The sequence below is a fragment of the Symphalangus syndactylus genome, chromosome 13, assembly GCF_028878055.3.
Source record: "Symphalangus syndactylus isolate Jambi chromosome 13, NHGRI_mSymSyn1-v2.1_pri, whole genome shotgun sequence".
Lineage (NCBI taxonomy): Eukaryota > Metazoa > Chordata > Mammalia > Primates > Hylobatidae > Symphalangus > Symphalangus syndactylus.
In genome coordinates, this window is record NC_072435.2 from 38,350,220 (window position 1) to 38,457,903 (window position 107,684).

At 44.0% G+C, this 107,684-nt stretch overlaps 2 protein-coding genes, 2 long non-coding RNA genes and 1 pseudogene across 9 annotated transcripts; 3 read left to right on the top strand and 2 right to left on the bottom strand.

Moving 5' to 3' along the window:
• Positions 1–2,185: 2,185 nt before the first annotated feature.
• On the top strand, positions 2,186–29,712 carry ZNF136 (zinc finger protein 136). 2 transcript variants are annotated; one of them, XM_055239389.2, is made up of 4 exons: positions 2,186–2,384; positions 25,642–25,768; positions 25,969–26,029; positions 26,421–29,712. In XM_055239389.2, exons 1-4 carry the CDS (start codon positions 2,382–2,384, stop codon positions 27,850–27,852), a joined length of 1,623 nt encoding a protein of 540 aa, XP_055095364.1. In that variant the 5' UTR covers positions 2,186–2,381; the 3' UTR covers positions 27,853–29,712. The 2 variants fall into 2 exon arrangements, with proteins under 2 accessions (XP_055095364.1, XP_063472180.1); XM_063616110.1 differs by having other exon boundaries at positions 2,206–2,384; positions 26,424–29,712.
• LOC134732296 (uncharacterized) lies at positions 3,714–13,904 on the top strand. Its single transcript, XR_010115293.1, has 2 exons — positions 3,714–4,369; positions 13,428–13,904. It is a non-coding gene; the product is annotated as an uncharacterized lncRNA (long non-coding RNA).
• Positions 29,713–34,806: 5,094 nt separating the features above from the next.
• On the top strand, positions 34,807–99,380 carry LOC129460904 (large ribosomal subunit protein eL28-like; annotated as a pseudogene).
• Positions 55,729–66,937, bottom strand: LOC134732297 (uncharacterized). Of its 2 annotated transcripts, none has more exons than XR_010115295.1 (4): positions 66,853–66,937; positions 66,591–66,651; positions 63,733–63,788; positions 55,729–56,308 (listed from the first exon to the last, which is right to left on the bottom strand). It is a non-coding gene; the product is annotated as an uncharacterized lncRNA (long non-coding RNA). The 2 variants fall into 2 exon arrangements; XR_010115294.1 differs by lacking the exon at positions 55,729–56,308 and adding an exon at positions 57,416–57,565.
• On the bottom strand, positions 75,674–105,955 carry LOC129460890 (zinc finger protein 709-like). Of its 4 annotated transcripts, XR_008650323.1 has the most exons (5): positions 105,025–105,955; positions 82,745–82,871; positions 82,483–82,543; positions 77,359–81,209; positions 75,674–77,300 (listed from the first exon to the last, which is right to left on the bottom strand). XR_008650323.1 is itself a non-coding variant. In XM_055239390.1 (4 exons), the coding sequence occupies exons 1-4, from the start codon at positions 105,052–105,054 to the stop codon at positions 79,808–79,810; spliced, it is 1,620 nt and encodes a 539-aa protein (XP_055095365.1). In that variant the 5' UTR covers positions 105,055–105,955; the 3' UTR covers positions 75,674–79,807. The 4 variants fall into 4 exon arrangements, 3 of the variants coding, with proteins under 3 accessions (XP_055095365.1, XP_055095367.1, XP_055095366.1); XM_055239390.1 differs by having other exon boundaries at positions 75,674–81,209; XM_055239392.1 differs by lacking the exon at positions 105,025–105,955 and adding an exon at positions 83,346–83,441 and having other exon boundaries at positions 75,674–81,209.
• Positions 105,956–107,684: the final 1,729 nt, after the last annotated feature.

A 107,684-nucleotide genomic window follows, 5' to 3' on the forward strand; every position in this document is an offset into this window, starting at 1 on the left:
CGCCCGCCTCCTCCTCCCAAAGTGCTGAGATTACAGGCGTGAGCCACCGCACCCGACCTTCATTAGTGGTTTTACATAACAGTTTGTTAATGCCGAAATAATAGTTTGCTGGCTTCTTCATTTTCTCAAAGGAATAATTATTTGCCAGTTTTAAAATCCACTTAAACTGTCTTGAAATTTTTCTCTTCTACTTTATGGTAAACACAGGAGGAAAGTAGGGGCTCTGCCGGATTCTCATTCGAACACTGGTATTGAGGGTGTTTGCCTCATGGAACTGAACAATGTGGGTGAAAAGCAGGTGAAAAACTTGCAGGGGGCAGCATACCCTGAGGCCGGTGATCCACACTAAGTCCAATCTGGAGCCTGCAAAGGGAGGGAAAGGGAGCTCCCCTGATTGCTTCCTGGGCAGCCTGCCTTCCCCTGTAGGTAGTCTCCAGCTGCTCAGAACAGCTCCAGGAGTGTGGATTCTGAGAAGCTGCAGAGCCCTGGAAAGCAGGAACTTCACAGGCAAATGCACGTGCGGGTTTCTCTCCTTTCTGAGGTTGTACCTCTAGTTTCTCAAGGTAGTTTTCTGGAAAACTTTTTTTTTTTTTTTTTTTTTTTGAGACGGAGTCTTGCTCTGTCACCCAGGCTGGAGTGCAGTGGCGCGATCTCGGCTCACTGCAACCTCTGCCTCCCGAGTTCAAGCTATTCTTGTGCCTCAGCCTCCCCAGAAGCTGGGATTATAGGCGCCCGGCTAATTTTTGTAATTTTAATAGAGACGGGGTTTCGCCATGTTGGCCAGGCTGGTTTTGAACTCCTGACCTCGAGTGATCCGCCCGCCTTGGCCTCTCAAAGTGTTGGGGATTACAGGCATGAGCCACTGTGCCCAGCCTTGATTTTTCTATGTATAGAGTTGCTGCAGTCAGGTTGTAATTTGTATATATGAAGAAAATATGTAAAAGTCATATTTAGAGACTCATTTAGGTAGCGTTCCAGATAAATGGTTTATGAGCTGGAGAGGTCGGAATTTCAAGGGGCTTAAATTGACCACAGGTGAGAGTTTTCTGCTGGTGTAAATTATTAAGATATTGAACGAGGGAGCGTTCCCACATTGTGATGCTGTGACAGGAGGGCATGTTGAGCTCCCAGAGTTAAATCCTTAGGTTTCCTGCCTCATCACCAGGGCCTAGTGTACTCTGTGGCTCCACTTCAGCAGTCACTGACTCTCAAGCTTGGGAATACGTTTTACCTTCTGAATTCATTTTTTCCTTTTTAAATGTTCTGAAGTGCCCTGCTTATCTGAGCTAGTTCAAATTTTTTGCTTTACTTCCCTTTTGATTTCTTTACAGAATATTACGGAAATAGAACTTGTTTTTCCATGCATTTAATAATTTTATTCACTTGTTGGCAGTTTTTTATTTTCTTGGGTGAAAATGAGTAGATTGATTTGGGAGGCGAAAGTGGAAGATTCACTTGAGGCTAGGAGTTCAAGACCAGCCTGGACAACAAACGAAATCCTGTCTCTACAAAAAATTAAAGAATTTGCCGGGCTTGGTGGCATGTACCTGTAGTCGCTACTACTCAGGGGACCGAAGCGGAAGGTTCGCTTGAACCCAGGAGATGGAGGCTTCAGTGAGCTATGATCATGCCATTGCACTCTAACCTGGGTGGCAGAGCTAGACCCTCTCTCAAATAAATAAATAAAGTAATAAATAGATAAGTAAATAAAGTAAAAAATAGAGAGAGAGAGAGAGAGAGAGAAAGAGGTATGGTACGAGAAAGCCTTGGGCACGCTTCCCATATCCTCATCCCAAATTTCCGATCCCTGGGAATATCACGACCTTTCTTCTGTTCTAGTCCTGCCTGGAACTCCCTGCGCACACCTGTGACTCCTCATGCAAGAGGTAGATGAAGAAATGACCCACTGAGTACAGGAAGTATCTCCTTTGGTAAACCCGGATAAAGTTCTGCTAAAATGCAAGTATCTCCCATCTCCACATTCCCCGCAGACCAAGTACAGTGAAGGGGACGAGGGGAAGAAGTCCACCCTGCGTTTGAGGGCTGGGGCCAAGACCCTTCATTCCCGCTTCACTCATCTGTGCTTCACATCTCCTGTCATTCACATCTGTCAAGATACAGGGGGCAGAGCCCGAAGCTGTACCCAATCAGGGGCGCCGGGGCGGAGCTCTGCGATCGGTCCAATCAGGCGCGCCGTCGGGGACGCAGCTGCAGACGTTCAACCTTCTCGCGGGATTTTCATTTCTCGCGTCTGCCGTACTTGGTTTCGCTTCGTTGGTCCCAGAGGCCCAGAGTGGCTCTCCTGGAGTCTCTGTGGCGCCGTTCCCTGTACCTGCCTTGGGATCCGGAGGGAGGAAGCCGGGACACCCGGGAGTCAGGAAATGGTGAGTGTGTCGGGCCCTGCGTCCCGAGACAGGGAGGAGGGGCTGGGTGGACGACCGGAACTGGCTGTGGCGGGGCCCGGGCCTTCCCGTGGGCGACTCTGGGTCTGCGTACCGAGTCCCTCTGGCGCAGTTCAGCCGTTGGTACCCTCCGCCGCAGGGTGGGGCTGGGCCGGCAGCCGGGACCCCGGGCGTCCTTGTCCCGCTCTGTGCCGCGATTGCGGCCCCGGTCCCGGAGCCCCAAGTCTCTCCAGATTGTGCGGGGGCCACGCGAGGGTCATGGGGTGGGGGAAATCCTGACTTGTGCGTGGAAGGGGCTGTGGTCTATGAGGTTCCCAGTTCCTTTTCTCTCCACAGAGGACACCCATTTTTCCCTGAGTTTTCTAAGTGTATGGGATGCAGGGTCCCAAATCCTCACTCCGTCCCCCAGCCTACTGTTTCCAGGGCTTGCAGTAAAATCCCCAAATTTCCGGTTCTCTTTTCGCTTTTGCAAACGTCAGCCTCTCCCCTTCTATTCACGACAACATTAGCAACCGTTTCTCCTGTATTCTACATTTCAAACATTGTGTTTTCATTGTTTATTTTTCAACAAAGCCATGGATTACTCTTTCATCAAGATTTGTTTTCTGTTCATAGCCTTGACACTCCGCTGTAAAAAACCTTTGTGCTTGTCCTTTTATCTTCTCTATGCACGGATACCTCATCAGAATGTCTTTGAGTTGAGGTTCTCCTTTGGAATCTTTACAGGGTGATATGCCTTCAGCGCCCCCTCCTATCTATTTTTTCCTGGTTCTGGGTTTCAAAACTGTCTGGGGCTGACTCAAGCTGCCCACAGCTGCCAAGTCTCTTGGAAGGTCTAGTGAATATTGGGTCTTGGGTGATTCTTCCCAGTGGACAGTTGAAATAGAAGGCTGGCAGAATGCCCTGGGACTAGGATAAATCTAGCATACCCTGCTTCTAAATAGCCAACCCCTGGGGGCACTCAGCTTTTCCTCCCCCAACCCCAGTTTCCATCCCTTGGAAACACATTAGTGGTCAGCCAATCAGATGCTGGTATTGAGGATTGAGAAAAGAACATTTTTTGTGTGTTTGGAAAGAGTCTCCCTCTGTCGCCTAGGCTGGAGTGCAGTGACGTGATCTTGGCTCACTGCAACCTCCATCTCCTGGGTTCAAGCGATTCTCCTGCCTCAGCCTCCCCTGTAGCTGGCACCACAGTTTTGCGCCACCACTCCCAGATAATTTTCTTTTTTTTTTTTTTTTTTTTGAGACGGAGTCTCTCTGTTGCCCAGGCTGGAGTGCAGTGGCGTGATGTCGGCTCACTGCAACCTCTGCCTCCCGGATTCAAACGATTCTCCTGCCTCAGCCTCCCCAGTACCTGGGACTACAGGCGTATGCCACCACGCCCGGCTAATTTTTTGTATTTTTAGTAGAGATGGAGTTTCACCGTGTTAGCCAGGATGGTCTTGATCTCCTGACCTCGTGATCCCCCGCCTTGGCCTCCCAAAGTGCTGGGATTACAGGCGTTAACTGCACCCGGCCTCAAAAAAATAATTTTCGTCTGATAAATGTGGGTCCTTTTAAATGAACGGGCACATAGAGACATTCAAATGATACAGCAATCACCTTCTAACTCCCTGAAGCTATTAATTCATCTTTTGAAACAGCTATTGCCACAAATAGGTATAACTAACTTACTAATGCAGCACGGGACACTGGAACCCACACCCTATACCTTAACAGTGCATAGCCACGTGCTTATCAATGTTACTTCTGTAAATCAGTGAGCATTCCTGACAAAGAACTTTGTATCAGCCCACATCTTGTCCCCCTTTTTCAGGCACTTTGGGTCATATTTTGTGCTTCAGCCTCTACTTTTTAGGGAAAAGATGGAAATGTTTCCTGTCCTTTGAATTCTCTCAGTCTTGTGAAGGGAGAAAAACTGTCTCAGCAAGGTAGTGGAAGAACCTGAGAAACAAAATGCACTTCAGGTACACAGTGGGGCATAATGCAGTGTCTCTTGGGTGGGTGATCACTGAGCATTTCAGTGAGCACGATGGGGTTAGAGGGATGTCCCAACTGATAGACAGGATGAGCTCTGCTGACACTGGAGTCAGATGAATGTCTGTATTCCAGGTCAGCACTGCTTCTCCCTGGGATTGTTGCCTTAACAACAAGTTCAGCTTGAGTATTTCATTTAGTTGAAAGTGCATTTTATCAGTAGAGCTTCATAGAGAAGATAATGTATTTCCGAGGAGGTAGATTTCAGGGGGAAAGAAATTAGTCTTATATTCCACATTTTAAAAATTGTTATTTGCAAGGGCTTGTATCTGTATTTCTCCATATTTTGGAGTAATTATCTACATGATATGTGTAGGTGCTGTGGCTTCTCACCTAAGAAGCAGAATCTCATTCCAGTACATTTGAGAGTCATGAAGCCAAATCTTTGATGGTCTGTGTCAGAGACACAAAGTCTACAATGTGTGTGTTCACAGTGGTGTGGATTTTATGCCTCAAGTCCCTTAGAAAAGTGTCGTAGAAAACCTGGACAGTGCCCTTGTGTCTTCACAATAATTCTTTGTGTATTTATGGAGATGATTCTGTAATCTTTTGGGACATGGACCAATGTGTATTTCTTCATACTCATATTCTGCACCATCTGTATGTAGCATGTCAGACTTAGCGGTGTGACCTTAAACTTTAAAAAAAAAAAACTGGAAGGTCAATAAAATTTAAACTGCTGGCTGGGTGCGGTAGCTCACGCCTGTAATCCCAGCACTTTGGGAGGCCGAGGCAGGTGAATCACCTGAGGTCAGGAGTTTGAGACCAGCCTGGCCAACCTGGTGAAACCTCGTCTCTACTAAAAATACAAAAATTAGCCAGGTGTGGTGGTGGGCGCCTATAATTCCAGGTACTCAGGAGGCCGAGGCAGGAGAATCACTTGAACCCAGGAGGTGGAAGTTGCAGTGAGTTGAGATCGTGCCATTGCTCTCCAGCCTGGGTGACACAGCAAGACCCCGTCTCAAAAAAAAAAAAAAAAAAAAAAAATTTAAACTGCCTAACAACAATAACAACAAATTCTTATTTTCTTTTATTCTTTCCCAGAGCATGTGTAGTATATGTGTAGTATGTTTGTCAGATCTGTGTTCTGTTGGGTGACTTGAAATGGAATTCCGGGGCTTAACCTTGAGAATATTATCAGGGAAAAGAAATGGGGATGGGGAGAACCAACTCTTCTATTATGGCTTCAGAAAAATGAATATGGTTTCCCAAGAAAGTTAGTAGATAAATTGGAGAATTACAAAGATTCGCCAAAACAACAATTTCTCTTGCAAGGTGGAGAATTTGTGACAGTGAATAACTGTTCTGTTTCCTGTTATTGGAACTTGGCAGATGAATTCTAAATCTTAGGGAACAGGACCTGGCAACAACTAGGAATCCTCTAATAGGATTTCTGTTTACTAAATGATTTGTTATCATGGAAATAGTAGTTAAGTGACATCTTTGTCTGAAAAGAGTGGATTCCTGTGCTTTTTCTGTTCAGCTATGATGTAAATGTGCCTTAATTTTCTTCCCTCCCATAAACATTGAGATTGATTTTGCTGGATTCATCAAACATGAGTCATCAAACATGGGTATTTTCTTTATATATCCACATGAGGTATGTAAAGGGAAGTGGGTAGCCTTGACTGGGGTGCAGAGGCCTGAGGCCAGCGACTCCAAACTGCGGCCAATCCAAAGGAGTACTGCATAAAGGAAGGCACCAACCAAATATAAGATCTGCAAAGATCTGAAAGTTTAGGCAGAAAAGTGTTTTCTTTCATAGGAAGGGGCAAGCAAGATTAGAAAGAAGATGAGGAGGAAGAAGGCAGGATGGAGGGTGCAAAATCAGACCTAGATCAGAGCATGTTTTATTCTGAGGTTATTCTGTTCTTAGGAAGTGTTGCCTATTTGTTCAGGCTGAGAGTGGGTCAAAGTTAAGGGTCTGGAGGAAATTTACAAGTCAAGGGCTTGCATCTGTGTTTCTCTATATTTTGGAGTAATTATCTACATGATATGTGTAGTGCTGTGGCTTTTCACCTAAGAAGCAGAATCTCATTCTAGTACATTGAAGAGTCGTGAAGCCAAATCTTTGATGGTCTGTGTCAGAGACACAAATTTAAGGAATGTTTGGTTAACAAATGTTTTGTTCCCACTGATCAGTGAAGACAAAACTGTTCAGCTAATGTTTTATGAAGCGAAGAATGGGCATTTGTAGGCCTGATGCCGTGGCTCACGCTTGTAATCCCATCATTTTGGGAGGCTGAGGCCAGAGGATAGCTTGAGCTCAGCAGTTTGAGACCAGCCTAGGCAACATTGCCAGACTTTGTCTCAAAAAAAAGAAAAGACCGGATGCGGTGGCTCACGCCTGTAATCCCAGCACTTTGGGAGGCCAAGACAGGCGGATCACCTGAGGTCAGGAGTTCAAGACCAGCCTGACCAACATGGAGAAACCCCGTCCCTGCTGAAAAAAAATGCAGGTGCCTGCCACCACACCCCGTCTCTACCTAAAACCTTTCTACAAAAGACAAAAGCATCTAAGTCTGCCCCTCAGAGATTTTCCCAATTTGTACAGTTTATTCTACAATTAAACTAATTCTGTGAAAGCAAAGCCAAACTGCTAATAATGTTGAGTTTTACTCAAGCCCTATAATCCAGTTAAATAGATAGGGTCATAGAAATCACTGCCCCATTAACCACTCAGTTCTTTCTGTTTTGCAGAAGCAGACTCATGCAAAGATACCTTTTCCGTTACTTTATGGCCTTTTTTTAAAAAAAAATAACAAAGCCAGATACTGACTACAAATGCCCATTTTTTTTTCTTTTTCTGTTTTTTTTTTGTGTGTGTGTGTGAGACGGAGTTTCACTCTCATTGCCCAAGCTGGAGTGCAATGGCGCGATCTCGGCTCACTCTAATCTCCGCCTCCTGGGTTCAAGCGATTCTCCTGCCTCAGCCTCCCAAGTAGCTGGGATTATAGGTGCACACCACCACGCCCGACTAATTTTTTATTAGGGTTTCACCATATTAGCCAGGCTGGTCTCCAATTCCTGACCTCAGGTGATCTGCCTACCTCAGCCTCCCAAAGTGCTGGGATTACAGGCATGAGCCACCGCGCCCCCGACAAGCCCCATTTTTGACCACAGTAAAGGGGGAGAGGCTGGATATTGAGTTCTGTTAATGTAAAAATTCTGGAATGAAGACATTCGGAGAGCTTCCTGGTTGGTGAACACAGTGATGTGCTAGGAGAGTGGTCTCAAGTCCTGTAGGGAAGGGGGTCCTATACTTCCTTCCCTGGAGGGTCTGGTGAATATTGGCCCTTGTGTGACTCCTCCCAGAGGACAGTTGAAATAGAGGGCTGGGGCCTTCCAGGGGACCCCCACTTCCCTGGTCCTATATATCTTTTCCATTTGGCTGTTCTTGGGTCATCTTTTTTTTTTTTTTTTTTTGAGCTGGAGTTTCACTCTTGTTGCCCAGGCTGGAATGCAATGGCAGGATCTCGGCTTGCTGCAACCTCCACCTCCCAGGTTCAAGCGATTCTTCTGCCTCAGCTGCCCAAGTAGCTGGAATTACAAGTGCCTGCCACCAGGCCCGGCTAATTTTTTTTGTATTTATAGTAAAGATGGGGTTTTACCATGTTGGCCACGCTGGTCTCGAACTCCTGACCTCAGGTGATCCACCCGCCTTGGCCTCCCAAAGTGCTAGGATTATAGGGGTCATCCTTTATAACAAACTGGCAAACTTGTGTTTTTCTGAGTTCTGTTAGTAGTACTAGCAAATTATTGAAAGTGAGGAGCGTTTGTTGGATTTATATGCAGTTGGTTAGAATTAAGGGTGCCTCCACTCCCCCCTGCTGTACCACCCTCCCAGCACACCAGGGCTGGGACTGGCATCTGCAGTGGGGGCTGTGTCCTGGGGTGGGCCCTGGACTCGTGGGGTCTGGGCTAATGCCAGGTGATGTCAGAATTGAATTACTGGATCCCCAGCTGGTGTTGGAAAGTTAGTTGATACTGAGCAGTCTCCACATATTTGTTGTCAGAAAAAATGACATCACAGGTCAGAACCTTACATCGACTCTGGGTGAGTGGTTGCTGGTGAGAATTAAGACCCTGGAGGAGGGAGCATTTCCACACTGAGGAGGGGACAGTAGGGTGAGTAGTGCTCTGAGGATTATATTTTCTAATTACTCAAATATTCCTCACTCCTTGCCTAGGAGGAGCCACTCTGAGCTACATCTCCACAGTGAGAGTGTAGTAAACTTTTGAATGTGGGTAAAGGTAAACAAATAAGCCTTGGGCATTTCTGGCGTGTCTCCCTAATTTCACCCTCCTTCTCTGTACCCAGAGGTGACCACAGTACTGATTCTGATTTTTTTTTTTTTTTTTTGAAACGGAGTCTCACTCTGTTGCCCAGGCTAGAGTGCAATGGAACGATCTTGGCTCACTGCAAGCCCAGCCTCCCGGGTTCATGTGATTCTCCTGCCTCAGCCTACCGAGTAGCTGGGACTTACAGGCGCCTGCCACCAAGTCCAGCTAATTTTTTTGTATTTTTATTATTATTATTATTTTTTTTTTGAGACAGAGTCTCTCTGTGTCCCCCAGGCTGGAGTGCAGTGGCGTAATCTCGGCTCACTGCAAGCTCTGCCTCCCGGGTTCACGCCATTCTCCTGCCTCAGCCTCCCGAGTAGCTTGGGACTACCGGCGCCCGCCACCACGCCTGGCTAATTTTTTGTATTTTTAGTAGAGACGGAGTTTCACCATGTTAGCCAGGATGGTCTCGATCTCCTGACCTCGTGATCTGCCCACCTCGGCCTCCCAAAGTGCTGGGATTACAGGCGTGAGCCACCGTGCCCGGCCCTTTTCTTTTTTCTTTTTTTTTTTTTTTGAGATAGCGTTTCACTCTGTCACTGAGGCTAGAGTGCAGTAGTGTGATCTTAGCTCACTGCAACCTCTGCCTCCTGGGTACAAGCAATTCTCCTGTCTCAGCCTTCCAAATATCTGGGACTACAGGTGCACGCTAGCACACCCAGCTAATTTTTGTGTTTTTAGTAAAGACAGGGTTTCACCATATTGGTCAGGCTGGTCTCGAACTCCTGACTTCACATGATCCACCAGCCTCAGCCTCCGAAAGTGCTAGGATTACATGGGTGAGCCACCGTGCCGGGCCCTGATTCTGATTTTTTTGTTATTTATTTATTTATGAATGGATGAATGAGACAAGGTCTGGCTCTATTGCCCAGGCTGGAGTGCAGTGGCACAATCTTGGCTCACTGCAACCTCTACCTTTCTGGTTCAAGCCATCCTCCCACCTCAGCCTCCTGAGTAGCTGGGACTATAGACGTGCACCACCACGCCTGGCTTATTTTTGTATTTTTTGTACGGATGGGGTTTTGCCATGTTGCCCAGGCTGGTCTCTGAGTTCTGAGCCCAAGCAATCTGCCCTCCTCGGCCTCCCAAAGTGCTTACAGGTGTGAGCCACCGTGCACTGCATCTTTTATTTTTTATAGCTTTATTGTTGATTTGTCACAGAGTTTTGCCACTTGTAAGTTTTCAGTAAGTTGATATTAACATGAATATGCTGAAAAGGTATTTTTGTGGTTTCTTTTTTTTTTTTTTTTCGAGACAGAGTCTCGCTCTGTCGCCCAGGCTGGAGTGCAGTGGCGAGATCTCGGCTCACTGCAAGCTCCTCCTCCTGGGTTCATGCCATTCTCCTGCCTCAGCCTCCTGAGTAGCTGGGACTACAGGCGCCTGCCACCACGCCCGGCTAATTTTTTTGTATTTTTAGTAGAGACGGGGTTTCACCATGTTAGCCAGGATGGTCTCGATCTCCTGACCTTGTGATCCGCTCGTCTCAGCCTCCCAAAGTGCTAGGATTACAGGTGTGAGCCACCGTGCCCGGCCTTTTGTGGTTTCTTTGCCTCAGTCCATTGCACACATGCTGCTGTCTGAGGCTGTGGGTCACCCAGGTTACTAACCATTCCACTGCTTGATTTGAGTTGTTAGTATTTTATCTGTTGCCAATGTAATTGTTTTTGTCTCCAAGTGCTAATGCTTCATAAACTTCTTTTTTTTTTTTTCCTTTGAGGCAGGTCTTCTTCTGTCGCCCAGACTGAAGTGCAGTGGCGCGATCATAGCTCACTGCAACCTTGGCCTCCCAGGCTCAAGCAATCCTTCCATCTCACCCTCCCAAGTAGCTGGGACTACAGGTGTGCGCCACACGCCTCACTAATGGTTGTATTTTTTTATAGAGATGGTGTCTTGCCATGTTGCCCAGGCTAATCTCAAACTCTTGGGCTCAGTACTGGGATTATAAGGCATGAGCCACTGTGCCCAGCCATGCTTCATAAATTTTTTTTTTTTTGAGGACCCAGGCCAGGCTGGAGTGCAGTGGTGTGATCTCAGCTCACTGCAACCTCTGCCTCCTGGGTTCAAGTGATTCTCTTGCCTCAGCCTCCCAAGTAGCTGGGATTACAGTCACATGCCACCACACCCAGCTAATTTTTTTTTTTTTTTTTTTGAGACGGAGTTTCACTCTCATTGCCCAGTCTGGAGTGCAATGGCAAAATCTCAGCTCACTGCAACCTCCGCTTCCCAGGTTCAAGCGATTCTCCTGCCTCAGCCTCCACAGTAGCTGGGATTATAGGCATGCACCACCACGCCTGGCTAATTTTGTTTTTTAATAGAGACAGGGTTTCTCCATGTTGGTCAGGCTGGTCTCTAACTCCTGACCTCAGGTGATCTGCTCACCTCGGCCTCCCAAAGTGCTGGGATTACGGGCATGAGCCACTGCGCCAGGCCCCACCCAGCTAATTTTTTTTATTTTTAGTAGAGACGGGGTTTCACCATGTTGGCCAGGATGGTCTTGATCTCTTGACTTCGTGATCTGCCCGCCTCGGCCTCCCAAAGTGCTGGGATTACAGGTGTGTGCCACCGCACACGGCGGCTTTGTAAATTTTTTATACATTGGAAAAAAAAATCCCTGGGATGTAGCTTATAGATAAATTCAAATTGACTTGGGAATGCCAATGGAATATGTGGATTAACCATCTGACCATGTATGCATGTGTATTTACTCTTTATAAGTAGTTCTCTTTATTTTTCTCTCTGTGATTACATGTTGCTTTTTACACTAGGACTGAGCATTTTTTCTGTGTGGCCTTTCATCTTCTGTAAAATAGTTTTCAGTCATCTTGTCACATTAAAGTCATTTGTATATTTATTGTTTCATTTCTTCCCTTTTTTCTTTTTTTAACATACTCTGTAGACTAATTCTTTTTCATTTGTAGGGATTGCTAATATATTGTTCCAGGGAGTGATTTATCTTTTCACTCCATTCTACATTTTGATGGACTCTTTTAAATTTTTTTGTTCGTTTGCTTTTTTGGCCGCCTTCTGCATGCAGCATCATCAAGGGTGGGGAAGGGTACTCTTCTTGATTTTAATTGAGTTGACTTTGGCTCTTCCTTTCAGGCCTACTTAATTTTCTTGTAAGAAAACACTCTAGGGAGTGTATATCTAGGGCAACTTGAATCCGTGCTCCCAGGTTAAATAAAGAACACTCTCCCTACTGTGAAGCTGGAAAAAAAATTGTAACTTATGAAAGTTTGCTACTTTTTAAAATTTTTAAATTTTTTATTTTTTATTTTCTCTCTCTCTCTCTCTTTTTTTTTTTTTTTTTTTTTTTGGAGACAGAGTCTCGCTCTGCCACCCAGGCTGGAGTGCAGTGACATGGTGTTGGCTCATTGCTGCCTTCGCCTCCTGGCATCAGGCGTTTCCAGTGCTTCAGGCTTCCGAGTAGCTGGGATAACAGGCGTGAGCCACCACGCCCGGCTAATTTTTGTATTTTTAGTAGAGACAGGGTTCCTGACCTCAAGTGATCTACTTGCCTTGCCTCCCACCATGCTGGGATTACAGACGTGAGCCACTGTGCCTGGCCTGCTTTTGTTTTTAACAGGTTTGTGTTTTTCTAATTTGATCTTGTTTATAGCTGGAGACTGGCTAAAACTTTATCCCTGTCCTGGTGAGGCTCTGGGGGATTTCTTGGAGGATATTTACAATGTGCCTTTCAAGGGATATTTCTTCATTCTGTTGGAGGGCCTGATGCCTAGATGTTATACCCATGACCAGGTGTCCCTCTCACAGCACACTTGTTTATACTTGCTCTGTACAAGCAGGCACTTTGTAGATCTTGTCTGACCATTGTCAGTTTAATCCTAGACTAGAGTAGCCACTAATCCGGTATCTATTAGTGGCTAATAAACACTACCACTCTGTTCCTACCAAGAGAGCCCGGATTGATAGTAGTTAGGTTCAAATAGTAGTCAGGTGTGTCAGTTAGGCAATTAGGTGAGACTCAGAGGAGACAATTCAACAAACACAGGAAATAACAGAAGGAGTTTATTACTTATAAATCCCAGAGGCCGGGCGTGGTGGCTCACGCCTGTAATCCCAGTACTTTGGGAGGCTGAGGCAGGCGGATCACGAGGTCAGGAGATCGAGACCATCCTGGCCAACATGGCGAAACCCCGTCTCTACTAAAAAATACAAAAATTAGCTGGGTGTGGTGGCACATGCCTGTAATCCCAGCTATTTGGGAGGCTAAGGCAGGAGAATCGCTTGAACGCAGGAGGTGGAAGTTGCAGTGAGCCAAGATGGCACCACTGTACTCCAGCCTGGGCAACAGAGTGAGACTCTATCTCAAAAAAAAAAAAAAAAAGAAAAAAAAAAGTAATGACAAAAACCCCAATTACTTTTGCACCAACCTAATAAATTGGATACTGAAGTAACATAAAATTATATGAATTCAGGATAACAGGCAAGTCTACAATTAACTGATTATAGAGAGATTGTGATTTCTATATATAATGGTATATATATATGCTTTCATCCACAGTCCTTTCATAGCCTTTATTTCTCCCCAAGACAGGCCAAAATATACTCTGATCTTCCCCTGCCTTTCTGTCTTGGAGCTGGCTGTAAAGAAATTTTCTGACATATCTTGTCTCTTTGCAGGTCTTAAGACCCCCATTTCAGAAAGGATCCTACCCTCTACCCAGGAGGAAAGAATGTACACAGAGGCTAAGAAGAGTCAGCAGACAGGCGTTATTGGTTTTCCCACTCAATCTATTAGTATTAGTCCATACCCTTTTTGTCCAATTGCAGTTCTACGGGGTGTTCCATACTTTTATCATTCCAATTGAGTGACGTCTGTATAAAACGCCATGCTTTTATCATTCCTATTGAACGATGTCTGTATAAAAGGCCCAAGAGGATGGGGTATGGGGAGCTTCTGGACAGCTGAACTCAGGGAGGCTTGTGTTACAGGAAGGTGGTCAAGAACTCATCCTCATGCCAGGAGCGAGTCATACCCTAACTACCAGAATGGAAGCTCCTGTGCTTGGGACCCTTGTACACCTTGCCCTATACATCTCCACCTGGCTGTTTATTTGTAGTCTTTAAAATAGCCTTTATAATAAACTTGTAAACGTGTTTTCCAGAATTTTGTGAGCTGTGTTGGCAAGTTAATTGAGCCGAAAAAGGGTGTTATGGGAACCTCAGTTTGAAGCCTGTTGGTCAGAAGTTCCAGAGACCTGGTCTTGCCACTGCTGTCGGATGTGTGGGGTCAGTCTCGTAGGACTGAGCCCTCAACTTGTGGCATCTGCTGCTGTCCCCAGGTAGATAGCTTAATAATCGAATCGGTTTGGCAGGCACCCAGCGGCTATATGCTGCACAATTGATTATTTGCCTTTTTTTTTTCTTTCTGAGACAGAGTTTTGCTGTTGTTGCCCAGGCTGGAGTGCAATGGCATGATCTCGGCTCACTGCAACCTCTGCCTCTCAGGTTCAAGTGATTCTTCTGCCTCAGCCTCCCCAGTAGCTGGGATTACAGGGATGCACTACCACACTTGGCTACTTTTTTATTTTTAGTAGAGGCGGGGTTTCTCCATGTTGGTCAGGCTGGTGTCGATCTCCTGGCCTCAGGTGATCTGCCTGCCTCAGCCTCCCAAAGTGCTGAGATTACAGGCGTGAGCCACCACGTTTGGCCAATTACTTGCTTTTTGATGTGGAGAAATCCCCCCACAGTTGGTCACAGAAGCCTTTTGTGTTGATTGTTGTGGTGTGAGGGGAATAGCAAGGTGTGTTTTCTTCACTTAGATGATATGCAGAGGGTTGAACATTCTCTTGTAAATAACCATTTGTCCCTGCCCCTGTGTTGAAGTGTCTGTCATCTCTATCCCTGCCTGACAATGCCTGCTCTGTCACAGGTTCTTGGGCCTTAAATAGATGCCCTTGTTTCAGATTTTGCTATTTTTTCATTGGTCTATCTGTCTGTGTCTCTGGTAATACCATACTCTCCTGATTACTATAGATTTCAAATCTTTGATGTATGTTAGAGAAAGAACCTCCCTATCTTAGCCATTTTTGGCTGCTGTAGTAAATAACCACAGACTGGATGCCTGAAACAACAAGCATTAATTTCTTTCTTTCTTTCTTTTTTTTTTGAGACAGAGTCTCGCTCTGTTGCCCAGGCTGGAGTGCAGTGGCACCATCTCGGCTCACTGCAAGCTCTGAGTCCCGGGTCCATGCCATTCTCCTGCCTCAGCCTCCCGAGTAGCTGGGACTACAGGCGCCCACCAACACCCCCAGCTAATTTTTTGTATTTTTAGTAGAGACAGGGTTTCACCATGTTAGTCAGGATGGCTTTCTTTTTTTTTCTTTTTTTTTTTTTGAGATGGAATCTTGCTCTGTTGCCCAGGCTGGAGTACAATGGTGTGATCTCAGCTCACTGCACCCTCTGCCTCCTGGTTCAAGCTGTTCTCGTGCCTCAGCCTCCCGAGTAGCTGGGACTACAGGCTTGTGCCACCACGCCCAGCTAATTTTTCGTATTTTTAATAGAGACAGTGTTTCGCCATGTTGACTAGCCCCAAGACAGAAAGGCAGGGTAGGTTAGAGTGTATTTTTGGTTTATATGGTCTGCCTTGCAGAGAAAAAAGAACAAGTGAAAGGAGGTCAGCCTAAGGGCAGAGAGAGAGATTCTGTTTTCTTTCCTTTTTTTTTTTTTTTTTTTTTTTTTGGGGACAGAATCTTACTTTGTCGCCCAGGCTGGAGTGCAGTGATGCTATCTTGGCTCACTGCAACCTCCACCTCCTGGGCTGAAGCGATTCTCCTGCCTCAGCTTCCTGAGTAGCTGGGATTACAGGCCTGCGTCACCACGCCTGGCTAATTTTTATATTTTTAGTAGAGACAGGGTTTCGCCATGTTGGCCAGGCTGGTCTCAAACTCCTGACCTCAGGTGATCTGCCTGCCTCAGCCTCCCAAAGTGCTGGGATTACAGGTGTGAGCCACCGCGCTTGGCCTTATACTTTACTTTTTAGAGTAGTTTTAGGTTCACAGCAAAATTGAACACATAGTACAGAGTTCCCTTATGCCCCCTATTCCCACTCAGTCACAACCCCTCCAGCTATCAACATTCTGCGCCAAAGTTGTACATTTGTTACAGTTGAACCTATTTTGAGACATTATTGTCATCCAAAGTCTAGCCTACATTAGAATTTATTCTTGCAGTTGTACATTCTATGAGTTTCGGCAACTATACAGTGACATTTCTATCATGGTATAATACAGAGTAGTTTCATTGTCCTAAAAACCCTCTCGTCCACCTATTTATCCCTCTCTCCCCCTGACTTCTGGCAACCACTGATTTTTGTACTGTTTTATGATTCTGTCTTTTCTGCAGTGTTACATAGTTTGAATCATACAGTATGTAGTCTTTTCAGAGTTGTTTCTTCCACTTAGTAATAAGCATTTGCGAGCATGTGATCATGAAATTTTTTTTAAAAAGTAATAGGCATTTAAGGTTCTTCCATTACCTTTTAGCTCATTTATTTTTAGTACCTCCATTGTCTGGAGGTAGCTGTTATGTATCCATCTGTCTACTGTAAGGCATCTTAGTTGCTTCCAAATTTTGAAAATTATGAATAATGCTGCTATAAACATCTGTGTACAATTGTTTGCCTTGACCTAAATTTTCAGCTCATTTGGATAAACCTACCTTTGGTCTGGAGGTTAAGAGACACCCCTCTGCCACATGGGATGGGTTTTAAAGAATTCACTCTGAAAATCAAGTGAATGTGAGCCTATGATGAGGTTTGTGTGAAACCCCTGTGTGTGTATGATCTCCTGATTCAACGAGTACTTTTTTTTTTTTTGAGGCAGAGTTTCGCTCTTGTTGCCCAGGTGGGACTGCAGTGGTGGGATCTCGGCTTACTGCAACCTCCACCTCCCTGATTCAAGTGATTCTCCTGCTTCAGCCTCCCAAATAGCTAGGATTACAGGTGCCTGCCACCACACCCAGCTAATTTTTGTAGTTTTAGTAGAGATGGGGTTTCACCATGTTGGCCAGGCTGGTCTCAAACTCCTGACCTCAGGTGATCCACCTGCTTCAGCCTCCCAAAGTGCTGGGATTTAAGATGTGAGCCACTGCGCCCAGCCTTTCCATAAGTATTAATCTCCTTTTTTGTAACAGATCTCCTAGTGGGTGCTGCATTAAACAGAGCTGAACAAATAACCCTGTCTGCTTGAAGCAGGGTAAGAGACAAGAAATAAGATATAAGTAGAATATGCAGTGTGTCAGATGGTGCTTAGTCCTAAGGAGAGAGAGAGAAAGCTGGGGAGGAGTGGAGAGGCCTGTGCTGTGTTTGTCTCTGCAAGCACCTGTTTATGTCTCTGAGGTGTTGTCTCTGAGGGTTTGTGTGTCTGCCTGGGTATGTCCACCTATATGTGCAGTGACAAAATGTGAGTGATTTTGTATGTCTGATGGGGAGACAGAGGCTGTGTTTATTGCCCTTTAAAATCTTGAATGCTTTAATTTCATCTTCTTGCCTGATTGCCCTGGTAGCATCTTTTAGCATGTTAAATAGCTGTGTCGAAAACAGACATCCTTGTCTTGTATTTGATCTTAGGGGGAAACATTCAGTGTCACCATCGGTATGATGTTATAGTGGGGTTTTCATGAATACCTTATTTCAGGTTAAGGAAGTTTCCTTCCATTTCCAGTTTACTGAATGTTTTCATAGTGGAAGAGGTATTGAAAGGATATTGACCTTTGTCAAATATTTTTGATACTGATTCTATTAATATTGTGATTTTCAAATGTGAAAACAGGGTTGCTTTTCTGGGCTACGTCCCACTTGAGTATGGAAGTATTTTTTGTTCGTTTTTTTCTTTTTCTTTTTGGGACGGAGTCTCACTCTGTAGCCCAGGCTAAAGTGCAGTGGTGTGATCTCGGCTCACTACAACCTCTACCTCCTGGGTCCCAGTTCAAGCAATTCTCCTGCCTCAGCCTCCTGAGTAGCTGGGATTACAGGCACATGCCACCATGCCCAGCTAATTTTTGTATTTTTAGTGGAGATGGGGTTTCACCATATTGGCTAGGCTGGTCTTGAACTCCTGACCTCGTGATCCACCTGTCTTGGGCTCCCAAAATGCTGGGATTACAGGCATGAACCACCGCACCCAGCCTTTTGAAAAATCTTGTTGGTAACAGTCATTCTAGTAGGTGTGATGTCTCATTGAGGTTTTAGTTTGCATTTCCCTAATGATTTGGGATGTTAAACATTTTTTCATGAATGTCTTTGTCATTTATATGTGTTCTTTTCAGAAATGTCTGTTTAGATCCTTTGCCCATTTAAAAAATTGGAGGCCAGGCCCAGTGGCTCATGCCTATAATCTCAGCACTTTGGGAGTCTGAGGCAGGTGGATTGCCTGATCTCGGGAGTTTGAGACCAGCCTAGGCAACATGGCAAAACCTCATCTCTACCAAATATACAAAAAATTAGCTGAGCATGGTGGCACATACCTGTGGTCCCAGCTACTCCCAGCTGAGGTGGGAGGATGGCTTGAGCCTGGGAGGCAGAGGTTGCAGTGAGCCAAGATTGCGCCACTGCACTCCTACGTGGGTGTCAGAGTGAGACTCAATCTCAAAAATAAATAAATAAATAAATAATAAAAGGTTAAAATTGGGTTGTTTTCTTACTGTTGAGCTGTTTGAATTCTTTATATATTTTGGATTTTAACACCTTATCAGATATATGGTTTGCAAGTATTTTCTCCCACTCCGTGTGTTGCCTGCCTTTCCACTCCGTTAATTGTTTCCTTTGCTATTGCTAAAAAGCTTTTTAGTTTGACATCCACATCCACAATGGTGCTGTCAAAAACAGCTACATGGGAACTTGTTTATGTACTCTTTCTGCAGTGTCTGGTTTCACCCAAAACTCTTTTGTGAGATTAAGCACCTTCCTCATATCAGGAAGATTGTGGGTCTTTCCTATTATTCAGAGCTAAATCCCTGAGTTAGGTTTAATTGTATGTGATCAAACATAGTATGTATTATTTCCTCAAGCAACATTTTTGGACATGTTTCTTAGAAATAGTTTACTAACTGGTTTCGAACAGCATGTATGCTAACAAATGTTAATGTCTTTTTCATTTGCTGCTAAGTTATATAAAAATATTCCATTGCAATCATGGATCAGATCAACTTTATAATAAACTTTATGATTTTGCGGTGTTATTTGTTAAATATTGTGAATCGGGCCGGGAGCGGTGGCTCACGCCTGTAATCCCAGTACTTTGGGAGGCCGAGGAGGGTGGATCATGAGGTCAGGAGATCGAGACCATCCTGGCTAACACGGTGAAACCCTGTCTCTACTAAAAATACAAAAATTAGCCGGGCGTGTTGGCGGGTACCTGTAGTCCCTGCTACTCGGGAGGCTGAGGCAGGAGAATGGCGTGAACCCGGGAAGCGGAGCTTGCAGTGAGCCAAGATCACGCCACTGCACTCCAGCCTGGGCGACAGAACGAGAATCTGTCTCACACACAAAAAAAAAAAGAAAAAAGAAAAATTGTGAATCAATATTCTGTGCATACAATTTTAGGTGTGTTTTTTTCACATAAATTTTCATTTTCATGCTCATGTAGTCACAGTTTTTATCACAAGAATTATTTCTCATTCACTTATGATACCAAAAGTTAAATCAAGCTTTTAACCTTTTTCCAAAGATCATCAGGACCACAGCTCTTGTCAAAGAAGGTATTAAAAAAAAGTCATCATAAATATGATAGTAAACCATACGTGACTGTGTGGTGTATCAATAGGAGAGCGCTCAAAAGAATTTCTTTTTTTTTTCTTTTTTTTTTTTTTTTGAGACGGAGTCTCACTCTGTTGCCCAGGCTGGAGTGCAAGTGGCACAGTCTGGGCTCCCTGCAACCTCTGCCTTCTAGGTTCAAGTGATTCTCCTGCCTCAGCCTCCTGAGTTGCTGGGATTATAGGCACAGATCACCATGCCTGGGTAATTTTTGTATTTTTTATAGAGACAGGGTTCCTCCATGTTGGCCAGGGTGGTCTCGATCTCCTGACCTCAGGTGATCTGCCAGCCTCGGCCTCCCAAAATCCTGGGATTACAGGCGTGAGCCACCCCGCCCAGCCCCAGCTAATTTTTTTATAATTTTAGTAGAGACGGGGTTTCACCATGTTAGCCAGGATGGTCTTGATCTCCTGACCTCATGATCCGCCTGCCTCGGCCTCCCAAAGTTCTGGGATTACAGGCGTGAGCCACTGCGCCCGGCCAACTACTGATAATTTTTAAAAGTCTCCCTTATTAATCAAATTAGGCTAATGCCTCTAGGACAGTTGTCAGAATATAAACCTAGCGAGGGACAGAGACATGATCACTATTCTAATCAAGCCTCTCTTGCTCAGATAATATGCTCTTGATGCTAATTTTTCCGTATGTGTCATATGCCAGAACTGTAGACTCAGAACATCCAGAATTAAGCACAAATGATGGAGGCACTCAAGGCTCTGATATGGGAACATGAAGTGAATAAATTCTTGAAATCCTGGTGCTTATATTTTTGTGAGAAAGGAGAGGGGTTGAAAAAATGGTAAGACTGGTTTATAAGAAGGAAATAAGCACTTTGAAGGAAAGTAAATGATGGTGTGAGATAATACAGAAGCTGAAGTTGTCTGTATATGTTCTCTGGAGGGTGGCAACATCAGTGAGTGAAGAAATGTCACCATCGGTCATTTATATTTCCACCTCTAATACATCTTCAGCACCATTTCAGGAACTACTTAAGTGTGGATGTAGATAGTGCATAGCAATATAGACAGTCCTGCCTTTTTGAGGTTAACAATAATGATTCCCCATAAAGATACAGGTATGGCTTATTGTCATTTTTGCATTGGTTAAAAGTTTTAATGTGTGTAATATGTGATCTTGACTTTGGACATGGGTATCTGGAACCTGGAGGAAGGCACACCACTGCATACAGTGTGTGCTAGAGCCATGCTGGATCCCTGTTGGAACATCTTACGTGTTCTGCCCCTAAAGCCACAGGGGGCGGAGCCTGAAGTTATATCCAGTTAGGGGTGCCAGGATGGCATCCTACTTATTGTCCAATCAGGCGCGCCTCAGAACCCTGTCTGCCCCCAACCTCACCCCACCCCGTATGATATTGTGGTGAATTTTCTTTTCTTGAGCCGGCTGCATTACCTTTCTTCTGGCTCCTGGCTCCACTGCCCTGCCTCTGTGCTCTGTGCTGGCCGTGGCAGCCGGAGGGAGGACCCAGGAGACCCCGAAGATGGGAAATGGTGAGTGTGGGAAATGGCAAGTGTGCAGGGGCCCGGGGTCCGACATGGCTGGAGGGGCCCAGGCCTCCTCACCATCAGCATCCGATTCTGTTTCATCTGAGTTGCTCAAATGTGTGGGAAGCAGGGTATCAAATCCACCCCCAGCATAACTCTCCTTGATCTGGCAGCAAACTGCTAAATTATAGGTATAATTTCTGCAGTCCCCAACACCAACTTCTGTTCTCGAATGCACAGTGTTATCAACTATTTGGTTTTTTTTGTTGTTTTGTTTTGTGTTTTTGTTTTTGTTTTGATGGAGCCTCACTCTGTCGCCGAGGCTGGAATGCAGTGGCGCAATCTCCGCTCACTGCAATGTCCGCCTCCTGGGTTCAAGCAATTTTCCTGCCTCAGCCTCCCGAGTAGCTGGGATTACAGGCGCCTGCCACCACGCCCAGCAATTTTTTTTTTTTTTTTTTTTTTTGGAGACGGAGCCTCACTGAGTCGCCCAGGCTGGAGGGCATTGGTGCGATCTTGGCTCACTGCAAGCTCCGCCTCACGGGTTCACGCCATTCTCCTGCTTCAGCCTCCTGAGTAGCTGGGACTACAGGCACCTGCCACTACGCCTGGCTAATTTTTTTGTATTTTTAGTAGAGACAGGGTTTCACTGTGTTAGCCAGGATGGTTTTGATCTCTTGAACTCGCAATCTGCCTGTCTCTGCCTCCCAAAGTACTGGGATTACAGGTGTGAGCCACCGTGCCCGGCCATTTTTTTGTATTTTTTAGTAGAGATGGGGTCTCACCGTGTTGGCCAGGCTGGTCTCGAACTCCTGACCTCAAGTGATCTACCCACCTCGGCCTCCCAAAGTGCTGGAATTACAGGCGTGAGCCATCATGCCCAGCTGACTATTTGTCCTTCATTCTCCATTAGAGAAATATGTCATATTTTATCATTTTGCAGAAAGCAGTGGATGACTGTTTTATAAAGATTTCTTTTATGTTTGTGACCTTTTTGCCTGAGAGGTAAGCAGAGAATAACTACCTGAAACTCCATTGTGAAAAAGCTTTGTGTCTGTCCTTTATCTTCCCTAAGTGCAAACCCTTATCAGAATACCTTTGTGTTGAGGTTCCCCTTTGGAAACTTTGCAGGGTTGATTGTCCTCAGCCTGTCCTCTCTTTTCCTGGTCCTGGGGTTCAGAACTGACTGGGGCTGCCCCAAGAAGCCCATAGCTTCCATGTCTCTTGGAGGGTCTAGTGAGTGTCAGCTCATGTGGCCCCTCAGGGGTGCCGCTGGATGCCTTGGACCTAGAAGCAGTGACATGGTTTACTCTTCCTCTGAAAAGCTCACCCCTTGGGACACTCAGCTTGTTTTTCTCCAGCCCCAGTTTTCATTCTTTGGAGACATGTTACTGGTCAGCTAATTGGATGGTGGCATTGAGGGGAAAGACAGAAAATGATTTTTGCCCTCTGGATTCTCTCAGGGTACTTGAAGGCAGAAAAATGATCCCAAAAGACAAGGAAAACCCACCTCTGCCGGGTTATGCAAGAACTTGAAAAGCAAAGTGCACTTAGGCATGGGGGTGGGGGGGGCGGTACAGTCCGCTGTCTCTGGGAAGGATCAGTGAGCAGCACTTTAGTGACAGGATGGGGGTTGGGGGGAATGTCCCATGTGATAGGATGACCTGACTGGGCAGTTAAGTCAGATTTCTCTGTGTTCCGGGTTAGCAGTGGCCTTCCCTGATTTTGTCACCTTAAGAAGATTTGTTTACCTACTTCATCATGTAAAATGTATTTTACCATTAAAGCTTGAAAGATAGGCTAAAATATTTCCAAAGAGATAAGAGGTGATCTCAGAAAAATAAATATCTACCCTTATATTTGTTAAAAATTTGTATTTAATTTTTCTCCCCAGAACATATATGCAGTAAGTTTCTCAGGTCTGTTCTTTTTTGTGATTTTGTTGTTGTTGTTGTTTTGTTTTGGTTTGGTTTGTTTGAGACACAGTCTGTCTCCAGGCTGGAGTTCAGTGGCACAATCATGGCTCACTGCAACCTCCACCTCCCCGGTTCAAGCAATCCTCCCACCTCAGCCTCCTGAGTAGCTAGGACCATAGGTGCAGGCTACACGACTGGCTAATTTTTTGTAGAGATAGGGTTTCACCATGTTGCCCAGGCTGGTCTCAAACTCCTGAGCTCAAGTGATCCTCCTACCTTAGCCTCCCAAAGTGCTGGGATTTTAGGCGTGAGCCACCGCTCCCAGCTCTTTTTTTGTGATTTCAAATAGAATCCTAGAGTTTAGCCTTGAGAAGGCTACAGGGAGAAAAAGCTCAGAGAAATAGGGAGAATCACTCTTCATTATGGCTTCACATAACTGAATCAATCAATCTATCTATCTATCTATCTATCTATCTATCTATCTATCTATTGATCTTGAGACAGGGTCTTCCTCTTTTGCCCAAGTTGGAGTGCAGTGGCACCCATCATAGCTTGCTGCATTCTCATACTCCTGGGCTCAAGCAATCCTCTCACCTCAGCCTCCTGAGTAGCTGGGACTACAGGCGTGCACCACCACTGCTGGCTAATTTAAAAATTTTTTTGTAGAGATGGAGGTTCTCACTGCATTGCCCAAACTGATCTTGAACTCCTAGGCTCAAACAATCCTTCTGCCTCAACCTCCCTATGTGATGGAATTACAGGTGTGAGCCAGTTCACCCGGCCACTGACACATTTTGATGGGAAAGTAGGTAGATAAATTGGTGAATTCACCAATTTATTTTCACCAATTTAGTGAAGATTCACCAAGCTGGGTGTGGTGGCTCACGCCTGTAATCCCAGCACTTTGGGAGGCCAAGGCTGGCAGATACTTGAGGTCAGGAGTTTGGGACCAGCCTGGCCAACATGGTGAAACCCCATCTCTATTAAAAATACAAAAATTAGCTGGGTGTGGTGGCACGTGCCTGTACTCCCACATCCTCAGGGGGTTGAGGCGGGATAATCGCTTGAGCCTGGGAGGCAGAGGTTGCAGTGACCCAAGACCGTGCCACTGCACTCCAGCCTGGGTGACAGAGCAAGACTCCATCCAAAAAAAAAAAAGGGCTGGGCGTGGTGGCTCATGCTTATAATCCCAGTACTTTGGGAGGCCGAGGCGGGCGGATCACGAGGTCAGGAGATTGAGACCATCCTGGCTAACACGGTGAAACCCTGTCTGTACTAAAAAATACAAAAAATTAGCCAGGCGTGGTGGCAGGTGCCTGTAGTCCCAGCTACTCGGGAGGCTGAGGCAGGAGAACGGCAGGAACCCGGGAAGCGGAGCTTGCAGTGAGCTGAGATCACGCCGCTCCAGCCTGGGCGACAGAGAGCCAGACTCCGTCTCAAAAAAAAAAAAAGGTAAAAAATCCTTCATTAGTCTCATTTAGTACTTAATTATATTTGATCTGCAGGATAGGTACGAGCTTGCGAGTATTCTCTCTTAGTATAATAACAGAAGATGGGCTTAATTTTCCCAGTAACCAATTGTGAGAACACATGTGAAATGCTTCCTGGAGTGTTTCTGGGGGCTCATCAGGTGGGCACTATGTGTTGCATGTGTAACAAATTTCCAAACTCTCAGAAGGTGGGAGACCAGAAATTTTCATATTTTTTCCATAAAGAGTTTAGGCACCAAGCTACTCTTACATAGATCATTGGTCTCCTTCCCCAAATCCATTTCCCAGATACCAGGAATGGATGTGATGCAGGACAGGCGTGCCCTAAAATTGGGGCTTATCCCAGGATGGTTTCTGGCTTTGCCCAGGGAAGAATTCAAGGGCAGGCCGGTGGTGTTAGATAGCAGTGTTTTATTTAACAGTACTGGTCTTTGTGGATCAGTGGTAACTCATAGGCAGTACACCCAGAGTCAGCAACATATGGGCTCTTGGGCAACTATATTTATACCCACTTTCAATTATATGCAAATTAAGTGGTGGGTTATTTAAAACTTTCTAAGGAAGGAGTGATAACTTTCAGATCATTGCCATGGCATTTGTAAGCTGTCATAGCATTGGTGGGAGTGTTTTATGCTAATGAGCAGTGACAGCATCTAGAGATCGCCGTTCTTGTCATCTGCTGGTTTTGGCCCCTTTCTTTACTTTGTCCTGTCTGTGCCAGATCTTGTTTTGGCCAGTAGGGTTGTGATCAGAATACAAGTCCTGTTGGTCTCCTACCTCAGATGAATGTTGTGAGGAGTGAGGAGCCTTTTTTTAAGGGTAAGTCGTCTCAGGACTGTTAATATAAACTCTTTTGCACAGTAGGTGGTAGGACTTCATTATGACAGGTTCTACAGGTCCACTGTATTAGCGGACATTAGCTGTGACTCAGGCAGCACGTATTACTCCTTGGAACCACCACCAAGAAAGATGATCAGACACTGCTATTGCTCTACCCAGTAGTTCAATTCTAGTATGAGAGTTGCTGTGTGGAAGGAAGTGAGTATGATGACCAAACAGTGCAGTAAATGTTTGGAGACCCCTGAAACATGTGAACTTCTTGTGAATTGAGTATAGTTCCCCAGCCCTGTCTGTCTCACCCAGTCTCCTCTCCACATATGTGGGATGTTTCAGGACTCGGTGGCTTTTGAGGATGTAGATGTGAACTTCACCCAGGAGGAGTGGGCTTTGCTGGATCCTTCCCAGAAGAATCTCTACAGAGATGTGATGTGGGAAACCATGAGGAATCTGGCCTCTATAGGTAAGGATTGTATACTTCCATCACTTAGTCAATTAAAGAAGTGTTTCTTGTGCAGTGATGCTGTTCCATGGTTTGCATCATGGAGGGAGAATACTTGGGGGGCTAAAACAGGCATAGTCACAGGGTAACATAAACCTAGAATCTAATAATTTTTCTATAATTTTGCACTAATTCAGAATTTTTCTGGGTCTCTGTTTTAGGGAAAAAATGGAAGGACCAGAACATTAAAGATCACTACAAACACCGAGGGAGAAATCTGAGGTAATTTGTACTCAGAGAAAGCAAATTCACTTGAAAGTATCTTAGCATGTCATGAAATTTTAAAAACAGGCAAACATAACGGATAAGCCAAGCTTCAAATTGATTTATTTTTTGAATATTTTCCCCAAATACATATTCTTCAGTGTAAACAGATGTTCGGTTTTTATGAAAACGTTCATTTGGCAAGAGAATTAAGAAACTAAGAATATCACTGTTTGAGTGATAGTTGCGGTCAAGCCCATTGCAGAGCGTTGAATTCATTCATACTCAAACGAATCAGACTTGGCATCGAGTCTACGCTTTACCTGATAATATTGAAAATGCAAGTTTAATAGCTATTAATATAAAACGATTAACAAATCCTTAGTAATGTCCTTCTCATTTTTTACAGAAGTCATATGTTAGAAAGACTCTATCAAACTAAGGATGGTAGTCAGCATGGAGGAATTTTTAGCCAGTTTGCAAATCAGAATCTGGGCAAGAAAATTCCTGGAGTGAAACTCTGTGAAAGCATTGTATATGGAGAAGTCAGCATGGGTCAGTCATCCCTTAATAGACACATCAAAGATCACAGTCGACATGAACCAAAGGAATATCAGGAATATGGAGAGAAGCCAGATACACGTAACCAGTGTTGGAAACCCTTCAGTTCTCACCACTCCTTTCGAACACATGAGATAATTCACACTGGAGAGAAACTCTATGATTGTAAGGAATGTGGAAAAACCTTCTTTTCCCTCAAAAGAATTAGAAGACACATTATCACACACAGTGGATATACACCATATAAATGTAAGGTGTGTGGGAAAGCTTTTGATTATCCCAGTAGATTTCGAACACATGAAAGAAGTCACACTGGAGAGAAACCCTATGAATGTAAGGAATGTGGAAAAGCCTTCACTTGTATCACAAGTGTTCGAAGACACATGATAAAGCACACTGGAGATGGACCTTATAAATGTAAGGTATGTGGGAAACCCTTTCATTCTCTGAGTTCATTTCAAGTACATGAAAGAATTCACACTGGAGAGAAACCCTTTAAATGTAAGCAATGTGGTAAAGCCTTCAGTTGTTCTCCAACCTTACGAATACATGAAAGAACCCATACTGGAGAGAAACCTTATGAATGCAAGCAGTGTGGGAAGGCCTTTAGTTATCTCCCCTCCCTTCGACTACATGAAAGAATTCACACTGGTGAGAAACCCTTCGTATGTAAACAATGTGGTAAAGCCTTTAGATCTGCCAGTACCTTTCAAATACATGAAAGGACTCACACCGGAGAAAAACCCTATGAATGTAAGGAATGTGGGGAAGCATTCAGTTGTATCCCAAGCATGCGAAGACACATGATAAAGCATACTGGAGAAGGACCTTATAAATGTAAGGTATGTGGGAAACCCTTTCATTCTCTGAGTCCATTTCGAATACATGAAAGAACTCACACTGGAGAGAAACCTTATGTATGTAAACATTGTGGTAAAGCTTTCGTTTCTTCAACATCAATTCGAATACATGAAAGAACTCATACTGGAGAGAAACCCTATGAGTGTAAGCAATGTGGGAAAGCCTTCAGTTATCTCAACTCCTTTCGAACACATGAAATGATTCACACTGGTGAGAAACCCTTTGAATGTAAGCGATGTGGTAAAGCCTTTAGATCTTCTAGTTCCTTTCGACTACATGAAAGGACTCACACTGGACAGAAACCCTATCATTGTAAGGAATGTGGGAAAGCCTATTCTTGCCGTGCCAGCTTTCAGAGACACATGTTAACACATGCTGAAGATGGACTACCTTATAAATGCATGTGGGAAAGCCTTTAATGCTCTGGGTTCATGTCAGATACATTAAAATACTCACTGAAGAGAAGCCCTATGAATGTAAGTAACGTGGGAAAGCATGAAATTCTGTTGGTGCCTTTTTTAATACATGAAAGAATTCTAGAGAGAAGCCATATAAATGTAAGTAACATGGGAAAGCTTTCAATCATTTTAGTTCCTTTCAAAAACATGAACTCATCATGGAGAAAACCAAACAAATGCTTTTTGGAAAGGAACCCATATTTGGGAGAAACCCTGGGTAAAGAGTGTAGGAAAGGTTTTGTCATCACACAACCCTGTCACACATGAATATGTAGTGGAGAGAACCCTAGTAAATGTAAAGAGTATGCGAGAGCCTTTAGTCATTTTAGTTCCACTTGAAGCCATGAAAGAACACACAAAAGAGAGAAAGCTCTTGAATATAAGCAATGTCCAAACGTTTTTAGCCAGCCCATATGCTTTCAACAACATGTAAGAACGTTCCCTGGATCAAAACACTATAAATGTGAAAACCACAAGGAAGGTTTTCCATTATACTTTTAAAGTCATTTGAGGGCTCTGTGGCTTTGTGGGTTAAAGTACTTGTCTGGCAAACAGGAGATGCTGGATTTCAATCCCAGCAGGTCCTCACTAGTTGAGGTATTGAATTTGAAACAGATGTTTTGGCTCTGGCTGGGTGTGGTGGCTCACACCTGTAATCCCAGCACTTTGGGAGGCTGAGGCAGGAGGATCACTTGAGGTCAGGAGTTTGAGACCAGTGTGCAAAACATAGCAAGACCTCATCTCAGAAAAAAAAAAAAGTCATTTGAAAACTTCTAATATAGCAAAATCCTATAAATGTAAGTACTTCAAAAAGCCTCATGCATAGCAGGTCATGTAGTCTCTAGAAAATACATAACCTGATGGAAATGTAGAAGCTATATGTATATTTTGTTAATTAGTGGCTCATATTTAAAATAGTTCTCTGACTATGGATTTCAAATGCTTAATCTCACAAAGAAATGTTAAATTGATATAATCCTGTAAGTAATCTGAAAGCAATAGTGCATGAATTTCATAGGTAGTGTTGTTTTAGGTCAGTAAATATTTGTCTTTCCATTTTGAAATGTGTTTAATCCAACAATGAATTTAAATGTGTTTCTCATATTCAGGTATGTTAAATTGTATATGATTGCTTAATTGTTCTGTGATTGAGGACCACTGAAAAATAAGTCTTAATAAATGTTGGTATGAACCTACTTGCTTCATTTAGCAGGTTCTTGATTCCCTTTCCACATTATATATATTCCATCATATTTATTGGAACAACTCCTTTTTTTTCCTTTTTTCTTTTTTCTTTCTTCTTTTTTCTTTTTGAGACAGGGTCTTGCTCTGTGCTCTGTTGCCCAAGCTGGAGTACAGTGGTGCAATCTTGGCTCATTGCAACCTCTGCCTTATGGGTGCAAGTGATTCTCCCACCTTAGCCTCTTAAGAAGCTGGGACTACAGGCATGTGCCACCACACCTGGCTAATTTTTTGTATTTTTAGTAGAGATGGGGTTTCACCATGTCGGCCAGGCTGGTAGAACTCCTGACCTCAAGTGATCTACCCGCCTCAGCCTCCTAAAGTCTGGGATTACATGTGTGAGCCATCACAGCTAGCCCATTTTTTTTTTTCTTGGCTCAAAGAATTTTATTTTCCTTCCTATTAAAGAGTTGTTATTAATTCTAAGTATGTAAAGTTTATCATAGACTGTAGTCTCGTGAATTATTATTTTAACCTGTTGTTCTTTACTCCTTGTTATTTATTCTGGTTGCTCTTTGTATAATTGATTTTGGGATAAGGAGACAGCTATGATAGAATAATAAAATCTCTAAAATGGGAGATGCCTTTCATGGATTGTGTCATGTCAATCTGGGTAATGGGAACTAAACTTTTCAGACTTCATTTCTTTCTTTTTTTCTTTCTTTCTGAAATAGGGTCTCACTCTGTCACTCAGGCTGGAATGCAGTGGCACGACTGTGGCTCACTGTAACCTTAAACTCTCGAGCTCAGGTGGCCTTCTGACCTCAGCCTCCCAGATGACTGGAACTATAAGTATGTGCCACCAAGCCCAGCTAATGTTTTTACTTTTGGTTTTTCATCTTTTTTTTTTGTAGAAATGGTGTCTTGCTATGTTGCCCAGACTGGTCTCAAATTCCTGGCCTCAAGTCACCCTCTAGCCTCAGCCTCTTAAAGCACTAGGATTACAGGCATAAGCCACTGTGCCTGGCCCAGAATTTATTTCTTTCATGGTTACATGTAGACTGCATCAATAGCCTAAATTCCCGGAAGGTTAGAATGCAGAAGTGAAGAAGGCATTAGTCAGATTTTGGAGGCATCATACGGATAGACAGATTCATATTGGCTGTTTGGACATGGTCATCTAGCCCATTTTCCTGATTCTTTGCCCTGCCAATCAAGAGTATCCTCAGCTGGGTGTAGTGGCTCACACCTGTAATTCTAGCACTTTGGGAGGCCAAGGCAGGTGGATCACCTGAGGTCAGGAGTTCAAGACCAGCATGGTCAATATGGTGAAACCCCATCTCTACTAAAAATACAAAAATTAGCTGGGTGTGGTGTCGTGTGCTTATAGTCCCAGCTGAGGCAGGAGAATCGCTTGAGCCGGGGAGGTGAAGGTTGCAGTGAGCCAAGATCATGCCACTGCACTCCAGCCTGGGGGACAGAGTACAGAGTAAGACCCTGTCTCAAAAAAAAAAAAAAAAGAGTATCCTGTAATCCACCACTAGCTACTTCACTTCCATGTTCTCAAAGTTACAGATTTCCATAGATGTTCTTAAAAGCTTCATATCAAAGATTCAGCTGCCATTTGGATATTCCTGAAAGCCCTAATATATCTGCCAAGTAATCAGTTCATATTGTCATTGTTGGGAATAGTCTGATGATCTGACTGGTTCCTATATGGTCCAGTTTGTACATAAACATTTTTGTCCATAGGGATAGTGAGTGTTACTGATGCAGGTTGAGAGCTACAATGGCACTATCCAGAAACAAAATGAAAAACCCTACATGGAGCTTGTTCCTCTGCTGCATTATGCAGAGATGGGTCTCACCCCGTTCTTTCATGTGAGAATAAGCACCTTATTCATTACAGAAACATTGTGGGTGTTTCCTGTTACTCATAGCTGAATGCAGTCCCTCAGTTTATTTTGAATTATGTTTGATTATATATGATTACAATATACATGTCTTCCTCAAACAAAAGTTCTCTACACGTTTCTTAGAAATATGAAAAGTATGCAAGCAACTTGCATACTGTCTAGTGAGTTTTGTATTTATTGAGAATATATATTAAAATATCCCATTCCAATCATGGATCAGATAAACTTTAAGCTATTTGTCCAACATTGTGAGTCAATATTACTGTGAGCTTACAACTTCAGGCCTTTTTTTCTTCATAAATTTTAGTTTTCATGCTTATTTGATTACAACTTTTATGATGATAGTAGTTTTTCATACGCATAATACCAAAAGTCAAATCATGTGAGTGATTTCTTTCCAAGGACTATCGGGAACATTCCTGTTGTCAAACAGGGTGTAATAAATTGTGGTGATAAATACTACCACAGGCTGGGCACAGTGGCTCACCCTGTAATCCTAGCATTTTGGGAGGCCAATGCGGGCAGATCACTTGAGGCCAGGAACTGGAGACCAGCCTGGACAACATAGCGACACCCTGTCTCTACTAAAAATACAAAAATTAGCCTGGTGTGGTGATGCACATCTGTAATCCCAGCTACTTGGGAGTGGAGGTTGCAGTGAGCCAAGCATGCCACTGCACTCCAGCCTGGGCAACAGAGTGAGACTGTCTCAAAAAATAAAAAACTAATAAATACCACCAGAAACCAGTAATGACTGTAAGGTGTATCAGTAAGAGGGTATTTAAAAGAATTTATTGCAGATTTATGCTGCTTTTAGGTTGCTTGATTCCTATTTAAGGAAGCAAAAAATTTCTCTGTATTTGATGTAGTGAAGAGGTGAACTTAAATTCTACCCTTGGTAATTCTTTTTTTTTTTTTTTTTTTTTTTTGAGATGCAGTCTTGCTCTGTCACCCAGGCTGGAGTGCAGTGGCGCAATCTCACTGCAAGCTCCGCCTCCCGGGTTCACACCATTCTCCTGCCTCAGCCTCCCGAGTAGCTGGGACTATAGGCACCCGCCACTACGCCCGGCTAATTTTTTGTATTTTTAGTAGAGACGGGTTTCGCCGCGTTAGCCAGGATGGTCTTGATCTCCTGACCTCGTGATCCACCCACCTCGGCCTCCCAAAGTGCTGGGATTACAGGCATGAGCCACCGCACCCGGCCCTAGTAATTATTTTTTTTCTTTCTTTTTTTTATTTTTTGAGACGGAGTCTCGCTCTGTCTCCCAGGCTGGAGTGCAGTGGCGCAATCTCGGCTCACTGCATGCTCCGCCTCCCGGGTTCACGCCATTCTCCTGCCTCAGCTTCCCAAGTAGCTGGGACTACAGGCGCCCGCCACCATGCCCGGCTAATTTTTTTGTATTTTTAGTAGAGACGGGGTTTCACCGTGTTAGCCAAGATGATCTCGATCTCCTGACCTCGTGATCCACCCGCCTCAGCCTCCCAAAGTGCTGGGATTACAGGCGTGAGCCACCGCGCCCGGCCTTTTTTTTTCTTTTCTGAGACAGTCTCGCTCTGTCGCCCAGGCTGGAGTGCAGTGGTGCGATCTTGGCTCACTGCAACCTCCACTTCCCTGGTTCAAGTGATTCTCCTGCCGCAGCCTCCAGCGACAGTGCGAGACTTCGTCTCAAAAAAATCCCAGAAAACAAAAAGACAAAAACCTTTCAGAATACTTCCTGAAGGATCTGCCAGAGCCTGCTTTACAGCTAACTTTTTTTCTGGAAGCGGAGGGGACATGGTCTTGCTCTGGAGTAGCTTGGATTACAGGTATGTGCCATGACACCTGGCTAATTTTTGTATTTTGTGTCGAGACGGGTTTTGCCATGTTGGCCAGGCTGGTCTCAAATTCCTAGGCTGAAGTGATCGGCCCACCTCGGCCTTCCAAAGTGCTGGGATTACAGGTGTGAGCCACAGCACCCAGCTGAATATACATTTTTCTAAGGAAGATAAACAACTGAGCAAGGGGACCTGAAAAGATGCTGGACATCATTAAGTAAATGCTAAACAAAAAGGCAAAAAGGCAAGGAAATACCACTTCAAACCCACTAGGATGGGTAGAATGAAAAAGTGAGATAATAATGCATGTCAAGGATATGGAGAACTTGGAACCCTCATACACTGCTGGTGAGAATGGAAAATAGAGCAGCCGCTTTGCTTTTTTGTTTGTTTTTTTATTTTTTCTTTTTTAAGAGATGGGGTTTTGCTCTGTAGCCCAGGCTGTCAAGACTCACTGCACTCTCAAACTTCTGGATTCAAGAAATCCTCCCATCTCAGCCTCCTGAGTAGCTGAGAACACAGGTGTGCACCACCATGCCCAATTAATTTTTTTTTTTTTTTTTTTTTTAGAGATGGGGTTTTCCTCTTTTGTCAGGGCTGGTCATGAACTTCTGGGTTCAAGCTATCCTCCTGCCTTGGCCTCCCAAAATGCTGGGATTACAGGCATGAGCCACCGTGCCCTCCCAGGAGTTTCTTTTTTGAGGTAATGAAAATGTTCTAGGCCAGGCGCGGTGGCTCATGCCTGTAATCCTAGCACTTTGGGAGGCTGAGGCGGGCGGATCACGAGGTCAGGAGATAGAGACCATCCTGGCTAACATGGTGAAAGCTGTCTCTACTAAAAATACAAAAAATTAGCTGGGCGTGGTGGCAGGCCCTGTAGTCCCAGCTACTCGGGAAGCTGAGGCAGGAGAGTGGCGTGAACCCGGGAGGCGGAGCTTGCAGTGAGCCGAGATCGCGCCACTGCACTCCAGCCTGGGCGACAGAGTGAGACTCCGTCTCAAAAAAAAAAAAGAAAATGTTCTAGGCCAGGTGCGGTGGCTCATGCCTGTAATCCCAGCACTTTGGGAGACTGAAGCAGGTGGATCACTTGAGGTCAGGAGTTCAAGACCAGCCTGGCCAAAATGATGAAACCCCGTCTCCACTAAAAATACAAAAATCAGCCGGGCATGCTAGCGCGCGCCTGTAATCCCAGCTACTCTGGAGGCTGAGGCAGGAGAATCGCTTGAACCTGGGAATCGGAGGTTGTAGTGACCCGAGATCGCGCCATTGCATTCTGCACTCCAGCCTGGGCGACAGAGTGAGACTCTATCTCAAAAAAAGAAAAAAAAGTTCTATAATTGACTGTGGTGATTATCTGTTTGCATCTTTGAATATACTTTACTGAATTGTACACTTAAAAGGGATGCATTGTGTAGTGTGTTTTATTCTGATATACCTTTTCAAATAAATACATATGACTTCAGATTTTTGATCTAATCTGTTAAGCATACTGAGTTTCCAGATATACCCTAATTTACATCACTTTTTATTGTTCATTTTTGTATCAGTGAAAATAGGAATTCAATTACCTTAGGTATATCATAGTCGTTTACATTTCAAAGTTCTTTGCGAACACAATCTGTAACCTATCTAAAATAAATTTTCCTTTAGTGTGAAATGTACACTTCAGAGTTTAATTGAACATATCTCACAGCTGTGGTTAATCTGATAGGCGTCCTTGCATCCATGCTAGGGATGTGGGGTTCAAAGAGATTGTGTGTAAAAGGCTCTGGAGGCCAAGGGATTCTTTATTTAAAGTAAATGTGTGGGAATTGGGGAAGGGATGGGTGGAGGTCTCAGTGCCGTTAGCCGTCAATATCAGAATGGAGCTAGACTCTTATTACACACGGTGAAGTCACTTTTAAGTGTCTGTGTTTGTGAACGGAGCTCACAGTTCCACGAGTGCCCTCTAGACTCAGGCCAAGACCCTGGCCCCCGGAGGAGTCAGACCCTCTTGTTTCAATCTGGACTTGCCTGGGTGACCCTCTTGCTGTGGACTTGTTCCTTAAAGGGTCACTACATCTGGCAACTGAGGCTGGAATTCGCCGCGCACACTTGTGTCCCCGCCTTCAGAGACAGCTGCGACAGGATGCCAGAGTCCATCGAGAGGCTGGGAACAAGTTCGGCTTCTAGGCAACTGCCACTCGCTGGGACTGGTTTCCGCCGGGACTGAAGCAGGGTTGCCCCAGCGACATGACCTTTCGCAGCTGTCACTCCAAGTGAAGAGGGCGGGGCTTCGTGAACAGTCCAATCAGAGGCGCCACGTGGGAGGTGGGTGGGGCAGCGCGTCACAAAAGAGGTGGGCGTCGTACGCCGTTACGCAGCGAGGTTGCTGGGCACCTCCACTATCACCTGACCGTAATAGCCCCTGCTACGTGCGTTGTGACCAGTGCTGCATAGAGGAGATGAGGGAGGACGGCCAGACACCTGGAAGCCGGAAAATGGTGAGTGTGCGGGGCCAGTGTCCCGAGACTTGAGGAGGGACAGGTTGGAACCGGCCGGAACCGGCTGTGGCGGGACCCGGGGCTCCCCTCGGCGACTTTGGGGTCTGGGACCCGGGTCCCTCTGGCGCAGCTGGGCCCTCGGTGCCCTCGGCCGCAGAGGGGGCTGGGCTGGCATCCGGGACCCCGGGCATCCTGTCCCGTTCCTGCGCGACGCCTGCGGCCCAGCTCAGCCTCGGCGCCCTCTCTGGGCAGCTGCACGCCCGCAGCCCCGTGTCTCCCCAGCTTGCGCGGGAGCCCCGGGAGGGTCATGGGGAGGATTCCGACTCGTGTGTGGGGTTCGTGCGTGGGAGGAGCAGTGGTCTGTGTGGTCCTCAGTCCTTCCTTTCTCCATAAAGGTCACCCGTCTTCCCTTGAGGTTTCCAAATGTATGGAAGTCAGGGTGCCAAATCCATAATCCTGTCTCCAGACTACCTCTTCCTGGGGCTGGCAGCAAATTCCTAAGTTTGCGGATCCCTTCCCGCATTCCCAAAGTCTAACGTCCCCTCTCCAGTTCACGGCGTCGTTGTCAATTGTTTGGCCTCTGGTGCATTTCACACGGACGCCGTGTTTCTCATTTTTCCAAAGAACCAGGGATGACTCGTTTTAATGGATTTATTTTTTGTTTGCGGATATTTTACATGCGAGGAAGGCAAAGAATACCCACCTGGAATTGTTGTATAAATCCTTATGACTCTCCTTCCAGTATCTCTCCTAAGCACAGACACCCTGCAGGAACTCGGGTTGAGGCTCCTCTTTGGAAACTTCCCTGGGTGACCTGTCTTTTTAGCAGTTTCAGGTCGGCACTGCCCGTCCTTGACTTTGTATTCTTGAAAAGATTTGACCACTTATTTGTGTGTCATTTTCTTCATGTATCTAAAATGTATATTATCAATAGCTATTAAAAGTATTATAATTTTTTATTTCTAATTTTTGTGGGTACATAGTAGGTGTATATATTTATGGAGTACACGAGATGTTTCGATGCAGGCATGCAACGTGAAATAAGCACATCGTGAAGAAAGGGATATCCCCTCAAGCATCTGAGTTGCAAACAATCCAGTTACACTCCATAAGTTATTTTAAAATGTACAGTTCTGTTTTTTTTTTCCACCCATTAATTGTCCTCTCCTTTCTCTCAGGCTCCCACTACCTTTCCCAGCTTCTAATAACCACCCTGCTCTCTAAGTCCATGAGTTCAATTGTTTGATTTTCTTTCTTTTTTTTTTTTTTTTTTTTGAGATGGCGTCTCGCTCTGTCGCCCAGGCTGGAGTCCAGTGGCGCGATCTCGGCTCACTGCAAGCTCCGCCTCCCGGGTTCAAGCCATTCTCCTGCCTCAGCCTCCCGAGTAGCTGGGACTACAGGCCCCCGCCACCATGCCTGGCTAACTTTTTTTTGTACTTTTAGTAGAGACGGGGTTTCACCGTGTTAGCCAGGATGGTCTCGATCTCCTGACCTCGTGATCCACCTGCCTTGGCCTCCCAAAGTTTTGAGATTACAGGCGTGAGCCACCGTGGCCGGCTTGTTTGATTTTTGTAATAGATCCCACAAATAAGTGAGAAGATGTGGTGTTTATCTTTCTGTGCCTGGCTGATTTCACTTAACATAATGATCTCCAATTCCATCCATGTTACAAATGACTGGATTTCATTCGTTTTTTATGGCTGAATAGTACTCCATTGTGTATACGTACCACTTTTTTTTTTTTGGCAGAGTCTCACTCTGTGCACTGGTGTGATCTTGGCTCACTGCAACCTCGGCCTACAGGGTTCAGGTGATTCTTGTGCCTCAGCCTCCCGAGTCACTGGGATTACAGACATGTGCCTCCACACGGGGCTAATTTTTGTATTTTTAGTAGAGACCGGGTTTCGCCATATTGGCCAGGCTGGTCTCGAACCCCTGATCTCAGGTGATCACCTGCCTCGGCCTCCCAAAGTTGTATCACATTTTAAAAATCCATTCATCTGTTGAGGGACACTTAACGTTGCTTCCAAATCTTAGCTATTGAAACAGTGCTGCTACAGATATTGGAGTGCAGCTATCCCTTCGATACACTGATTTCCTTTCTTTTGGGTATATTCCCAGCAGTGGGATTGCTGCATGGCATATGATAGCTCAATTTTTAGTTTTTTGAGGAACCTCCAAACCATTCTCCATAGTGGTTGTACTAATTTACATTCCTATCAACAGTATACAGAGGTTCCCTTTTCTCCACATCCTCTCCAGCTTTTGTTATTGCCTGCCTTTTTGACATAAGCCATTTTAACTGGGGTGAGATGATATCTCACTGTAGTTTTGATTTGCATTTCTCTGATGATCACTTTTTCATATAAACACCTTTTTATATGCCTGTTTGCCATTCATATGTCTTGTTTTGAGAACTGTCTATTCAAATCTTTCGTGCATTTTTTGATTGGATTATTAGACTTTTTTTCCTGTAGAGTTTGAGCTCCTTATATATTCTGGTTATATTAATCCCTTGACAGATGGGTAGTTTGCAAATATTTTCTCCCATTCTTTGCGTTGTGTCCACTTTGTTGATTGTATCCTTTGCTGTGCGGAAGCTTTTTAATTTTATGTGATCCCATTTGTCCATTTTTGCTTTGCTTGCCTGTGCTTGTGGGGTATTGCTCAAGAAATTTTTGCCCGGACCAGTGTCCTGGAGATTTTCCACAATATTTTCTTGTAGTAGTTTCCTGATTTGAGGTCTTCAATTTAAGTCTTTAATCCATTTTGATTTGGTTTTTTATTTGGCAAGAGATAAAGATCTAGTTTCATTCTTTTGCATATGGATATCCAGTTCCCAGTACCATTTATTGAAGAAACTATCTTTTCCCCAGTGTGTATTCTTTGCACCTTTGTCGAAAATGAGTTCACCCTAGGTGTGTGGATTTGTTTCTGGGTTCTCCCTTTTGTTCTGTTGCTCTATGTGTATGTCTTTGTGCCAGTACCATGCTGTTTTGGTTACTATAGCTCTGTAGTATAATTTGAAGTCTAGTAATGTGATTCTTCCAGTTTTGTTCTTTTTGTTTAGGATAGCTTTGGCTATTCTGTGTCTTTTGGGGTTCCATATCAATTTTAGGATTGTTTTTTGTATTTCTGTGAAGAATATCCTTGGTATTTTGATAGGGATTGCTTTGAATCTGTAGATTGCTTTGGGTAAATGGACATTTTAACAATATTGATTCTTACAATCCATAAACATGGAATGTTTTTCCATTTTTTTGGTATCCTCTTCAATTTCTTCCATCAGTGTTTTATAGTTTTCATTATAAAGATCTCTCACTTCTTTGGTTAATTCCTAGGTATTTAATTTTATGTGTGGCTATTATAAATGGGATTACTTTTTAAATGTATTTTTCACGTTGTTCACAGTTGGCATATAGAAATGCTACTGATTTTTGTATGTTGATTTTATATCCTGCAACTTTACTGAACTTGTTTATTCTTACAGTTTTCCTGTAGAGTCTTTAGGTTTTTACAAATATAAGATTATGTCATCAAAAGTATAAAAAATTTTAAAGAGGCAAGAAAGAGGTGAATTTCATAAAAAATAAAACACTTCAGTATTACATTGAAATTGGTGAACATTTTTTTCTTTTTTTCTTCCCCTTAGGTTGTGTAGTAAGTTTCTGAGGTCTGTTCTTTTTTTTTGTGGTGATTTCAAATGGAATTTCAGAGCATAGCCATACAACACCTAGAAGTATTCAAATATGATTATGAGAACATTCATTGCCATAGAAATAATAACTGAAATTTTTTTTTTTTTTTTTGAGAAGGAGTCTTGCTCTGTCACCAGGCTGGAGTGCAGTGGTGCAGTCTCGGCTCACTGCAACTTCCGCCTCCCGGGTTCAAGTGATTCTCCTGCCTCAGCCTCCTGAGTAGCTGGGACACAGGCGCCACCACCATGCCTGGCTAATTTTTGTATTTTTGTATTTTTAGTAGAGTCGGGGTTTCACCATGTTGGCCGGGATGGTCTCCATCTCTTGACCTCGTGATCTGTCTGCCTTGGCCTCCCAAAGTGCTGGGATTACAGGCATGAGCCACCGCACCCGGCTCAATAACTGACATTTCATTTTCTGAAAACAATAGACACTTGTGGATTTCAGGGACTAGGGCTGGTTTGCTAAGGTGCCTTACAATTTTCTTAACACTTTACACATCAATACTTGATTTGAGAGATTTGCAGAATTCTTCAAACATTGGGTTTGTCTCATTTAAAGTATCTGTTTAGGCTGCCTGTGTTGGCTCCTGTCTAATCCCAGAACTTTGGGTGGCTCATGAGGCAGGAGGATTGCTTGAGTCCAAGAGTTCAAAATCAGCTTGGGCAACATGGCAAAATCCTGTCTTTACAATAAAATAAAAATACAATATCACTGGTGGTCCAAACTAACATCACTGCCCTAGCTAAGGCCACCCTTGAGCCTGCCAAGAGCAGTAATTAAAGGCCCTGTTGGTTCTTCTTGGGGAGCCTCCCTGTTCATACCACTAAGCCCTTTATACCGAGAGAAGCTACAGAGCACTGAAAAGCTGGGGATCCACATGCACATGTTTTGGGTGGAGGGGTTGCTTTCTGAGGTTGTAATTGTGGTTTTCTTGGGCCTGTTTTTTAGACATGAGGTTTGTTTTGCATTCATAATGTTGCCACATTCAGAGTATAATTCTTACATATTGAGAAAGTGTGTGAAGTTCAGAAGTGCTGTCTCCAGGACACAGGGTTAATGAATTTCGGAGGTTATTTTTGGGCCAGAACCTTAAAGTAAATCCAGCTGAGAGTTTCTTCTGCCCGAGAATTGAAGCCTGGGAGAGGAAGTATTTTCACACTGCCAGGGGCCAATTAGGGTGTACGGAGTTCATTCCTGTGGCTACTCAAGTGTCTCTTCCCTTCATCACCAGGGACTGTTCCACTCTAGAAGTTATATGTCAAAGGGAGAGCATGGACCTCAAGCATGTTAAGGTGTTTAACCTCTTGAATGTGGGTTTTCCTTGTGAATTGTGGGGAAGCAGCCTGCTTATCTGAGCTAATTAGAACATTTATGTTTCCTTTGGATTACTTTACCTGTTGAGTATTGTGGCCCTTCAACCCTGGTTTCCCTTATTTTATAATTTTATTGCCTGTGTCAGTGTGTAAGGTTTTAGTTTCTTTCACTTTGAAAATGACGGTTGTTAGATATGGTGCGAGTAAGGCAAGAAAATTCTGGAACTAAACAAAATGTTTGTTTCTTGAGGCCAGAGAACCTCAAGATACGAGATGGGTATATTTAAGTTCTCAGGTACTTTTTTCATTTTTAGATCAGTTTTTGTATGTGAATGTCCATAAAGAACTTTGAAATTTAAAAGGGTATACAGTTACTAAGACAAATGAATTCCTGATTCCATTAGTAAGAGGAAAACAGTTGAATTCTTGTTTTAACTGATGTGAGGAAAACTACGAAAGTTTATGTAATCTTTGAAACTCCTGCTATATTTAAGGGATTAGGCCCAAATCCATAATGCGTTTTATTTTATTTATTTATTTATTGAGACAGAGTCTCACTCTGTCACCCAGGCTGGAGTGTAGTGGCACAATCTTGGCTCACTGCAACCTCACAGGTTCAAGTGACTCTCCTGCCTCAGCCTCCCCAGTAGCTGGGATTACAGCCGTGTGCCACCACACCCAGCTAATTTTTGTATTTTTAGTAAAGACAGGGTTTCACCATGTTGGCCAGGCTGGTCTCAAACTCCTGACCTCAAATGATCTTCCCACCGTGGCCTCCTAAGGTGCTGGGATTACAGGCGTGAACCACCACACCTGGCCCGGAATCCCTATTTAATGTTTGCTAACAACCTAGGACTCACCCTTCCCTTTTTCCCTTGTGACCCACACCTGGACAAGCTGATGAGTCTAAGGGCTCTCTTCTCTGTCATAGGCAAGAGATTTAAACCACGTAACCACCCGCCCATACAGGGGATCTTGTGCCCAACTCTACCCCAACCACAGTAAACAACCAGGCCAGGCTCCTTTCTTTGCTCTCTCAGGCCATTTCAGTTACGCTTGATGGGTCTGCCCTGCTCTCCCCAAGATCTCAACAATGTGAGCAATAAGCCTTTTAATACCCCCTCTGTGAGTGCCAGACCATCATCAGTTTTGTCAGAACTATGTCTCTGAAGGTGACCACAATGATTGGTGCCGTGAGCATGTTGTCCAGACACTGATCGCCACTTGTGGGTCCTTCGTCTCTTTATTTTTATTAGTATTTTTTGAGATGGAGTCTCGCTGTGTTGCCCAGGCTGGATTGCAGTGGTGCGATCTTGGCTCACTGCAACCTCTGCCTCCCGGGTTCAAGCGATTCTCCTGCCTCAGCTTCCTGAGTAGCTGGGACTACAGGCATGTGCCACCACGCCCAGCTAATTTTTTGTATTTTTAGTAGAGATGGGGTTTCACTATGTTAGCCAAGATGGTCTCAATTTCCTGACCTCGTGATCTGTCTGCCTTGGCCTCCCAAAGTGTTGGGATTACAGGCATAAGCCACCGCACCTGGCCTTTATTTTTTTAATTATTATTGTTATTATTATTTTTTGAGACAGAGTCTTGCTGTGTCACCCAGGCTGGAGTGCAGTGGCGTGATCTCAGCTCACTGCAACCTCTGCCTCCCAGGTTCAAGCAATTCTCCTGCCTCAGCCTCCTGAGTAGCTGGGATTACAGGTGTGCATCACCACGCCCAAGTTATTTTTGATCTTCTCTTGCTCTGACTTGCTAACCCACTGTCCTGCCTGATGGCCAACATGTCCGGCGAGCTGCTGCTGGCTAGAAAGCTGGTGCTTCGAGTGTGCTGCTCTGTGTTGCATGTTGAGCCCTACCAAGTATGGGTTCTATATTCAGCTGATTGAGTCTGCCTTTTTAAAAATAATTCTTTGGCATTTAAGAGTAGGAATATGCTATTGGAACCCTCCTTCAATTGACGCTGGATCTATCTGTGTGTTTAGAGTGAAGCTGTGCCTGATGCTGGGTTGGCCCGGTGTGCAGGGTGCGGCAGGAGGGTGGACTATATACACCCTGTACAAGAGGTGCTCCTGAAACAGTAGTCATTTAAAGAGGAGAGAGAGAGAGAGAGAGAGAGAGAGAGAGGGAGGAGAGGCAGCCATCAGGTGGCGCACTGAATCCACACCCCAAAAGGCAAAGGGCTCACCAGGACCTTAAGGACCTCTGCTGCTGCTGCTTCTGCTTCAGGTGCCTTTATCACAACAAATATCCTGACCCTGGGGCATAGACAGGACAATATCCATGATTCCCCAGTGGCATAACAAAGGGGTTAGTTTACACCTGACATAGGCTAGGGATTCTTAAACCCCGTGAAGGAACCATTGCCATGGAGGAGGCCTCTAACTCTGATGACACTGAACTGAGCCTCTCTGGAGGAAAAAAAATTGTAACTGTCCCATTAGAGAAAATACCCCTTTTCCTTGAAGTATATCCACTGACCAAAAAGAAAGAAAGAAAAAAAAAAACATGGGAGGGAGGGAGGGATCTCTTGACCTCAAACTCTTAGCCTGGGGAACCTAGTGTGACCCCATGTCTCTCTCTCTCTTTTTTTTTTTTTTTTTCTTTTGAGATGGAGTCTTGCTCTGTCGCCCAGGCTGGAGTGCAGTGGCGCAATCTCGGCTCACTGCAAGCTCCGCCTCCCGGGTTCACGCCATTCTCCTGCCTCAGCCTCCCAAGTAGCTGGGACTACAGGCACCCGCCACTGCAACCGGCTAATTTTTTGTATATTTAGTAGAGACGGAGTTTCAACGTGTTAGCCAGGATGGTCTCGAGCTCCCGACCTCAGGTGATCCGCCTGCCTCAGCCTCCCAAAGTGCTGGGATTACAGGCATGAGCCTCCATGCCCAAACAAAACTGAGAGTAAGTTTTGAAACTAGGAAGAGTGAGGCTTCCAGCTTTGTTGTTGTTTTTCGTTTTTTTTTTTTTTTTTTTTTTTGAGATGGAGTTTTGCTCTTGTTGCACAGGCTGGAGTGCAGTGGTGTGATCTCGGGTCACTGCAACCTCTGCCTCCCAGGTTCAATCGATTCTCCTGCCTCAGCCTCCCGAGAAGCTGGGATTACAGGCATGTGCCACCACACCCAGCTAATTTTTTGTGTTTTTAGTAGAGACGGGGTTGCTTCATGTTGGCCAGGCTGGTCTCAAACTCCTGACCTCAGGTGATCCACCCACCTTGGCCTCCCAAAGTCCAGAGATTACAGGTGTGAGCCACCATGTCCAGCCTGTTGTTCTTTTTCAAGATTGTTTTGGCTATTTGGGGTCCTTTGAGGTTCCCTGTGAATTTTAGGATGAGTGTTTCTGTTTCCAGAAAAAATGTCATGGGCATTTTGATAATGATTGCTTTGAATTTGTAGAGCATTTGCAGTAATATATTGACACCTTAACAAAATTAAGTCTTTTAAACTATGAACACAGAATGTCTTTCCATTTATTTATAGCTTTAATTTCTTTCAGTAACGTTTTATAGTTTTCAGTATTCAAGTCTTTTGCTTTTTTGGTTAATTTTTTGTCATGGCGTTTTGCTGTGTTGTCCAGGTTGGTCTCAAACTCCTGGGCTCAAGCTGTTCTCCCATCTTAGGATCTTCAGTAGCTGGTACCACATGTCTGTGTCACCATAGCTAGCTGTTTTTTTGTTTTTGTTTTTGAGACAGGGTCTCATTCTGTCTCCAGGTGGTAGTGCAGTGGTGCAATCATGGCTCACTGCAGTCTCAACCTCCTGGGCTTAAGTGGTCCTCCCATCTCAGCCTCCCAGTAGCTGGGAGTACAGGCGCAGGCCAGCACGTCCAGCCAATTTTTTGATTTTTTTTTTTTTGTAGTATGAGGTCTCACTTTGTTGCTCAGGCTTGTCTTGAACTTCTGGGCTCAAGTGATCCTCCCACCTTGGCCTTCCAAAGTGCTGATTTTGCAGGCGTGAGCCACCGTGCTTGGCCTGTTTTATTCTTTTTGATGTTATTACTAATGTAATTGTTTTCTTAATTTCCTTTTCAGATTATTCACTGTTAGTGTATTGAAATGTAATTTTAGGCTGGGCACGGTAGCTCACACCTGTAATCCCAGCACTTTGGGAGGCCGAGGCGGGTGGATCATGAGGTCAGGGGTTTGAGACCAGCCTGACCAACATGGTGAAACCCTGTCTCTACTAAAAAATACAAAAATTATCTGGGCCTGGTGGTGGGCGGCTATAATCCCAGCTACTCAGGAGGCTGAGGCAGGAGAATTGCTTGAACCTGGGAGGTGGAGGTTGCAGTGAGCCAAGATCGCATCATTGCACTCCAGCCCGGGAAACAGAGCGAGACTCCGTCTCAAAAAAAAAAAAAAATGTAATTTTAAATGTTAATTTTGTATGCTGCAACTTTGCTGAATTCATTTATAAGTTCAGTTTTTGTGTACATATATGTGTATGTAATCCTTAGGATTTTCTACACATAGGATTATATCATCTGCCAACATAATTTTATTTCTTCCTTGCCCATTTGGATGCCTTTTCTTTTTTTCTTTTTTTCTGAGACAGAGTCTCACTGAGCCACCCAGGCTGGAGTGCAGTGGCGCAATCTTGGCTCACTGTAACCACCGTCACCTGGGTTCAAGCAATTCTCCCGTCTCAGCCTCCCAAGTACCTGGGATTACAGGCACTCACCATCATGCCCGGGTAATTTTTGTATTTTAGTAGAGACGGGTTTTCATCTTGTTGGACAGGCCGATCTTGAACTCCTGGCCTCAGGTGATCCACCCGCCTCGGCCTCCTGAAGTGCTAGGATTATAGGCATGAGCCACTGCACCCAGCTGGATGCCTTTTCTTTTTCTTACCTAATTACTCTGACTAGCTCTTCCAGTACTATGTTGAATGGAAGTGGTGAAAGCAGTTATCCTATCTTGTTTCTGATCTTAGGGGAAAAGATCACCATTTTTGTATTTGTTTTTTGATTTTTTTTTTGATTTGTTTTTTGAAGTATGATTTTATCATACTTCAAAAAACATGAAGTATGATAGTCTTGTAGATTCTTCATATATGGCCTATTATATTGACCTAGTTTCCTCCCATTCCTAGTTTGTTGTTTATCATCAACAGGTCTTGAATTTTGTCAGATGCCTTTTCTGTATCAATTGAGATTACTGTGATTTTTCCATCATTCAGCTAATGTGGTATATTGACTGATTTTCATAGGATGCACTGTTTGCATTCTGGAGATACATCTCACTTGATCATGGTTTAGAAGTTTTTAAAAAATACAGATGGAGTCTTGCTCTGTTGCCCAGGCTGGAGTGCAGTGGCATGATCATAACTCACTGTAGTCTCCAAACTCCTGGGGTCAAGTAATCCTTCCACCTCAGCTTCCCAAGTAACTGGGACTACAGATGCATGCCACCACACCTGGCTAATTTTTATGTATTTTGTAGACACAGGGTCTTGCTATGTTGCTTTTCATATGCCTGTTTGCCATTTGTATATTTTCTTTTGAGAAATGTCTATTCAAATCTTTTGCCCATTTTTTGACCAGATTATTAGATTTTCTTCCTGTAGAGTTGTTTGAGCTCTGTATATATTCTGGTTATTAACCCCTTGTCAGAGAGGTAGTTTGCAAATAAATATTTTCTCCCACTCGGTGGGTTGTACTTTCACTTTATTGATTGTATCTTTTGCTGTGCAGAAGCTTTTGTAACTTGATGTGATACCATTTGTCCATTTTTGCTTTGGTTGCCTGTGCTTGTGGGGTATGCCCAATAAATCTTTGCCTAGACCAATGTCCTGGAGATTTTGCCCAGTGTTTTCTTGTAGTAGTTTTATAGTTTGAGGTCTTATATCTAGGTCTTTAATCCATTTCAGTTTTTGTATATGGTGAGAGATAGGGATCTAGCTTCATTCTTCTGTACATGGATATCCAGTTTTCCCAGCACCATTTGTTGAAAAGACTGCCTTTCCCCAAGAACCCAAAGGTGTTCTTGGCACCTTTGTCAAAAATGAGTTCACTGTGGGTGTATGGATTTATTTTTGGGTTCTCTTCTGTTCCACTGGTCTATGTGTCTCCTTTCATGCCGGTACCATGCTGCTGTGGTTACTATAGCTCTGTAGCGTAATTTGAAGTCAGGTAATGTGATTCTTCCAGTTTTGTTCTTTTGGTTTAGGATAGTTTTAGCTATTCTATGTCTTTTATGGTACCATATAAATTTTAGGTTTTTTTTTTTTTCTATTTCTGTGAAGAATGTCCTTGGTATTTTGAGAGGGATTGCACTGAATCTGTAGGTTGCTTTAGGTAGTATGAACATTTTAACACTTGATTCTTGTAATCCATGAACATGGAATATCTTTCCATTTTTTGGTATCCTCTTCAATTTCTTTCCTCAGTGTTTTACAGTTTTCATTATAGAGATCTTTCACTTCTTTGGTTAAGTTGGTTTCTCGGTAAAATTTAATTTTACATGTGGCTGTTGTAAATGGGATTAATTTCTTATTTCTTTTTCACATTGTTCACTGTTGCATAGAAATGCTACTAGTTTTGTATGTTGACTTTGTATCTTGCAACTTTACTGAATTTGTTCGTTCTAATTGTTTTCTTGTGAATTCTTTAGGTTTTTCCAAATATAATATCATATAATCAGCAAACAGAGATAATTTGACTTCTTCCTTTCCAATTTGGATGCGCTTTGTATTTTCCTCATCTGATTGCTCTAGCTGGGACTTCTGGTACCATGTTCAATGACAGTGTGACAGTGGGCATCCTTTTTGTGTTCCAGATCTTCAAGAAAACGCTTTTAGTTTTCCCCCATTCAGTATGATACTAGCTATGGGTCTGTCATATATGGTTGTGATTATGTTGAGGTATGTTCCTTCTATACCCACTTTTTTGAGGGTTTTTATTATGAAGGGATGTTGAATTTTATCAAATGCTTTTTCAGGATCAGTTGAAATGATCATATGGTTTTTATCCATCATTCTGGTCATGCAGTGTATCACATTGGTTCATCTGCATAGGTTGATCCTTGCATCCCAGAGATAAATCCCACTTGGTCATGATGAATGCTCTTTCTGATGTGTTGTTGAATTTGGTTAGTATTTTGTTGAGGATTTTTACATCAATATTCATCAGTGATATTGGCCTAGAGTTTTGGTTTTTTTGATGTGCCTTTGGTTTTGGTATCAAGGTAATAGTGGCCTTGTGGATTGAGTTTGGAAATATTCCCTACTCTGTTTTTTGGAATAGTTTGAGTAGGATTGGTATTAGTTCTTTAAATGTTTGGTGGAATTCAGCAGTGAAGCCATTGGGTTCTGAGTTTTTCTTTACTGGGAGACTATTTTGGTTTCAATCTTGTTACTTGTTATTGGTCTGTTCAGGTTTTGGATTTCTTCCTGATTCAATCTCAGTAGGTTGTATGTATCTAGGAATTTTTTACATTTTTTCTATTTTTTCCAATTTATTGGCATATAGTTACTCATAGTAGCCACTAATGCTTTGAATTTTTGTAATATCATTTGTCTTCTTTTCCATTTCTAATTTATCTGGATCCTCTTTTTTTCTTATTTAGTCTGGCTAAACATTTGTCAATTTTGTTTAACTTAAAAAATTGATGCTTTGGCCAGGCGCGGTAGCTCATGCCCACAATCCCAGCACTTTAGGAGGCTGAGGTGGGCGGATCACGAGGTCAGGAGTTCAAGACTAGCCTGGCTAACATGGTGAAACCCTGGCTCTACTGAAAATACAAAAATTAGCTTGGTGTGGTGGCGCATTCCTGTAATCCCAGCTACTAGGGAGACTGGTCTGGAAGATCTAAGTCTGAAAGCGGGGTGTTGAAGTATCCAGCTCTTATTGTATCAGGGCCTCTCTCTTTAGCTCTAATAATATTTCCTTTTTATATCTGTGTGCTCCAGTGTTGGGTGCATATATATTTACAACTGTTATATCCTCTTGCTGAACTGACCCCTTTATTATTATATAGTGACCTTCTTTGTTTCTTCTTACAGTTTTTGTCTTGAAATCTATTTTGTCTGATATAAATATAGCAACTACTGCTCTTTTTTGGTTTCCATTAGCATGGAATATCTTTTTCCATCCCTTTATTTTCAGTCTGTGTGTGTCTTTATAGGTGAAGTGTATTTCTTGTAGGCAGCAGATCAGTAGGTTTTGGTTTTTCATCCATTCAGCCAGTTTGTGTCTTTGGATTGCACAGTTTAGTCCATTTATATTATTATTGATAAATAAGGACTTACTCCTGCCATTTTGCTATTTGTTTTCTGGTTGTTTAGTGGTCTTCTCTTCCTCTTTTCCTTTCTTCCTGCCTTCCTCTAGTGAAGGTGATTTTCTCTGATGATAAGATTCAGTGTCTTTTTATTTTTTGTGTATCCATTGTTTTTCGGTTTAAGGTTACCATGAAGCTTGTAAATACTATCTTTTAACCCATTGTTTTGAACTGATAACACCATTTGCATAAACAAGCAAAAAGAAAACAAAAACTCTACCACCTGGTTCACCCCCTTTTTAACTTTTAGTTGTTTCTATTTATATCTAATTGTACTATGTCTTGAAAAATTATGTTTATTATTTTTGAGTTGTTCACTGTTTAAGTCTTTCTACTTAGGATAGGAGTAGTTTACAGGCTGGGTACGGTGGCTCATGCCTGTAATCCCGGCACTTTGGGAGGCCGAGGTGGGTGGATCATGAGGTCAGGAGATCGATACCATCCTGGCCAACATGGTGAAACCCCATCTCTACTAAACATACAAAAATTTTCTGGGCATGGTGGTGTGTGCCTGTAATCTCAGCTACTCGGGAGGCTGAGGCAGGAGAATCACTTAAACCAGGGAGTCGGAGGTTGCAGTGAGCTGAGATGGTACCACTGCACTCCATCCTGGCAACAGAGTGAGACTCTGTCTAAAAAAAAAAAAAAAAAAAAAAAGTAGTTTACATAGCACAGTTACAATGTTACAATATTCTGTATTTTCCTGTTTACTATTACTAGTGAGTTTTGAACCTTCAAGTGATTATTTATTGCTCATTAATGTCCTTTTCTTTCTGACTGAAGTGCTCCCTTTAGCATTTCTTGTAGGACTGGTCTGGTATTGATGAAATCCCTCAGCTTTTATCTGGGAAAGTCTTTATTTCTTCTTCATGCTTGAAGGATATTTTCACCAGATATACTATTCTAGGGTAAAAGTTTTTTCCTTCAGCCCTTTAAATATGTATTGCCACTCTCTCCTGGCCTGTAAGGTTTCCACTGAGAAGTCTGCTGCCAGATGTATTGGAGCTCCATCGTATGTTATTTGTTTCTTTTCTCTTGTTGCTTTTTAGGATCCTTTCTTTATCCTTGAACTTTGGGAGTTTGATTATGAAATGCCTTGAGGTAGTCTTCTTTGGGTTAAATCTGCTTGGTGGTCTATAACTTTCTTGTACTTGGATACTGATATATATCTCTAGTTTGGGAAGTTCTCTGTTACCACTTCGAATAAACTTTCTACAACCTTTTTTCTACTTCCTCTTAGATTTGCCCTTTTGAGGCTATCTTCTAGATCCTGTAGATGTGCTTGTTTCTTACTCTTTTTTCTTTTGTCTCCTGTGTATTTCCAAATAGCCTGTCTTCAAGCTAATTCTTTCTTGTTTGATCAATTCTGCTATTAAAGGAGTCTGATACATTCTTTAGTAAGCCAGCTGCATTTCTCAGCTCCAGAATTTCTGCTCGATTTTTAATTATTTCAATCTCTATGTTAAATTTATCTAATAGAATTCTGAATTCCTTTTCTGTGTTCCCTTGAATTTCTTTAAGTTTCCTCAACACAGCTATTTTGAATTCTGTCTGAAAGGTCACACACCTGTTTCTCCAGGATTGGTCCCCTGGTGCCTTATTTAGTTCATTTGGTGAGGTTATGTTTTCCTGGATGGTGTTAATGTTAGTAGATGTTCTTTGGTGTCTGGGCATTGAAGGGTTAGGTATTTATTTTAGTCTTCACTGTCTGGGCTTATTTGTAGCTATCCTTCTTAGGGAAGGCTTTCTAGATATCTAAGTTATATCTGCTTTAAGGGGCACCCCAAACCCAGTATGCTGTGGTTCTTGCATACTCATAGAGGTGCTGCCTTGATGGTCTTGGACAAAATCTGGAAGAATTCTCTGGATTACCAGGCAGAGACTCTTGTTCTCTTTCCTTATGATCTCCCAAACATAGTTTCTTTCTCTCTCTGTTCTAAGCCACCCAAGGCTGAGGGTGGAATGATACCAGCATCCCTGTGGCCACCACCACTGTGACTGCACTGGGTCACACCTGAAGCCAGCACTGCGTCTTGCCCAAGGCCTGCTGTAACCACTCCCTGGCTACTGCCTGTGTTCACTCAAGGCCCCTGGGGTCTACAATCAGCAGATGGCAAAACCAGCCAGGCCTGTGTCCTTCCTTTCAGAGTGGGGAGGTCCCCCAAGCCCCAGGTGAGTCCAGAAGTGCTGTCCAGTAGTCAGGGATTAGAGTGAAAAAACCTTAGAAGTCTACCTTGTGTCCTGTTGTATTGTGGCTTGGCTGAGCTGGCACTCAAACTACACAAGTCCTTCCCTCGAAAGGCAGAGGAACCTCACCCCATAGCCACCGCCCCAAGCCACAAGGAGTTCTGTCAGAGTACTGCTCCTGCTCATGTTCCCTTAGGGCCAAAGGTCTCTGAAGTCAGCTTGTCATGAATGCTGCCTCTTCAGGGCAGTGGGCTCCCCTCTAGCCCAGGACGGGTCCAGAAATACTATCAAAGAGTCAAGTTCTAGAATCAGGGGCCCCAAGAGCCTGCTTGGTGCTCTGCCCCTCTGTGGCCATGCTGGTGCCTAAGGTGCAAGACAAGGTCCCCTTACTTTTCCCTCTGCTTTTCTCAAGCAGAAGTTTTCCTCTGTAGCCACCACAGCTGGTTATGCGCTGAGTCTCACCTGAAGCCAGCAAGTCTCAAAGAGGCTCACCAAAGGCCCTTGATGTAGTGCCTGGGTATCGTTGCTGGTTATTCAGGGTCCAAGGGCTCTTCAGTTAACAGGTGATGAATGCTGGCAGGACTGGGTCCTTCCCTTCAAGGCAGTAGTTCCCTTCTGGCCCAAGGTGTGTCTAGAAATGTCCGGGAGCTAGGCTCTGGAACAGGGGCCTCCTGATTCTGACCAGTGCCCTGTCCTACTGTGGCTGGGCTGGTATCCGAGATGTAAGACACAGTCCCCCCAATGCTGTCTCCTCCCTCAAGTAGAAGGGGTCTCTTTTTTAGCTGAGAGCTGTGCAGCCTGGGGTTAAAGGAGGGGTGATCCCATATGTCACCACCCCTCCCTGCCCCCTGTCAGTTCACTGTCTCTGGGCCTAATTCAGCACTAGGACTTGCCTAAGAGTTGCAGTCCTTATGGGCTAGACTGCCTTTCAACTTTACTTGGAGAGAGAGAGTGCTGCAGCCCTCAGCAATGAGTTTTGCAGGCGCTTAAGTTCAGACCACTGGGATCAGCAATTCCTCCCTGGCTGAGACTGGTTAAATGCCCCCTCCATGGGCAGGTATCAGCTGAATTTGGTCTGGTTTTCCTTTCTGCTCTAACAGGACAGCACTGAGTTCAGTGCTTCACGATTCCTGTGTTCTCCCTCCCACAGCACCTAGAGTTACTCTCTGCATGCTGCTGCTGTTGCTGGGGGTGGGAGAGGGGTGCTGTTCCCGACTCAGGACTGTTTTTTAAGTCGCTTCATTTCCTCTTTCAGTGATGCAAAGTTAAAACCAGGTATTATAAGTGCTTACCTGATTTTTGGTTCTCATGAAGGTGTTTTTTCTGTGTGATAGTTGTTAATTTGGTGTCCTTGCAGGGGGATGATCAGGGGAGCTTTTTATTCCGACATCTTGCTCTGCTCCCTCTCTATAGTTCAGAATATTTGAGGTACGTTAGGGAAGGTCTCATCTTGTTTTTCAGAAAGCAAAATTGTTTTTGTTCATTATTCCTATAACATTTGGTGAATATGTATCTCACTACACACCTCAGAATGGCTAAATTCCAAAATACAACACCAAATGCTTCCAAAGATGCAAACAAAGGAACATTCATTTCTGTGGTAATTCAAATGGCAGAGGTTGCAGTGAGCCGAGATTGTGCCACTGCACTGCAGCCTGGGTAGCAGAGCAAGACGCTGTCTCAAAAAAAAAAAAAAAAATCACAAAGTGATCCCATTTCACACAAACTACAAACTAGATAGGCAAAAATACATTATTCCACATGACTGGCAACACTGGAATTATCTAAATATACATGAAGAGCGGTGGGAGGGTCCATTCATATACTCCATTGGGACTTGGTGGCAATCTTAAGGTTGCGCAGAATCTACAACCCAGCAAGTTTTCTCTAATGTATAGAGAATTTACTGTGCACAGGCACATGGGGACTTAAAGTATGATTAGAGCAGCATTTTCCATAAGAACAAAACACAAAATTGAAGCAACATGAATCCTATAGATACTGGAATGGATGAGCAAATTGAGTAGCCCAAGCCTCAGACACCAGCATGTGTGAAACAACTGGGGCAAAAACCAAGGAAACGCCCGTCCATGATTTCCTTCCACAGAAAGTGCTAAGAGGCAAACTTAAGCAGAGCACTGCTGGTGATAAAATAATGGTATAGCCATAAAGAATATCCACAAAATTAGGGGCAGCGGTCACCTCTGGGGACAAGAGGGAAAGAAAGTCAAGGTGGAGCCATACTGGGAGCTGTGACATGCCCAGGGTCTGTTCATTCCAAGTGTCCAGTCTACGGAAGTTTACAGTTATGATTAAACATAAAACACTCTGTGCATTCTATCAGAAGTATGCTATATTTCACTACAAAAATATAATTCAGCTGGGCGTGGTGGCTCACACCTATAATCCCAGCACTTTGGGAGGCCAAGGCAGGAGGATCATTTGAGGCCAGGAGTTCAAGACCAGTCTGGGCAACATAGTGAGACCTCCATCTCTACCAAAAAAAAAAATAATTCTTTGTTTGAAAAATAACTTTCAAGTATTTATTTTGCCATGTTTTCTAACTACCTTCCCAGTTCTCATTTCACTGCCTTAGTTCAGTACAGATTTCTAAGTCTTTTAGACTGTACCTATTGCTATTCACCTTGATTTCAGCAAGAAATGACTAGCAAAAGAATGGGACCATATTCAGTGTTTAATAGAGGACTGGCTATATAAACTTCCATCTTTTAAAAAAAATATTAAAAAAATTTTTGGGGGGAGACAGGGTCTCACTCTGTTGCCCACGTTGGAAGTATAGTGGCACATAGTTCACTGCAGCCTCGAAGTCCTGGGTTCAAGTGATCCTCCCACCTCAGCCTCCCAAGTCGCTGGGACTACAGGCATGTGAGCCACCACAACTGGCTCAACTTCTATCATCTTGTGAACCTTTATAAAAATTAGAGAAGACACCAGTGGATATGAAAAAAGCTGCAGGATTTATTTTCAAAAGAACAAAAAAGCAAAGTGTGTAAACCATGTTGCCTTTTATAGTGAAGAAAGAAAAATATGTAATTTAAATTGCTTTTTGTGTAAATGCTGAACAGACAAGAAAGTAATAAAATTGTTGTCTTGGGGAACCGGAGGCCACTAGACACAATGCTAGAGGACATGCTAAGAGTGAGCCTTCAGGTAGACTGCTTCCAAATCTCAGGCTTTGGGTGGGTGGGTGTGTAACAATCAGGTAGACTGCTTCCAAATCTCAGGCTGGGTTTTGGGTGGGTGGGTGTGTAACAGTCAGGTAGACTGCTTCCAAATCTCAGGCTGGGTTTTGGGTGTGTGTGTGTGTGTGTGTGTGTGTACACACAAGGTTTTTTTTTTGTTTGTTTGTTTTTTTATAGAGAGAAATTCCTGCCATGTTTTCCAGGTTGGTCTTCAACTGGCCTCAAGTGATCCTTTGGCCTCAGCCTCCCAAACAGATGTGAGTCACTGTGCCCAGCCTCAGGCTGAATTTTTGAATCTTAACATTGACTATAAACAATGATTAAGAAAATTTACATTAACTATATTTTAATAGTTCATAAATCAAATGACTAATTTTTAACAGGAAGCCAGTTCTCTGTGTTATAGTCCTCTAAAGAAGTTTTATGAAGTGAGCAGTATGTTTTTGTAAACCAGGAAAAATTGTTATGCACATAAAGATGGGAGCAATGGATGCTGGGGACTGCTGGAAGGGGGAGGGATGGTGGAGAGTGAGGGCTGAGGGACTGCCTGTTGGTTGCTGTGCTCACTGCCAGGATGACAGGCTCACCCATAGCCCAGACCTCAGTGTCACAGTGTTCCCATGTGACAGACCTGCACATGTACCCCCGAATCTAAAAGTTGAAATTATTAAGAAGGTAAATAAATTGAAATGTGTATTTTTTGTGATACGGTTCCTGATGTTCCTGAGATGTGGGTTTGTGTATTCCATCCCAGGAATCTTTAAAAAATAAACGTTAACAAAACATTTTTTTATCACTGAGCTCAGTAGTTCGAGACCAGCCAGGGCAACATAGCAAAACCCCATCTCTATAAAAAAATTTTAAAATTAGCCAGGCGTGGTGGCATGTGCCTGTAGTCCCAGCTACTTGGGAGGCTGAGGTGGGAGGATGGCTTAGAGCCCGGGAGGCAGAGGTTGCAGTGAGCTGAGATCGTGCCACTGCACTCCAACTTGGGCAATAGCGTGAGACATGTCTCAAAAATGAAAAAAGATAATTTTAAACATTTGGTTCTTAAATTAGAAGTGATATTACAGGTTGTACTGCCATCACATATCAAACTGCAGGGCATTTTTTGATATGGGCAGAATCTTAAGGCATTAGGATGGCATAACAGTATGAGGAGCTTCACTAACCCACTCCCCAGAGACACTTGTGACAGTTACTTTAAAACAACCATTCAAAGCCCCTGGAGTCATCCTAAAGGCAGACAGCCAGTGAGGAAAACTATTCAAGAGAATCTGTGAAAATTCTGTGAGAAATGTGAGTCTGTGGTATCTAAACCGTTACTGTTCCCTGATCCTGCACCCCACATCCTCACCCCAGTGAGGTGAACACTCCACTCTAGACTGTGTAGCCAAGGATACAAGGTTCTCTGTTTCCCCAGTGTAAGAGTTAAAGAGGAAAGAGGCTGGGCGCGGTGGCTCACACCTGTAATCCCAGCACTTTGGGAGGCCGAGGCAGGCGGACTGCCTGAGCTCAGGAGATTGAGACCTGCTTGGGCAACACGGTGATACCCCGTTTCTACTAAAATACAAAAATTAGCCAGGCATGGCAGCATGCGCCTGTAATCCCAGCTACTCAGAAGGCTGAGACAGGACAATCACTTGAACCCAGGAGGTGGAGGTTGCAGTGAGCTGAGATCGCGCCACTGCACTCCAGCTTGGGCAACAGAGCAAGACTCCATCTTAAAAAAATAAAAAGAGGAAAGAAACACCAAACACTGCTTGACAGTCAAAGACAGGTTTATTATAGAAAAGACCTGAGGGAGGCTTCTGGCTGATGTCAGTCAGGAGCACTTTTCCTTGCAGACTAAGAGTGTACATTGGTTTTAGGGTGAGGGAGCTTATTACAAGCTTGGAATGTCTCTGTGTGGGGGAGAAGTTTATGGTGGGGTTGGAATGTTCTGGTCGGAGGGGCGGTTATCGTGGGGGTGACATCTTTCCAGCAGGAGAGGGGTTATCCCCAGGCTAGCATGTCTCTGTGGGAGGTGTCTGGAATGTTTTTGGTTGGAGATGTTATTTGTGGTTTGTGATCATGCTGACCTTAGCCATTAGGCTGATGCCCTTTGGATTTAGGCAGTCTTTGATTAAGGTGAATTTTAAAATGAGGTGCTTATCCACAATGGTGATGCTTCTGCTCTGTCAATCCAGACCTTATAGTTATAAAAAGGACGAGGGGCGGCATGTTCTTTCTGGATACTTCCTGCTGACGAGGGGATGGAGAGTTCTCTGGTATCGGGTTGACTGTAGGAGCAGTGCCGTCTGTAGATGTTTTTGGGTAGTTGTCTGTGAAATGGTCATGATCCTGTCAGTTAAAAAAATATTTGAAAAAGGTTAATTAGGCGGGGTAAGAACATTAGTCCCATAATTAGGTATATTATTAGGAGAGGGCCCAGGAATGGGATGACCCATGCATGATTTTGTTCCCAAACCAAGAATCTGTTTTGGTACTCCTTAGCTTTTGTTTTTTAATAGCACTTTTTACTAGGTCTGATTGGCTGATATAGAAACAACATTCCTTACCTAATGAGAGGCAGAGGTGCTGGTTTGGAAAGGCCCATGTGTTATTTTCTGTTAGTAACCATTATTCCTGCTATGAGAATAATAATTAAGCAAAATGCTATAGTAATTGAGATTGTGTGTCTGACATTTTACCCTGAGGGTGCTACAGTATATAGTCCTACTGCAAATAGTAGAGTGAGTAAAGCAGTTCCCACAAGGTTGGCATAGTAAATAATTCCCATTAAAACATTTTAATATTTGGCTTAAAAGGAGAGGTAGGAACGATAAAAGTATTCGATGAGGTAGGGGTGAGGCTGAATAGGATGAGTAATTCTCTCTTGGTTACTTATTTTTTATGATTTTTAGCTTAATATTTCCTATAATTTCCTCCTGTGAGAATCAGGGGGCTTAGAGGCAGCACCTGCTGAAACATCAAGTTTTCAGTTTATAGGGCTTTTAGAAAGCACAGCTATTTTGGAAACTTGTAGCCAGAAAAATTAGAATTTAATTTAAACAGAAAATAGTAAGAATTGAAAAACATTAGGCAACACCAGAATTTAACAACAGGTGTGCTATTGTTTTTGAAACATAATTTTCTCTCTCAAGTTTACCATTTTCATTAAAAGACAAATCATGCTAGTAGGACTGATTTTCTGTATTATATTTGGCTTAGTTATTTGCATACAGTGGAGCAAGAATAATTATTTGTTACATAGTTCCTTTAAATTGGCTTTGATGGAACTTTGTTTTGTAGAAGGAATCTGAGATAAGACCTTTTTAAAGGCAAGCCCAGCCATGGATTTGTACCATTGAATACCTATGAGTTGGGAGAATTCCTCTCTTCTTGAGGTTCCAAGATAACTTGGGACTCCTGGCCTGTCAGAAAGTGACATTCTTTACTTACCACACATCAGAAACCCTGTACAAGGACTGTACACGAAATCTGAGGCCAGCTTTCCAAGGGCTTTATTGGCTCCATAAGTCAAATTTGATTCCTTAAAGGAAGGCAAACCATTCCAGTCAAAGCCTTGGTACAATAACCAGTTTTCCCAATTGTGTCCTGTTACAAAAGAAAACAAATTCTTGTTGCACTTATGCAAATAACCATATTACCATAACTTAAGAATACATACAGATAGTTTCCACATTCTGGAGAAAATCAGGTAGAGAGAAACAAGAATGCTCCAAATTTTGTTCATGGAAGCATACTAAATTGTTAAAAGGTGTCAATAGCTCAAAAGAAAAGATTCTTGGACTTTGAAAAGCAAAACAAAGGATTAGCAATATTTTAAGCAATATGTTAAAAAGATCACTCCAGGCTGGGCATCGTGGTGGGTCACATCTATAATCCCAGCACTTTGGGAGGCTGAGGTGGGTGGATCACCTGAGGTCAGGAGTTAAAGGCCAGCTGGGTAACATGGTGAAACCCCATCTCTACTAAAATACAAAATTAGCCAGGTGTGGTGGCGCACACCTGTAATTCCAGCTACTTGGGAGGCTGACACAGGAGAATCGCTTGAATGTAGGAGGAGGCTGCAGTGAGCCAAGATCGCGCCACTGCATTCCAGCCTGGGCTACAGAGCAAGACTCTGTCTTAAAAACAAACAAACCCTCCCTCCCTCCCTCCCTCCCCTTTTTTTTTTTCCTTCCCTCTGTGGCCCAGGCTGGAGTATAGTCGGCTTGCTGCAGGCTCCCGTGATTCTCCTGCCTCGGCCTGCGGGCTGCCTGGGATTGCGGGCGCGCGCCACCACCCCTGCCTGGTTTTTGTCCTTTGGCTGGAGGCGTGGTTTTGCCATGTTGGCCACACTGGTCTCCAGCTCCTGACCTCGAGTGGTCTGCCCGCCTCGGCCTCCCGAGGTGCTGGGACTGCAGACGGAGTCTCGCTTACTCAGTGCTCGGTGTTGCCCGGGCTGGAGCGCGGTGGCGTGGTCTTGGCTCGCTGCAGCCTCTGCCCGGCCGCCGCCCCGTCTGGGAGGTGGGGAGCATCTCTGCCTGGCCGCCCATCGTCTGGGATGTGAGGAGCGCCTCTGCCCGGCCGCCACCCTGTCTAGGAAGTGAGGAGAGCCTCTGCCCGGCCGCCCCGTCTGGGAAGAAGTGAGGAGCATCTCTGCCCGGCCGCCCATCGTCTGGGAAGTGAGGAGCGCCTCTGCCCGGCCGCCACCCTGTCTAGGAAGTGAGGAGCCCCTCTGCCCGGCCGCCGCATCTGGGAAGAAGTGAGGAGCGCCTCTGCCCGGCCGCCCCGTCTGGGAAGTGAGGAGCGCCTCTGCCCGGCCGCCCATCATCTGGGATGTGAGGAGCACCTCTGCCCGGCCGCCCATCGTCTGGGATGTGAGGAGCGCCTCTGCCCGGCCGCCACCCTGTCTAGGAAGTGAGGAGCGCCTCTGCCCGGCCGCCCCGTCTGGGAAGAAGTGAGGAGCATCTCTGCCCGGCCGCCCATCGTCTGGGAAGTGAGGAGCGCCTCTGCCCGGCCGCCACCCTGTCTAGGAAGTGAGGAGCGCCTCTGCCCGGCCGCCCCATCTGGGAAGAAGTGAGGAGCGCCTCTGCCCGGCCACCCTGTCTGGGATGTGAGGAGCGCCTCTGCCCGGCCGCCACCCCGTCTAGGAGGTGAGGAGCGCCTCTGCCCGGCCGCCCCGTCTGGGAAGTGAGGAGCGCCTCTGCCCGGCCGCCCCATGTGGGAAGAAGTGAGGAGCGCCTCTGCCCGGCCGCCCCATCTGGGAAGTGAGGAGCGCCTCTGCCCGGCTGCCCATCGTCAGGGAAGTGAGGAGCGCCTCTGCCCAGCCGCCCCGTCTGGGAGGTCTACCACAGAGGCCAGACGCAATGTGGGGGCTGGATGTGGTGGCTCATGCCTGTAGTCCCAGCTCTCTCGGGGGCCGAGGCGGGTTGATCACTTGAGGCTAGGAGTTCGACACCAGCCTGGCCAACATGGCAAAACATGAAAAATACAACAGACAAACCAACCAACCCAGCAACAACAAAACAGGTCTACCCTGGAGTCATACTCTAATTTTTTCTATTTTCCTCCCTTTCTGATCCTTTATCCCACTTTCTTTTTCTTCCTCTTCCTTCTCCTTCTTTGTCAAATAGAGGATTGAGTTATTATCATTGATCCACACAAAGTCCCTCTCTCATTTATTTTCTTTAATTCCCACCCCCCCATTTCTATTCCCCATCTTCCCATGTGCAACCTTCCTAATATGTTCCTAATATGTTTGATATGCATCTTTTTGTTTGTATGTATTTTTAGAAAATGTTTTGTGTGCAAAAAAAATAAAAATAAAAAAAAACTAAAAAGATCACTACAGTCTCCTACAGTTTAGTTCATGCAGTTAATTCCTGTCCTGATTCATATTAACATTTTAGCTTTTTAAAAGTTCTGGGCCGGGCGTGGTGGCTCACGCTTGTAATCCCAGCACTTTGGGAGGCCGAGGCGGGCGGATCACAAGGTCAGGAGATCGAGACCACGGTGAAACCCCGTCTCTACTAAAAAATACAAAAAATTAGCTGGGCGTGGTGGCGGGCGCCTGTAGTCCCAGCTACTCGGAGAGGCTGAGGCAGGAGAATGGCGTGAACCCGGGACGCGGAGCTTGCAGTGAGCCGAGATTGCGCCACTGCACTCCAGCCTGGGCGAAAGAGCAAGACTCCGTCTCAAAAAAAAAAAAAAAAAAGTTCTGAACGTTTTTCCTCTATTGTGGTATCACAATTTTCAAAGTTTTCAGAAACTTGCATTCAAGGGCACCTGTTAGACCTTTATAGCTGATTATAAAACCACCTTTTTAAAGAGGACCAAAACAAGACAACAATTGTTTATGGATGACAAAAGTTTTAGGATAGGTCAGGCGCAGTGGCTCATGACTGTAATCCCAGCAGTTTGGGAGGCCAAGGCAGGCGGATCACCTTGAGGTCAGGAGTTTCAGACCAGCCTGGCCAACATGGTGAAACTTCGTCTCTACTAAAAATACAAAAATTAGCCAGGTGTGGTGGTGTGCACCTGTAATCCCAGCTACTCTGGAGGCTGAGGCAGGAGAATCGCTTGAACCCAGGAGGCGGAGGTTGCAGTGAGCCAAGATCGTGCCATTGCACTCCAGCCTGGGCAATGAGTGAAAATCCGTCTCAGAAAAAAAGTTTTAGAATAGCCATAGTTAAAGACGCAATTGACAAGGATATCTGTTACCTCTGTGGCACACAATAATTTTAACATAACAATTATAATTATTACTTATAAGGTACACTAAGATATGTCAGAATTATAGGAGTCTCCCATAACTTTGGAACACATACCAATAACATACTTATACAAATATAGCCCAAAGAAAGCCAAACACCATTTTGTATTTGACAACGCTTCCTGTATGATTTTATACCAAATATGCCAAATTTTACCTTTATATTAGTGTGCCATGAATATTAAACTCCATTTTTAATAAAATCTTGTAGACACATTTACTCAATTTTAATGTTTGACCATAAGGTAAGATTTTTATAGACCCTTTTTAACCCTTTATAATTTTTGTTAAAGAGCAGGTTAGTGCTTTAAGAGAAACCCGTTGTGCTTTTATTTTAATGCTCAATTTACAGAAAAACTAGATGCTACCCCTTCAACTTTAACCAATATTTTTACACAGAATTTCCTTTACAATTAACCTGCCAAAACTTGCTTAAACCTTCAAAACAATTCTTTAACTTTTTAATGTAGGTAAAAATCCACGTTCTTATGCCTCCTCGTAATCTTTTTACCAAAAGTATATTTTACTTTCCTTACACACTTTCCACATAATTAACTTTCAGTAAACTTTACTTTTGTTGAAAACCTTGGTAAGTTTGGGATTTTAATTATGTACTAGGTGTAGAGCCTAGGACCTAGACTTCTGTGCAGATAAGGTCTGGCTTAGTCCAGCATTTAATTCCGTGTGTCCTAGGTTTTACCTAGCTGCAAAGCAGGCAAGTTGTACAGGTAAGAGTTATAGGGGCATTTTATAAAGCAGTCAGGAGGCCTAATCACTTTTAAATTGTACATTTCTTGCATAAATTCCATTTATAAAATTTTTCATGCCTTTCACAATCTGACATGCCTCAACTTTCTGACTTGTTGTAAACATCTCTCTTTAAACAACCAGTTAATTTATTTCAGTACAAAAATTTACCATATAAAAATTTTTAAATATAAATTATCTTTTAATATCAAAGATAACAGTCCTTTCCCAAAACAAACTTCCTTCACGCCTGTGGACTAGACTGCCTAAGTCCATAAGATAAGATTAGAAGTTAGGATATTAAACGGCTTAGGATGTAGCTCTTTTCATTAAACCAATATTAATGTTTCACTTATTAAAAAATTATACCAAGATTATTTTGTTTGGGCTGAGTCATAAGTTTTGTTTTGATACCTTATAGTATTTGGCAGAGATAAGAATGAAATTGCTTGATTAATAAATGCAAACAAAAACATATGCTGGCAACTCTTAAGACCCTTCTAACTTTACTGTACCAGTAAGTTTTAAAGATTAAAGTCATGTGAACCAAAAGATCCCACAGCTTTTACTTTTCCCTTAAAAATATTTGATTTAAGCACTTATTTTTTTTTGCCAATTATAATTAGAGTTCTTTTAATAGACATTGCACACATAACACATATATAGCCACACAACCAGAAGAAGATTCAGTAGTTACGATATTTTTTTTCTCCTAATTTCCCAATTGGCTTATTGGCCTTTGGGTGGTGCCCTTTAAGAACAGGGCTAGGAAGACAGTTTCCAGCACCTAATAAACAAGTAGAGCTGGAAGACAAAGATTTTGAGAGGTACTTATTCACCTTTAATTCCAAGGGTTCCATAAGGAAAACAGATTTTTCCCAAAATGGGGTTTGTAGCACCTTTTCTGTTTTCCCAAGGGGTCCCAGGCCACCAGAAACCATTTTAGGGTCTTTTATACATGCACCAAGAGTGGCAAGACAGAGTGGAAAAAAGTAATTCAGTTAACTGGGAAAAAAAAACCTTTTCCAGGAAAACAAGATCTATGAAGAGAAGCCTTTTGAATATATGCATAGCTTGGAGGAGGGAGAGACCTGGAGAGGGTTTTCATTAGGACGAAAGTTTTTTTTTTTGAGACATTGTCTTGCTCTGTCGCCCAGGCTGGAGTGCAGTGGCATGATCTCGGCTCACTGCAAGCTCTGCCTCCCAGGATCACGCCATTCTCCTGCCTCAGCCTCCTGAGTAGGTGGGACTACAGGTGCCTGCCAGCACGCCCGGCTAATTCTTTGTATTTTTAGTAGAGATGGGGTTTCACCGTGTTAGCCAGGATGGTCTCAATCTCCTGACATCGTGATCAGCCCGCCTCGACCTCCCAACGTGCTGGGATTATAGACATGAGCCACCATGCCCAGCCAGGAAGAAAGATTTTATGAGAGGTGCAAGCTTGACACAGGGAGGGTTGGGATTTAAGGTAGAAGCAGAAGGCCAGGTGCGGTGGCTCACGCTTGTAATCCCAGCACTTTGGGAGGCCGAGGCAGGCGGATCACAAGGTCAGGAGATCGAGACCACAGTGAAACCCCATCTCTACTAAAAATATTAAAAAAAAAATTAGCCGGGCGTGGTGGCGGGCGCCTGTAGTCCCAGCTACTCGGAGAGGCTGAGGCAGGAGAATGGCATGAACCCGGGAGGCAGAGCTTGCAGTGAGCTGAGATTGCGCCACTGCACTCCAGCCTGGGCGACAGAGCGAGACTCCGTCTCAAAAAAAAAAAAAAAAAAAAAAAAAGTAGAAGCAGAAGAAAGCCTGAATATAGAGAACCTCTTGCCATTTGCTGTTCTTGGTTATAAAGTTGTTAAGGTTCCTGAGAATTTGCAAGTTAAAGGTGCCATTTTTGGGCCATCGGCTGTCATTATCTAATGTGTATTGGGGCCAGGCCATGTTACAATAAAAGACTACATGCTTAAGCCAGGTTTGGTGAGGTTGTGAAGGAGACAGCACAGTGGAGAGGGTGTGGGAATGTGGGATTGTTTGGCACGCACGTGGACTGGCAAGAAGCCGAGGGTGTCTGTTTTTGTTCTAGGCGTCCCCAGACAAAAGACAGAGACCCGGAGTCCTCTCTCTAAAGAGGATGGTCAAGCTGGGAAGAAACTGGGCATCCCCAAGATTTCCTCTAGCTTAGTCCCACTGGTCCTCTGAGGACCGAGACAGCAGACCTGACTTTTCCTGGGTACCGTGAGACAGCCAGGGGAGGGCAGATCTTACCAGTCAGCTGGATTAGTGTCTGATGTTGATGTTCCGGTTGGCCTCTTGGACTGCAGCTGCACAAGGGAGAGAGACAGAGAGAAAAGGGAGGATGAGAGAAAAGTGAACTGAATGAAAAGACAGAGTGGTGGCCAGAGACCTTCAGGATCCAGGAATTAGGACGAACTGCTGTTGCCCACTGCTTCCTGGATTGCAGGAGAGCCTCTGCCCCCAGCACCCATCCTGGGTTTTGGCACCAAATGTAAGAGTTAGAGGAAAGAAACATGAAATGCGGCTTGACAGTCAAAGACAGGTTTATTTTAGAAAAAACCTGAAAGGGGCTTCTGGCTGATTTCCGTCAGAAGTGCTTTCTCTTACAGACTAAGAGTGTATATTGGTTTTAGGGTGAGGGGGCTTATTACAAGCTTTGAATGTTTCTGTGTAGGGGAGAAGTTTATGGGGGGGTTGGAATGTCTCTGGGTGGAGGTGGATTCTTTTGGGGCTAGCATGTCTCTGGTCTGGGAGGAGTTTGGAATGTTTCTGGTTGGAGATGTTATTTGTGGTTTATGATCATGCTGACTTAGCCATTAGGCTGATGCCCTTTGGATTTAGGCAGTTTTTGATTAAGGTGACTTTTAAAATGAGATGCTTGTCCACGATGGCGATGCTTCTGCTCAGTCACCCAGCCTCTAGTCAGAAGGCTTTTTTCCAGGAAGGGCAGAACTTCAACTTTTCTGATCTTACCTCCACCTGCCCATTACTGAGGTTCCACCTTGTGTGGGTATGTTTGAAAAGTGGGGACATGGTTTGTGAGCATGGTGCACTCAGACTACTAGGACACTGATCAACTTTGCCTCAGCTCGTAGAGGTGGTGGATCCATGCCAGGACATAGGCCAAGAGGACATGAGGCTGCTATCCCTCCCCGCCACTGAACACTCAGTTCCCAAAAAGAGAGGATTACTCAGAAAGCAGCTTGCCAACGCTCCTACCCAAGCTTCAGAGCCCCGTCAGATTCTGCCTTGAGGTGGAAGAGAAGCAAGCTGTGAAACACATAGCTCCTAACCTCTTGCATAAGAATTAACTTCAATTGCAACAGATCATGAGACATTTAAGTCAAAGGGCACTCAATCCTTGATGCAGTGGAAATGGAGGTGAAAAACAATTCCAGGAGATTCGTGGATTTAATGAAGATACTGCCTGCACTGTAGGCCAGCTAATTTGTGGACAAAACCAGGAAAAAACACTGTTAGGAGGAGTCCATTAAGCATCTAAACAAACAACTATTAAACACTGATCTCAGGTAGTATTCTTAGAAAGGAGAGAAAACATATTTGGATTTACAGGGCAAATTTGTCCCTGGACTTTTTTTGAGAACAAGAGAGCCATCAGCCAGCAATTAGTGCAGTTTAACATCTGAGGGCTGTCCAAGAGAGGAGGAGATTCCCACCATACCATTGTCATGCCAGGTTGACTGCAGGCAGAAACAAAGCTGAGCCACTTCCCCTCCCCTCAAGAGCGATATCAGAGACTTAAAGTTATGAAGAAGAAATTGACAGAGCAAGAGCATCGCCCTCATGGACAAGCACCTCATTTTAAAATTCACCTTAATCAAAAACTGTCTAAATCCAAAGGGCATCAGCCTAATGGCTAAGGTCAGCATGACCATAAACCACTAATAACATCTCTGACCAAAAACATTCCAGACTCCTCCCTGACCAGAGACATTCCAAGCTTGTAATAAGCCCCTCACCCTAAACCCAATACATACTCTTAGTCTGTAAGAAAAAGTGCTCCTGACCAAAATCGGCCAGAAGCCCCTCAGATTGTTTCTAAAATAAACCTGTCTTTAACCATCAAGCTGTGTTTCTTTCCTCTTTAACTCTTACAGAAATAGACTTCACCAAAATAGTCCAATCGGTCACTAAACAAAATAAAGCAAATAACAATAACAAGGCCTGGAGAAATTGAACATACTCTGAGAAGGTTCAGTATGTTATCAAAAATGTCCAATTTGCAACAAGTACAACCCATACATCCAAAAAAAAAGCTGACAATAGAAACTGCCTGTGAGAACAGATAGCAGATATAATCGAAAAATACTTCAAAGTGTACATTATAAATATGTTCACAGAACCAAAGGAGAGCATGACTTAAACACATTGAGATTTGGAATCTAGCTGAAGGTTTCTCCACACCAACTACCCTAGTTTCACAATCTTTCTAATGTAATGACTTCTGTAAAAAATGACAAGCCTGGCTGGGCGCAGTGGCTCACACCTGTAATCCCAGCACTTTGGGAGGCTGAGGCGGGTGGATCATGAGGTCAGAAGTTCGAGACCAGCCTGACCAACATGATAAAACCCTGTCTCTACTAAAAATACGAAAATTAGCCAGGCATGGTGGTGGGCACCTGTAATCCCAGCTACTCAGGAGGCTGAGGCAGGAGAATTGCCTGAACCCAGGAGGCGGAGGTTGCAGTGAGCTGAGATCACGCCGCTGCGCTCCAGCCTGGGTGACAGAGCGAGACTCTGTCTTAAAAAAAAAAATGACAAGCCCATTATTAGTGGTTCATTAATAGGTTTTGAACGTACATTGCTACCAGTATCACAGAAAGTGCAGGTTTTCTGCCATGTATGAATTGTTTGAAAGTAAATGCACTGATTACTCTGCAACAAGGCTCCCTCATAGCTATTATAAAAATAATAATATCCATGTATGAAGTTTCTTAGTTCTGTTTCCCTGTGACGTATTTTATAAATACTTCAACATCTATGTTACAGTAAGTATATATTTTTGTTGAAAATTTTGTTTTAAAAATTGATAACATGCAAAGATCCCCTCAAGGGACATTTTTTTTCCTCCTGTGAGGGCAAATCACCTTAGATTTCTCCCAGGCTTTTTCTATTCATCTTTAATGTTCTGGTTTTCCCATTTGTTTCCTAAAATGTAGACAGAGAAAAATCATTATCATTTAGAAAGTATGGAAAAATTACTGGATTGTAGGTTCATTGTGCACTGCAGCCATGCTTGATCAATTCATCAAAATACCTCCTTTCCACATTCCAAATTTTGGAACAGCGCTGATGGCTAAAAGGCACTTGTTCTCTAATTGACTAAAGGAAAAAAAATACTATCCTCACCTATAGAAGCCAGGTGCTGATGGCTTCCCTCATCACATCTCTACAGATTCTTCACAGAAAAATCCAGCAAAGCCCACTCCTTCTGGATGAAGTTCACAGCCACATCTTCAAAGACCACCAAGCCATGACATATCCCAGATATGTGTAGAGGAGAACAGGTGAGACGGACAGCACTAGGGGTCTAGACTCAATTCATGAGAGTTCACACTGAAGCGGTGTCATTGTCTCAGAGCCATGGAAAACTAGGACATGAACAAACAGAGAGGTTCTGAGCAGAAGTTTAATAGGCCAAAGAAAGACATGAGCTTTCTCTGCTGCAGAGAGAAGGGTCTCAGAGAAGTGGGTTGCTGTTCCCACAGTGAAATGCAGTTTTATAGATGAGCTTGAGGAGGCAGTGTCTGATTTACATAGGGTACAAAAGATTGGTTGGGGCCAGGCGTGGTTGCTCATGCCTGTAATCCCAGCACTTTGGGAGGCCGAGGCAGACGGATCACGAGGTCAGGCGATTGAGACCATCCTGGCTAGCACAGTGAAACCCTGTCTCTACTAAAAATACAAAAAATTAGCCAGGCGTGGTGGCAGGCGCCTGTAGTCCCAGCTACTCTGGAGGCAGAGGCAAGAGAATGGCTTGAACCCGGGAGGCGGAGCTTGCAGTGAGCCGAGATAGCGCCACTGCAGTCCAACCTGGGTGAAAGAGTGAGACTCTGTCTCGTCTCAAAAAAAAAAAAAAAAAAAAAAAACATGACACCAGTTCACTGCAATGTTTCTATAAAATACAAGAGTAAACACTTCCTAATACATGTTAGGAGGCCAACAGAATCCTACTGCCGAAACTAGATAGATACATTACAAAGGTAGAAAACTCTAGACCAGTAACTCTCATGATCACAGATCCTAAAAGTTCTCAACAAATATTCACAGATTGAATCTAAAAATGTATAAAAAGAATTATACACCACAGTCAAGTGGGAATCATTACAGGTGTACAAGGCTGATTCAAAATTCAGAAATTGCCGGGTGCAGTGGCTCATGCCTGTAATCCCAGCACTTTGAAAGGCTGAGAAGATTGCTTGAGCCCAGCAGGCAGAGGTTGTCCTCTGGGAGTGAACCAGAGGCTGATATTCACTAGATCCTCCAAGAGACCTGGCAACTGTGAGCATCCTGGGTCAACCCCAGGAAGTTCTGAAACCCAGGAACAGGGACAGATCACCCTGTAAAATTTCCAAAAGGGAACCTCAATCCAAAGACATTCTGGCAAGGTGTCTGTGCCTAGGGAAGATAAAAGGAGGAGAGGCACAAAGATTTTTTGCAGCAGAGTTTCATGCACTTACTCTGTTTTCCTCATGTGAAATGTTCACAAACAGAAAAATATTTTTAAAAGAGCTATCTATTGCTCTGTGAAAAAAATGATAAAGTACTGCATCTGTTTGAAATGTACAATAAAGGACAAATAGTTGATAATATTTTGAATTGATGAAGCAAAGTTGGCACTTGGGAATGTGGGGAAGGAATTGGAAATTTAGGAATTCATACAAACCCTAGAAGGGTTAAGTTCGGCAAACAGAATTGTGGATATGAGACCGGCGTCCCACACTTTTGGAAAACGCAAGGGCAAACAAATACACGGGAAAATCGGTACCCCTGGGGAGTGTTAAAAGAAGTAAGAGGCAATCAGACTGGAGTGGCTATAGTGCCCTGAGTTGCTTTCCCAAGGACACCAAAATCAACACAAATGTAGCTTGTAAATTACCAATTTAGAGGAAAATGAAATTTAGCCTCCGACTACATAACCAGAACATTTCCACCTGGATAGACCTGTCAGAAATAGGAAGAACTGAAAGAAATTTTTTTAAAAGTGGCCTAAGATGGCTGCAGGTTGGACATACAGGTAATAGAAACCAGGCCCATGAAATAAAGCTGAACTCTCAGCCTGCAAGTCCAATTTCACTGACCTGTACTGATGACAACCTTGCGTATCAGATGAAGCACAGGTAGGACAGATTCAATCATCCCTGTCTAATCCTAAGTTGCCTGTGTACTGGTTAACCTTTCATATACTTTCACCACATGCTTGCTTTATCTTATGTGTAAGGTCACGGCCCACCTCTCCCATTTTCTGTGTAACACAAGGTATAACACTTCACGTAGCCCACTCCAGGACACATTGTTTGTGCTGGGTCTGCATTCCCAGGCTATCGTCCTTAAACTTGGCTCAGAATAAAACGCCTGTTTTTTTAACCTTTGGTTGACAGACCAAATAAAGCAACTTATAACCAAAGATTTAATTTGGCTTGCTTCCTCATACACCTTATAAAAGCCTTTCCTTCAAGCCCCCCTGACGGGACCCCAAAGAACAAGCCATGGTTGCATTATTCATGAATTGCTCTTGGCTAAATAAATATTTAACGGTGCTGCATTTTAATTTTTACAGGTGAAAGGCGGGATTGGGAACCCCACAGACCACAGCTCCTCGCAGGAGAACCCCACACGAGTCTGGATCCTCGCCATGATCCTCCCATGGCCCCCACACAATCTGGGGAGATGCGGGGCCGCGGGCACTGCGGGCGCTGTGCTGCCGAGAGGGCTCCGGACCGGGGCTGCAGTTGCCACGCAGGGACGGGACACGTTGCCCGGGGTCCCGGCTGCCGGCCCAGCCCCACCCTGTGGCCGAAGGGACCTAGGGCCGAGCTGCGCTAGGGAGACTCGGGTCCGCAGACCCCGGAATCGCTGCTGAGAGGCCCGGGTCCCACCACAGCAGGTCCCAACCAGCCCCTCCTCCCACCCGGCCTTGCACACTCACCATTTCCCGGCTCCCAGGTGTCCCGGGTCCTCCCTTGGCTCCGGGGATCAGTGCTAGTCACCACCGGACAGAAGCTGTGGTGGAGCCACCTTGGCCCTCTGGAACGCTGATTTCAGTGGGTTATGGGAACAAGAGCCCCTTAGACTTGCGGAGCTTGGCTCCACCCTCCTGGCGGAGCACCTGATTGGATGATTTACACAACCCCGCCCAGTACCCCTAGGATAGGAATCAAGCCCCACCCCTTAGGCCCGGGTTTCAGGAGAAGCCACGGAAAGCGTGGAAGTGTGGAGCAGGACTGACCGGTTCTAGCAACAGCCCTCCCACCCCACCAGGCCAGGCTTCCTTCTGGAGCTTGGATGTGACCCCACACTGGGGACATTTGCATTTAAGAAAAACTTGGCTCCGGACTTTCCACAGTGGGCACTGGCATCTTCCTATACTCACTGGGCCCTTTCTGTTTCTTCCTCCTGGACAGGGGTTCACAAGTGTGAGCAGGCAGTTCCACACTCCGTGTCCAATTGAACCAGTACCTTTGCTGGAAGCTACTGGGCTGGAACAGGAGGGAGGGCCCAGATGTCTTCCAGGGATCAGGAATTTGGGATAAGCGGCTGGTGGCATGGCCAAGCCTTCCTCATACCTTACCTCAGTCTACCCCTTTTCAGGGAAGAAAATGAAATATGCCAACAAGGGAACAAAAATTAAGTGCGTGGAAAAAAGAGTTATACTACAGCAATATTCTGTAAAGAAATCAAAAGGGGCCGGGCACGATGACTTACGCCTATAATCCCAGCACTTTGGGAGGCCGAGGTAGGAGGATCACCTGAGGTCAGGAGTTTGAGACCACTCTGGCCAACATGGTGAAACCCCGTTCTCTACTAAAAATACAAAAACTAGGCCAGGCGCGGTAGCTCATGCCTGTAATCCCAGCACTTTGGGAGGCCAAGGCGGGTGGATCACAAGGTCAAGAGATCAAGACCATCCTGGCCAACATGGTGAAACCCTGTCTCTACTAAAACTACCAAAAAAATTAGCTGGGCGTGGTGGCATGTGCCTGTAGTCCCAGCTACTCGGGAGGTTGAGGCAGGAGAATTGCCTGAACCTGGGAGGCAGAGGTTGCAGTGAGCCAAGATCACGCCACTGCACTCCAGCCTGGCAACACAGAGAGACTCTGTCTCAAAAAAAAAAAGAAAAATAGCTGGGCATGGTGGCACGTGCCTGTAATCCCAGCTACTGGGGAGGTCGAGGCCAGAGAATCACTTGAACTCGGCAGGCGGAGGTTGCAGTGAGCCAAGATCATGCCACTGCACTCCAGCCTGGGCAGCAGAGTGAGACTTCATCTCAAAAAATGAAAAGGGAAGAACAGCAAACATTTGAACTAGCTCAGATAAGCATCCTCCTTCACAAGGAAAAGCCGCATTCAGAAAATGAATCACATTCCCAACCTTAAGAGCCAGGTTCTGACTGCTGTAATGCAGCCCCAGAGGGGACCAGTCTGTGAGTTCCTGTCCCCTCAGTGTGGAAATGCTCCCTCCTTCAGGACCTTAATTTTCACCAGCAGGAAACTCTCACCTGGAATCAGCTTAAGGTTCTGATCTAAATAAACTGTCAAAATCATAAACCCATTCTCCAGAAGACAACCCAAACAAGTCTTTCTCTAAACCTGAACTAAACAGACTTTTTTTAGAGGGAGTCTAGCTCTGTTGCCCAGGCTGGAGTGCAGTGGTGCGATCTCGGCTCACTGCAGCCTCCACCTCCTGGGTTCAAGCAGTTCTCCTTCCTCAGCCTCCCTGAGCAGCTGTGACTACAGGTGCGCACCACCATGCCCAGCTAATTTCTGTATTTTTAGTAGAAACGGGGTTTCACCATGTTGACCACGCTGGTCTTGAACTCCTGACCTCAGGTGGTCTACCTGCCTGGGCCTCACAAAGTGCTGGGATTACAGGTGTGAGCCACTGCACCTGGCCTTTTTTTTTTTTTTTTTTTTTTTAAACGAGATGGGGTCTCATTATGTTGCTGAGGCTGCTCTCAAAGTCCTGCCCTCAAGTGATCCTCCTGCCTCAGTCTCCCAAAATGCTGGGCTTATAGGTGTGAGCCACCAAGCAAGCCCAGCCCAAGTTGCATTTTTTTTTTTTTTTTTTTTTTTTGAGATAGAGTCTAACTCTGTCATCCAGGCTGGAGTGCAGTGGCATGGTGTCGCTCACTGCAACCTCCACCTCCCTGTTCGAGTGATTCTCCTGCCTCAGCCTCCCAAGTAGCTGGGACTACAGGCACATGCCACCACGCCCAGCTAATTTTTGTATTTTTAGTAGAGATGGGGTTTCACTATGTTGGCCAGGATGATCCTGAACTCCTGACCTCGTGCTCCACCTGCCTTGGCTTCCCAAAGTGCTGGGATCATAGGTGTGAGCTACCATGCCCAGCTCCAAGTTGCATTTTTATATATTAACAAACGGTCTGAAAGAAAATTAATAAAACAACTCTATTTACAAAAGCATCAAAAACAGTAAAAATTCAGCCAAGAGGCCTGTATCTTGTACACTGAATACTACAAAAGATTGCTGAAACAAATTAAAGAACAGACAAATAAATCGCAAGTAATCCCATGTTCATGGATTGTTAAGACTTCCTATTGTTAGGATGAGCATACTACCCAAATTAATCTACAGATACAATGCAACCCCTATCAAAATCCTTATGGCCTTCTTTTTAGGCCAGGCACAATGGCTCACACCTGTAATCCCAGCACTTTGGGAGGCTGAGGCAGGCGGATCACTTGAGGTCAGGTGTTCAAGACCAGCTTGGCCAACACGGTGAAACCCTGTCTCTACTAAAAATACAAAAAATTAGCCGGGTGTGGTGGCTCGTGCCTGTAATTCCAGCTACTCAGGAGGCTGAGGCAGGGAGAATTACTTGAACCCAGGAGATGGAGGGTGCAGTGCACTGAGATTGTGCCACTACACTCCAGCCTGGGAGACAGAGTGAGATTCCATCTCAAAAAAAAAAAAAAAAATCCTCATGGCCTTTAAAAACAAAAACAAAAACAAAACCAGAAAAAATCAACCCTAACGTTCATTTATCTCCCCTAATACCAAAACAATCTTGAAAAAAAGTTCAAAGACTCACACTGCCTGATTTCAAACTGGCTATAAAACTACCATCATCAAAACCACATGGTACTGCACAGGGACAGACATACAGCCCAATGGAACAGAACAGAGAGTCTAGAAAGAAAATGCTTGCATATGTGGTCAAATGATTTTTTGACAACAGTGCCATGATCATTCAATGGAGAAAGGACAGTCTTTAGGGCCGGGCATGGTAGCTCATGCCTGTAATCCCAGCACTTTGGGAGGCTGAGGTGGGTGGATCATGGTCATGAGATCGAGATCATCCTGGACAACACGGTGAAACCCCGTCTCTACTAAAAATACAAAAAAATAGCCGGGCGTGGTGGCAGGCGCCTGTAGCCCCAGCTACTCAGGAGACTGAGGCAGGAGAATGGCATGAACCTGGGAGGCGGAGTTTACAGTGAGCCGAGATCACGCCACTGCACTCCAGCCTGGCGTGATATGTTTAAAGGACATATGTTTAAACATATGTTTAAAGGACAGTCTTTAAACATATGTTGTTGGGAAAACTGGATATCTACATTCCAAAGAATAAAGTTGGACCCTTACCTTATATACAAAAATTAACTTTGAGTCAAAGATCTAAACTTAAGAGCCAAAACCATAGAAGACTTAGAAGAAAATATAGGGGAAATTTTCATGACATTGGATTTAACAATCATTTCTTGGATATGAAATCTAAAGCACAGGCAAACAAAAAATAAACTGAACTACATGAAAATTTAAAACTTCTGTGCACCAAAGGACACTCTCAAGACAAAAGACAACATACAGAATGAGAGAACGTATTTGCAAATCACATATCTCGGAAGAGATTAATACCCAAAATACGTGGGAACTCCTACAACTCAAGAAAACAAACCAATGACCCAATTCAAAAATGAGTGAGGGACTTGAAAACATTTGTACAAAGAAGATATATAAATGGCCAACAACCACATGGAATAATGCTCATTACCACTGGTAATTAGGGAAATGTAAAAACACCAGTGAGATAGTTCACAACTGTTGGAATGGCTGCCATTTAAAACAAAAAGTAGAATATAACCAGGGTTGGTGAGCATGCAGAGAAATTGCAGTCCTTGTGTATTGCTGGGGGGAATGTAAAACACAGCCACTGTGAAAAACAGTATGGCTATAAATGAACACAGAAAACTCTGTGACCCAGCAATTCCACTCCTAGGTATGTATCTAAAAGAATAGAGGCCAGGCACGGTGGCTCACGCCTGTAATCCCAGTACTCTGGGAGGCCAAGGTGGGTGAATCACCAAAGGTCAGGAGTCCAAGACCAGCCTGCCTGGCCAACATGGTGAAACCCCATCTCTACTAAAAATACAAAAAGTTAGCTGGGCATGGTGGCAGACACCTGTAATCACAGCCACTCAGGAGGCTGAGACAGGAGAATCACTTGAACCCGGGAGGTGGAGGTTTCAGTGAGCCAAGATTGCACCACTGCACTCCAGCCTGGGCGGCAGAGCGAGACTCCGTTTCAATCAACCATGGAAAGCAGGGACTCGGACACATATGCACCAATTTTAGAGCAGTATTCACAGTAGTCAAAATAGTTTTGTGGAAACAACCCAAGTGCTCAACATATGGATGGATAAACAAAGTGTGGTGTATCCAATATACCACACTTGGGAATATTATTCAGGCACAAAAACTGAATTACTGGTACATGCTAACATATGGATGAACCTTGAAAACATTATGCTAAGTGAAATAAGCCAGACACATAAGGACAAATACTGCATGCTTCTACTTACATGACGCACCTAGAATCAGCAAATTCATAGAGCAAGAAAGGAAAATAGAAATTACCAAGGGATGGGGATGGGAGGAATAGGGAATCGTTGTTTAATGGGTACCAATTTTTTTTGGACTAATGAAAAAATTCTGGAGCTAGCTAGCTAGCTGTGGTGGTTCTAAAGCACTGTTAATGTATTTAATGCTACTGAATGACATACTTAAAATGGTAAATTTTATGTTACTATATTTGACCTTAAAAAAAATTAAAGGCCGGGTGCGGTGGCTCATGCCTGTTTGGGAGGCCGAGGTGGGCAGATCACATGAGGTCAGGAGTTTGAGGACCATCCTGGCTAACACAGTGAAACCCCGTCTCTACTAAAAATACAAAAAATTAGCCGGGCGTGGTGGCGGGCACCTGTAGTCCCAGCTACTCAGGAGGCTGAGGCAGGAGAATAGCGTGAACCTGGGAGGCGGAGCTTGCAGTGAGCCGAGACTGCGCCACTGCACTCCAGCCTGGGTGACAGAGCAAGACTCCAGCTCGAAAAAAATAATAAATAAATTAATTAAAAACTGGCCAGGCACATTGGCGCATGGCTCACACCTGTAATCCCAGCACTTTGAGAGGCCAAGGCAGGAAGATCCCTTGAGCCCAGGGAACCTGCCTGGGCAATATAGTAAGACCTTGTCTCTCCAAAAAAAAAGGGGAGTTTAAAAAATTACCCGGGCATGGTAGTGTGCACCTGTAGTCCCAGCTATTCAGGAGGCTGAGGTGGGAGGATCATTTGCTTGGGAGGCAGCAGTTTCAGTGAGCCAAGATAACACTACTGAACTCCAGCCTGGGTGACAGGGAGAGACCCTGTCTGAAAGAAAAAAAATTAAAAACTAAAGACACAATTTGAGCTACTAGAAAGGAAAACAACAATGCCTGGTATAAAATATACACTGGATTAAATAACCAGATCAGATATTTCAGGAAGAAATTAAGACCCAGTAATAGAAATGACATAATTTTAAATACATGCACTTAACAGATTGTCAAAATACGTCATGTAAGAACACACGGAACTGCAAGGTGAGACAGAAAAATTCAGTTAACTGAAGACTTCAACACTTCTCAGTAATACAAAGATCCACCAGGCACAGATTCAGTAAACATTCCTTTTTTATTTTAAAATACTTCACAAAGATTGTATATGTTTATGATATACAGTTATGTTTTGATGTATATATATACATTCTGTAATGGTTACCACAGTCAAATTAACACATTGATGACCACCCATGCTGTACATTAAATCTCCAGAACTTGTTCACCTTACAACTTGGTTTTTAACCTTTGACCAACATTTCTCCATTTTCCCTACCTTCTGGACTCTAGTAACCACCGTTCCTCCCTCTGCCTGAGTTTGAGTTTTTAAGATTCCACAATTAAGTGGGATCATGAAGTATTTGCCTATGTCTGCCTTATTTTATAGTGTCCACCAGGTTTATTCATGTGACAAATGTCAGGATTTCCTTTTTATGGCTGAGTAATATTCTGTTTAAATATACATCACATTTTCTTTATTCATCCATTAATGGATGCTAAGTTTGTTTCCATATGTCGACTATTGTGAATAATGCTGTAATGAACATATGCGGGTGGCAGATATCTCTTTGAAATACTGATCACTGCCTTTGGGCATACATGCATATACCCAGGAGCGAGACTGTTGGATCATATGGTTTTTTTTTGTTTTGTTTTGTTTTTTGCGGAACCTCCATATTGTTTTTCACAATGGCTGTACCAATGTACATTTCCACCAACAGTATACAAAGCTTCCTTTTTCTCTGTACTCTAACACTAATCTCTCTTGATAGTACCCATCCTTGCATGTATGAGGTAACATGTAATTGTGGTTTTGATTTGAATTTCTCTAATGATTAGTGATATTAAGTCCCTTTTCATATGCTTTCAGGCCATTTGTATGTCTTCTTTGAAAAAATGCAGAAACCAGTCTATTTTTCTTAATTTGTTAGTTCTTTGAGATGAGAGGGGTCTCATTATGTTACCCAGGTTGGTGTTGAACTCCTGGATTCAAACGATCTTCCTGACTCACACTTCTGAGTACTGGGACTACAATTGGGCACCATTATGCCCAGCTAATAATTAATTTATTTTTTTAGACATGAAGTCTCCCTATGTTGCCCAGGTTGGTCCCAAATTCCTAGCCTCAGGCAATCCTCCCAAGTACATGGAATTATAGGCATGAGCCACAGCACCTGGCCTCCTAAACTTATAAGAGCGTTCCAACTTGTAATAGACTTTGAAACATATACAACTTGTTGGTGCTTCCCAGGCCGATCCTCACATTTGGCTTTGATTAGCCTTTATCAAATTATTTCTGCCTCAACAGACTTAATTTTGGTCAACAATTTAACTGAGGTACAGTGTCCATTATACCACAGCAAATACTTGTGTTGAGATAATGAGAAAAGCAAAAGCTGTTCCCAATGACAGCTGCTCCCCAACTCACCACAAGGCGAAGTCTTACCCTGTTGAAAACCGTAACGAACCTCCATCAGACAAAGCTACCAGGTGACCATAATGGATCAAAACGAAATTCTGTAACCATGTCTCCGATAACCTAAAAGAAAACAGACTCCAAACCTTAAAAATGACCAGAAATCTCCTAATATGACTTGTGCTTCTTATGAATTAGGGTTAGTGCCACTCTTTCTGCCTCCTAGATAAGAACTATTAGAATTTCCAAGGATGGAATTGAGTTCACCTAACAGCATCCAATACAAACACCTCACTTTGTTGAATGGCAATGGAATTGAGTTCACCTAACAGCATCCAATACAAACACCTCACTTTGTTGAATGGCAGTGGAATCACCTAAAAGAAACAAATCCTGTAAGAAGTCCTCTTGAGCACCCTCTTATTGATAACCCTCCATCGCTGATGCTTTGTGTTCATCCTTATTACAACTCTTTACACGCCACTCTGTGACTATAGGTGTGATTCTAGTGGTCTTTGGCAAGATGGTACAGACAAAAGCATGCGTTTTTCCTGTGGTATTCTAAGTGAGAAATTAGATTCATGAGAAAAATTGTGACCATGTAAGAATTAAAAAAAATTTTTTCCTTTACATTTTCTTTAACATTTTTTAAAGAAAAAAAGTACTTGGACTTTTATGCAAATGGTAATACTGACTCATTATTTAGAATGTATAATGAATAACCTGACAAAATTACAAAGTTGACCTGAAAATGCATAATTGCAATGGGATATTTTAATATATATTCTCAGGTAATGGAAAATATTAATACAATAGTTGTTAGTACACAAATTGTTTTAAAAGAGTTAATAAAATATTTCTAAGAAATACCTGCAGAAGTTGATAAAAATGCATTGTTTTTATCACATACAAACATAATTGAGAATGTGCACATGATCACATTTGGCTGTAATTGGAAATTCTCACGATCTGCCTAAGACATTTGTTTTCACATAGACTGTGTCACAGCAGTTACTGCATAATGCAACAGACAAACAAGCCCCCATGTTGTTCTATGTGACTGTATCATTGTAGCTGTCACAGGGGAATCAGGAACACAGTTATTACCAGTATTAACAGAATGAAGTGTTTACTATGCAAATTAGATCTTGTTTGAATATAATCTAGAGATGAGGGGAGTCAGAACAACAGAAAATACCCTCAACCATGACAGTTTTAATTAGTTGCCTGGTGGATTATGTTGATATGGGTAATGTTGTTAACTACATTTTCTAGAATCTTTTTTTTTTTTCCATGTTAGAATTCACCAGTAGCCTAATGACATGAAAATTGGGAGGCAGAACTTAAGAAGGCTGCAAGGGGACTGCGTGGACACCGGCCTCCTGCCTGTTTTCCTGATACTTTGTCCTGACAATCAGGAGTTTATTTAAAACACCACTGTCTATTTTCTCAGACGGGTAGGGTTCCACAGATGTCTCCACAATCTTCACATCAAAGATATATTTGCAGTTTGGATTTTCCTGCAAGCCCTCATTTGTCCCTATGCATCTGTCTGTCTCCATGTAGATGGGTCCAAAACCTGACTAATGCCTTCTTCAGTTCTGCCTTCCAACTTCCATGTCAGTTAGGCTACTGCTGAATTCCAACATGGAATCCAAAAGGGAATAGATTCTAGGAAATTTAGTTCACGTTACCCATAATGACATAGCACAATCTAAGAGGCACACCTCCAACCTAGATTGTGTTGTCCTATCACAGATCTTACTTCTTAATTCAAAGTCTATCATCCATATCTTGGCCAGAAAGAAAAAGAGCAAAATATGGAAATAATTTATATAAGACTATATTGTATAACCTTGGCCCACTATTCATTAGCAAGGGAAATAAAATAAGGCTCTTCTAACGAAAAAGAAGAAAGGTTTTCTCCTGAGGAAGGTGGAATATATACATAATGGATAAGGGAAAGCCAATACCTGCCACAGGATGCCAGTAGAAAACTCCCAGTACCAAACTGTCATTTTTCAATGGCCCAGAACTATTAGAAAAAATTTTACTAACTGACTTAAGGAATTTTATTAAAAAGTTTTATTAACTGACTTAGGAAAAAACACTACCAATTATACTTTTGCACTATTTCTTAAAGAGTATTTACAGAATAATCTCACCTCAATGTTCATTTATGAAAGTAAGTAGGAACCGAGTCCAGATATCCACTTTAAGAATGTGGCACTAAGCCAGGCAAGGCAGCACACACCTGTAGTCCCAGCTGCTCAGGAAGCTGAGGTGGGAGGATCTCATGAGCCTAGAAGTCCAAGGACAGCCTGGGCAACATGGCAAGACCCATCTCAAAAAACAAACAAACAAAAACAAAAACTGGCCCAGTGTGGTGGCTCATGCCTATAATCCCAGCACTTTGCGGGGCTGAGGTGGGGAGGATTACTTGAGGTCAGGGGAGTTGGCGATCAGCCTGGGCAAGATAATGTTGCCTGTCTCTACAAATATATACATATATATACACATATATAAAAATATTTTAAAATAAAAATATATTAAAAACTAGGAAGAATCAAAAAGGGATGTGGCACTGATAAAGATAATACATTTATAATATTTTTTCATGGCATGAATTTTCTAGAGCATTATACCTGAATTAAGTTATATCAGGCTTTCTTGTATTACTTACGTTCATGCAACTACTCTCCAGTATGAACTTTCATATCAACTTTGAAAATCGTTAAAATTGAAAAACTTTCGATATTTTACATTTATAGTTTCTATTCAGCGTGCACTTTCTTCACATGGTATTGTAAGGATGCACGCCAAATGAAGGCGTTGCCACAATCCTTACATTTATAAGGTTTCTCTCCAGTGTGTATTCTCATGTGTACGCGAAAGCCTGTAAGGAAACTGAAGGGTTTTCCACATTCTTTACATTCATAGGGTTTCTCTCCAGTATGAATTCTTTCATGTATATGAATATAACTGGAACTACTGAAGGCTTTACCACACTGTTTACATTCATAAGGTTTCTCTCCAGTGTGGGTTCTTTCATGTATCTGGAAACCTGCAAGAGTAATGTATGTTTTCCCACATTTTTTACATTCATACTGTTTCTTTGCAGTGTGCATCCTTTCATGTCTTCGGGCAGAACTGCAACAATAAAAGGCTTTCCCACATTCCTTACATTTGTAGGGTTTCTCTCCAGTATGAGTCCTTTCATGTCTTTGAGCTGAGTAGTAGTATCTAAATGCTTTTCCACATTTTTTACATTCAAAGGGTTTATCTCCAGTGTGAGTACTTTCATGTGCTTGAAAACCTAAAGGAGACAAGTAAGTTTTCCCACACAGTTTACATTCATAGTGTTTTTGTGCAGTGTGATTCCTTTCATGTTTTTGAGCAGTACAGTGATAACTGAAGGCTTTCCCACATTCCTTGCATTTGTAGGGTTTCTCTCCAGTATGAGCCTTTTCATGTCTTTGAGCAGAGTTGTGATATACAAACACTTTTCCACATTTTTTACATTCATAGGGTTTTTCTCCAGTGTGAGTTCTTTCATGTGCTTGAAAACCTACAGAAGATATGTAGGTTTTTCCACATTGTTTACATTCATAGCATTTCTGTACAGTGTGATTCCTTTCATGTGCTCGAGCAGAATGGCGATAAATGAAGGGTTTCCCACATTCCTTACATTTGTAGGGTTTCTCTCCAGTATGAGCCTTTTCATGTCTTTGAGCAGACTGGTGATATCGGAATGCTTTTCCACATTCTTTACACTTAAAGGGTTTATCTCCAGTGTGAGTCCTTCCATGTATTTGGAAAGAACGTTGACAACTGAAGGCTTTCCCACAGGCCTTACATTTGTAGACTATCCCTGCACTGTGTGTTCTTTTATGTTTTTTAAAAGACTGCAGATAACTGAAGGGTTTCCCACATTTCTTACATTTATACGGCTTCTCTCCATATTCCTGACACTTATACAGTTTGTGTCTGGTGTAAGATCTGATGTGCCAGTTAAGGGATGAATGATGGCTCAAGACTTCTCCACATACACTGCTTTCCCAAAGCTTTCCTCCAGAAGGAGTTTTCTTATTCAGACTGAGATTTGGAATCTGGCTGAAACCTTCTCCACTATGACTACCTTCTTTATTTTCACAGAGTCTCTCTACCATATGATTTCTGTAAAAAATGAGCAGCACATTAATAGTTCATTTATTAAAGATTTTCTATTAACTGATATTAGAATAACTATTTTTTCCACTTTCAGGGAAAGTATAGATTTTTTTGTCCTGTCTAAATTGCTTGTGAGGTGAATGTACTGAATGCTGTGGCTCTGCAAGAGGGCTCAAACATAGCTGTTATAAAAACAGTGATTTTCATATATGGGTTTTTTGTTTTTTTTTTTGAGATGGAGTCTCACTCTGTAGCCCAGGCTGGAGTGCAGTGGTGCAATCTTGGCTCACTGCAACCTCTGCCGCCCAGGTTCAAGTGATTCTCCTGCCTCAGCCTCCTGAGTAGCAGGGATTACAGGCACCTGCCATTGCGCCCGGCTACTTTTTTACTATGTTGCCCAGGCTGGTCTTGAACTCCTGACCTCATGATCCACCCATCTCGGCCTCCCAAAGTGCTGGGATTATGGGTGTGAGCCACCGCGCCCGGACCATGAACATCTATGCCATATTTAAGAAAGCACTTTGGGGCCAGGCGCAGTGGCTCATGCCTGTAATCCTAGCACTTTGGGAGGCTGAGGTGGGTGGATCATGAAGTCAGGAGATTGAGACCATCCTGGCTAACACGGTGAAACCCTGTCTCTACTAAAAATACAAAAAATTAGCCAGGCAAGGTGGCGGGCATCTGTAGTCCCAGCTACTCGGGAGGCTGAGGCAGGAGAATGGCGTGAACCCCACAAGGCGGGGCCTGCAATGAGCCGAAATCACACCACTGCACTCCAGCCTGGGTGATAGCGAGATTCCGTCTCAAAAAACAAAACAAAACAAAACAAAAAAGCACTTTGGGTTATTTTTTTTAATTTATTTTTCCCGAGATGGAGCTTCACTCTTGTTGCCCAGGCTGGAGTGCAATGGCGCAATCTTGGCTCACTGCAGCCTCCGCCTCCCGGGTTAAAGCGATTCTCCTGCCTCAGCCTCCTGAGTAGCTAGGATTACAGGAATGTGCTACCACGCCTGGCTAATTTTGTATTTTTAGTAGAGATGGGGTTTCTCCATGTTGGTCAGGCTGGTCTTGAACTCCCGACCTCAGGTGATCCGGCCACCTCAGCCTCCCAAAGTGCTGGGATTACAGGCATGAGCCACTGCGCTAGCTGGGTTAATATTTTCTAAGAACAGATACATTTGAGGCTCGGCTTATTTATTTTGTTTCTTTAATTATCAAATTTAATGACATACTAAGATTTTCTCCTAGAATACTGCTTTCTTTTCTGAGGGTGACTCACCTGAGATTTCTCCCCTGGTTTTTGTACTGCTCTTCAATGTTCCATTCTTTTTGTTTTGTTCCTGAAATGGAGACCCAGAAAAAACTATCAAATTATTAGAAATTACAGAAAAATTATTAGATTCTAGGTCCATATGTGACCATGCCTGATTTACGAAAGAATTTTGCCTTTTCACATTCCACATCTTGGAATAGCATTGATATCCAAGAAAAAGGTATTCTCTAATTCATTCAAGAACATGATAGAATGATTTCATTTTTACCTATAGCGGCCAGGTTCCTGAAGGTTTCCCACATCACATCTCTGTAGAGTTTTTTCTGGGAAGGATCCAGCAAAGCCCATTCTTCCTGGGTGAAGTTCACAGCCACATCTTCAAAGGTCACTGAGTCCTGAAACATTCCAAATGTGTGTAAAGGAGAATGGGTGAGACTGACAGCACTGGACATCTATACTCAAGTCATAAGATGTTCACGATGATTCTGTGATCTCCAGAGATTTATTCTATGAATTTGTTGTCAGAACTCTCTTTGGCCACACTCCCTCAGTAGTCGAAAATTATTTCTACACTTTCACTGTGATCACAATCATATTGCTTTCCAATGGCAGGATCCAGGGCACTCTGGAAAAGTGCGAGAAATGCTGTACAAAAAAATTCCATTTTAAGGCCATCAATTCTTTGTGAGAAAAACTCATCTTCTTATTATACAGCACATCACTCAACATTCCTTGAGACACAGGGTCAAATATGGATAATATGTGAATGAATAAAAGCACACTGAAGAACTAGAAGCTTTTTCTACTATTCCCATCACTAAGCATGAGAACAAGCGGCACGTGGAAATCAAACTTGTAACAATATTTACCTGACCATATTGTCCTGAGGTACTCCAGGATATTCGAGGTAGTCAGATCCAGCCAATTCCATCAGAATATTTCTTTTGGAGAAGTTGGCTGGGCACAATGGCTCACACCTGTAATCCTAGCACTTTGGGAGGCCGAGGCGGGCAGATTGTCTGAGCTTAGGAGTTTGAGACCGGCCTGGGCAACATGGTGAAACCCCATCTCGGTGGCTCACACCTGTAATCCCAACACTTTGGGAGGCCGAGGAGGGTGGATCACCTGAGGTCGGGAGTTCGAGACCAGCCTAGCTAAAATGGTGAAACCCCATCTCTACTAAAAATACAAAATTAGCTGGGTGTGGTGGTGCATTCCTGTAATTCCAGCTACTTAGGAGGCTGAGGCAGGAGAATCACTTGAACCTGGGAGGCAGAGGGTACAGTGAGCCAAGATCACGCCATTGCACTCCAGCCTGGGCAACAGAGCAAGACTCTGTCTCAAAAAAAAAAAAAAAATTAGCTGGTTGTAGTGGTGCACATCTTTAATCCCAGCTACTCAGGAGGCTGAGGCATGAGAATTGCTTGAGCCTGGGAGGCAGAGGTTGCAGTGAGCTGAGATTGCACCACTTCTCTTCACCCCAGAGAAGTGTTTATTTTCACTTATTTGTGTTAATATTTATTAGAGACTTATTTCTTTCTGTCCCATTTCATGGAGCTATTAAGTTACTGGGGAGTTAGAGCTCAGGCATGAGGAATAAAGCATGACAACTTTAGATAAAATCTCTATACTTCTGAGCCTCAGGGATACTTTCCACCAATTTTTAGCAAATAGTTGCCATCCTGAGATGGCAAAATGCCAAAAGAGCTCTTTCCAGCAGAACCATTCCAGTTAACCTTGGGCCTTGCTGACCTTGAGGAACAGGTTAAAATTTGCAGTTTACAGGCCAGGCACGGTGGCTCATGCCTGTAATCCCAGCACTTTGGGAGGCTGAGGCAGGCAGATCACCTGAGGTCAGGAGTTTGAGACCAGCCTGACGGACATGGAGAAACCCTTTCTCTACTAATAATACAAAATTAGCTGGGCGTGATGGCGCATGCCTGTAATCCCAGCTAGGCAGGATAATTGCTTGAACCTGGGAGGCAGAGGTTGCGGTGAGCCGAGATTGCACCATTGCACTCCAGCCTGGGCAGTAAGAGCGAAACTCCATCAAAAAAAAAAAAAAAAAAGATTTGCAATTTACAATAAAGTGCATTAAAGTCCACAATGATATGATGAATTTTCGCATGATTATAAAATGTATAAAAGGTTCTCAGCAGAGGTTTCCTCCAAAAGAACATAAAATGCCCTTTCTCCAATTTAAGAAGGAAGTGATTCCCCAGCCACTCTAGAGAAGAGAAGAGGGATAAGAGTTAAATTGAACTTCTTTTCAGAAACCATACAAGGAGAAAGTAGAGTGAAATATTTAAAGTTCTGAAAGAAAAAAATCTGTATCAAGCAAAATTATCCTTCAAATGAGTCTGTAGTACTTTCTGAGACAAAAATTGAGGGAATCTGTCACCAGTACACCTGCTTTGCAAGAAATGTTAAATTCACCAGAAAGAAGGTAAATGACAAAGAAAGGTACTGTAATAGAGAAGGCATAAGTGGAAGTAAAATATAATCATTTTCTCATTCTTGATTAGTGTGACAGATAACAGGTTGTTCAAAGTAACAATAGCTACAACATGTAAGTACAGTTTATGGATAAGTGAAATGAGTAACAGCATTGTTAGGAGGGAGGAATTGGGAATACTCTATTATGAGTTACTTGGGCAACCAGTGAAGTGGCCTAAGATTGCTAGAAAGAGGACTTAGGATAGCTGTATACTGAAAACTCAAGGGCAACTATTAAAATAGTGTAAAAAAAAAAGTATAATCAATATGTTAAGAGAGGGAAAAAATGAAATCAGGTAAGGTAAATAGTCAAACACTGAAGTAACAAAGAAAATTAAAAAGTATGTAATCTACAAGTAAACTACCTAATTATATGTTGTCTACAAGAAACTTTTTTTTTTTTTTTTTTTTTGAGAGACAGAGTCTCACTCTGTCTCCCAGGCTAGAATGCACTGGCACAATCTTGGCTCACTGCAACCTCCGCCTCCAGGGTTTAAGCGATTCTCCTGCCTCGGCTTCTCAAGTAGCTGGGACTATGGGCACGTGCCACCACAACCAGCTAATTTTTTATTTTTTAGTAGAGACAGGGTTTCAGTTTACGTTGGCCAGCTGGTCTCGGGTGATGTGCCCGCCTCGGCCTCCCAAAGTGCTGGGATTACAGGCTTAAGCCACTGCACCTGGCTTTTTCTTTTTTTTTGAGACAGAATGGTGCTCTGTTGCCCAGGCTGGAGTGCAGAAGTGTGGTCTCAGTTCACTGCAACCTCTGCCTCTTGGGTTCAAGTGATTCTCCTGTCTCAGCCTCCTGAGTAGCTGGGATTACAGGCATATGCCACCACACCTGGCTAATTTTTGTATTTTTAGTAGAGAGAGGGTTTTGTCATGTTGGCCAGGCTGGTCTCAAACTCCTGACCTCAGGTGATCCACCCGCCTTGGCCTCCCAAAGTGCTGAGATTACAGGCAGGAGCCACTGTGCCCGCCCAAGGGGTTGATTCTCTAAGAGGACATAGAGAATCTATGTGTAATCTTTAGCATACACGTGCATAACAAAAGAACTGCAAAATGCACAAGGCAAAATGTGATAGGACTACAAGGAGAGATACATGAATCGATGACTATGGTTGAGATTTCAACACCCTCCTACCAGTAATTAAGAGATCCAGTAGGCAGAAAAAAAAACAGGAAGGACAGGCCGAGTACAGTGGCTCACGCCTGTAATCCCAGCACTTTGGGGATGCTAAGAGGTAGGGGGATTGCTTGAAGCCAGGAGTTTGAGACCAGCATGGCTGACATAGCAAAACCCATCTCTACTTAAAATACAAAAATTAGCCAGGCGTGGTGGCAGGTGCCTGTAATTCCAGCTACTCAGGAGGCTGATGCAGGAGAATCAATCGCTTGAACCCGGGAGGCAGGGGTTACAGTGGGCCCAGATCGCACCACTGCACTCCAGCCTGGGTGACACAGCGAGACTCTGTCTCAAAAAGGAAAAAATAAGAAGGACACAGGTGAATTGAATAGCACCAAACAATAGATTCTTCTGAAATACATGGAATACTTCATCCAACTATAGCAGTATACCCATACTTCTCAAGTTCACATGGAACAGTCACCAAGATAAGATAGACTACATTGTGGGACATAAAACAAACCTTATCCAGAAGATCACAGCAGATTAAAAAAAAAAAAAAACTTTAACAAACTTGAAAGAAAAATTATATAAAATATGCTTGCAGACTACAATGACAATATAAAAATCAATAACAAAAAAACAGTTGAAAAACCTCAAAATACTTGGAGATTAAACCACACACTTCTAAACGACCCATGGATGAAAGTAGTAGTTTTAAGGGCAATTAAAAACTAGTTTTTTCCTTTTTTAAAATTTTTTCCAGGGGTGGAGCCAAGATGGCCGAATAGGAACAGCTCCGGTCAACAGCTCCCAGTGTGAGTGGCACAGAAGACGGGTGATTTCTGCATTTCCGTTTGAGGTACCGGGTTCATCTCACTAGGGAGTGCCAAACAGTGGGTGCAGGACAGTTGGTGTGGCGCACTGTGCGCAAGCCGAAGCAGGGCGAGGCATTGCCTCACTCGGGAAGCGCAAGGGGTCAGGGAGTTCCCTTTCCTAGTCAAAGTAAGGGGTAACAGATGGCACCTGGGAAATTGGGTCAATCCCACCCTAATACTGTGCTTTTCCAACGGGCTTGGAAAACAGCACACCAAGAGATTGTGTCCCGCACCTGGCTCGGAGGGTCCTATGCCCACGGAATCTCGCTGATTGCTAGCACAGCAGTCTGAGATTAAACTGCAAGGTGGCAGTGAGGCTGGGCAAGGGGCGCCCGCCATTGCCCAGGCTTGCTTAGGTAAACAAAGCAGCCAGGAAGCTCGAACTGGGTGGAGCCCACCACAGCTCAAGGAGGCCTGCCTGCCTCTGTAGGCTCCACCTCTGGGGGCAGGGCACAGACAAACAAAAATTCAACAGGAACCTCTGCAGACTTAAATGTCCCTGTCTGACAGCTTTGAAGAGAGTAGTGGTTCTCCCAGCACACAGCTGGATATCTGAGAATGGACAGACTGCCTCCTAAAGTGGGTCCCTGACCCCTGAGCAGCCTAACTGGGAGGCACCCCCTAGTAGGGACAGACTGACACCTCACTCGGCCAGGTACTCCTCTGAGACAAAACTTCCAGAGGAACTATCAGACAGCTGAATTTGTGGTCTCAAGAAAATCCACTATTCTGCAGCCACCACTGCTGACACTCAGCCAAACAGGGTCTGGAGTGGACCTCTAGCAAACTCCAACAGACCTGCAGCTGAGGGTCCTTTCTGGTAGAAGGAAAACTAACAAACAGAAAGGACATCCACACCAAAAACCCATCTGTACATCACCATCATCAAAGACCAAAAGTAGATAAAACCACAAAGACGGGGAAAAAACAGAGCAGAAAAACTGGAAACTCTAAAAAGCAGAGCACCTCTCCTCCTCCAAAGGAACACAGTTCCTCACCAGCAACGGAACAAAGCTGGATGGAGAATGACTTTGACGAGTTGAGAGAAGAAGGCTTCAGACGTTCAAACTACTCCGAGCTACGGGAGGAAATTCAAAACAATAGCAAAGAAGTTAAAAACTTTGAAAAAAAATTAGATGAATGGATAACTAGAATAACTAATGGAGAGAAGGGCTTAAAGGAGCTGATGGAGCTGAAAGCCAAGTATCGAGAACTACGCGAAGATTGCAGAAGCCACGGGAGCCGATGCGATCAACTGGAAGAAGGGGTATCAGTGATGGAAGATGAAATGAATGAAATGAAGCGAGAAGGGAAGTTTAGAGAAAAAAGAATAAAAAGAAACAAACAAAGCCTCCAAGAAATTTGGGACTATGTGAGAAGACCAAATCTATGTCTGATTGGTGTACCTGAAAATGACGGGGAGAATGGAACCAAGTTGGAAAACACTCTGCAAGATATTATCCAGGAGAACTTCCCCAATCTAGCAAGGCAGGCCAACATTCAGATTCAGGAAATACAGAGAACGCCACAAAGATACTCCTCGAGAAGAGCAACTCCAAGACACATAATTGTCAGATTCACCAAAGTTGAAATGAAGGAAAAATGTTAAGGGCAGCCAGAGAGAAAGGTCGGGTTACCCACAAAGGGAAGCCCATCAGACTAACAGCTGATCTCTCGGCAAAAACTCTACAAGCCAGAAGAGAGTGGGGGCCGATATTCAACATTCTTAAAGAAAAGAATTTTCAACCCAGAATTTCATATCCAGCCAAACTAAGCTTCATAAGTGAAGGAGAAATAAAATACTTTACAGACAAGCAAATGCTGAGTGATTTTGTCACCACAAGGCCTGCCCTAAAAGAGCTCCTGAAGGAAGCCCTAAACATGGAAAGGAACAAGCCACTGCAAAAACATGCCAAATTGTAAAGACCATCGAGGCTAGGAAGAAACTGCATCAACTAAGGAGCAAAATAACCAACTAACATCATAATGACAGGATCAAATTCACACATAACAATATTAACTTTAAATGTAAATGGGCTAAATGCTCCAATTAAAAGACACAGACTGGCAAACTGGATAAGGAGTCAAGACCCATCAGTGTGCTGTATTCAGGAAACCCATCTCACATGCAGAGACACACATAGACTCAAAATAAAGGGATGGAGGAAGATCTGTCAAGCAAATGGACAACGAAAAAAGGCAGGGGTTGCAATCCTGGTCTCTGATAAAATAGACTTTAAACCAACAAAGATCAAAAGAGACAAGGCCATTACATAATGGTAAAGGGATCAATTCAACAAGAAGAGCTAACTATCCTAAATATATATGCACCCAACACAGGAGCACCCAGATTCATAAAGCAAGTCCTGAGTGACCCACAAAGGGACTTAAACTCCCACACAATAATAATGGGAGATTTTAACACCCCACTGTCAACATTAGACAGATCAACGAGACAGAAAGTTCATAAGGATATCCAGGAATTGAACTCAGCTCTGCACAAAGTGGACCTAATAGACATGTACAGAACTCTCCACCCCAAATCAACAGAATATACATTTTTTTCAGCACCACACCACACCTATTCCAAAATTAACCACATAGTTGGAAGTAAAGCTCTCCTCAGCAAATGTAAAAGAACAGAAATTATAACTGTCTCTCAGACCACAGTGCAATCAAACTAGAACTCAGGATTAAGAAACCCACTCAAAACCGCTCAACTACATGGAAACTGAACAACCTGCTCCTGAATGACTACTGGGTACATAATGAAATGAAGGCAGAAATAAAGATGTTCTTTGAAACCAACGAGAACAAAGACACAACATACCAGAATCTCTGGGACACATTCAAAGCAGTGTGTAGAGGGAAATTTATAGCACTAAATGCCCACAAGAGAAAGCAGGAAAGATCCAAAATTGACACCCTAACATCACAATTAAAAGAACTAGAAAAGCAAGAGCAAACACATTCAAAAGCTAGCAGAAGGCTAGAAATAACTAAAATCAGAGCAGAACTGAAGGAAATAGAGACACACAAAACCCTTCAAAAAATTAATGAATCCAGGAGCTGGTTTTTTGAAAAGATCAACAAAACTGATAGACCGCTAGCAAGACTAATAAAGAAGGAAAGAGAGAAGAATCAAATAGATGCAATAAAAAAAGAAAATGCGGTTATCACCACCGATCCCAAAGAAATACAATCTACCATCAGAGAATACTACAAACACCTCTACGCAAATAAACTAGAAAATTTAGAAGAAATGGATAAATTCCTCAACAAATACACCCTCCCAAGACTAAACCAGGAAGAAGTTGAATCTCTGAATAGACCAATAACAGGCTCTGAAATTGTGGCAATAATAAATAGCTTACCAACCAGAAAGAGTCCAGGACCTGATGGATTCACAGCCGAATTCTACCAGAGCTACAAGGAGGAACTGGTACCATTCCTTCTGAAACTATTCCAATCGATAGAAAAAGAGGGAATCCTCCCTAACACATTTTATGAGGCCAGCATTGTCCTAATACCAAAGCCTGGCAGAGACATAACCAAAAAAGAGAATTTCAGACCAATATCCTTGATAAACATTGATGCAAAAATCCTCAATAAAATACTGGCAAACCGAATCCAGCAGCACATCAAAAAGCTTATACACCATGATCAAGTGGGCTTCATCCCTGGGATGCAAGGCTGGTTCAACATACGCAAATCAATAAATGTAATCCAGCATATAAACAGAACCAAAGACAAAAACCACATGATTATCTCAATAGATGCAGAAAAGGCCTGTGACAAAATTCAACAAACCTTCATGCTAAAAACTCTCAATAAATTAGGTATTGGTGGGACATATCTCAAAATAATAAGAGCTATCTATGACAAACCCACAGCCAATATCATACTGAATGGGCAAAAACTGGAAGCATTCCCTTTGAAAACTGGCACAAGACAGGGATGCCCTCTCTCACCACTCCTATTCAACATAGTGCTGGAAGTTCTGGCCAGAGCAATCAGGCAGGAGAAGGAAATAAAGGGCATTCATTTAGGAAAAGAGGAAGTCAAATTGTCCCTGTTTGCAGATGACATGATTGTGTATCTAGAAAACCCCATTGTCTCAGCCCAAAATCTCCTTAAGCTGATTAGCAACTTCAGCAAAGTCTCAGGATACAAAATCAATGTACAAAAATCACAAGCATTCTTGTACACCAATCACAGACAAACAGAGAGCCAAATCATGAGTGAACTCCCATTCACAATTGCTTCAAAGAGAATAAAATACCTAGGAATCCAACTTACAAGGGATATGAAGGACCTCTTCAAGGAGAACTACAAACCACTGCTCAATGAAATAAAAGAGGATACAAACAAATGGAAGAACATTCCATGCTCATGGGTTGGGAGAATCAATATTGTGAAAATGGCCATACTGCCCAAGGTAATTTATAGATTCAATGCCATCCCCATCAAGCTACCAATGACTTTCTTCACAGAATTGGAAAAAACTACTTTAAAGTTCATATGGAACCAAAAAAGAGCCCACATTGCCAAGTCAATCCTAAGCCAAAAGAACAAAGCTGGAGGCATCACGCTACCTGACTTCAAACTATACTACAAGGCTACAGTAACCAAAACAGCATGGTACTGGTACCACAACAGAGACATAGACCAATGGAACAGAACAGAGCCCTCAGAAATAATGCCGCATATCTACAACTATCTGATCTTTGACAAACCTGACAAAAACAAGCAATGGGGAAAGGATTCCCTATTTAATTAATGGTGCTGGGAAAACTGGCTAGCCATATGTAGAAAGCTGAAACTGGATCCCTTCCTTACACCTTGTACAAAAATTAATTCAAGATGGATTAAAGACTTAAATGTTAGACCTAAAACCATAAAAACCCTAGAAGAAAGCCTAGGCAATACCATTCAGGACATAGGCGTGGGCAAGGACTTCATGTCTAAAACACCAAAAGCAACGGCAACGAAAGCCAAAATTGACAAATGGGATCTAATTAAACTAAAGAGCTTCTGCACAGCAAAAGAAACTACCATCAGAGTGAACAGGCAACCTACAGAATGGGAGAAAATTTTTGCAACCTACTCATCTGATAAAGAGCTAATATCCAGAATCTACAATGAACTCAAACAAATTTACAAGAAAAAAACAAACAACCCCATCAAAAAGTGGGCAAAGGACATGAACAGACACTTCTCAAAAGAAGACATTTATGCAGCCAAAAAACACATGAAAAAATGCTCATCATCACTGGCCATCAGAGAAATGCAAATCAAAACCACAATGAGATACCATCTCACACCAGTTAGAACGTCCATCATTAAAAAGTCAGGAAACAACAGATGCTGGAGAGGATGTGGAGAAATAGAAACACTTTTACACTGTTGCTGGGACTGTAAACTAGTTCAACCATTGTGGAAGTCAGTGTGGCGATTCCTCAGGGATCTAGAACTAGAAATACCATTTGAACCAGCCATCCCATTACTGGGTATATACCCAAAGGACTATAAATCATGACATGTACATGTATGTTTGTTGCGGCACTGTTCACAATAGCAAAGACTTGGAACCAACCCAAATGTCCAACAACGATAGACTGGATTAAGAAAATGTGGCACATATACACCATGGAATACTATGCAGCCATAAAAATGATGAGTTCATGTCCTTTGTAGGGACATGGATGAAACTGGAAAACATCATTCTCAGTAAACTATCGCAAGGACAAAAAACCAAACACCGCATGTTCTCACTCATAGGTGGGAATTGAACAATGAGAACTCATGGACACAGGAAGGGGAACATCACACTCCGGGGACTGTTGTGGGTTGGGTGGAGGGGGGAGGGACAGCATCAGGAGATATACCTAATGCTAAATGACGAGTTAATGGGTGCAGCAAACCAACACGGCACATGGATACATATGTTACAAACCGGCACATTGTGCACATGTACCCTAAAACCTAAAGTATATTTAAAAAAAAATTTTCCTTTTGTGTTAAAAAGCAGCCCTCAAAATCTCATAAAACCATTTTTACCTAAATGAATGAAAGCCTGGGCCTGGTGGCTCACGCCTGCAATCCCAGCACTTTGGAGGCCAAGGTGGGCGGACTGCCTGAGGTCAGGAGTTCGAGACCACTCTGGCTAACATGGTGAAACCCTGTCTCTACTAAAAATACAAAAATATCAGATGAGAATGGTGGCATGCACCTGTAATCTCAGCTACTTGGGAGGCTGAGGCAGGGGAATTGCTTGAACCAGGGAAGTGGAGGTTGCAGTGAGCCGCAATCGCATCACTGCACTCCAGCCTGCACTCCAGCCTGGGCGACAGAGCAAGACTCCATCTCAAAAATAATAATAATAATAAAATAAAAAATAAATGAATGAAAATACAGCTTATTAAACTTTGTAGGGGCTGGGCGTGGTGGCTCACGCCTATAAGCTCAGCACTTTGGGAGGCTCAGGTGGGTGGATCACTTGTGGTCAGGAGTTGGAGACCAGCCTGGGGCAACCTGGCAAAATCCCGTCTCTACTAAAAATACAAAAAAATTAGCCAGGCATGGTGGCGCATGCCTGTAATCCCAGCTACTTGGGAGGCTGAGACACGAGAATCGCTTGAACCTGGGAGGCAGAGGTTGCAGTGAACCAAGATTGTGCCACTGCACTCCAGCCTGGGTGACAGAGTGAGACTCCGTCTCAAAACACACACACACACACACACACCTTTGTGGGACACAGCAAAAGTATATACATAGAGGACAAGTATGCAACTGAACAATCAATTATCTAAGTATGTGCTTTAGGAAATTAGAAAAAGCAAATTAAAACCATAGTAAGCAAAAGAAAGGAAATTTTTTCAAATAGTGAAATTGCAAGAAATAAAAAAAAATCAAAACCAAAAGCCATCTCTTTGAAAAGATGAATAAAATTGATAAAAAAAAATCTAGTCAAGCTAACTGAGGATAACAAAGAGGACAGAAATTACTAATATCACAAATGAAAAGGATAATGAAAATGAGAAAGCATTTGGCAAAGTACAACTTCCATTTATGACAGCAAACTAGCAATAGAGAGAAACTACTGCTTAAGAAAGAACATCTACAAGAAACTTACAGCTAACATCATACTTAATAGTGAAAAACAAGAAGCTTTCCCAGTAAGATGAAGAACAAGGCAAGGGAGTCCCCTCACACAGCATTTCTATTCAATGTGGTACTGGCACATAGTGTGGGGTTGCATCGGAAGCCTATGAACAACTTATGACCATCTGGCTACCTACAGGGGCCACAAGAAGGGGTTGCTAAAGCCTACATAGTCTGGCTGGGCATGGTGGCTCATGCCTGTAATCCCAGCACTTTGGGAGTCCAAGGTGGGCGGATCACCTGAGGTCAGGAGTTCGAGACCAACCTCAACATGGAGAAACCCCATCTCTACTAAAAATACAAAATTAGCCGGGCGTGGTGGTGCATGCCTGTAATCCCAGCTACTAGGGAGGCTGAGGCAGGAGAATTGCTTGAACCTAGGAGGCAGAGGTTGCAGTGAGCCGAAATCACGCCATTGCACTCCAGCCTGGGCAACAAGAGCGAAACTCCATCTCAAAAAAAAAAAAAAAAAAAAAGCCTACATAGTAAAGGAGTCTGAGGGCATTAATTACATGGCAATTTGAACAGTCTAGAAGCCTCTGTGGTAGAAATACCCATTCAAGGTGGGCCAACCTGCAAGTCACAGCATAACTGAATTTAATTAAAATTTGCGCACAAGGATTATGTTGCCTCCAGAACAAAGAACAAAAGAATCTAAAAGATATTGTGATGGTGAGAAAGTCAATAGCTATTTCTTAGCCTGGCCAACATGGTGAAACCTCGTCTCTACTAAAACTACAAAAAAATTAGCCAGACATGGTGGTGCATGCCTGTAATACCAGCTACTCAGGAGGCTGAGGCATGGGAACCCCTGGAACCTGGGAGGCAGAGATTGTAGTGAACCGAGATCCACTGCACTCCAGCCTGGGTGACAGAGAGACACTGTCTCAAAATACAAAAACAAAAACAAAAATACGCTATTTCTTCACTATGTCAGGGAGGATGCGGTCTTCTGCTTACCACATAATTTCCAGGAATTTAGCCAAGGTGTCAGTGCTTCTTACATTCTAGATGGGGCAATAGCCCTTCCACTTTTTTGTAAGCTCTTTTCTTTCAATATTTGTATGTCCTGAATGAATGTCAAATGACTGTCCCCAGAGAGCAATGACTTTTTTTTTTTTTGAGACGGAGTCCAGGCTGGAGTGCAGTGGCGCAATCTTAACTCACTGCAACCTCCACCTCCCAGGTTCAAGTGATTCTTGTGCCTCAGCCTCCTAAGTAGCTAGGATTACAGGCGCCCACCACACCTGGCTAATTTTTGCATTTTTTAAAGTAGAGACAGGTTTTTGCCATGTTGGCCAGGCTGATCTCAAATTCCTGACCTCGAGTGATCTTCTCGCCTCAGCCTCCCACCCGTGTGGGATTACAGGCATGAGCCGCTGCGCCTGGCCAGCAATGACTCTAATGTAATGCCATCCCTGTGCTCCTGGAGAAAGGTAGATAAAATTTAGATCTTGCCGGCAAAGACTGCAATAGCAAGGCTACTGAGGTTCCCTGAATAGAAACCACATAAAGGTGGACTAAATCCCTTCAACGGTGAAGGTAAACTGCAGCTAAGAGTCTGTTGAAATAGAGACTGAACAAAACCTATACAAATCTGTGACTCCAGAATATCTACCACTTGTTCATTGGATGGAGTCAGTAATTTCCATAATGTTGGATATTGGGTGTAGGGGCTCAATAGGTTGGGATCACAGCAGTAAATTGCAATAATCCACTTTGAGGCACCCAGATTTAAGAACAAGCCAAATTAGGCTGGGTACGGTGGCTCACACCTATAATCCCAGCACTTTGGGAGGCTGAGGAGGGTGGATCACCTGAGGTCAGGAGTTTGAGAACAGCCTGGCCAACATGGTGAAACCGTCTTTACTTAAAAAAATACAAGAATTGGCCAGGCGTGGTGGCTCATGCCTGTAATCCCAGCACTTTGGGAGGCCAAGGCAGGTGGATCATGAGGCCAGGAGTTCAAGAGCGTCCTGGCCAACATGGTGAAACTCCGTCTCTACTAAAAATACAAAAATTAACCAGGCATGGTGGTGGGTGCCTATAATCCCAGCTACTTGGGAGGCTGAGGTGGAAGAATCATTTGAAACTGGAAGGTGAGGTTGCAGTGAGCTGAGGTCGTGCCACTGCACTCCAGCCCCGGCAACAACAGCAAAACTCTGTCTCAAAAAAAAAAAAAAAAAAAAAATTCAACTGAGCGTTGTGGTGCACGCCTGTAATCCCAACTCCTCGGGAGGCCAAGGCAGAAGAATCACTTGAACCCGGCTGGTGGAGGTTACAGTGAGCCAAGATTACGCCACTGCACTCTAGCCTGGGTGACAGAGCAAGACTCTATCTCAAAACAAAAAAAACAGAAACAGGCCAGGCCAAATTAGGCTGTTAAAAGGAGAAATACTCAGCCAAGTGCAGTGGCTCACGTCTGTAATCCCAGCACTTTCGGAGGCTGAGGTAGGAGGACTGCTTGAGCCCAGGAGTTCAAGACCAGCCTGGACAACATAGTGAGATCTCATCTCTACAAAAAAAAATAAAAAAAAATTAGCTGAAGCATGGTGGCGCACCTGTGGTCTCAGCTTCTCAGGAAGCTGATGCAGGAGGATGCTTCAGTCCAGGTATTGGAGGCTGCAGTGAGCTGTGATTGCATCACTGGATTCCAGCCTGGGCAAGAGTGAGATCTTGTCTCAAAAAAAAAAAAAAAAGCCAGGCACGGTGGCTCACGCCTGTAATCCCAGCACTTTGGGAGGCTGAGACGGGCGGATCACAAGGTCAGGAGATCAAGACCATCCTGGCTAACACGTAAAACCTCGTCTCTACTAAAAATACAAAAAATTAGCCAGGCGCAGTGGTGGGCACCTGCAGTCCCAGCTACTCCGGAGGCTCAGGCAGGAGAATGGCGTGAACCCGGGAGGCAGAGCTTGCAGTGAGCCGAGATCTCGCCACTGCACTCCAGCCTGGGCGACAGAGCAAGACTCTGTCTCAAAAAAAAAAAAAAAAAAAAAAAAAAAAAGCAGCACTGGGGATAATTGCCCCTTAACTACAACCATACAACCATTTTGTATTAATGGTTTTGTATAATGGCTGTCAATCCTTCGAGGCCCAGCTCAATTTACATTGAGTCATATTAACTAATTTAATTGGGGAGTAAATTCCATGGGGTCCCATTCTGTCAATCTAATTTGTAACTGCCAAAGACTTAATTTAAATTTATGGCCAGGTGCAGTGGCTCATGCCTCTAATTCCAGCACACTGGGAGGCCAAAGCAGGTGAATGAATCACTTGAGGCCAAGAGTTTGAGACCAGCCTGGCCAACATGGCAAAACCCCATCTCTACGAAAAACACAAGAATTAGCTGGGAGTGGTGGCGAGCGCCTGTAATCCCAACTACTGGGGAGGCTGAGGCAAGAAAATTGCTCAAACTTGGGAGGCAGAGGTTGCAGTGAGCTGAGATCGTGCCACTGCACTCCAGCCTGGGTGACAAAGCGAGACTCTGTCTCAATAAATAAATAACTCACTGGTTCAGAGCTTCCTTGGTCACTGTGGGATTTTTTAAGGGCTGTTGTCTCGCCCTGTCACCTAGGCTGGAGTGCAGTGGCACAGTCACAGCTTACTGCAGCCTCAACCTCCCAGGCTCAAGCTACCCTCTCACCTCAGCCTCCCAAGCAGCCAGGACTACAGGTTCGTGCCACTACACCCGGCTAATTTTGTATTTTTTGTAGACACAGGGTCCCACCATGTTGCCCAGGCTGATCTTGAACTCGTGGGCTCAAGCAATCCACCCACCTTGGCCTCCCAAAGTGCTGGGATTACAGGCATGAGCCACCACACCTGGCCCTATGTGATATTTTAAGACAATTTGTTCTATAATACAAACAAGAATGACTTAGTCAACGCAGTAGTTATGATGGCTAAGGAGAGGCACAGGGATTTCTGCTCTATTTACTTTATATTCAGTAACTCCTCTATGATTATCAGGATACCTTCATTAAATCTGATGGGATACCCACGTATAACTATAACATGAGCCCTAGTATTAATCCCATGAAGGTTTATCAACTGATACAGATGTTAAAATTCAGAACCTACATTATAGAGGCCAAAAACCCAAGGAGTGCCCTTTTATGATTTTTGTTATGCAAATTCCTTTAATACATTTCCAAGTGGGTCAAACTGTGGACTTCTGCTTCATCAGTGTTTTTTTCTTTTGTTCCTTCCCTTCCCTGTTTTGTTTTTTGGTTACTGGATGTACTTTGGGGGAGGGTGTGTCCTCTCTAACCTGGGTACTAATAGTGTTTTTTCCCCACCAGAGAGCCTGTGTCATCAGGGTGTCATCACTGTCATCAGGGTGAAGCACCTCCCCTACGGCAATGGTTGCTCTAGAAGGTTTAAGAACCCCAGGTTTAAGTCAGGTTTGAACTAACTTCTTTGCTATGCCACAGCTATGCCATGGGTGTTATCTCCCACTAAACCCAAAGGTCAAGCTCTCTGTTGTGGGAGAGACGCATGAAGCAGCAGCAATAGCACTTTAGGGTCTTGGGGAACCTTCTGCTGTTTAAGAGTGTGGACTCAGCCCATCATCTAATGGCTGCTGTTCCCCACCTTCCCTCCCTGTCCTCTTTTTGAAGGACTGCTCTTCCAGGGGCAGCCATATAATGACCAACCTCTGACACAGTGTATATAGTCCCCCCTCCACTCCCACTCTTTACATTTGGGGCAACCCAGGCATCAGTCACAACTTCACTATAAATACACAGGTCTCAGGCTGCCACTGTGAGAGGAGCCGCCACCATGTCCGTGCATCTGCAATGGACGGTCGTGCAGAACTGCTCCAGTTTCTGATCAAGAGGAATAAGCCGACCTACAGCACCGAGCCCTGTAACTTGAAAGCCCCAACCCCTTCCGCTACAACGGGCTGATTGACCACAAGACTGTGGGCGTGGAGCCGGCAGCCAAGGGCAAAGGTGTGGTGGTGGTCATGAAGCGGAGATCCGGCCAGCCGAAGCCTGCCACCTCCTACGCGCGGACCACCAGCAACAAGAATGCTCGCGCCACTCTCAGCAGCATCAGACACATGATCCTCAAGAACAAGTACCGCCCCGACCTGCGCATGGCAGCCATCTGCAGAGCCAGCGCCATCCTGTGCAGCCAGAAGCCTGTGATGGTGAAGCAGAAGCGGACCCGCCCCACCAAGAGCTCCTGAGCCCCCTGCCCCCAAAGCAATAAAGAGTCAGCTGGCTTTCTCACCACCAGCCCCCCACGCCCACAACAAAAACAAAAACAAAAAACAAAACAAAAACACAGGTAGGTCCTTGCCCAGGATGTAAACCCAGGACCACTTTAAGGAAGGCCCTACTCCCATACTCCAGCTCCCCAATTCCAAGGAATTATCAAACTGTCAACTAAGGTCAGCTGAATCTAGAACCAGACTTGGTAGGGCTCAACAATGGAAGAAACACAGAGCAGCACAGCACAAAGCATGTGCTCCCAGTAAGCAGCAGCTCAAACTCTAAATGGGCCATAGAGCGGGTCAGCAATTCAGAATAAGAGAAGATAGACCCATGAGTGGTGGTCAATATCTAGACATCTTGTTCACAGCACCAACTGCTAGTCACCTAGAAGGGCGAGGCTGCAATGATGACACTGATGACAGTGGGTCTCACACACACTGAGAGGGTATGAAAAGGCTTATTACTCCCATGACTGAGGCCTCTAGGGAGAACAGGGCAGGCCTCTCAAGCAGGTGGGAAATGGCTTAAAAGAGCAAGGAAGGGGACTTGCCCGGGGTGTTTACTGTGGTTGGAAGTGGGGCTGGGCGCAAGTTCCTCTGCATGGGCAGCTGGTTATATGGTTTGAGTCTCCTGCCCATGACAGAGGAAGGATGCCCAGGCCTTCTCAGCTTGTCCAGAAGTGGGGCATTAAGGGAAGAGGATGAAGTGGTCAATTGTGAAACATTAAAAATGTAGAGTCCAACCACTAATTACAAGAACAATGGTGAACAGGGCCAGGCATGGTGGCTCTGGTGGCTCACGCTTGCAATCCCCATGCTTTGGAAGGCCAAAGTGGAGGATCGCTTGAGCCCAGGAGTTCAAGATCAGCCTGAGCAACATAGCCAGACCCCATCTCTATATAAAAAATGAAGTATCTGGGTGTGCTGGCATGTGACTGTAGTCCTAGCTACTCAGGAGGCTGAGATGGCAGAATCACTTGAGCCCAGTTCAAGGTTACAGAGAGCTATGATTGCACTACTGCACACCAGCCTGGGTGACAGAGCAAGAACCTGTCCTCTGTCTCTAACAACAACAAAAAAGACAACGCATTCACCAATAGTGAATAGGAAAAATATGCATTTGCAATTGCTTGTTTTTATATAAAGAAACACTAACGGATGCACAAGTTATTATCAAAACTGGTTATCTGGGGGTGGCTGGAGCAAGAGCACTAGGGTAAACCAGAATATTCTGGCAGTAAGTTTTCTCAACCCACACTTTCTTTTAGATTTTTTTAAACCTTTGTGTGTATTTTAAATGATTGAAAAAAATTATATAAACCATACTTTACTATTAGCCATTATTTTTAACTTGTTTCTAAAATTTATTGAATTTTAACTTTTTTTAAACATAGGAAACCATTGTAAGATTTCATCCTTTAAATAATAATGGGTATAAAAGTGTAAACTAAGAAAAAAATCTCTAACTAAATGACAAATTGCATCATATTTTGTCTTTCTACTGTATCCCAGAGGGCAGTGCTTTCAGGAATGAGTAGCCTATTTAATGCATGATGGATTTAAACCTAACTCTCTAAATGTAAAAAAGTCTCAGAGATTACATACGTTTTGAGTAGTTTCCCTCGTATCATTAAAATAGGAACTCAACTGAATTTTCATCTTATCAATTAAAATAAAAATTCATTTTTCTTTTTCTTTTTTCTCTTTCCTGGCAGAGTCTCACTTTGATGCCCAGGCTGGAGTGCAATGGCGCGATCTCGGCTCACTGCAATCTCCGCCTCCCAGGTTCAAGCGATTCTCCTGCCTCAGCCTCCTGAGTAGCTGAGATTACAGGCGCATACCATCACGCCAGGCTAATTTTTGTGTTTTTAGTAGAGACAGGGTTTCACCATGTTAGCCAGGATGGTTTTGATCTCCTGACCTCATGATCTGCCCGCCTCAGCCTCCCAAGGTGTTGGGATTACAGGCGTGAGCCACTGTGTCCGACCCAAAATTCATTTTTCTTAAAGAGTAGAGCCTTTTAAATGTCACATCCTCTAGGGATATACACATACAAAACTGACTTAAAAATGAAAAATGTACCTGAGAACTTCAATGCACTCATCTTGCATCTTGAGATTCTTTTGCACAAAAGGAACACAATTCTGTTTGGTTCCAGAATTGTCTTGCCTTACATCATATTTATCAACTTTCATTTTCAAAGCCAAAGAAACGAAAATCCTACACACTCACATGTATAAATTACAAAATGCTAAGGGAAACTACAGTTGAAGAAGCACCATAATAAACAGAAAAAGGAATCCAAAGGAAAGAAACACAAATATTCTAATCAGCTTAGCAGCCTGCTTCCCCACAATTCAGAATTGTCAAACCCACACACAGACGGTCAAACACCTTAACAAGCTTGGGGTTCAGACTCTCACCATTAAGGCATAACACCTAGAGTCGTTCAGTCCCAGATTCAGTTTAAGGTTCTGACCCAAATGAACTCTCAAATTCATCAGTCTTCTTTTTTTTTTGGAGACAGAGTTTCACTCTTGTTGCCCAGGCTGGAGTGCAATGGCGCGATCTCCAGCTCACCGCAACCTCCACCTCATGGGTTCAAGCAATTCTCCTGCCTCAGCCTCCCGAGCAGCTGGGATTACAGGCATGTGCCACCACACCCAACTAATTTTGTATTTTTAGTAGAGACGGGGTTTCTCCATGTTGGTCAGGGTGGTCTCAAACTCCCAACCTCAGGTGATCCACCTGCCTCGACCTCCCAAAGTGCTGGGATTACAGGCATGAGCCACCGTGCCCAGCTTCAAATTCATCAATCTTAGATCCAAGAGACAAAAGTCCTAACTTCACAGGCTTTCTCAACATGTAAATATTATACTTGGAATGCAGCAACACTGGGGATGCAAAACTGAAAGCCAGGAGTGGCGGCTCACATCTGTGATCCCAACACCTGGGAGGCCAAGATGGGATTCCCTGAGGCTACAAGTTTGAGACCAGCTTGGACAATGTATCAAGACCCTGTCTCTACGAAAAACAAAAAACAAAAAAATTAGCGCTGGGCACAGTGGCTCACGCCTGTAATCCCAGCACTTTGGGAGGCCGAGGTGGGTGGATCATGAGGTCAGGAGATCAAGACCATCCTGGCTAACATGGTGAAACCCTGTCTCTACTAAAAATACAAAAAATTAGCTGGACGTGGTGGCAGGTGCCTGTAGTCCCAGCTACTTGGGAGGCTGAGGCAGGAGAATGGCGTGAACCTGGGAGGCGAAGCTTCCAGTGAGTCGAGATGGCGCCACTGCACTCCAGCCTGGGCGACAGAGTGAGACTCCATCTCAAAAAAAAAAAAAAAAATTAGCCAAGCATGGTAGCATGTGCCTGTAGTCTTAGCTACTTGGGAGGCTGAGGCGGGAGGATCACTTGAGCCCAGGAGGCTGCAGTGAGCCAAGACTGTGCCACTGCACCCCAGCCTGGGTGACAGAGTAAGACCCTGTCTCAAACAAAACAACAACAACTACCCCTCAAATCCACTGTCTAAAAGCAGGCCCAAGGAAATTACAATTACAACCCCAGAAAGTATCATGCTGTTCCCCTCCCCACCACATACATGTGGATCCCCAGTTTTCCAATGCTCAGTTTCTGTCAGTACCAAAGGGGTCTTTGATAGGTGTGAGTATGTAGGACACCTGCTCTCCTTGATAAGAGTACGTAGGACACCTGCAGGGGAAGCACCCTGAGGAGAACCACCTGGGTCTTAATTACTTCCTTTGGCAGAGTCAAAGGTGGCCTTACCGTCTAGTCACTGCCTCAGGCCTCCGCTCACCAGTCATGTGGCTTTAGAACACTTTTGATATTTTAAATGAGAAAAACCCAGTGTTTCAAGAATTCAGTAAAATCACTCAAACCAAGTATTTATGTATAAAGCATGGAAGCAAACTGTAAAACATTATCTAGTTTCAAAACAAAACCCACAAATATCTATGCCTTTTGGAAAGTGAAGTTAATTATAAATGATTATTTAATCACTAGTCAAACTATTAATCATTAATCATGACAAACTATAATCATTAAACTAACAGTTAATTATTATAAATAATTTTTTTTAGGTGGGGTCTCACTCTGTCACCCAGGTTGGAGTGCAGTGGCACGATCTTGGCTCACTGCAACCTCCACCTCGTGGGCTCAAGCGATCCTCCCACCTCAGCCTCCAAAATAGGTGGGACCACAGGCATGCACCACTATGCCTAATTTTTTGTATTTTTTGTTGGAGACAGGGTTTCGCCATGTTGCCCAGGCTGGTCTGGAGCTCCGGAGCTCAGGAGATCCACCCACCTTGGCCTCCCAAAATGCTTGGGTTACAGGCATGAGTCACTGTGCCCAGTCAGAAGTGGTCTTCTAAACAATCATATTTTAACACACCTAGGAATTGTAAGTCTAAGCCCTGGAATTCCTTTTGAAATCAACCAAAAGAAAAAAACGAGCCTCAGAAACTTAGAAGAAAAAGGGGTTAAAATAATATTTAGGCTAGGCACAGTGGCTCACGGCTGTAATCCCAACGTTTTGGGAGGATCACTTGAGCTCAGGAGTTTGAGACCAGCCTGGGCAACATAAAGAGGCAGGCTCTCTAAAAAAAATTAGCTGGGTGTGGTAGTCCCAGCTACTGGGGAGGCTGAAGTGGGAAGATCGCTTGAGCTGGGGAGGTCGAGGCTGCAGTGAGCCTTGATCTCCCCACTGCATTCAAGCCTCAGCGAGAGTGAGACTCTGTCTCCAAAAAAAAAAAAAAAAAAAAAGCAGGATGTAATACTGGATTTCTTTTTTCCAGAAATTCACCTTTCTTGCCTTTTTGGAAATACTTTGTACCATCCTTCACGCTCTAGTGATTGAATACACCTTACATTCACTTAAACACTAACACACAATTGAGTCGACGTTTTCAAGCTGATAAAGCCGGGGAGGCTCAGTGCTGATCTGCAACTATGCTCGAGGACAGATCACCCAGAAAAATTTCCAAAGAGGATCCTCAACACATAAGATGTCTGTGCCAAGGAAAGATACTGGGAGGTGAGGCACAACCATTTCACACAACTAACTTCCAAGCTGCTATCTCTGCTTTCCTCTCGTAAAATATCCACAAATAACAAAATTAAATCTAAAAGACTAATCCTTTGCTCTGTGGAAAACAGATTATTAAACACAGTAAGTTTTCCCTAAAAGTCGTCGAGAGGGTCTTAGAAACTGCGACTTTATGGTATAACAAAACCTATTTGTTTCCTTATCAACGATGTAAGGAACATTCTAGAACCTGGTGCACGTCGTTTCGCTAAAGTCACACCCGAGGCGGGAATTCTCCCCATGACCCTCCCGTGGTCCCCGCACAATCTGGGGGAGACGCGGGCCTGCGGGAGCGGAGCTGCCCAGAGAGGGCTCTGGGGCTGGGGGCGAAGTCGCCACGCGGGGACGGGACAGGACGCCCGGGGTCCCGACTGCCGGCCGCACCAGGGCCACCCTGCGGCCGAGGGGACCGAGGGCCGAGCTGTGCCATGGGGACTAGGGCCCCAGACCCCGGAGTCGCCCGCGGGAAGGCCCGGGTCCCGCCACAGCCGGTCCCAGCCGGTTCCAGCCAGTCCCTCCTCCCGCGTGTCGGGACCCCTGCCCGGCACACTCACCATTTCCTGGACTCCAGGGTGTCCCGGCATCCTCCTTGTGGCTCTCCTGGCCAGAGCAGGGCAAATCGCGACACAATCTGAGCTGACACACCCTCAGCACTCTCAGAGAAGCCGAGAACAACCCGACGGCGCCAAGGCGAGGGGGAAAAAAAACCAAACCCACGGGCTTCGGCGCGTCGCCCCGCCTGCTGCCCTACAGCACGCCTGATTGGACTGTTGGCATGGCCCCGCCCTCAGAACCCGATTGGATAGTGCCCTAGGCCCCTCCCCCTGGGGGGACGTAGTGCAGAGAGGAGAGGTAAGGCAAGCGCCTGAGAGGGGCCAGAATGACAGATTCTTGGCCATTGCCCTGGCCAGCTTCGGCATCCTCCCTGATCCATTTTCCCCTATCAGTAAGTTAAATGAGTCAAAGATCCGCAAACCTATTGTTTAAATAAGAAACCAGCAGGACATGCCCTCGTCAGAGGACATTGGAATTTAAGAAGAACTTGCTCCTGGCTTTCCAGAGCTGGCACTGGCATCTCCCTGTACTAATGGGCCTTTCTTTCTTCTTCCTCTTGGACAAAAGGGAATTGCATTCTTAGTGGCCAAAGGAACGATCCTCGTGCCTCAGAGCAGGAGGGGTGACTGGACCAGGCCACACTGGAACACGGAGAGGGCTTGACGTCCTGCAGTGGTCAGGAATTTGGAAAGAAAGGCTGTTGGTGGCATGGCGAAGGGTTCCTCACACCTTATCCCTCAGTCTACTCATTTTTTCTTTTTTTCTTTTTTTTTTTTTTTTGAGACAGAGTCTCACTCTGTCGCCCAGGCCGGAGTGTAGTGGCGTGGTGTGATCTCGTGTCACTGCAACCTCTGTCTCCTGGGTTCAAGCAATTCTCCTGCCTCAGCCTCCTGAGTAGCTGAGATTATATGTACCCACCACCACACCCGGCTAATTTTTGTATTTTAGTAGAGACGGAGTTTCACCTTATTGGTCAGGCTGGTCTCAAACTCCTGACCTCAAATGATCCACCTGCCTTGGCCTTGCAAAGTGCTGGGATTACAGGAGTGAGCCACCGTGCCTAGCCTGCCTACTCATTTTCAGCCAAAAAATTAAAACACACCAACAAGGGAATACAGTTATTTAATATATGGCAAAAAAGGGGAGTTATATGACAGCAATATTCTATAAAGGAATAAAAACGGAAGAAAAGGAAACATCTGAATTGGTTCATGTAAGCAGTCTACTGCACTACTATTTACAAGGAAAACGCCAAGTGACAAACATATTCCCAAGCTTGGGAGTCAGACTCTGTTGAAAGGGGCCCAAGAGTCTATCAGTCCCTGGTGATGGGGGAGAGAAACCTAAGGATTTAACTCTGGGAGCTCAACATGCCCTCCTGTTCCCACCTCATGTGGGAACAATCTTGCCTTCAAGATCTTTATTTTCAAAATCAAGAAACTCTCACCTGGAGTCAGTTTAAGGTTCTGCCCTAAACTGTCAACTTTATAAACCCTTCCTCTAGGAGACAACCCAAATGAGACTTCTGTAAGTCTCATCTTGACAGATTGTCTTTTTTTTTTTTTTAATTTTTGAGACAAAGTCTTGCTCTGTCGCCCAGGCTGGATGGAGTACAGTGGTGTGATCTCCGTTCACTGCAACCTCTGCCTCCCAGGTTCAAGCGATTCTCCAGCCTCCCAAGAAGCTGGGATTACAGGCGAGCGTGACCACACCCGGCTAATTTTTGTATTTTTAACAGAGACAGGGTTTCACCATGTTGGCCAGGCTGGTCTCAAACTCCTGACCTCAGGTGATCCGCCTGCCTCAGCCTCCCAAAGTGCTGGGATTACAGGCGCCTTTGGTGTTCTTAAACACACACACACACACACAGCTCCTTCCCTACCCCAGTCACAAAGATACTCTCCTACATCTGATGCTAACTTTGTATTTTTGCTTTTCATCATTTAGTGTGTTAATTTTCATATAAGATATGAGATAAAGGTCTCAGTTCATCTTTCTGCAGGTTAATATCCAATTGTCCCAGCACCATGTTGAAAACACTTTCCCCATTATCTTGGGGCATTCGTAGAAAATCAACAGACCATAAATGAAGATTATTTCTGGTCTCTTCTATTCTGTTCTGTTGGTCTATGTCTAACATTATACCAGTAAATCTGGCTAATCTACTACCTGCCCTGTTGATGGATGGCCCCATTTCATTCCACATGATTGCCTTGCAGGTCCAGAAATGGTTTCAGAGCCAGGAGAAAATCTCTTTCTTATTATTATTTAACTTACACTGTTATTTATTTTGAGACAGGGTCTCACTCTGTCACCTAGGCTGGAGTACAGAGGCATGATCATAGCTCACCACAGCCTCAAACTCCTGGGTTCAAGTTATCCTCCCACCTAGTAACTGGGACTACAAGCACATGTCAGCATGCCTGGCTAATTTTTTTTTTTCTGAGACAGGGTCTTGCTCTGTTGCCTAGGCTGGCGTGCAATGGCACAATCATGGCTCACTCCAATCTCACCCTGCCAAGCTCAAGCAATCCTTCCACCTCAGCTTCCCAAATAGCTGAGACTACAGGCGTGCACCACTACACCCAACTAATTTTTAAAATCATTTGTAGACACAGGGTCTCCCTATGTTGCTGAGACTAGTCTCAAATTCCTAGAC

Excerpts from the sequence above, each read along its gene's own strand:
- LOC129460890 (XM_055239391.2), bottom strand. The coding sequence starts at position 83,291 with ATGGGAATAGTAGAAAAAGCTTCTAGTTCTTCA. Across the intron at positions 82,872-83,258 it reads AAAAAGCTTCTAGTTCTTCA|GACTCAGTGACCTTTGAAGA; the intron begins GTGTGCTTTTAT and ends GGAATGTTTCAG. Across the intron at positions 81,210-82,482 it reads AACCAGGGGAGAAATCTCAG|AAATCATATGGTAGAGAGAC; the intron begins GTGAGTCACCCT and ends CATTTTTTACAG.
- ZNF136 (XM_055239389.2), top strand. Across the intron at positions 25,769-25,968 it reads GAGGAATCTGGCCTCTATAG|GGAAAAAATGGAAGGACCAG; the intron begins GTAAGGATTGTA and ends TCTCTGTTTTAG. Across the intron at positions 26,030-26,420 it reads CACCGAGGGAGAAATCTGAG|AAGTCATATGTTAGAAAGAC; the intron begins GTAATTTGTACT and ends CATTTTTTACAG.